This window comes from Pan paniscus, chromosome 20, assembly GCF_029289425.2.
Source record: "Pan paniscus chromosome 20, NHGRI_mPanPan1-v2.0_pri, whole genome shotgun sequence".
NCBI lineage: Eukaryota > Metazoa > Chordata > Mammalia > Primates > Hominidae > Pan > Pan paniscus.
In genome coordinates this window covers 60039555-60142939 of record NC_073269.2, presented here as the reverse complement: position 1 = coordinate 60142939, position 103385 = coordinate 60039555, and the positions used below count along the sequence as shown (strand labels likewise).

At 50.3% G+C, this 103385-nt stretch overlaps 6 protein-coding genes across 15 annotated transcripts; 4 read left to right on the top strand and 2 right to left on the bottom strand.

The window, feature by feature from the left end:
• Window positions 1-6509: 6509 nt before the first annotated feature.
• PRPF31 (pre-mRNA processing factor 31) lies at window positions 6510-22821 on the bottom strand. Its single transcript, XM_003830154.4, has 14 exons — window positions 22421-22821; window positions 19777-19961; window positions 19599-19659; window positions 16303-16386; window positions 15652-15749; window positions 14721-14827; window positions 14369-14538; window positions 13638-13795; window positions 11670-11759; window positions 10087-10214; window positions 9910-9982; window positions 9100-9228; window positions 8915-9013; window positions 6510-6924 (listed from the first exon to the last, which is right to left on the bottom strand). The coding sequence occupies exons 2-14, from the start codon at window positions 19951-19953 to the stop codon at window positions 6799-6801; spliced, it is 1500 nt and encodes a 499-aa protein (XP_003830202.1). The 5' UTR covers window positions 19954-19961; window positions 22421-22821; the 3' UTR covers window positions 6510-6798.
• A 30-nt stretch (window positions 22822-22851) lies between these two features.
• Window positions 22852-31770, top strand: TFPT (TCF3 fusion partner). Of its 4 annotated transcripts, none has more exons than XM_055103474.2 (7): window positions 22852-22990; window positions 23537-23795; window positions 26267-26347; window positions 28119-28189; window positions 30386-30455; window positions 30537-30755; window positions 31616-31770. In XM_055103474.2, the coding sequence occupies exons 1-7, from the start codon at window positions 22968-22970 to the stop codon at window positions 31733-31735; spliced, it is 843 nt and encodes a 280-aa protein (XP_054959449.2). In that variant the 5' UTR covers window positions 22852-22967; the 3' UTR covers window positions 31736-31770. The 4 variants fall into 4 exon arrangements, with proteins under 4 accessions (XP_054959449.2, XP_003830208.3, XP_054959451.1 ...); XM_055103475.2 differs by lacking the exon at window positions 22852-22990 and adding an exon at window positions 23256-23276; XM_003830160.6 differs by lacking the exon at window positions 26267-26347.
• NDUFA3 (NADH:ubiquinone oxidoreductase subunit A3) lies at window positions 29034-36307 on the bottom strand. Of its 3 annotated transcripts, XR_004668001.3 has the most exons (6): window positions 36051-36251; window positions 35602-35953; window positions 35302-35376; window positions 32771-32848; window positions 30055-30341; window positions 29034-29953 (listed from the first exon to the last, which is right to left on the bottom strand). XR_004668001.3 is itself a non-coding variant. In XM_003830170.5 (5 exons), exons 2-5 carry the CDS (start codon window positions 35609-35611, stop codon window positions 31883-31885), a joined length of 255 nt encoding a protein of 84 aa, XP_003830218.1. In that variant the 5' UTR covers window positions 35612-35953; window positions 36051-36307; the 3' UTR covers window positions 31824-31882. The 3 variants fall into 3 exon arrangements, 2 of the variants coding, with proteins under 2 accessions (XP_003830218.1, XP_024782486.1); XM_003830170.5 differs by lacking the exons at window positions 29034-29953; window positions 30055-30341 and adding an exon at window positions 31824-31974 and having other exon boundaries at window positions 36051-36307; XM_024926718.4 differs by lacking the exons at window positions 29034-29953; window positions 30055-30341 and adding an exon at window positions 31824-32021 and having other exon boundaries at window positions 36051-36259.
• Window positions 36308-37488: 1181 nt separating this feature from the next.
• Window positions 37489-43446, top strand: OSCAR (osteoclast associated Ig-like receptor). Of its 5 annotated transcripts, none has more exons than XM_055103473.2 (5): window positions 37489-37678; window positions 38646-38678; window positions 41248-41550; window positions 42047-42328; window positions 43019-43446. In XM_055103473.2, exons 1-5 carry the CDS (start codon window positions 37495-37497, stop codon window positions 43045-43047), a joined length of 831 nt encoding a protein of 276 aa, XP_054959448.1. In that variant the 5' UTR covers window positions 37489-37494; the 3' UTR covers window positions 43048-43446. The 5 variants fall into 5 exon arrangements, with proteins under 5 accessions (XP_054959448.1, XP_034802342.2, XP_034802339.2 ...); XM_034946451.4 differs by having other exon boundaries at window positions 37583-37678; window positions 42733-43446; XM_034946448.4 differs by having other exon boundaries at window positions 37583-37678; window positions 42047-43446.
• A 12270-nt stretch (window positions 43447-55716) lies between these two features.
• On the top strand, window positions 55717-68363 carry TARM1 (T cell-interacting, activating receptor on myeloid cells 1). The gene is made up of 5 exons (XM_034944952.3): window positions 55717-56801; window positions 62125-62160; window positions 62943-63233; window positions 63841-64137; window positions 67889-68363. The coding sequence occupies exons 1-5, from the start codon at window positions 56768-56770 to the stop codon at window positions 68044-68046; spliced, it is 816 nt and encodes a 271-aa protein (XP_034800843.3). The 5' UTR covers window positions 55717-56767; the 3' UTR covers window positions 68047-68363.
• A 3235-nt stretch (window positions 68364-71598) lies between these two features.
• On the top strand, window positions 71599-95449 carry VSTM1 (V-set and transmembrane domain containing 1). The gene is made up of 9 exons (XM_055102871.2): window positions 71599-71632; window positions 76613-76690; window positions 76800-77084; window positions 83987-84025; window positions 93097-93189; window positions 93270-93297; window positions 93534-93571; window positions 93671-93708; window positions 94407-95449. The coding sequence occupies exons 1-9, from the start codon at window positions 71599-71601 to the stop codon at window positions 94524-94526; spliced, it is 753 nt and encodes a 250-aa protein (XP_054958846.2). The 3' UTR covers window positions 94527-95449.
• The last annotated feature ends 7936 nt before the right edge of the window (window positions 95450-103385 follow it).

Here is a 103385-nt window from a genome sequence, read left to right as displayed (position 1 = left end):
CAATCAAGAGACCTGTGTCGTGCTGATTGGATGTATCCGCCCCCCTCTCTTAAAACAATTGGTCTGGGGGAGGAGCTACGACAGTCCAGGGGCGGGAAGTCGTCCGTCAAGTTTAGAGCTCTTTTTAATTGGTTGCGGGGGCATATTCTGCCTTGAAGTCATTGGTTGGTCCTGGAAGTGGGTGGGGAAAGCGGAGGAAGGCATGGAGTGTGGGCGTTAGGGGCCGCGTACCTAATGGGAGACAGACAGGTGCCTTTAAAGCGGGGGCCGAGCCGAAGTCATCTGCCAATCAAAACAGCCACACGGCCAAGTGGGAGGAGCTGGGCAAGAAAGTCCACCCCTTTTTCTTCGTTGGCCCTAACAGTTATCGTTCATGCTAGTTTGACCAATAGCGTGGCGAGTGGGCGGTAGCTGCTCGTAGAGCGTGTGAAAGAGGGTGTATGTAGCTGGCAGAAGTGGGACTTGGTCGCAACCCTTGCGTCCCGGCCAGGTAAGCAGCTTCCCTCTCAGCTGCCTCGTCTTTCTCCAAGTGCCTCTATGTTGGCACATGTCTGAAATTCATTATTTGCTGAGTGAAAGAAGAAAGGGACCAGAGACACTGCTTTAAGTCTCTGGCACCGTGCATAGCAGAATTGGTTGGGAAGCGTGAGGCATGGAGTTTTTGTCCTGCCCCTGCCTGGTTAGGCGACCAGATGGTGGGACAGTCATTCTCCTCTGCATCTCCGCTTCCTTAGTGTGTTGAGGACGCTGCAGAAGGTACAGAGGAGACGGGTGGCTCCCTAATGCCTGCTCGTTTCAGGTCTCAGCTCTGTTGTCTTCTTGGAGAGAAAACTTCCGTGACCTCCCTCCCGGGCGGAGCGCTCCTGCGCGCCTTGTTCGTTAGGATTTATTTTTGTACGTCTACCGTCATTTTCGTAATTATTCGGTTTCCCTGTCTGGATTTTGCATCTCCAGCACTTAGCACGCAGGAAGTAGTAACCATTTGTCAAAGGAATAGATGGATGAATGTGAGGAATGACTTGTGATTGAAAACTTACTAGACACTGAGGCTTCCACGAACTGGGAGGCATTTGCCCAGGGTCACGCACACAACCGAGATGGGAAGCCAGATTCGCCCCTTCCTGTCTAGGTGGTGGAAAGTAAGATAAATCCCAGGGAGAGGTGAACGTGAAAAAGGATGGAGCCGTTCAGCACCACCCGCATCAGAACGGTCTGAGGCGAGGGGGAGGAGGAATGCTTGCGAAAATGCATATTCGTAGGCCCACACACAGACAACGGGAATGAAGCCTACAGTTATTGTTCTTGTGGCACCTGGACAAAGTATTGTTTCTCAGACATCTCCGGAATCACCTAGGAATGTGTTAAAATGCAAATTCTGCTTTTCTAACAAGTGCCCCAGTGACGGACACGGTCCGCAGTTCACACTTTGCACACCGCGGATCTAGCGATGACTTTCCAACTTGGCTGCACATCAGAGTCACCTGAGGAACTTGTTGTTGTTGAGACGAAGTCTTGCTCTTGTCCCCCAGGCTGGAGTGCAGTGGCACAATCTAGGCTCACTGCAGCCTCTGCCTCCCGGGTTCAAGTGATTCTCCCGCCTCAGCCTCCCGAGTAGCTGGGATTACAGGTGCCTGCCACCACGCCCGACTAATTTTTGTATTTTTAGTAGAGACGGGGTTTCACCATGTTGGCCAGGCTGGTCTCGAACTCCTGACCTCAGGTGATCCGCCCGCCTCAGTCTCCCAAAGTGCTGGGATTACAGGCGTGAGCCACTGCGCCCGGCCTACCTGAGGAACTTTTAAAAAAAAAACTTTTTTTTTTAATTAGACGCTGGGCCGGGCCAGGAGAATCACTTGAACCCGGGAGGCAGAGGCTGCAGTGAGCCTAGATTGCGCCATTGCACCTGTAATCCCAGCACTCTCAGAGGCCGAGGTGGGAGGATCACCTGAGGTAGGGAGTTCAAGACCAGCCTGGCCAACATGGTGAAACCCTGTCTCTACTAAAAATACGAAAATTAGCTGGGCATGGTGGCAGGCGCCTGTAATCCCAGCTACTCGGAGGGCTGAGGCGGGAGAATCACTTGAACCCGGGAGGCAGAGATTGCAGTGACCCGAGATTGCGCCATTGCACTCCAGCCTGGGTGACAGAGCAAGATGCCGTCTCAAAAATAAAAAATAAAAAATAAAAAAGTCCAGATACCCAGGCTTACACTGGACCAACTAAAACAATCTCGAGGTGGGAGCCAGTGTCTCTCTCACCCAGGCTGGAGTGCAGTGGGGCCATCTCGGCTCACTGCAACCTCTGCCTCCCGGGTTCAAGCCATTCTCCCGCCTCAGCCTACCAAGTAGCTGGGATTACAGGTGTGAGCCACCACGCCCAGCATAAGAGCCACTTACAGAGTCTTCTTTTCTAGAGCAGTGCTTCTGAAATGTGGCCTTGGGTCAGGCACATACCCATCACCTGGGAACTTGTTTGAAAGGCACATTTTTGAGCCCCACCCTAGACTGAATCAGAAACTCTGGGCCCAGCAACTATGTTTTAACAAGCCCTCAGTGTAATTCTGAAGCGTATTAAATTTTGAGAACCTCTGTTCTGAAAGTACTAGGGCTGCAGACCCAGGCGACTCGAGATTCCTTTCCTGAGATTCACACCCTCATGCCACAGCCCCATTGGTAGATGCCGGATATTTCGGCCAAGGGAGATGGGGGATTCTGAACAGGGTTGTGGACCACGGGTCCTTCCCTGGCAGACCAGTATGTAGAGATCAGCAAAACTTGTCATTTTCAAACAGGGTTGACCCAGAGGGTCAGGGATAACATTGAGAAAACAGACTTGAGTTATGCAACCTGGGGTAGTTCAGCCACTCAAGGGAACCTCCTGGGTGTGTCGACTTTTTGACTTTAGGAAGGAGAGAGATTTAGAGATTGCCACTGAGGTCCAGAGACAGAGCTCTGGGTTGAAGGACAGGGATCCAGAGATACACAGAGTGGTGACAGGGAGGCCCAGAGAGGGGAACAGAAAGAGCAAAATCTCAGACAGGACCTAGAAAGTCAGAGGGAGACCCAGATAGCATGAGCTGGAGAGAGGGAGGGAGAGAGGGGAGGAGAGAGGATAGGTGGAGAGAGGGAGGGAGGGAGGGAGAGAGGGGAGGTGGAGAGAGGGAGGGAGAGAGGGAAGGTGGAGAGGGAGGGAGAGGGAAGGTGGAGGGAGGGAGAGGGAAGGTGGAGAGAGGGAGGGAGGGAGAGAAGGAGGGGAGGTGGAGAGAGGGAGGGGAGGTGGAGGGAGGGAGGGAGAGGGGAGGAGAGAGGGAGGGAGGGAGAGGGGAGGTGGAGAGAGGGAGGGAGAGGGGAGGAGAGAGGGAAGGTGGAGAGAGGGAGGGAGGGAGAGAGGGGAGGTGGAGAGAGGGAAGGTGGAGAGAGGGAGGGAGGGAGAGAGGGGAGGTGGAGAGAGGGGAAGGTGGAGAGAGAGGGGAGGTGGAGAGAGGGAAGGTGGAGAGAGGGAAGGTGGAGAGAGGGAGGGATGGAGAGAGGGGAGGTGGAGAGAGGGAGGGACGGAGGGGAGGTGGAGAGAAGGAAGGTGGAGAGGGAGGGAGAGAGGGGAGGTGGAGACAGGGAGGGAGGGAGAGGAGAGGTGGAGAGAAGGAGGGAGAGAGGCAGGGAGACAGAGGGAAGGTGGAGAGAGGGAGAAAGAGAGGGAAGGTGGAAAGAGGGAGGGAAGAGGGGAGGTGGAGAGAGAGGGAAGGTGGAAAGAGGGAAGGAGAGAGGGGAGGTGGAGAGAGGGAGGGAGAGAGAGAAGGGAGGTGGAGAGAGGGAGGGAGAGAGGGGAGCTAGAGAGAGGGAGGGAGGGAGAGAGGGGAGGTGGACAGAGGGAGGGAGAGAGGTGGGGAGAGGGAAGGTGGAGAGAGGGAGGGAGGGAGAGAGGGGAGTGAAGGTGGAGAGGGAGGGAGGGAGGGTAGGTGGAGAGAGGGAGGGAGGGAGAGGGGAGGTAGAGGGAGGGAGAGAGAGAGGGAAGGTGGGGGGGAGGTGGAGAGAGGGAGGGAGAGAGGGGAGGTGGAGAGAGGGAGGGAGAGAGAGGGGAGGTAGAGAAGGAGGAAGAGAGGGGAGGTGGAGAGAGAGAGGGAGAGAGAGGGGAGGTGGAGAGAGGGAGAGGGGAGGTGGAGAGAGGGAGGGAGGGAGAGAGGGGAGCTGGAGAGAGGGAGAGAGGGGAGATGGAGAGAGGGAGGGAGGTGGGAGAGAGGGAAGGTGGAGAGAGGGAGGGAGGGAGAGAGAGGAGGGAAGGTGGAGACGGAGGGAGGGAGGGTAGGTGGAGAGAGGGAGGGAGGGAGAGAGGGGAGGTGGAGAGAGGGAGGGAGAGAGGGGGAGGTGGAGAGAGGGAGGGAGAGAGAGGGGAGGTGGAGAGGGAAGAAGAGAGAGAGGGGAGGTGGAGAGGGAGGAAGAGAGAGAGGGGAGGTGGAGAGAGGGAGGGAGAGAGAGGGGAGGTGGAGAGAAGGAGGGAGAGAGAGAGGAGGTAGAGACCTGGAGGCATCATCTTCCCACCAGGCTGCTGCTTGTCCTGGTAACATCTCTTAGGTAACTAACAGAAGCCTGACCTTGTAGGTCAGGTGACTAGCGCTGCCTCCTTAGTACCACCGTGAAGCCCAGCTCTGGAGCACAGAGTAAATGGAACCCCTGGAGTTGCTCTTCCTTAACCTCTCCAGGGAGACGGTTTCATGCCACCTGCTAGGATAGCCCCTGCTGTCCCCTGGAAACTCTCCTGACTGTCTGCAGGCCACATTCCCCTCAGTCCAAGTAAAGGTGCTCCTGGCCGAGCCCCGGTTCCCAAGACTCAGTGACTGGAGGTCAGGGGAGGGGAAGTGTGCTCCTTCTGCTCACCTGGCAGGACTTTTATAGCAACCAGGTCCTACCAGGGCAGGAAGCCTGCCTGCTTCGCCTGTGCCCAGCTCCACACAGTCCCTCAACACTGGTTATAAATAAGAGGCTGGGCCAGGCACAGGGTAATCCCAGCACTTTGGGAGGCAAGGCAGGCAGACAGATTATTTGAGGTCAGGAGTTCGAGACCAGCCTGGCCAACATGGTAAAACCCCATCTCGGCCCGGCGCGGTGGGTCACACCTGTAATCCCAGCACTTTGGGAGGCTGAGGCGGGCAGATCACAAGGTCAGCAATTCAAGACCAGCCTGGCCAACATGGTGAAACCCCGTCTCTGCTAAAAATACAAAATTAGCCAGGCGTGGTGGCGGGCGCCTGTAATCCCAGCTATTCGGGAGGCTGAGGCAGGAGAATCACTTCAACCTGGGAGGCGGAGTTTGCAGTGAGCCGAGACCACGTCATTGCACTGCAGCCTGGGTAACAGAGCAAGACTCCGTCTGAAAAACAAACAAACAAACAAAACCCATGGGCGCCTGTAATCCCAGCTACTCAGGAGACTGAGGCAGGAGAATCACCTGGACCCGGGAGGTGGAGGTTGCCATGAGTCAGGATCATCCCACTGCACTCCAGCCTGGGCAACAGAGTGAGATTCTGTCTCAAAAAAAAAAATAATAAGAAGAAGAAGAGGCCAGACACAGCGGCTCAAGCCTGTAATCTCAACACTTAGGGAGGCTGAGGTGGAAAGGTCACTTGAGCACAGGAGTTCAAGCCCAGCCTGGGTAACAGAGCACGACCCTGTCTATAAACAATTTAAAAATGGGGCTGGGGTGGTGGCTCACACCTGTAATCCTGGCACTTTGGGAGACTGAGGTGGGCATATCATGAGGTCAGGAGTTTGAGAACAGCCTGACCAACATGGCGAAACCCTGTCTCTACTAAAAACTATAAAAATTAGTGGGATGTGGTGGCGCATGCCTGTAATCCCAGCTACTCAGGAGGCTGAGGCAGGAGAATTGCTTGAACCCGGGAGGTAGAGGTTGCAGTGAGCCAAGATTGCACCACTGTACTCTAGCCTGGGCGACAGAGCGAGACTCCACCTCAGAAAAAAAAAAAAAATGTAAATTAACCAGGAGGCCAGCTGTGCTGGTTCACGCCTGTAATCCCAGCCCAGGAGTTTGAGGCTGTAGTGAGCTTCATCGCATCACTGTACTCCAACCTGGGCAACAGAGACCCCGTCTCTAAAAAACCCAATCATAACAGGACCTGGTTATAGGGCGCTGATGGCAAGTCCCATGCTAAGTGCTTTCTGCGCATTCTTTCCAGTCCTGGGCACCTGGGCGTAGGTAGGGAGGCTTGGAAAGGTGAGGAGGCTGGCCTGAGGTGGACAGCAATCCCGGTCGGCCTGCGCTGAGATCTGTGGCTGTTGGCAGCCACATCATTTGCTATCAAAGTGACTGCGGTTCTCCAGGGGGTTGGAGAGGGCTTTTTCCTTCTGGGATCCCATGACGAGAAAGTAACGGGGAAGGGAGTGGGCCTAGACACCGCTTGGACCCGAGGGCCAGGCTCTTTTCTCAAAGCTCCACAGCTCTGATTCTTCTAGTTGCCCCGGCTGTTTGAAAAATGATCACTCCCCAAGGACAGATCTTGACAATGTCCTTTTAATTGTACTCTTTTCAAAAAAGTATCTCCTTTCTCAGTTAAAATAAAAAAGACAAGGCATGATGAAGACCTGCTCTAGCCCATACTGGGCGGTGATCTCGGTCCTGGGGGAGGCCAGGCCGGACTCTTCCAAGGCCTCCTCCCTGGGCAGTCCCAGCAATGGGGCCAGTGGCAGGGCAGGTTCTCCCTGCCAGAACCCGATCCCAGCCCTTCAGAAGGACTGGACCTCTGTGTCCCTTCAGTGGGAAGCCACCTTGGACACACGCAGTCATTCAGGTAGACATAAGGCCACTCTTCTCGCCCTTGACCTTGAGGAACTCAGCCATGCTGGAGAAATACTTCTGGTTGGCCTCAGCCACCTTCTTCTCTGCCGCCTGTGGGTTCACAATCTCCAGGCCCTGGGCAGGTGAGGGAGAGAGGAAGATGGGTTAGGTGAGGAGAAGGCCCCAACTGTGACCCATCAGAGCCCCCCAGGCCCTTCCCCATGGCACTCAGGCCTTGGTGGGCATGAGACAGTTTGCCTGTCCCTGGAGTTGCCCTGTTTTGGGAGATTCTGACTCAGTGGGTCTGGAGGGAGAGGGTGGGGAGGAACCAGGGCGCCTAGATTTGTATGAAGTTCCTCAGGGGGTGCTAAAAACACCAATGCTTGAGGACAGCCAATCCTGCCCCGTTTCTGCATAAGGAAACTGAGTCCCTGGGGGACATGGCTGGCCCGAGGTCCTAGCACAAATCACACCAACACCACTGACGATCATAGTGGCAGCAATGGGAGCCAACACCTGGCTGGCACTTCCTAAATATTTTCAAGGCAACAGAGCGAGCCCCCGTCTCTAAAAATAGTAACAGGACCCAGTCATTGGGCTCTAATGGTGAGCCCAGTGCCAAGTGCTTCCTGTGCGTTCTTTTCAGTCCTGAGCACCTCATGATGGAGGAGGGGAGGCTTGGAAAGGCACAGCCACTGGCCTCATCTTTTCAAAGAGGCCCTCCCTGGCTGCTCCAAAACAAGAGCCTCCCCTGTCCCACCTCCTACCTTCCACCTCCTCCCCTCCCTGGCATTTCTGCCTTCTTTTTTTTTTTTTGAGATGGAGTCTGGCCCTGTCGCCCAGGCTGGAGTGCAGTGGCACGATCTCGGCTCACTGCAAGCTCTGCCTCCCGGGTTCACGCCATTCTCCTGCCACAGCCTCCCAAGTAGCTGGGACTACAGGCACCCGCCACCATGCCCGGCTAAGTTTTTGTATTTTTAGTAGAGACAGGGTTTCACCGTGTTAGCCAGGATGGTCTCGATCTCCTGACCTCATGATCCACCCGCCTCGGCCTCCCAAAGTGCTGGGATTACGGCGTGAGCCACCGCGCCCGGCCTGGCATTTCTGCCTTCTCCTACACTGGACATCTTACTGAGCTGTCTGTGCCCGGCCTGGCATTTCTGCCTTCTCCTACACTGGACATCTTACTGAGCTGTCTGCGCCCGGCCTGGCATTTCTGCCTTCTCCTACACTGGACATCTTACTGAGCTGTCTGCGCCCGGCCTGGCATTTCTGCCTTCTACTACACTGGGCATCTTACTGAGCTGTCTGCGCCCGGCCTGGCATTTCTGCCTTCTCCTACACTGGACATCTTACTGAGCTGTCTGTGCCCGGCCTGGCATTTCTGCCTTCTCCTACACTGGACATCTTACTGAGCTGTCTGTGCCCGGCCTGGCATTTCTGCCTTCTCCTACACTGGACATCTTACTGAGCTGTCTGTGCCCGGCCACCCACTGGCTCCAAGAAGGTAAGACTTGTCTCTCATTCGTCGCTTCATCCCCAGAGCCGGGGACACCGATGGAACTCAGCAGGTGCTGCGTAGACACCCGCTGACTGGGCAGATGAGCTCGCTGCTGTCTCGCCCCCGTGGTGCAGGCTCGCCCTGCTCTGTGGATGGTAAACCGAGGCTCCGACGATGCGGTGACTGCCACGCTCCACGCTGCTCACTGCTGACTGGCTGGGGCCTGGACCCACACTTGACATCCAAGCCCGCCTAGCCGGGAACCTTCTCGAGTGGGGTCCTGAGGTTACCTTAACCGTCCTGGCCATTTTGAACTGGAGGGCCTGGAGGCTGAGCAGTGTAACCCGCTCACAGCCCGACAGAGGAACTGGGTGCCCTGAACACAGCTGTGGGCCTGGTTCTGAAGCAGTGCGTGCTCACGAGGACTGCTCAGCGCTGGCCTCTCGTCTCTGCTAACCTCTTCCTGTGTGCCAGGAGCTGTCTACGTCCTCCGCATACCTCGTCACCACACCCTCCACAACAGCCCCCTGAGGAGACTCATCCTGGCCTTCTTCACAGGGGCAGAGGGCAAGGGGCCTTGCCAAGGTCTCAGGGCTGAGGACAGAGCCGGCCCAGGGGAGGTACCTGGAGTGGGGTGAAGGCCACGCTGGAGGCCGTGCCCGAGGAGCGGTCGCGGATGGTGGACTTCCCGCCATACACGACGCTCTGCTTCTGCAGGGTCCGCTGTGGGGAGGACAGGGAGGCTGCGATCTGGGCTCCCCCGACCTTGTGTCCCTCGGTCCCCAGCCCCACCTGGGTCTGGCCCATACCTGCAGCGTCTTGGAGATCCTGGCCTTGGTGGCCTCGTTTACCTGCGTCTGCCGCACACGCCCACTGCCCGACTTGCCCAGGTGGCCCAGGCTGAATCCCAGGTCCTCCTGGTAGGCGTCCTCCTCGATCTAGGGGGAAGAGGAGGCGCCCTGCAGTTCAGCGACCAGGCCCTGCCCTCCAGCCACCGAGGCACCCCCTCCAGCAGCCGGAAGCCCAGCGGTCACCAGCCGGCCGGTCCCACGGGCACCTGCTCCGGTACCCACTCGGCCCGGCTGAGGCCTGGGGGCCCACACAAGCGGGGGATGCTGGGGAGCCTGAGAGGGGCCCGGTCCTAGCACTGCCCTGTGAGCTCAGAGTTGGGAGGCCATTCCTTCCTTACTCGTGTGGGTCGGGGGATGCCAGGAACCAGAACAGGTTTAATAGGATGAGGTGGCCTCTGAGTTCGGTCTTGCAGGACCAAGGGGATGACGCTGGGGTAACAGAGACTGGTGGGGCCCAGGGACGGGGCGGCCGTGCAGCAGGGCACTGCGGAGCCTCTGGGCAGGGAGGAACCGGCCAAGGAGTCTGGGGCGATGGGAAGCTGCAGGGGTTCTAAGCACCGGAGACACAGGCTCCGAGGGTTGCAAGGGTCACTTTGGGGCTGAATGGATTGAAACGAGAATAGAGGCCGGGGGATGAGGGAGGAGGCTGGGACAGCGCCCTAGACATGAGCCAGGGCCAAGGGACGAGAGGAGGGACGGTGGCAGGAGGCAGAGGGCAGTGGCGGCTGGCTGCCTGTGGGGTTGAGGAGGGCGCTCTGGGAGTCTGACCTCTCCGAAGCTCATACGGTTGGCCTGCTTCCGGATCTCCGTCAGCCCCAGCCGCTCCTTCATCTTGCGGTACCTGGGGACGGGTGGGTGGGCGGCGCCAGGGAGTCAGCTGGGAGGAGGATGCCGGCTTCTCCCCTCCATGACCCCCATGCCTACTGGACCCCCAGGGCCCCTCACCTGCGGCCGCCTCGCTTCTTCCGCTGTCCATCCAGGGGCGCAGGCAGCGGCTTCACCTGCTTCACGGGCGGCGGCTCCTGCCACTTGTCGAATTTGCGCTCGATCTCATCCTTCAGTTCGTAGCCCACCTGGGGAGGGCGAGGGGGAGGTCCTGCAGCTGCTCGCGTGGGCTGCCCACCCAGGCCTCCTCTGAGTGGGCCCCCCGAGTATCCACGTGCCTTAGTTAAATCAGCACCTAATGCTGCCTCACCGCCACCCCTTCTTTTTCTTCTTGGTGTTGACTTAGCACCGCTAGACGCAGGACAGAGTTCACCTGTTGACTGTCTCTTTGACCCGGCCCCAACAAGAATGTCCACGCCACGGGGCAGGGGTCCTGTCTGTGCTACTCACAGCTGCAGCCCCCACACCCAGACCAGGGGTGAGATGGGGAGAGGGAAAGGAGAAGGGGACACGGAACACCTGAACGCTGTGCCAGGCTGGGTGCTTGGCAAACGACAGTTCACAAGACAGAAAACGTCTCCTCTCCCGAGTACATCTACCAAGGAAGACAGAAGGTAACTGAATAATTACTTGAATAACATCCCCTGTTGCAGCGGGGACAGATCCTGGTGTGGAAGGCAAATTACGCCCCCACCAACACACACATGCCCAAAGAGGCCCATGTTCTAATTCCCAGAATCACAGGGCAAAAGGGACGTGAAGAGGTTAAGAAGGATTTTAAGGATTGTGAGCTGGGAAGACTATCCTGGAGCATCTGAGTAGGCTCAGTATAGCCACAGGGGCCCTTAAAATAGAAGAGGGGAACAAAACAGAGGCCGAGATATGAAGACAGAAGCAGAGTCAGAGAGAGGTCTGAGGGTGCTATGTGGCTGGCTCCGCAGACAGAGGGAGGGCCACGAGCTAAGGGGTGCCAGTGACCCCTAGAAGCTGGAAAAGACAAGGGAATGGATTATCCCTTGAATCCCCCAGAAGGAACACTCCAGGCTGACACCCTGACTTCAGCCCAGTGAAACTCATTTTGGACTTCTGACCTACAGGACCACAGATAATAAACCTGTACTGTTTTTTGTTTTTGTTTTTGTTTTTAGATGGAGTCTCCCTATGTCACCCAAGCTGGAGTGCAATGATGCAATCTCAGTTCACTGCAACCTCCGTCTCCCAGGTTCAAGCAATTCTCCTGCCTCAGCCTCCTGAGTAACTGGGATTACAGGTGCGTGCCACCACACCCGGCTAATTTTGGTAGAGATGGGGTTTCACCATGTTGGCCAGGCTGGTCTCAAACTCCTGACCTTGTGACCCGCCCACCTTGGCCTCCCAAAGTGCTGGGATTACAGGTGTGAGCTACTGCACCCGGCCACACCTGCACTGTTTTAAGCCAGTAGGTGCATGCTACCTTCCAACAGCAGACCTAGGAAACCCCACTGGGGAAGGGGGTGCCTGACCCCAGGGAGGGTGGGCAGAAGCACTGCCTCCGCCTTGGTAGGACAGTGCTCGCTGGGGTGGGCTCCCTGCTGAGGGCTCTCCCTGCAGAGACACCCCAGGCCCAGAGGACGCCCGGCCGCCCCTCACCTTTCCCTCCTCACCTTCCCTTCTGTGCTCTCGTGGAAACTGTCCACACGGGCTGCCAGTGTGCACTTGGCGGCCACCAGCCGGGCCGCTTTCCGCCGCAGATCCTGGAGCAACGGAAAACGGGGGTGGAATCTGTGTGAGACAGACAGACAGAGGTAACAGCAAAGCAACCGCGCGCGCTCCTCCTCTGGCTCTACCCGGGGTCCTGGAAGGGGGCTTTCCACCCTTGGGCTCTAGAGGTGTGTGCTCTCAGCTCCTCCTTCACAGGAAGAGGGGATGAGGGCAGGGCACAGAGCCATGTCCCAGCTGGTAAGTGGCCGTCAGGTAAGGATGACAGTAAGACACGCTGACAACGAGGACGGTGGTGACTGTGGAGACGCCGGGGGGAGTGCACTCGGCCTGGATGCCAACCCCGTGCTAAGCACGCCCCTTGGATCATCTCATCAAATATTCAAATATCGGGCTGGTGTGATCATTGCACCCCCTTTTCAGATGTGGAAACCAAGGCTTCAAGTCATGTGGCCAGGGAGACAGCCAGCAGGTGATGGAGCCAGGGTTCCAATCCAAACTGCAAACAGAGCCCAGCTGTCAGCCACAGTGAAGCAATGGCCAGCCCTGGCCTCCCTTACAGGCCTGTGGTGTCTACGGCCTGTGCCTGGACCGATGTGAGATGGCCAGATGAAGAGGCAGAGGCCTGGGTGACAAGACATCAGGCTCCTGGGGCAGGTTTAACCTATATGCCCAGGGCTGTGAGGCGGTGGTGATGGCAGGGGTGCAGTGAGGCAGCTGGAGCCCCGAGCCCCAGGCCCACCCGTCCTGGGTTCTATCGCCCACTCTCTCTCCTCCCAGGATGGGGTGACCTGCCAGCCTCCCTGGGTGTATTCCAGTAGCAGTGCCTGACCTAAAGGGTCGCAGAAAAGACCACAAAAAAAAAAAAACCCACACAGGGCTGGGGGGTGGGGCCAGGAAGTGCCCACCCAGCCTTGGCCATCAGTGCTATTGTTCTCCCCATCCCTGGGGGAGGCCAGGCAGGGCACAAGGCCGTGAGCCTGAGGTAACTTGCCACAGTCGGACAGAGCAGGGTCTGGACCCAGGCCTGTCTGTCCCAGAACCTGTCTTGCTTGTTTTTTTTTTTTTTTTTTGAGACAGAGTCTCACTCTGTCACCCAGGCTGGAGGGCAGTGGTATGATCTTAGTTCACTGCAACCTCCACCTCCTGGGTTCAAGTGATTCTCCTGCCTCAGCCTCCCAAGTAGCTGGGATTATAAGTGTGTGCCACTATACCCAGCTAGTTTTTTTGTATTTTTGGTAGAGATGGGGTTTCACCATGTTGGCCAGGCTGGTCTCGAACACTTGACCTCAGGTGATCTGCCCGCCTCGGCCTCACAAAGTGCTGGGATGACCAGTGCGAGCCACTGCGCCCCGCCAGGCTAGCGGGCCTGTGTGTGTGCTGTCAGGCGTCGATGCTGGGAGGGTGATGTGTCCCGACTGCAGGGAGAGGACCCGGGAAGCTCCGAGGTTGGTGACCTCTCCTGCCCCTCCAGTGTGTCTCTCCCCATGGCTGATGTGCAGCCCTCAGTGGATTCTGTGAGTCTTTCTAGTGAATGGTCAAACCTGAGGGTGGTCTTCGGAGCAGCTGCACGCTAACCCGACGCTGCTTGTTGTGAGCTAGGCCTGACCTGTAAGTGCTTCATCTGCACTGAGCCCTCGTCCCAACTCATGAAGCAGGCGCTGTGCTCCCATTTGATAGGGGAGGAGACTGAGGCACAGGGCGCTCACGCCTCTTGCCCACAGTCACCCGACGGGTGGGTGCTGGAGCTGGTCTGCTGCAGAGCCCTGGCTCTCACGTCCCATGCCACCCTGTGCCCAGCTCCTGAGTGCTACCGTCAGCTGGGCCAGATGGTGGGTGGCTGCTCAGGCTGTCTGGGCACAGCGGAAGGCTCCAGGGGGGCCGGGGGAGGGGCCGTGACGCGGTGGGCTTACCGGTGGCAGGGACTGCACGATGTCACTGTGGTAGATGTAGCCGGTGTGGGGCAGCACTGAGGTAGACGAGAAGCCCGACAGCGTCTTGCGCTGGGCCCCGAGCAGCATGATGTTGCAGGCGGGCATCTTGGAGAGGTTCGTCAGGCCGCCGGCCACACCTGCGGTGGGAGGGAGGGAGGAAGGGGGGGCGGTCAGAAGAAAGCAGGGAGGTGGGGGTGCGTGAATCTGCCTGGGGGCTCGACGTGTGCCGGGCACCTTTACATGAAGTTCTGGTTGGATTCCTCGATAGCCCTGCCAGGCGGGCGACCTGGCCCATTCCGTGAGGGGCAGATGCAAAGGAGGCTCAGAGAGGGAGGGCCTGGGGGTGCAGGGAGGAGGCCCCCAACAGGAAGCTGACCACCACGTTTGTGCTAAGCCACACTAACGCCGTTCCAGGGATGTCTGTGTTTTGGAACCATTTTCACCAAACCAGGAGCTCCCTGACAACAGGGCCTAGGTGTGGTCATCTCTGGGTTTCCGGCACAGGGGAGGGAGAAGGAGCTGTGGGGGAGTGTTTTTCCCACAGACGAGGCTTTACTGTGTGCCAGGCTGGCTGACCTCTGTGATGTCCAGGCAGACGGGGTGCTGAGGTCCAGGTGCCAAAGCCCCCATTCTACAGAAAAGGATGTAGCCTTCCCAAGGTCACAGTGTCAGCAGACCCCCGCTCCATGGGACCCAGCCCGGGGACTCACCCATGATCTTGGCGGCCGTGGATGCCCCAATAATGATGGACAGGTTGGGTGCGATGAAGGACATCCGGGACTCCACGTACTCGTAGATGCGGTGCTTGGAGGCGTTCAGCTCCAGCGCCATGTCACAGGCCTCCTCCAGCCGCTCCAGCTCCTCCTCCGACAGCTGCTGCCTGCAGGGGCGGATGGGCCCAGCCTCCTGGGTCTCCCGCCTGCCTGGTGTGCCCAGCCCCAACCCTCTCAGTTCTGTGTGTGCATGTGTGTATGTGTGTGTGCGTGTGTACACCTGTGTGTGTAGCTCCAGCCTAATCCCCAGTCCCATTAGGGCCCGGCGCCTCCCTCGCAGCGGACATACCCCTGGGTGGTGGAGGCGGTGACGCTGACGACCATGATGGTGGCATTGGTGAGGATCTGCTGCAGGTTCTCATTGTTCTTGCACTTGTCCAGGCTGTTGCCCAGCTCCTGGGGGCGAGCAGAGAAGATAGGGGAGGCTCGGGAACTCAGGAAGGCTCGAGAACCTCTCTTGCTCAGCACCTCCTCAGGTCTCTTCTTGGGGACACTGGGACAGTCAGGGTCTCTGCACTGGGGGCCTCTCCTGCCTCCACCGCCTGAAGCATCCACACCATTCCTGCCTCCACCGCCTCAAGCATCCACACCATCTGCCCTGCTTTCGCTGACCTGGAAATGGAGCCCAGGCAGAGTGGCGTCTGGAAAGACCATGGCCTCACAAGCCCCTGGCCCGCATCAAGTCGGAGTGCAAATCCGCGGCCTCGCTTCCCTGCAGGGGCTTCCCCACCGCCATCCTAATCCTTTCCTGGACACGCGTGGGGACCTCCTCCTCTCCCAGCCCTCACGCACACCTGCCCCTCTTTTCCGAAACCCTTCCTTGGCTTTCTCCTAAGACCCAAAGGCTGGACGTGATCCGACCTCTTCCCCGTCCCCTCCTTCCCCGCCTCACTTCCTCCCTGCTTGTTCCCTCTCCAGCTCTCCGCACTTAGACGTCTCTCTCCCCCAAATCTCCGTGTGCCTGCCCTGTGTCAACCCCAATGCCACCGGCTCCGACCACAGCGGGAGCAGCGTGGGTCAGGCCAGCGGGGGTAGGAGGGGAGCCCTGAGAAAGTCCTGTCCAGGCTCCGTCCCCCCCACGCTGGGCAGAGCAGACCACTGAGCCCTCATCCACGCCTCTCCATCGTCTCCAGACCCTGAGGCCTCTGGGAGGGGGTCCGAGAGTGAGCCCCGCCTGCCCCTTCACACCAGCAGAAGCACCCCACCTTCTCTGCGCTCACCTTGACCGTGCGGATGTAATCCAGTGCATTGGGGACCAAGGACTCCAGTTCAGGGAATCTCTTTGAGTACTTATCCCGGATGAACTTATGGATGATGTCTAGGGTAAACGGGACAGGAGGTTGTCGGGTGAGATGGAAGATAGACTCTGCTGGTTGGCCCTAACACCCATGTCCCCTTCTTCCTTTAGTAACTGAAGCCCTGGCTTGTAGCCTGGCACACGGGCACCAGCATACAGGCTTTCTCAGCCGCCCTTACCGCTAGGTGTGACCAGGGGAATTAGTTCTGGTCTGTAAAACGTGAGCTGCAGTGACATGTTCTTAAAGAAAAGAAGCGCCTTGCTGGTGGGAATGCGGAGGTGATGGCTGGAGGTGGGGCAGTCACCTCGCACCGTGAGGCAGGTGGCCGACCAACAGGATGGAAAGAGCCGGGGCCCTACAGGCAGCCAAGCGGCCACACCATCCCCGAGTGCTCCTCAGACTCATACGCGAGAGAACGCACTTCCTTCTTATTTCAGCCACTCTGTGACAGCAGGTGAACCTCGATCTGAGCTTGGGCTTAGGGGCAGGACCCTGGGAAAGGCCAGTGGGGAAGGGAGAGGGGGCGTGAGGGACGTCACACAGGGCTGTCTCCGCCTGCCCCCCAGCACTCACTCAGCTCATTTTCGATCTCCACGGTCAGGTTGTTGGCATCCACGATGACGCGGTATTCAGGTGCTGCCTCCACTGGTCCCATCACTGTGAGGACACGGAGGCATGGGTGTGAGTATCTAACTCCCTACCCCCTCTCGGGTCCCGCAGCTGAAGGAGGCGGAGGATGAGGTTGGGAGGGGTCAGGAAGGAGGGGCTGAAGAGTAAACCAGGGACAGGCTGATGTCTGCAGACATCCCTGAACTTGTGTTCCTGCCTTCAATCCCTCTCCCTCCACACCAGTCTAGACTTGACCCCATCCACCCCAGAACTGACCGTGTGAAACCTCCTACAGCTCCCCACAGCCCCAAGGCTAATGACCGAGTCCTCGGACTGACATTCAAGGCCTCCCCAACTCCAGAAGCTCTGCAGGGACCAGTGCTGTGCCTGCGTTGGCTGTACCCACACCCGAGTACCCAGGACAGCACCTGGCACACAGGGAGTTGCCCAGTTCCTATCTGCTGACTCAGCAACTCTGCAGTCTGGCCTCCTGCCCTTCCCGCCCCATCCTCTCACCACACCCCATTTTATTCCACTCCAGCCATAAAGGAGTGATCACAGTGATCACAGACACCCACTCCTCCTAGCCTTTTTTTTTTTGAGACATAATTTCGCTCTGGTTGCCCAGGCTAGAGTATAGTGGCATGATCTCAGCTCACTGCAACCTCCGCCTCCCGGGTTCAAGCGATTCTCCTGCCTCAGCCTCCCGAGTAGCTGGGATTACAGGCATGTGCCACCATGCCCAGCTAATTTTTTTTTTTTTTGTATTTTTAGTAGAGACAGGGTTTCACCATGTTGGGCAGGCTGGTCTCGAACTCCCGACCTCAGGTGATCCATCTGCCTTGACCACCCAAAGTGCTGGGATGACAGGCGTGAGCCACCGCGCCAGACCCCTCCTGGCCTCTGCATGTGCTGCTCCTTCTCCCCAGAGCGTCCCTTACCCCACGTCTGTTTCTGGAAAACGCTTCTTTGTGCTTTAGTAATAAGAGGTCAGGCACAGTGGCTCATAAGTGTAATCCCAGCACTTTGGGAGGCTGAGGCAGGAGAACTGCTTGAGCCCAGGAGTTGGAGAGCAACCTGGGCGACATAGGGAGACCCCATCTCTACACATAATTAAAGAAAAAAAATTAGCCAGGCATGGTGGTGTACACCTGTGGTCCCAGCTGCCTGGGAGGCTGAGGCAGGAACGCCTGAGCCCAGAAGGTCAAGGCTGCAGTGAGCTGGGATCGTGCCACTGCATTCTGGCCTGGGTGACAGAGTGAGACCCTGTCTCAAAAAACAAACAAACAAAAAGATGTTGTGTTTAAAAGTCATGCAAATACTAACTGCCTGATGTCACAGCCAGTAGAAGGCAGAGCTCAGATCTGACACCAGGCAGGGTGGCTTCAGAGTCTGTGTTCCTAACCCTGATGCTCAAACGGCTCTTTAAGTCCTTAAGACTCAGGCAGCGACTCAGAATCCTTCCCTCCCTTTCTGGAAGGATCAGACGCCTCCTCTGTGTACCCGCAGCACTTGTGCACCTCCAGTAAACAGGGACTGCCACAGCTTGTGAGATGTTTCACCTCTGCCTCCTCAACCAGACACTGGGTGTGACGGGGTCTGACTCCATCCCTGAGCCTGGCCTGACATCAGGAAATGTCACTTTCTGTGTCCCATAACCCTCTGGAGGGAGAAATTCCTCAGCCTGGCATCTGGAACTCTGCAGGATTCTCTCTCTGGATATCTGAGGCCCCAGGCCTGCCGCTGTCTTTCCCTGGGCCCCCTTCTCCCTTTCTTTGCCTGGCACATGCATTCATGCTCTATAGTCCAATTCAGCTATCGATTCTTCCCTGACACCTGGGGCAGGGTCAGCCAGTCCCTCCTGTGGCTCCGGTGTCCCCAGCTTGGTACCACCACTGATAGCTGTCTGGAACCTGGCCTGCCTCTTCCACTAGACCTTGAGTACTATGAGAGCAAAGACCTGGGCGATTCAACTGGGTACCCAGGTAAACGTTAAAGAAAGCAAGCAGTGAGTCTCCCGAAACTCTGCCCTCTCACTACACTTCTTTCCCCAGAAACCTCCCATGGCTTCCTGTCATCAACAAATTCCATTCAAGAAGAATGGGAAGGCTGGGCGTAGTGGCTCATGCCTGTAATCCCAGCACTTTGGGAGGCCGAGGTGGGCGGATTACTTGAAGTCAGGAGTTCGAGACTAGCCTGGTCAACATGGTAAAACCCTATCTCTACTAAAAAATACAAAATAGCCAGGCATGGTGTTGCATACCTGTAATCCCAGCTATACATAAGGCTGAGGGAGGAGAATCGCTTGAACCCGGGAGGTGGAGGTTGCAATGAGCCAAGATCACATCACTGCACTCCAGCCTGGGTGACAGAGGGAGACTCCATCTCAAGGAAAAAAAAAAAATAGGAATGGTAACAGGACTGCCCTCTTAAGAGTGAGTCTGAGCACTCATGAGATAAGCTAGTGTTCTCTCAATTTGGGCATGAGAAAAGGTTTTAGGTTATTTTTTTTTTTTGAGACGGAGTCTTGCTCTGTCGCCCAGGCTGGAGTGCAGTGGCACGATCTTGGCTCACTGCAAGCTCCGCCTCCCAGGTTCACGCCATTCTCCTGCCTCAGCCTCCTGAGTAGCTGGGACTACAGGCACCCGCCACCACGCCCGGCTAATTTTTTGTATTTTTAGTAGAGACGGGGTGTCACCGTGTTAGCCAGGATGGTCTTGATCTCCTGACCTCGTGATCCACCTGCCTCGGCCTCCCAAAGTGCTGGGATTACAGGCATGAGCTACTGCGCCCAGCCTTAGGTGGTTCTTTAATAATTATATATCTATTTTTATACAGTGACTTTGTCTTTGCCAAATGATACCAGTTTTCCATTCATGGTAGCAATTTGCTTCCTTCTCAGATAAATTTAAGAAAAAAAGTCCTAGACTCAAAGAATATGTTAAGCAAATAGGATAAGCGGCTTACAGATGTGGCAAAAACCCTGTAACCGGTCATGTCAATCAGTGAAGTCTGGGAAACCTCAAGCTGAGTCCTATCATGATCAGTAAGCTCAGCAAACAGGAAGGACTTAAGAAGCATGAGCTTTACAATGCAATATATATTTAGTGGAAAAGGGAACGGGTTGGGGTGAAACAAAAAAAAAAGAAGGCTCTGGTAAAGGCTGAAGGGAGATATACCCAGCCACAAGCAGCCAGGGAGCCAGGGGGCCCGGCAGGAGAGACAGGAGATGGGGAGGGGCACAGAGTGGGAGGAAGCACCTTCTGAAGCTTTGGCTTGCTTGCTGATATACTCCTCAATCTTCATCATAATCTCAGCAAACTGTAGGAAAGGAGAGGACAGTCAGAATCCAGCACTCTTCAAAAAGAAGCCTGTATCACCCCTTTCTGGGAGATTCTGTCTAGAGCCCCCTGCTAGGAACACCTCTTGTCCTCTTACCATCTTACTGTCCCATAGCTTGGCGATGGTCTTGACTGAATCCCCGGAAAGATCCAGCTGTGTCTCCTCCTGCACATCCTCGATCGCTGGCTCCTCTTCTTCCTCCCCATAGCTTCCTCCTTCCTCCTCTTCTGCTGCCTCTTCGAGATCAGCTAAGAGCTCATCTGCCAGAGACATCCCGAGGCCTGGGGAGGGACAGCAGGGTTCCCTAAAAACTTGCCCCGACAAAGTCCCTCCTTATTACTGAGCGATGATTCTCTCCCAGAAGACCCTGGTCCTTCTTTATCAACCCCACTAGCATGCAGGCTCCACGACGACAGGTGCTTTAGTTTCTTTTGTTCACTGGCGAGTCTCCAGCTCCGACCTGTGCAAGACGCAGCACACCCCTATGACCGCCACCTTGCTAAGACTTACTGGAACCAAGTGGTGTAGATTCCAAATGCATTTGCAAACTTTCTTATTCCTTTCTTGCCTTTAGCCTTGAAAGCATACTTTGAAATTCTTTGTTTCCCTCCTTTCCCACTAGACACTGTCTTGCACTGCTGGCTTATCTATGTGCTTACTTAGAAGTTCCAGGGGCTAATCTTTATTTATTTATTTTTTAAAGATGGAGTCTGGCTCTGACACCCAGGTTGGAGTGCAGTGGTGCAGTCTTGGCTCACTTGCAACCTCCACCTCCTGGGTTCAAGCGATTCTCCTGCCTCAGCCTCCTGAGTAGCTGGGACTACAGGCACCTGCCACCATGCCCAGCTAATTTTTTTTTTTTTTTTTTTGTAGAGTCAAGGTTTCACTATGTAAGCCAGGCTGGTCTTGAACTCTTGACCTCAAGTGAGTGACCCACCTTGGCCTCCCAAACTGTTGGGATTACAGGCGTAAGCCACCGCGCCTCGCCGCAGGGGCTAATCTTGAAACAAACTAGGTATGGAAACCCAGCTGCAAAACTCCAGAGATTACCTCAAGGCGATCAATCTACAACCTGGCCATTGTTGACATGACACCAGCCCATGCTCCGGGTGGCCCGTGACTCAAGACAGCCTTCGGAGCAAGACACACATACCTTGTACCCAGCACCACTCCTGTATGCCTCCCATTCAAAGTGCCCCTTTTTAAGCCCCTCTCCCCAGCCTAAAGCTTGAAATGGTCTTCTAAAGACATTAGCTTGGCCATTTCTCATCTGCGAGCATTTGATCAGTAAAGCTGCTTTACTTTCACCACCCCCCACTTCTTCTGCCTCTGAGTAGCAGAAACTTGAGTTGGTTACATTATCGGTCTCTTCCCACCTCCAGGTCTTTGTACAGGAGTCCCTTGTAACTAAAGTGACCCTTTCCTTCACTTTGTTTTTTCTTTTCTTTTCTTTTTTTTGAGACCATGTCTTGCTCTGTCACCTAGGCTGCAGTGCAGTGGCGCCATCATAGCTCACGGCAGCCTCGACCACCTGGGCTCAAGCGATTCTCCCGCCTCAGCCTCCCGATAGCTGAGATGGCAGGCACACACCAGCACGCCCGGCTAATTTTTAAATTTTTCTGTAGAGACAGGGTCTCACTGTGTTGCTCAGGCTGGGCTCAAGCGATCCTTTCGCCTGGGCCACCCAAAGTGCTGGGATTACAGGAGTGAGCCATGGCGTCCGGCTCTCCTCACTTCTTAGTAGCCCAGCATCTCCTCAGCCTTCAGCTCTCACGTTCCACCTCCCTGACCCACACGCCCCGCTCTAGACTACAGGAGGTTGCTTTGTGATAACGTGTCCCGCACGCTCTGCGTGTCTACAGTAAGGCACTTCACACATTTGTGATTAATGAAGTAATTATTTGATAAAGCCTGTCTGCCAGGCATCAACCAAAGCTCTAAGAGGGTAGCGAACAATTTTTGCTCCTTCCACATCCCCAGGGCCACACCATGGTAGGCGCATATTAAGACTTTTGGGTAAACAGGCTGTAAAAGCCGGGAGCGGTGGCTCATGCCTGTAATCCCAGCACTTTGGGAGGCCCAGGCGGGTGGATCACCTGAGGTCAGGAGTTGGAGACCAGCCTGGCCAACATGGTGAAACCCTGTCTCTACTAAAAATACAAAAAACTAGCCGGGCGTGGTGGTGCGCGCCTGTAATCCCAGCTACTCGGGAGGCTGAGGCAGGAGAATCGCTTGAATCCGGGAGGCGGAAGTTGCAGTGAACCGAGATCGCGCCACTGCACTCCAGCCTGGGCAACAAGAGCGAAACTTCGTCTCAGACAAAACAAACAAACAATTGGCCAGGCGCGGTGGATCATGCCTGTAATCACAGCACTTTAGGAGGCCGAGGCGGGCGGATCACGAGATCAGGAGTTCGAGACCAGCTTGACCAACATGGGGAAACCCCGTCTCTACTAAAAATACAAAAATTAGTCAAGGGTGGTGGCGGGCGCCTGTAATCCCAGCTACTCTGGAGGCTGAGGCAGAAGAATCGTTTGAACCCGGGAGACGGAGGTTGCAATGAGCCGAGATCGCGCCACTGCTCTCCAACCTGGGCAACAGAACGAGACTCCGTCTCAAAACAAACAAACAACAAAAAAACAAAAACCAAGCTGTAAAGACCCGCCTTTTTCCTCACACACTTCTTCTCCCAGACCCAGGAGCCCAGCCTCCCGCTCCCCCTGGTCTCCATCACACTCACCTCTCCTCTCCGCGCACCACTGTTTCTAGGAAATAAGCTTTCCCAGAGCGTTAGTCGCTCACCGATGACGTCTCATTCTCGCGCCGTTATAGAGGCAAAGCTACTCTCTGATTGGTCCCCGCTTGCGATGTTCTTGGCCGCATTTGAAACAACAACTTTATTAGCACCTGGCACTAGGCGGAGAGAGGCCGTAAGCCGCGAGGAGGAAAGGGACTCACGTCCCGCTGTGGACCGATCCTGCTAAGCAGAGAATCGCTGTGGCCGGACGACGGGGCGTCGAGACAAGAAGAAAGACGTTGGCAACTCAGAGGACTGGTTGCGGCGTTAGACAAGAAAGCAAGGCCTTTAAGCAGGGATTCGGGGTGGACGTGGGGGTGGGCCGAAGCGAAGCCGGAAACAGGAAACTACAACTCCCACAAGGCCTAGGGCCACGTCCCGCCGTCCTCGGCTGCTGAGCCTGATGGGACAAGTAGTTTTGCGAACGGCTTAACCTACAGATTGAAGAGGTCGGAAGCTCTGAGGCCCGGGGCTTCCGGAGGTCGCGGAGATGGAATTGGAGCAGAGAGAAGGGTATGTGGCTGAGCCCTTGTGAAAAAGTGCGAATCCCAGAAAACAGTGCAGCTGCATTGTGTGCAACCATATGAGCTTTTACGCTGAGGTCTGATGGGGGTTGTAGTTCATGCAACTGCTTTACCTTAGAACCCTTTTATGGACTGGGGTCATCCTGAGGGAGGAGAAGGTTAGGGGTTTGGACCGCTGGATCTGAGAGACGAGGAGGTTGGAAGCCAGGACTCTTGCGTCTGGTTGAGGGTTGGGGCTTGGACTCCCTGGGTCCTTGAAGAGAAAAAGTCTGGAGGTCTGGACTCTTGCATCCTGGGAGGAGGGGGTCAGGGCTTGAACCCTGTGGGTGCTGCGAAGGGTGGGTTGCGGACTTGGACTTCTGGGTCTGAGGGAGGAGGGCTGGGGGCTGGATTCTACGGTCTGAGGGAGGAGGGGCTGGGGGCCTGGATTCTAGGATCTCAGGGAGGAGGGGTTGGGGTCTGGGCTCCTGGTTCAGTGGGAGAAGGGGCTGGGGGTCCAGGATCCAGGGCCCCTGAGCCTTTCCCTGCCTCTCAGGACCATGGCAGCCGTGGGCTTTGAGGAGTTCTCAGCGCCGCCAGGCTCAGAGTTGGCGTTGCCTCCCCTATTTGGTGGCCACATCCTGGAGAGCGAGCTGGAGACGGAAGTGGAGTTTGTGTCAGGTGGTCTGGGCGGCTCAGGGCTCCGGGAGCGAGATGAAGAGGAAGAGGCAGCCCGGGGTCGGCGGCGGCGCCAGCGGGAATTAAATCGCAGAAAGTACCAGGCACTAGGCCGGCGCTGCCGGGAGATCGAGCAGGTAGGTGAGTGCGGATCCCCCTGTTTTGGGGTCCCCTGGCCTAAACTACCGCCCCCTGCAATCTCTGCCTTTCCACATGCCCAGCCTTTCTTGGCTTGCTGAAGGAATCTTCCGCTTATATATTCAGTCATTTAGCATGCATTATGTGTCTGGCCCTGTGCCGGGCCCCTGGAAGGGCCATCTCCCGTGGAGCTTCCCTGACAACGCAGATGGGTTCTCTGATGTCTCCCGGGGGCCTCTCAATGCGTGGCACCGCTCACAGGTGAAAGCCCAAGCTCTTCACATCTCCCATACCCCTGCCAGGATTCACTCCTCTCGACTCATTCATTCTGCCTCTTGAGTGTCTCTGGACCCTTCTCCTCTCCTCCATCCCTATGGCTGCCACTACAAACTCCAGCTGTCTGGGCTGAATGACTGCAATAGCCTCCTTGCTGAGAATAAGGATGGGCTGGGCATGGTGGCTCACGCTTGTAATCCTAGCACTGGGAGGCTGAGGCAGGCGGATCATCTGAGGTTAGGAGTTCGAGACCAGCCTGGCCAACACGGTGAAACCCCATCTCTACTAAAATACAAAAAAAATTAGCCAGGTGTGGCGGTGCGCACCTGTAGTCGCAGCTACTCGGGGGGCTGAGGCATGAGAATTGCTTGAACCCGGGAGGCGGAGGTTGCAGTGAGCCAAGATCATGCTGCTGTACTCCAGCCTGGGTGACAGAGTGAGACTCCGTCTCAAAATCAATCAATCAATCAATCAATCAATGAGGATTAAACAGCAGGCAGGGCTCAGATCTTGGCAGGCCAGGAACACCAGGACAAGAAGTCTGGATATTTTTTTTTCCTTGAGAGTGAAGGAGCCACTGAAGGGTTTCAAATGGGGGAGGAACAGCATCAGGTCTGGATGCCTGAAACTCTGAAGACAGTTGTATTAGTTTGCTTGGACTCCCAGAACTTATCACAAATAGGGTCCCTCAAGCACAGAAATTCCTGTCTGACAGTTCTGGAGGCTAGACGTCCAAGGCAAGGTGTCGACAGGGTTGTGAGAATCTTCCAGGCCTCTCCCCTGGCTTCTGGAGGTTTCTGGCAGTCATTGGCACGTAGAAACATCACCCTGATCTCCGCCTTCATCTTCACATTGCTGCTGCCTCTGTGTGTGTGTGTGTGTCCCAATTTACCCTTTTTATGACTCCAGTCATACTGGATTAGGGCCCACCCACTGGCCTCATTTGAACTTGATTACTTTTGTAACGACACTGTCTCCATATAAGGTGATCCTGAGGTACTGGGGGTTAGAGCCTCAACACCCTCTTTTGGGGGAAATAATTCAACTCTTTTTTTTTTTTTTTTTTTTTGAGGTGGAGTCTCGCTCTTGTCTCCCAGGCTGGAGTGCAATGGCACCATCTCAGCTCACTGTAACCTCCACCTCCTGGGTTCGAGTGATTCTCCTGACTCAGCCTCCCTAGTAGCTGGGATTACAGGCGCCTGCCACCACACCCAGCTAATTTTTGTATTTTTAGTAGAGACAGGGTTTCACCATGTTGGTCAGGCTGGTCTCAAACTCCTGACCTCAGGTGATCTGCCCACCTCAGCCTCCCAAGGTGCTGGGATTACAGGCTTGAGCCACCATGCCTGGCCTTCAACTCTTTTTCTGAGACAGGTTCTCACTTTGTGCTGGAGTGCAGTGGCACAATCTCAGCTCATTGCAGCCTCCATCTCCCAGGTTCAAGCAGTCCTCCTGCCTCAGCCCCCAAAATAGCTGGGACTACAGGCGCACACCACCACACCTGGCTAATATTTGTACTTTTTGTAGAGACGGGGTTTTGCCATGTTGCCCAGGCTGGTCTTGAACTCCTGACCTCAAGTGATCCACTCGCCTTGACCTCCCAAAATGCTAGGATTACAGGCATGAACTACCACATCTGGCCTCAATTCTTAATGACAGTATTGGGGAGTTCTGTAAGGAGGAAGGCTAGAGGCCAGGGGCATATTCCAAACCCTGTTTAACAGACAGACACCAAGGCCCAAACGGACTCAACTGGAGCCTCTGCCGTTAATCCACCCCCAGGAATAGATTACTCCTATTTTACAAGTATAGAAAATCAATGCTCAGAGAGGTTAAGTAATGCACCCAAGCTCAGAGCTCAGCAGTGGCAGATCTGAGATTTTTTTTTTTGAGACAGGGTCTTTCTCTGTTGCCCAGGCTGGAGTGCAGTGGCATGACTGTGGCTCACTGCAGCCCCAACATCCTGGACTCTAGCAATCTCAGCCTCCGAAGGAGCTGGGACTACAGCCACCAAGCCCAGCTAATTTTTTTTGTTAGTTTTTGAGTGTTGGGGGTCTCACTCTGTTGCCCAGGCTGGTGTCGAACTCCTGGCCTCGAGTGATCCTCCTGCCTTGGCCTCTCAAAGTGCTGGGATTATAGGCATGAGCCACTGTGCCAAGCCAGAGCCAAAACTTGAACTCTTTTTTTTTTTTAGATGGAGTTTCGCTCTTGTTGTCCAGGCTGGAGTGCAATGCTGCAATCTCAGCTCACTGCAACCTCCGCCTCCTGGGTTCAAGTGAGTCTCCTGCCTCAGCCTCCCAAGTAGCTGGGATTACAGGCATGCACCACTACACCTGGCTAATTTTGTATTTTTAGTAGAGACAGGGTTTCACCATGTTAGGCTGGTCTCAAACTCCTGACCTCAGGTGATCCGCTCGCCTTGGCCTCTGAAAGTGCTGGGATTACAAGTGTGAGCCACCGTGCCTGGCACTTTTTTTTTTTTTTTTTTTGAGACAGTCTTACTCTGTCACCCAGGCTGGAGTGCAGTGGTGTGATCTCGGCTCACTGCAACCTCCAGCTCCCGGGTTCAAGCGATTCTCCTGCCTCAGCCTCCTGAGAAACTGGGATTACAGGCATGCGCCACCATACCCAGCTAATTTTTGCATTTTTCTTTCTTTTTTTTTTTTTTTTAGTAGAGATGAGGTTTCATCATGTTGGCTGGGCTGGTCTGGAACTCCTGACCTCAGCCTCTTGAGTAGCTGAGATTACAGGCATGTGCCACAACATCCGGCCAATTTTTGTATCTTTAGTAGAGACGGGGTTTCACCATGTTGGCCAGGCTGGTCTTGAACTCCTGACCTCAAGTGATCTGCCTGCCCCGGCCTCCCAAAGTGCTGGGATTACAGGCGTGAGCCACTGTGCCCCGCCCTGAACTCAGGTCTTTCTGACCCAGGAGCAGCACCTGCTTCAGCCACTGTCTTCGGGTCCCTGTTTGGCTGAGTCACATCTCTCCCTCCATGTCTAGGCTGGAGTCCTCAGAAGCTGCGTGCAGGGCTGTCCCCTCAGCCTGGCATACTTTCCTCCTGTCACCCCTTTGTCTCCTCCTTATTCAAGTCTCGGCCCACGGGCCTTCTCTGCAGGTCGTAACTAAAGTCGCACCTCCTGCCCTAACCTCCAGCATGTCTGACTCTTTGGTATTCACCAAGCACTTCTCACTTTTCAAAGTCATCAATTCCGCAAACGTTCATGGAGGAGGTACTACGTGCCAGGCTCTGGTGAAGGCACGGGATGTAGGAACAAGTCGCTGTCATTTTTCAGCTCATGCTCTGGCTGGAGAGGCGGTCAGTCAGCAGAATAAGCAAAGAGGCGGAGAGGCTGCGTCCTGCCTCCTCAGATGAGCACTAGGAGGAAATAAAGCTAAGAGTGAATGGCCTGGTGGGGTTCTGGCATGGGAAGAGGGGGCGGGTGTGTTGCAACTTTTTTTTTTGAAACAGAATCTCGCTCTGTTGCCCAGCCTGGAGTGCAGTGGGGTGATCTCAACTCACTTCACCCCTCCACCTCCCAGGTTCGTGCGACTATCCTGCAGGCACCTGCCACCATGCCCAGCTAATTTTTTGTATTTTTAGTAGAGATGGGGTTTCATCATGTTGGCCAGGCTGGTCTCGAACTCCAGACCTCAGGGGATCTACTCGCCTCGGCCTCCCAAAGTGCTGGGATTACAGGCGTGAGCCACCGCGCCTGGCCTGGTGTGTTTCGACTTAATGGGAGGTTCAGGCTCTCTGAGCAGGTAACAGTTGACCTAAGACTTGGAGTGGGGAGTGAGTTGTGCGGATGACTGGGGAGAGGGTCCAGGTAGAGGAACAGCATGTGGAAGGCCCCCACTGGAGGGCACTCAGGACTGTGGCATGGTGAGAGGGGAGCTGGAGGGATGGGAAGGTGGAAGGACCTCAGGCCACGGGATGGTCTTTGGCCAGTCTCCAGAGTTTAGTGCGTGCCCCATTAAACATCCGTTAAACAAATGAACGGGAGTCGTGGGATCCAGCTGATGGGAGTTTCCCACCCCATAGGTGAACGAGCGGGTCCTGAACAGGCTCCATCAGGTGCAGAGGATAACTCGGAGGCTGCAGCAGGAACGGAGGTAACCCCTTCTCCGTCCCCTCTGGGCCCGTGAGCCTCAGCTCCCAAATGCTCCCAGCCCCTCTGTCTCTCCCACTCCCACATCCACCCAACCCTCACAAGCCACAAGGAGAAGCTGGAGATGAGGGCCAGGGGCTGAGGCAAACAAGGAGGAAGAGTGGGATTCGGTGTTGGAGGAGAGGGCTGAGCACTGGGACTGAGGGAGGGCTGGGTGGAGAGGGCTGAGCACTGGGACTGAGGGAGGGCCGGGTGGAAGGGGCTGAGCACTGGGACCGAGGGAGGGCCGGGTGGAGAGGGCTGTGTGCTCAGACTGAGGGAGGGCTGGGTGGAGGGGGCTGTGCGCTCCGACTGAGGGAGGGCCGGGTGGAGGGGGCTGAGCACTGGGACTGAGGGAGGGCCGGGTGGAGAGGGCTGAGCACTGGGACTGAGGGAGGGCCGGGTGGAGGGGGCTGAGCACTGGGACTGAGGGAGGGCCGGGTGGAGGGGGCTGAGCACTGGGACTGAGGGAGGGCCGGGTGGAGGGGGCTGAGCACTGGGACTGAGGGAGGGCCGGGTGGAGAGGGCTGAGCACTGGGACTGAGGGAGGGCTGGGTGGAGGGGGCTGAGCACTGGGACTGAGGGAGGGCTGGGTGGAGGGGGCTGTGTGCTGGGACTGAGGGAGGGGCGGGTGGAGGGGGCTGTGTGCTGGGACTGAGGGAGGGGCGGGTGGAGGGGGCTGAGCACTGGGACTGAGGGAGGGCCGGGTGGAAGGGGCTGTGTGCTGGGACTGAGGGAGGGCCGGGTGAAGGGGCCTCCTCCCCCTGAAGGGAGGGAACAGCAGGATGGAAGGCACACAAGCACAGACCTGGCTGCAATTTTTTTTTTTTTTTTTTTTTTTTTTGCTGTGTGACTCTAAGCAAGCAGTGTCCCTTCTCTGAGCTGTTTCCTATCAACTAAGGGCAGCACCAATATCATGAGGCTGCGGCAGGGTTGTCAGAGCTTGCAGGTGGTGAGCTGAGCTCAGAGCTTCCCACTGTGCGTCTCCACAGAAGCTGCCCAGGTGGCTGCTGCCCCTGCCACTCACAGTGTCCCTGTACCAGCAAAACTGGAGCAAGCTTTGTAGGAATGGCTCCACGTTGCTGAGTCAACCACAGTTCTCATCTCAGTCCTTGGCTCAGGCTCGGCGCAGTGGCCCAGGGCTATGTGCTCTTCCCTGGAGCCCATTCTTGCCATCCTGGGCACCCAGCAGCCTGGGGTCTCCTGCCTTTCCGGCTGTTCCTTCTTGGCTGCCTTTGCTAGTTCATCCTCCCTCCCCAAAGCTGAAACCTGCGGCTCCCAGGGTTCCTCTGTCCGTACCTGTGCTGTCCAGCACGGTAGCCGCCGGCCACAGGTGAGATTTTCACTTAAGTTGAAATAGGCCGGGCGCAGTGGCTCATCACGCCTGTAATCCCAGCACTTTGGGAGGCCGAGGCAGGCGGATCACGAGGTCAGGAGATCGGGACCATCCTGGCTAACACGGTGAAACTCCGTCTCTACCAAAAATACAAAAAAATTAGCCGGGCGTAGTGGCGGGCGCCTGTAGTCCCAGCTACTCGGGAGGCCGAGGCAGGAAAATCGCTGGTACCAGGGAGGTGGAGGTTGTGGTGAGCCAAATTCACGCCACTGCACTCCAGCCTGGGCGACAGAGTGAGATTCCGTCTCAAAACAACAACAACAAACCTGCCCAGGTGCTGGTGCAGAGCAGGCATTCCATCAATTGAACCTTAAGGAACTGTGGAGGCAGGGGCTGGGGAAAGAAGAGAAGGGGGTGTTTATAAGAGGTGAGGTCATTAGGAGGAACGTTCTGTACTCCCCTCTCTTCAGTTATCAATAAAAATTATAACTCACATATGAATGTTTACTAAGTGCTGACATCACATTAAGTACAGAAATCGTCTGGTGTCACTACTTCAGTGTCACCGCTGCAACATCCAGCCGAGGGTGTCATGTCGTTTGCAGAGCAGGAAACTCAGCCTCAGAATGGTCGCCTTGTCTTGCTTGAGGTCTCAAGGCTGGTCAAGGGCATGGCTCCCAGGCCTCCAATGCCAGAGCTCAGGACCGTCTGGCTCCAGGACAGCTTTGGCGTTGAGTGGAGTGGGAGCTGAGCTCTATCCTGTGGCCCTTTTCCCCAGCCGCTAGGAGATAAGTTATTCCGTTGGTGGCTTCTCCCCCTGAGCAGGTTCCTCATGAGAGTGCTGGACTCCTACGGGGATGACTACCGGGCCAGCCAGTTCACCATTGTGCTGGAGGTGAGTGTTGGGCCTCCAGGAGGGTCAGGAACTGGGAGCTCAGGACCCACCCATCACCTACCTCCCCCTCCTCCCTGCCAGGATGAGGGCAGCCAGGGCACGGATGCCCCCACCCCAGGCAATGCTGAGAATGAGCCTCCAGAGAAAGAGACATTGTCCCCGCCCAGAAGGACTCCTGCACCCCCAGAACCCGGCAGCCCAGCCCCCGGCGAGGGGCACAGTGGGCGGAAGAGGCGGCGAGTGCCACGGGATGGACGCCGAGCAGGAAATGCACTGACTCCAGAGCTGGCCCCGGTGCAGGTGAGGAAGGCGGGAACTCAAGGGGAGGGACTGGGGCTCCAGAGCTGGCGCCAGTGCAGGTAAGGAGGGGGGACTCAAGGGGAGGGGCCAGGGCTGGGGCTGAGTTAGGTTCAGGGCTCTTGGGTTTTGGTTCTGCACCCCGAGGGGCCCAAGGCTGGGGAAAGTTGGAGAAGGGAGGTGAACCAGGACATGTTGGAGACCTAGGATCAGGCAGGGAAGTAGTTGGAAAAAGTGGGGTAAAGGCTTGGGTGAAAAGGAGGCAAAGTTGGAAAGGGAAAGAGGAAGACCTGGAGAAGGAAAAATAGCTAGAGAAGGCTGGGAGTAGAGGAGAAGGATCAGAGAAGACGGAGTGGAAGGGAAGGCCCAGTGTGGGGAGGAAAGCTGGAAGAACATCTGGACCCAGGAACACTGGGATTGCCTCTGAGGTGTAAGGAGGAAGGTGACTGGCCTGGGAAGACAAGAACTGTGAGGCTGGCCAGGTGCAGTGGCTCATGCCTGTAATCCCAGCACTTTGGGAGGCCTAGGTAGGAGGATCACTTGATGCCAGGAGTCTGAGACCTGCCTGAGCAACATACTGAGACCCCATCTCTACCAAAAAGAAAAAACATGTTAGGCTTGGTTGGCAAGTGCCTGTAGTCCCAGCTACTTGGGAAGCTGAGGTGGGAGGATCACTTGAGCCTGGGAGGCAGAGGCTGCAGTGAACTATGATGGCACCACTGCACTCCAGCCTGGGCAACAGAGTGGAGTCTCTTTAAAGAGTCTCTTTAAAAAGCAAAACAAAATGAAAACAAAAATGGTGAAGCTGATGGGATTTTCTAGATTCCCAGGCCTGTTAACACCTTGTTCCTTATCTCTTGCAGATTAAGGTTGAGGAAGACTTTGGCTTTGAAGCAGATGAGGCCCTGGATTCCAGTTGGGTTTCTCGGGGTCCAGACAAACTGCTGCCCTACCCGACCCTGGCCAGCCCAGCCTCTGACTGACGCATGCCCAGTAAACTGAACCCACACTCACCCCAGCCACCGTCTACTTGTTCCCACCTCTGATCACACACATGCTCACGTTCTGGGGTTGGTTTTCACATTTTTATTGGGAGCCGTGGGAGGGGCCGCTTCTGTCAGTGGAGGTGCTCACAGTTTCTTCAGCCACTCCAGGCTGGGGCCCTGGGGGTCCTGGGGGTGGCTGGGCACGTCGGGCATGTTCCCATCATCACGGACGGGCACTGTGGGGCAGGAGGTGGGCCACTGAGACCAGCATGTCTCCAGGGCCCTGGAGAGAAGAGCTGGTCTGTTGCTTTATGTTCAGAGAGGGAAGGGGGACCCCAGGGGTGAGAGGGGAAGGGTCAGAGAATCAGTGATGCAGAAAGAGGCGGGAAATACAGAGACTGAGAGACACGGAAAACCAGAGAGATAGTGAGGGAGAGATCCCGCGCACTAGAGAGCTAGGGTCAAGAGATGGGGAAACAGGACAGAAACCTGAGAAGATGGAGACCGAGAAACCACCACAGATGGGAACCCAGAGAGAGATAGAAATCTGGAAAGGTAATAGAAACTCGAAGCACAGGCCAGGCGCGGTGGCTCACGCCTGTAATCCCAGCACTTTGGGAGGCCGAGGTGAGTGGATCACAAGGTCAGGAGATCGAGACCATCCTGGCTAACACGGTGAAACCCCGCCTCTACTAAAAATACGAAAAAATTCGCATGTCGTGGTGGCGGGCACCTGTAGTCCCAGCTACTCGGGAGGCTGAGCTTGCAGTGAGCTGAGATCGCGCCACTGCACTCCAGCCTTGGCGACAGAGCGAGACTCTGTCTCAAAAAAAACCAAAAAAACAAAAACGAAGCACAAACACAGAATAGTATACGAATTATATCTCAATTCTTAAAAAATGGAACAGGGGGGTCCAGGCACCACTGCAGAATCTCTGATAACTGCTTAGGAAAGACCTGCCCATAACTGCCCTTACCCCAGCACAGGGAGGCTGGGCCTATTCCGGGGATCCCTGCCTCGCCCCCACTCACCTGGGTAGTTGTAGGGCGTGGCCTTGTTGATCATGACGGAGTACTTGAAGTAGGGGCTCAATGGGGGCAGAATTACAGCTGTGGAGAGACACAGGGGTGAGGCCCAGGGGAAGGTGGCTCTGAGGAGAGGGGAAGAGAAGCTGAGCCTTGGCAAAGGGAAGATAAAGTGTGAAGGGGGAGGGCAGCAGGGAGGGCCAGCACGTCCAGGAGGATCCTTGGTACCTTGGGATCCCTACTTATAGACAGGAGGGTTTAAAACTCTTTTTTGGGGGGTTAAGTGGAGGTAGGGGTGGGAGCCTAACACTCACAGATACGTGGGGCCTAGAGGAGGCAGCAGTGGGGTTGGTCATGGAATGAGCACGTTTGAGTGTAGGGTCATCATGGAGCATCCTGGGGGTAGTGTCATGGGACTATTCTGGAGAAATCAAGACTGTTACAAATTTGGCCGGGCACAGTGGCTCACGCCTGTAATCCCAGCACTTTGGGCGGCCAATGTGGGCGGATCACCTGAGGTCAGGAGTCGGCGACCAGCCTGGACAACATGATGAAACCCCGTCTCTACTAAAGATACAAAAATTAGCCGGGCGTGGTGGCAGGAGCCTGTAATCCCAGCTACTCAGGAGGCTGAGGCAGAAGAATCCCTTGAGCCTGGGAGGCAGAGGTTGCAGTGAGCCCAGATTGTGCCATTGCACTCCAGCCCGGGCAACAGAGAGAGACTCCATCACAAAAAAAAAAAAAAAAAGACTTACAAACTGGAGGAGAAAGGGTTGCACAAACAACAGTCACTGACCACAGTCCATTTAGGGTGGGCGCCAGGAGTCCTGGGGGATGGGGTACAGTTCATAAAAGGAATGTTCTAGGCCAGTGCTGACAGATGGTAAGAGCCAGGTATATAATTTTATATCTTCTAGTAGCCACAGTAAAAATAAAAGATACAGATGAAACAAATTTTAAGAAACATACTTGGATGGGCGAGGTGGCTCATGCCTATAATCCCAGGACTTTAGGAGGCTGAGACGGGTGGATCACCTGAGGTCAGGAGTTCGAGACCAGCCTCACCAATATGATGAAACCCCGTCTCTACTAAAAATACAAAAACAGCCGGGTGTAGTGGCATGCGCCTGTAATCCCAGCTACTAAGGAGGCTGAGACAGGAGAATCGCTTGAACCCGGGCGGCGGAGGTTGCAGTGAGCCGAGATCAGGCCATTGCACTCTAGCCTGGACAAAAGCGAAACTCCGTCTCAAAAAAACAAAAACAAACCAAAAAAAAAAAAACCATAGTACATCCAAAATATCACTTCAACATGTAATCAACAAAAGATTATTGGTAGTTTACACACTCTGTTATACTAAGTTTTTGAAATCCAGTGTCTTATACCACCTCAATTCATACCAGCACCACTTCAAATGCTCAGTGGCCAGGTGTGGCTGGTGGCTGCCATACTGAATAAGTGTTCAGAACCTTAACCTAGTGCCTGGCTGGTGGACCAGCAGTACTGACAAGACCTGGGAACTCTTCAAAAATGCAGAATCCCATGCCCCACCCCAGACCTACAGAATCAGAACCTACAGTTTGGCCGGGCGCAGTGGCTCACCCCTGTAATCCCAGCACTTTGGGAAGGCAGATCACTTGCGGTCAGGAGTTCAAGACCAGCCTGGCCAACATGGTGAAACCCCGTCTCTATTGAACATACAAAAAATTAGCCGGGCATGGGGGCGGGCGCCTGTAGTCCCAGCTACTCGGGAGGCTGAGGCAGGAGAATGGCGTGAACCCGGAAGGCGGGGCTTGCAGTGAACCGAGATCGCGCCACTGCACTCCAGCCTGGGCGACAGAGCGAGACTCAGTCTCAAAAACAAAAACAAAAAATTAGCTGGGCGCCTGTAATCCCAGCTACTCGGGAGGCTGAGGCAGGAGAATCCCTTGAACCCAGGAGGCCGAGGTTGCAGTGAGCCGGGATCGCGCCACTGCACTTCAGCCTGGGTGAGAGTGAGACTCCATCGCAAAAAAAAAAAAAAAAAAAAAAAAAAAAGCTGCATTTTAACAATCCCCCGCCCCCATCCCTGCAGGAACTCCGGTGCTAATTAAAGTGTGAGTAGCGCAGTTCCAGGGCAGAGGGCAGAGATTTTCAATCAGCAAGGCACATTGGGATCATACGGGGATTTTCACAAGACACAGATTCCCCAGTCCCACCTCCACCCAAGCCAACTCAATTCAGAATGGGGGAGAGGAAAGATGAAAAGGAGGAGGAGGATCTGGACTTTTTTTTGGTGCTCAGGTGTTAAGGCATAAGCAGGGTTGAGAACGTCTCATTTAGAGGGGTTAAGAGCGTATTGGGTAGGTGGAGAGGAACGCGGGGGGCGATGGTGGAGAGGTTATAATGGGTATGGGGATAGATAAGGGGATGCTGTGGGGGTGCAGACACACTAGAGGGGACCCGAGGGCGGCGATAGGGCTTTAGGGGTACAAGATGGAGGGATGTAGGGGGACGGGGGTGGACGATGCAAGTTTGCGCCTGGAGCACTCACGCACCGAGGCCCCCGACGACGAAGGACACGACCAGCACTGGCTCCTTGTCCCAAGCATTCTTGAGGAAGGCGCCGACTCCTGAAGGGGTGGCAAGGAGCGTCACCCCTGCAAGTAGCTGCCCCCGGTGACCTCTAACCCTCTCGTGCCACCCCTGCCCTGGAGGAGCCCCCTCGTGACTTCTGCGTCCCCCTCCAGCACGGACCCCATCGCTTCCACCCCTGCCCTGCCGCACCTCAGTCCCAGGACCGCCCAGAGGTTCCCAGAACTACCCGAGCCCCGCGCGCCACCGGCACCTGCACTTACTCGCAGCCATCTTGGTCTCGGCGGCGGCGACAGCGGCGAGGACGCGGAGCACCCTGGGAGTTGTGGTCCCTATGCGCGAGAACCCGCTCCCCGGGCTGCGCGTGCGCCCTGGAGCAGAAGTAGAGGCGAAAGCCAGGACGCGGAGCACTCTGGGAGTTGTGGTCCCTCTGTGCGACGGCCCGCTTTCGGAGCCTGCGCGTGCGCACTCGCGCAGAACAAAGATGGAGCCGTGGAGGTAAAGGAAGTGGTGTCAGGAGCAAGCGCAAGCCTGACTTTGCGGACCTGCGTGGAATCTCCTTAGTCTCAGCCTAGAAGTCGCTCCGGAGTGACTAGTCCTCCTGCTGCGACCCACCTAAGGCGGAACAAAATAGTCCCCGTTTTATAGTTTATGTATGAAAGCCCATTTTACAGACGAATAAACTGAGCCCGGGAGAAGGTGAATGACTAACCTGTCCTTCGAGGTCTCAGCTCAACATCGGCTCGTCCTGGAAGCGCTAGGTCTCATCCCAGATGGGTTAGGAGCTTTCTGCGGGCTCTCACAGTGCTCTGTTACCGCCATTATAGCTCAGATCACTTAAGAAACTGACCTGGTCTGGGCCGGGCGCGGTGGCTCACGCCTGTAATCCCAGCACTTTGGGAGGCCGAGGCGGGCGGATCACGAGGTCAGGAGATCTAGACCATCCTGGCTAACACGGTGAAACCCTGTCTCTACTTAAAAATACAACACAAATTAGCCGGGCGTGGTGGTGGGCGCCCGTAGTCCCAGCTACTGGGGAGGCTAAGGCAGGAGAATGGCGTGAACCCCGGAGGCGGAGCTTGCAGTGAGCAGGGATCACACCACTGCACTCCAGCCTGGGCGACAGAGCGAGACTCCGTCTCAAAAAAAAAGAAACTGACCTGGTCTTGGTCTTTCAGTCGGACTGGTAGCTGCTGCTTGAGAGCAGTAACGGAGTCTGAGTTCCCTCTGTGCCTGCCAACATGGCACAGCGAGGGTCTGGCACGTAATAGGTGCTAATTTTTTTTTTTTTTTTTTTCTGAGATTGAGTCTAGCTCTGTTGCCCAGGCTGAAGTGCAATGGCGCGATCTCGGCTCACAGCACCCTCCGACTCCCGAGTTCAAGCGATTCTCCTGCCTCAGCCTCCTGAATAGCTGGGATTACAGGCGTGCGCCTCCACACCCGGCTAATTTTTCTGTTTTTAGGAGAGACGGGGGTTTCTCCATGTTGGTCAGGCTGGTCTCGAACTTCCCGACCTCAGGTGATCCACCTGCCTTGGCCTCCCAAAGTGCTGGGATTACAGGCGTGAGCAACCGCGCCCGGCCTAGAGGGGCTAATTTTTATCTATCTATCTATCTATCTATCTATCTATCTATCTATCTATCTATCACAGTATCACAGCAAGAGCCTGGCACATAATTGGTGTTAATTTTTATCTATCCATCAATCAATCACAGCAAGGGCCTGGCACTTAACAGGTGCTAATTTTTATCTATCTATCTATCTATCTATCTATCTATCTATCTATCTTTCAATCACAGCAAGTGCCTGGCACATAATAGGTGCGAATTTTTATCTATCTGTCAATCAATGACAGCAAGAGTCTGGCACATAATAGGTTCTTATTTTTAAAACAGATATCTTTCTGTCTGTCTGTCTATCTATATTTAAAGACATGGTCTCACTCTATCACCCAGGCTGGAGTGCAGTGGCACAATTTATTTATTTATTTTTTAGACAGGGTCTCGCTGTGTTGCCCAGGCTGCTCTTGAACTCTTGGGCTCAAGCGATCCTCCTGCCTCCACCTCCCGACTAGTATTTGTTTCTAGAGTTAAATTAATGAACACCACAGGTTATGACTGAACCCCCTGCTAATTTTTCCACAGTGCCATAGGGCTATGACACAGTCACCCACAGGCCCCCACCTCGATACTCTCTTCCGTAAACGAGGATCTGGGTCTGGTTTTCTGATGTTGCCTCATTTCCTGGGAGGGGAGAGGGTGCGACCAAGCCCTGGCTCCAGCTCTAGCGGGTATCTGCCCACCATGGCCCTGGTGCTGATCCTCCAGCTGCTGACCCTCTGTGAGTCGCCCCTTTCTTCTCCCTGGGTTCCTGGCTCGGGTTGGGGGCAGAGAGAGAGGCAATGGAGACCCAGACACCCTGCAGGGGGACCAGGCAGCAGGTTTGGGATTCTAGGTTCAAATAAAGAACAGGACTGGGGCCCAGACCCCTGGGTCCTAAAGCAAGAGAACACAGATTCCCGAAAGAGGAAGGAGGTGGGGACAGGTATCTCTGGTTCTTGAGGCAGGAAGAGGGCAGGAGACAGGGAGGACTCCCAGATTCTCATATGGGAGGGGGATGGAAGCCAGGACTCCTGATTCCCTGGGAAAAGGTGGCTGGGAACAGGGCTCTTAGCTCCTGAGAGAAAAGGGAAATGGGGACCCAGATTCCTGAACTCGTGAGAGGAGAAACTCTCCGATTATTGTTCCCTGGAAAGGTGGAGTTCAAGGGCCTGAACTCTTGGGTGCCCAGGCCAGAGGGGTCTGCATTCAGACTTCTTCGGTAGGTGGGCAATGGATGTCCAAATTTCTGCCTACTGAGACAGGAGGAGGGAGGGATAAGATTCTCATTTCCCAGAGGAGATAGGAGCTGAGAACTCAGATTCCTGGGTTACCAATGAGATGGGGCTGGCCACAAAGGGCTTTGAAAGGAACTCGCTGTCGGGCACAGTGGCTCATGCCTGTAATCCCAGCACTTTGGGAGGCCGAGGCGGGCGGGTCACCTGAGGACAGGAGTTCAAGACCAGCCTGACCAACATGGCAAAACCCCTCTCTACTAAAAATACAAAGATTAGCCTGGTGTGGTGGCGGGCACTTGTAGTCCCAGCTACTACGGAGGCTGAGGCAGGAGAATCACTTGAACCTGGGAGGCAGAGGTTGCAGTGAGCTGAGATCACACCACTACACTCCAGCCTGGGCGACAGAGTGAGACTCTGCCTCAGACAAAAAAAAAAAAAGGAAAAAGAAACTAGTCCCTCAACCTCCTACAGGGCCTCTGTGTCACACAGACATCACTCCGTCTGGTGAGTAGCCACCCCATCCACTCTCCTTTTGTTGCTGACACCCCTTTTCCAATTACTCAGATTTTATTTTGGTGCCCAATCCCATCCCAGATATTCTTATTTTCCTCCCTCCCTCCATTCCTTCCTTCTTTTCTCATTCCCCTTAGTGGCCATTATAGGTGAGTACTGAAGACCAGGAACTTCTGAGGCAGAGGCCTAAGCTAGGACCTCAGTTTCACTATCGTATTCATTTATATGTGACCATATGACCTTGAACAAGCCACAGCTTGCTAAGACTCCATTTCCTTCTCTGTAAAATGGGCCGCTGTGAGATCTCATCAAATCACATGTGCAAAACCCTGAGCCTGGCACAGTACAGGGCTTAAGAAATAGGATCTTGGGCTGGGCGCAATGGCCAATGTCTGTAATCCCAGCACTTTGGGAGGCAGAGGCGGGCGGATCACAGCGTCAGATCGAGATCATCCTGGCTAACGTGGTGAAACCCCGTCTCTACTAAAAAAAAAAAAAAAAATTAGCCGGGTGTGGTGGGACGCACCTGTAATCCCAGCTACTCAGGAGGCTGAGGCAAGAGAATCGCTTGAACCCAGGAGGCAGAGGTTGCAGTAAGCTGAGATCGCGCCACTGCACTCCAGCCTGGGTGACAGTGCAAGACTCCACCTCAAAAACAAACAAACAAACAGACAAACAAAAACTCTTTTGGAGATATTTCAGTGTCGCTATAGCTATCTCTACCTATTTATTTTATTTATTTATTTATTTATTTTGAGACCAGTTTCTCTCTGTCGCCCAGGCCGGAGTGCAGTGGTGCAATCTCGGCTCACTGCAACCACCTCCTGGGTTCAAGGGATTCTCCTGCCTCAGCCTCCTGAGTAGCTGGGACTACAGGCACACACCACAATGCCCGGATAATTTTTGTATTTTTAGTAGAGACAGGGTTTCCCCATGTTGGTCAGGCTGGTCTGGAACTCCTGACCTCAGGTGATCCCTCTGCCTCAGCCTCCCAAAGTGTTGGGATTACAAACATGAGCCCCCTCACCCGACCCTTATTTTTATTCATTTTTAGAGATGGGGTCTCATTCTGTCACCCGGGCTGGAGTACGGTGGCTCTATCATAGCTCACTGCAGCTTTGAACTCCTGGGCTCAGACAATCCTCCAGCCTCAGCCTCCCAAAGTGCATGCCACCATGGAGTTCTCACTCTGTTGCCCAGGCTGGAGTGCAGTGGCATGATCTCAGCTAACTGCAGCCTCCGACTCTAGGGTTCAAGTAATTCTCCTACTCAGCATCCCAAACAGCTGGAACTACAAGCTAGCACTACCACGCCTGGCTAATTTTTCTGTTTTTAGTAGAGATGGGATTTTACCATGTTGGTCAGGCTGGTCTTGAACTCCTGACCTCAGGTGATGCACCCACCTTGGCCTCCCAAAGTGCTGGGATTACAGCTGTGGGCCACCGGACCCAACAGCCTTCCTGTACTCTTAATTTGTGTGATTTGTGAATAAGTGATATCTGCCAGTACTATCGTTTGTCCTCTAGTTTTGTCTTTTAGCATACACAACTTAAGAAATTTGAAGTGGTCAAATTAATTAATCTTCCATAGAACTTTTTATTTTATATTTTAAGAAGCCTTCCTTACCCCAAGACAAATATATTTTCCTATAGTTTTTTGAATACTTTTATAGTTTAAAAAAAATGAAACACAGGGTCTTTAATTAATCTGGAAGTTGTTTTGGGAAATGGTGTGAGGTAGGGATCCAACATTTTTTTTTTCCAAATAGCAAGTTTTGGCAACTCTTGAAATACTATATTGCAAATATTCTGGAAAGCTATTTAAAATTAGAGTTCTGGCTGGGCGTGGTGGCTCACACCTGTAATCCCAGCACTTTGGGAGGCCGAGGTGGGAGGATTGCTTGAGCCCAAGAGTTCAAGAGTAGCCTGGGCAATATAGCGAATGCTCGTCTCTACTAAAAATAAAAAAAAAAAAATTAGCCTGGTGTAGTGGCATGTGCCTGTGGTCCCAGGTACTCAGGAGGCTGAGGTGGAGGACTGTTTGAGCCCAGGAGATTGAGGCTGCAGTGAGTTGAGAACATGCCACTGCACTCCTGCCTGAGCAACAGAGCAAGACCCTGCCTCAAAAAAAAAAAAAAAAAAAAAGTCTGGGCGTGGTGGCACAAGCTTGTAAACTTAGCACTTTGGGAGGCCGAGGTGGGAGGATTGCTTGAGGCCAGTAGTTTAAGACCAACCTGCTCAACATAGGGAGACCCCCCCCATCTCATTACTTAAAAATAATAATAATAATAAAATTACAGAGTTCTGGGACCTGACCTTTTGAAACTGTGTTTACAAACTGTGGAGTAAAGCTCAGAAGTTTCTGTCCTGCCCCTCTGATTTGCACCTGGTTTTAACAAGCCTTGATTGTAGTCCAGTCTCTCCCTGATTTTACAAACAGGAAACTGAGGCTAAGAAAGGGGCAGTAATTGTCCAAGGTGATTTTCCTCCTTCCCCAACTTCCCTTTCATCTTCTGGGGCTCCCAGGAGGCCCGAGAACCCAGGCAGCCCCGTTTATTCAGTCCCCCCAGCTTCATACCACCCTAAGCCATGGCTAGGAGCTCAGCCGGCTACAGTTGTGACCCCTGGGGTCAACGTGACCTTGAGATGCCGGGCACCCCAACCCGCTTGGAGATTTGGACTTTTCAAGCCTGGAGAGATCGCTCCCCTTCTCTTCCGGGATGTGTCCTCCGAGCTGGCAGAATTCTTTCTGGAGGAGGTGACTCCAGCCCAAGGGGGAAGTTACCGCTGCTGCTACCGAAGGCCAGACTGGGGGCCGGGTGTCTGGTCCCAGCCCAGCGATGCCCTGGAGCTGCTGGTGACAGGTGAGGTCCTGGGGTCGGGGAGGAGAAGTGGGTGGAACAAGGGAGTTGGGGGAGGGACAGAGAGATATAGGGACAGAGAGATATAGGGAAAGAGAGACAGAGCGAGGCGGGCAAACTGATAGATTCACAGACACAAGAAAAGACAGATACAGAGACACTAGGGGGAGAGAGAGAGACAGGGGAGCAGAGAGACAGAGAGGTACAGTGCGGGGGGAGAGAGAGAGAAAGAGGCAGAAGGAGAAAAGGAGGCAGAGAGAAAGGGAGGCAGAGAGAAAGGGAGGCAGAGAGAGAGGGAGGCAGAGAGAGAGGGAGGCAGAGAGAGAGGCAGACAGAGAGAAAGAGAGACAGGCAGACAGAGAGAGAGACAGGCAGAGAGAAAGAGAGGCAGAAAGAGAGAGAGAGGCACAGAGAAAGCGAGAGACAGAGGAGAAAGAGAAACAGAGCGAGCGAGCGGAAGACGCTCACGTGGCCCCGGACTCTCACCCCGTCTCTGCAGAGGAGCTGCCGCGGCCGTCGCTGGTGGCGCTGCCCGGGCCGGTGGTGGCTCCTGGCGCCAACGTGAGCCTGCGCTGCGCGGGCCGCCTGCGGAACATGAGCTTCGCGCTGTACCGCGAGGGCGTGGCGGCCCCGCTGCAGTACCGCCACTCCGCGCAGCCCTGGGCCGACTTCACGCTGCTGGGCGCCCGCGCCCCAGGCACCTACAGCTGCTACTATCACACGCCCTCCGCGCCCTACGTGCTGTCGCAGCGCAGCGAGGTGCTGGTCATCAGCTGGGAAGGTGAGGGCCCTGAGGCCCGGCCCGCCTCCTCCGCCCCAGGAATGCAGGCCCCAGGACCTCCGCCCTCAGACCCAGGAGCCCAGGCCCCCAGCCTCTCCTCCTTCAGACCCAGGGGTCTAGTCCTGCAGCCCCTCCTCCCTCAGACCCAGGATTCCTGGGACCCAGCCCCTCCTCCCTCAGACGCAGGACTCCAGGCCCCCAGCCCCTCCTTCCTGATCCAGGAGTCCAGGCCCCAGCCCCTTCTTCCTGGACCCAGGAGTTGAAGCCTCCATCGACTCCCCCTCAACTTTGAGGCTGTGGAGTCAAGTCCCTAAGTCCACCCCAGGGGCTGGAAACCTGGAGTTCAGGGCCCAGACTTTGGGGTCCGGGAGCTGACGGCCCCTCTCTCCCGGCTCCGCCCGCAGACTCTGGCTCCTCCGACTACACCCGGGGGAACCTAGTCCGCCTGGGGCTGGCCGGGCTGGTCCTCATCTCCCTGGGCGCGCTGGTCACTTTTGACTGGCACAGTCAGAACCGCGCTCCTGCTGGTATCCGCCCCTGAGCCCCAGGAGTACTGCAGCCCGAGACTTCCAACCTGAGTGGCGGAGAAGCTGGGACCCTGGGCTGGACTGTCCTTTCCCACAGCCCCACAGTCCTGCTGGCTGAGCCCCGCAGAACGGTCCTTAGAACCCCCTGTGCCCTGTGCTGTAGCTTCTTTCCAGGCCTTTCCCAAGGAGTAGCTGAGAGGAAGACGCGATCAGTGGTTAAGACTTCCAAGCCAGAAGACAGAGGGTTCGAATCCCAGCACTGCCGTCTACTCACTGTAGTAGTAGCAGCTACAGAAAGGTACTAGTGAGACGTGAAGCCAGCTGGACTTCCTGGGTTGAATGGGGACCTGGAGAACTTTTCTGTCTTACAAGAGGATTGTAAAATGGACCAATCAGCACTCTGTAAAATGGACCAATCAGCACTCTGTAAGATGGACCAATCAGTGCTCTGTAAAATGGACCAATCAGCAGGACATAGGCGGGGACAATAAGGGAATAAACGCTGGCCAGCGCGGCACCCCACCAGAGTCCGCTTCCACGCTGTGGGAGCTGTGTTCTCTTGCTCTACACAATAAATCTTGCTGCTGCTAACCCTTTAGGTCCGTGCCATCTTTAAGCGCTGTAACACTCACCACGAAGGTCCCTGGCTCCATTCTTAAAGTCAGCGAGACCACAAACCCACAGGAAGGAACCAACTCTGGACACGGTAGCAGCATTCGGAAAGCGCCCTTCCCCAGCTCTCTCGGTAAAATGGATGCACTGATAAAACCCACTTCATAGGATTGTTGTAGGATTCAGTGGGTAATACACATAAAACATTTAAAGCAGTAACTGGCCCGTAGTAAGTGTTCAATAAATATTAGCTACCCTGTAACACCGATTTCTACCAGACACAGTGCCGAAAGGAAGGTCTCACCTTTTTGCCATCAAGCATAATCAAGCACGACTTTTTCTTTCTTTCTTTCTTTCTTTTTTTGAGAGAAGATCTCACTCCACCCAGGCTGGAGTGCAATGGCGTGGTCTCGGTTCACTGCAACATCCGCCTCCCGGGTTCAAGTGATTCTCGTGCCTCAGTCTCCTGAGTAGCTGGGATTACAGGTGTGCGCCATCACGCCCAGCTAATTTTTGTATTTTTAGTAGAGATGGAGTTTTGCCAAATTGGCCAGGGTGGTCTCGAGCTCCTGACCTCAAGTGATCCACCTGCCTCGGCCTCCCGAATAGCTGGGATTACAGGTGCGTACCACCATGTCCGGCTAATGTTTGTATTTTTAGTAGAGACGGGGTTTCGCCATGTTGACCAGACTGGTCTTGAACTCCTGACCTCAAGTGATCCGCCCACCTCAAGAACTGAATTTTGAAGTCTAATTAGCCACCTGGGGGCGCTAACGTGTTGAAAAGACGGGAGGAGAGACTGAGCGGGTCTTCCGGGGTTTGATCTCAGTGCCAGAGGGGCCTTGGTAGAACATATGTGGGACAACCTCCCCGGCATATGTGGCTGTGGGAAATAATAACAATTTTAAAAAAGGAATAAGCCGGGGGTGCTGGCTCACACCTGTGATCCTAGCACTTTGGGAGGCCGAGGCAGGCGGATCACGAAGTCAGAAGTTCGAGACCAGCCTGGACAACATGGTGAAACCCCGTCTCTACTAAAAATACAAAAATTAGCTGGGCGTGGTGGCGGGCGCCTGTAATCCCAGCTACTCGGGAGGCTGAGGCAGGAGAATTGCTTGAACCCAGGAGGCGGAGGTTGTAGTGAGCCGAGATCGCGTCACTGCACACTCCAGTCTGGGTGACAGAGCGAAACTCCGTCTCAAAAAAAAAAAAGAATAAAGAAGAGACGCAGGTTATAAGGAAGGCACCAGACCTGGATGAGGCTGTGATGTCATCAAATCCAGTCTTCCCACTTTATAAATGGGAAAATGGTGGAAAGAGAGGTGACATTAAGTTTACCTAAACGTGTACAGGAAGTCAGTGGCACATCAGGGAGTCTTTTTTTTTTCCTTTTTCCCTCTTTTTTTATTTTATTTTATTTATTTATTTTTTTTTTGAGGCGGACTTTCGCTCTTGTTGCCCAGGCTGGAGTGCAATGGCGCCATCTCCGCTCACCGCAACCTCCGCCTCCCGGGTTCAAGTGATTCTCCTGCCTCAGCCTCCCGAGTAGCTGGGATTACAGGTGTGAGCCACCACACCTGGCTAATTTTGTATTTTGAGTAGAAACAGGGTTTCTCTGTGTTGGTCAGGCTGGCCTCGAACTCCCAAACTCAGGTGATCCGCCCGCCTCAGCCTCCCAAAGTGCTGGGATTACAGGCATGAGCCACCGTGCCCGGCCCTCTTTTTTTAAAAACGTATTTCCACCCAAAGCAGAGGAAAAGAAGTCTTGGCCGAGTTTGTACTTCAACTTAATTCCATGTATTCATCCATTCAATCACTCCTTCATTCACCATTCACTCATTCATGTCTAGCATTGATTCTCATCCTTATTCATTTCTATTGAGCATCTCTTTTTCCTTTGCTTTCATTTGTACATTTGTCTATTTCATTTGTCCTTATCCATCATGCATTCATTCATATTTCCATCCATTTACCCATCCATTTCTTCATTAACCAGTTTTTAATCCACTGAACTATTTATTCATTCAATATCCATCTATCTACCTGTGCATTTATCTATCCAATAAGCTTGAGATTTTTTTTCTTTTTGAGATGGAGTCTTGCTCTGTTTCCCAGGTTGGAGTGCAGTGTTGTGATCTCAGCTCACTACAATCTCCACCTCCCGGGTTCAAACGATTCTTCTGCCTCAGGCTGCCAAGTAGCTGGGATTACAGGCACCTGCCACCATGCCCGGCTAATTTTGTGTTTTTAGTAGAGATGGGGTTTCACCATGTTGGCCAGGCTGTTCTCGAACGCTTGACCTAAAGTGATCCATCTGCCCACCTTGGTCTCCCTTTAAAGAGCTGGGATTACAAGCGTGAGCCACCGCACCCAGCCGAGATTTCTTCATAGCAGTTTACCAGTGACCAGTGTTCAATGAATGCTTATTGAGTGAGATGTAGTCATAATGCTTATTTCACTTTCTACCACTGAACATCTTTTCATACTGGTCATTTTGCTGGGTGATCCACATAGGTTATTTCTGATCTTTATCAACAGCCCCCAAGACACACAGAAGTGCCTAACTTGGGACTTGTCTGTGTGGTTAGACTGCTGGGTCTTTTCCCCCTGTTCCTGCCTCTTAAAACAATGACAACACTGCCATCACCACGCCTGGCCAATTTATTATTACTATTATTATTATTTTTTTTTTTTTGAGATGGAGTCTCGCTCTGTTGCCAGGCTGTAGTGCAATGACGCGATCTCGGCTCACTGCAACCTCCGCCTCCTGGGTTCAAGCGATTCTCCTGCCTCGGCCTCCCGAGTCGCTGGGATTACAGGCGTGCCACCACCACGCCCAGCTAACTTTTGTATTTTTAGTAGAGATGGGGTTTCACCATGTTGGCCAGGATGGTCTCGATCTATTGACCTCGTGATCCGCCCGCCTCGGCCTCCCAAAGTGCTGGAATTACAGGCGTGAGCCACTGCGCCCAGCTAATTGTTTATTTTTTATAGCTATGGGGTCTCACCATGTTGTCCAGGCTGGTCTTGAATGCCTGGCCTCAAGCCATCCTCCCTCCTTGGCCTCCCAAAGTGCTGGGATTCCAGGAGTGAGTCACTGCGCCAGGCCTAGGGCTTCCACTGATTTCCCCTAGTCTCATTCATCCTCGTATCACTCATGTATTCAATGTCTACCGTGCATGGCATTGTGCTAGAGTCTGGCAGTCCAATGGGGAGCGATAGCAGACGTAAACCCTGCGCTCATGGAACTCACAAAGTATTAACCAAATCACTGCATAGTGTATTGGTTACAGAGCACTTTAAGCTGTTGTAAAAAAGAATCTCCCGGCCAGGTGCAGTGGCGCACACCTGTAATCCTAGCACTTTGGGAGGCCAAGGCAGGTGGATCACCTGAGGTTAGGAGTTCGAGAGCAGCCTGATTAACATGGTGAAACCCCGTCTCTACTAAATACAAAAAATTAGCCTGGTGCGGTGGTGCATGCCTGTAATCCCAGCTACTCGGGAGGCTGAGGCAGGAGAATCACTTGAACCCGGGAGGCGGAGGTTTCAGTGAGCCGAGGTCGTGCCATTGCACTCCAGCCTGGGCAACAAGAGCCAAGCTCCATCTAATAAAAAAGAGAGAGAGAGAAAAAAAAGAATCTCCTTCACCACCGGAAAAAAAACTAGATATAAATGTACCTCTCTCTCACTTAACAGTAAATCACTGGGCAATCTCAACGATTTACTTGTTAAGGTGGGATGGTTTTGCTTTTATCAACATGTAGTTTTAATTTTTGGTTCTGAGCCCCAAGAAAGTGGAGAGGACAGAGAGAAAAGGGCTCACACAATTATTATTATTTTTTTTTCCGAGTTGGAGTCTTGCTCTGTCGCCCAGGCTGGAGTGCAGTGGCGTGATCTCGACTCAATGCAAGCTCCGCCTCCTGGGTTCACGCCATTCTCCTGCCTCAGCCTCCCAAGTAGCTGGGACTATAGGCGTCCACCACCACGCCTGGCTAATTTTTTTGTATTTTTAGTCGAGACGGGGTTTCACCGTGTTATCCAGGATGGTCTCGATTTCCTGACCTCGTGATCCGCCTGCCTCAGCCTCCCAAAGTACTGGGATTACAGGCGTGAGCCACTGCGCCCGGCCCACACAATTATTTTTTAAGAGCAGGACCTAGAATTTGAGCATATATCTTCCTACCGCATCCCATTGGCTAGAACTTAGTCTCATGGCCAGGTCTAGCCGCAAAAGTGACTGATGGAAATATGGTCTCTAGCCTGTGCCCTTCTAGAAATGAGGGTGGGAGGGGGTGGGATAGGTGCAGTGGCTCACTCATAATCCCAGCATTTTGGGAAGCTGAGGCAGGAGGATGGCTTGAGGCCAAGAGTTTGAGACTCCCTTCTCTATTTAAAAAAAATATATATATATACAGTAGGCCAGGTGCGGTGGTTCACGCCTGTAATCCCAGCACTTTGGGAGGCCAAGGCAGGCAGATCACCTGAGGTCAGGAGTTGGAGACCACCCTGGCCAATATAGTGAAACCCCGACTCTACTAAAAATACAAAGCTGTAATCCCAGCTACTCGGGAGGCTGAGGCAGGAGAATCACTTGAACCCTGGAGGTGGAGGTTGCAGTGAGCTGATACACACCATTGCACTCCAGCCTGGGCCACAGAGTGAGACTCCGTCTCAAAAAAATAAATAAATAAATAAAAATAACACCAATAAAACAAAAAAACAAAAAAAAGTTTAATGATTTTTCTTCTCTCTAGGGGAAAATATGGAAGTAAAACAGGACCCATCTGAAGATCGTGTGTCCTCTGCTGATTTTAAATAGCCATGGAAAGTTAATGCCACCGCAAGGGGCAGCCCCGCCCTGGCACTCTGGAAACCTGGTACTTATCCACGCAATCAGAGGCTCGAACCACAGCTAAGCTGAGTCTCGGCGGGACCTCTTCTGATCCTCCGGGCACACAAGAGGATTGGGGGCTGGGGAGGAGCTGCTTCAAGGCCACCTCCGTTTTACCTCCCGTGATATCGTGATATAGTAAGAAATATGTGCTTGGTCTTCAGCTTTGGTTCCAAAGACACCCTTCTCACCCCATCACTCTGGAATTTCCAAAAACCCTTGGTGAGAAGGGTGTCTTTTGTTATTTATAAGGAGCCTCTTTTCTCTCTTTCTCTCTTTCTTGCTTCCTTCCTTCCTTGCCTCCGTCCCTCCCTCCTTCCTTTTCTCTTTTCTTTTTTCTTCTTTCTTTACTTTCTTTCTTTCTCTTTGTTTCTTTCTTTCTTTGTTTCTTTCTTTGTTTCTTTCTTTCTTTCTTTCTCTCTTTTCTTCTTTCTTTCTCTCTTCCCTTTCCTTTCTCTCCCTTCCCCTCCCCTCCCCTCTCCTCTCCTCTCTTTTCCTCTCTTTTCCTTCCTTTCCTTCTTTCCTCTAATCCCAGCACTTTGGGAGGCCAAGGCGGGTGGATCATTTGAGGTCAGGAGTTTCAGACCAGCCTGGCCAACATGGTGAAACCTCGTCTCTACTAAAAATACAAAAATTAGTCGGGCTTGGTGGCAGGCACCTGTAATTCCAGCTACTCTGGAGGCTGAGGCAGGAGAATCGCTTGAACTAGGATGCAGAGGTTGCGGTGAACCGAGATCTCACCACTGCACTCCAGCCCGGGCTACAGAGCGAGACTCCGTCTCAAGGAAATATAAAAGAAAATAAAATAAATGTCTCCCAAAGAGACAAGTCAGATTAGCCTAAACCCAGGAATAACTACAGGCAGTTTGAGGGCCAAAGGCAAGGTAGGGGCTGGCCAGATCCGATCTCCTTCGCTGCCATCGTTTGCTCACTCTCGTAATTTTTGCAAAGGAGGTTTCAATGGCATGGTTGTCAGCAAACATCCTATTCATCCATTTCTTGCTTTCTGCCAGTAAAATTGAACTTTATAGGCCTGCTTTGTGCTTTTAAGGCTAACTAGCAAAATTCCAGAGTTTAGCCTTAAAAATTATTTATAATTGGCCGGGCACAGTGGCTTACACCTGTAATCCCAGCACTTTGGGAGGCTGAGGTGGGCGGATCATGAGGTCAGGAGATCGAGACCATCTTGGCTAACACGGTGAAACTCCGTCTCTACTAAACACACACACACACACACAAAAAGTAGCCGGGTGTAGTGGCACACGCCTGTAGTCCCAGCACTTTGGAAGGCTGAGGTGGGCGGATCATGAGGTCAGGAGATCGAGACCATCCTGGCTAACATGGTGAAACCCCGTCTCTACTAAAAATACAAAAAAAAAAAAAAAAAAAAAAAAAGTAGCCGGGCGTAGTGGCACATGCTTGTAGTCCCAGCTACTTGGGAGGCTGAGGCAGGAGAATCACTTGAACCCGGGAGGCGGAGGTTGCAGTGAGCTGAGATTGTGCCATTGCACTCCATCCTGGGTGACAGAGTGAGACTCCATCTAAAAAAAAAAATTCTTTATAATTGATCAAAAGAAGTTTAAGAAATGGATTAAGAAGATCTCTTCTTTGCAGCTGTAGGGGAGGAGAGGGAGCTAGAGAGAGAGAGGGCATTGAGAGAGGAGAAAAAGATATTCTGTGCCATAAAACTAATTCAAGAATGTAGTTTAGGCGAGGCATGGTGGTTCACACCTGTAATCCCAGAACTTTGGGAGGTCGAGGCAGGCGGATCACTTGGGCCCAGAAGTTCGAGACCAGCCCTGGCCAACATGGCAAAACACTGTCTCTACTAAAAGTACAAAAATTAGCCAGGCGTGGTGGCACAACCCTGTAATTCCTGGTACTTGGGAGGGCTGGGGCAAGAGAATCACTTGAACCCGAGAGGCAGAGGTTGCAGTGAGTCGAGATCAAACCACTGCACTCCAACCTGGGTGACACAGTGAGACCCTGTCTTAAAAAAAAAAACAAAAAACAGAGTGGGGTGGGGGGCTGGGGGAGGGATAGCATTAGGAGAAATACCTAATGTAAATGATAACTTGATGGGTGGAGCAAACCAACATGGCACATGTATCAAATCTGTACATTGTGCACATGTACCCTAGAACTTAAAGTAAAAAAACAAAACAAAACAAAAAAAACCGGAATGTGGATTGATAAGTTAATAAACTGAGAATATTAAAAAGGCTCTAAATGCGTTTTATAGTCTTGCGTAGTATGAAGATCTATGGATATTTATTACAGCAGCCAGTGTTCCATTCTGTGGTTCCATAAATCTGTGCTTTGAAGTGTAATTTGCACAAAATAATCTTGTAGGAGTCCGAAGACGTTAGGAATTATTGCCAGTATTGCAATCATTATTTTGAAGGAGAAACCTTGGTGCCGTTTGGTGGTCTTACTTAATATTTTGTTGCCCTGGTAACAATCTTATGATTGACATCTGAATTTCCAAGCAGAATAAATGCTTGTAAAAACAATTCTGTTAAATCAGAAGCTATGCATTGGTGTCTGTGTCTTAGTCTGTATTCTGTTGCTTAGAACAGAACACTTGAAACCAGATAACTTATAAAGAAAAGGAATTTATTTCCTGTAGTTATGGAGGTTGGAAAGTCCAAGGTGGAGGGGCTGCATCTGGTGAGGACCTTCTTGCTGTTGAGGACTCTCTGGAGGGTTCCGAGGTGGCACAGGGCATCACAGGGCAAAAGAGCTGAGCGTGCTACTTAAGTCTCTCTTCCTCTTCTGATAAGGCCACCAGTCTCACTCCCAGGGTAACCCATTAATCCATTAACTCACTAATCCATTAATCCATGAATGGATTAGTTCATTCATGAGAAAAGAGTCCTCATGACCCAATCACCTCTTAAATGCCCCACCTATCCATATGGCCACATTAGGGATTCAGTTTCACCATAAGTTTATTTATTTATTATTTATTTATGTATTTTTTGAGACAATGTCTTGCTATGTCACCCAGGCTGGACAGCAGTGGCATGATCTCAGCTCATTATAACCTCCACCTCCCAGGTTCAAGTGATTCTCCTGCCTCAGCCTCCTGAGTAGCTGGTATTACAGGCACGTGCCACCATGCCCAGGTAATTTTTGTATTTTTAGTAGAGACAGGGTTTCATCATGTTGGCCAGCTAGTCTCAAACTCCTGACCTCATGTGATCTGCCCACCTTGGCTTCCTAAAGTGCTGAGATTACAGGTGTGAGCCACCACACTGAGCTTATTTATCTATTTATTTTTTGAGACAGGGTCTCACTGTGTTGCACAGGCTGGAGTGCAGTGGTGCAATCACGGTTCACTGCATCCTCAGCTTTCTGGGCTCAGGTGATCCTCCCACTTCAGCCTCCTGAGTAGCTGGGATCACAGGCATGTGCCACCTCACCTGGCTAATTTTTAAATTATTTGTAGAGACAGGGTCTCCCTATGTTGCCCAGGCTGGTTCAACATGAGTTTTCAAGGGAACAAATATTCAAACCTTAGCAGCAGGTTAAATGATCTTTCTCCCACATTTATGATCAGAAAAAAAAAATTTAAAGCCTGAGATTCTGCTAGACTTCTTACTTTAACAAGAGTCTGAGAGTCTTGTTTCATTTCCATTACAGCATCTATTAATAGTTCTGACTGAGAGAAGAGCTATCCTTTACTTTGACTATTATGAAGAATAGGGGAAAAGACATTAAAAAGACACAATTACACCATTGATGATTTTGTCACAGCTGAGATAAGTGCTGTTAAAGAACTTGCAGGGAAGTCTTTGCTAAAGAAAGGATTCTGAAGCTGGTTTCTGAGGGAAGAGTCAAAGTTAGCCAAGCAAAAATGGGGGAAAAACTCCAGATACAGGAGTTTTCAGGATGTTTCAGGGTCTGAGATGGGAAGGAGGTTATGTGTTCCAACCCAGTGGTTCTCAAACTTGACTGCACATTAGAATTTCCCAGGAACATTTAAAACACAGAATGAGACACCCAGGCCTCATCCTATACCCATTGTAAAAATTAAAATCTCGACTGGGCACGGTGGCTCACACCTGTAATCCCAGCACTTTGGGAGGCCAAGGCGGGCAGATCACCTGAGGTCAAGAGTTCAAGACCAGCCTGACCAACATGGAGAAATCCTATCTCTACTAAAAAATACAAAATTAACTGGGTGTGGTGGCACTTGCCTGTAATCCGAGCTACTTGGGAGGCTGAGGCAGGAGAATTGCTTGAACCCGGGAGGCAGAGGTTGCGGTGAGCTGAGATCATGCCATTGCACTTCAGCCTGGGCAACAGGAGCAAAATTCCATCTTAAAAAAACAAAAATAAAAAAATAATTAAAATCTCTCAGTGGGACTCAGGCACTCAGTAAATATACATATATCTATTTCCATTGACCATAACACATGACAGACTAAAGATGGCCTCCAATTCTTTGTCACTGTCCCTATAGAAAGATAGAGTTTATTTTCCCTCCCCTTGAATCTGGCCTTTCCTTAAGACTGTAGAAGAAGAGAAACTGTGTCAGTTCCAGGCTTAGTCTTTAAAGGGACAAACAACTTTTGCCTTCTTTATTTTATTTATTTATTTATTTATTTGAGACAGAGTCTCATTCTGTTGCCCAGGCTGGAGTGCAGTGGTGTGATCTCGGCTCACTGCAACTTCCGCCTCCCAGGTTCAAGCAATTCTCCTGCCTTGGCCTCCTGAGTAGCTGGGATTACAGGTGTGCACCAACACGCCCCGCTAATTTTTTTTAATTTTATTTTTAGTAGAGATGGGGTTTTACCATGTTGGCCAGGCTGATGTTGAACTCCTGACCTCAGGTGATCCACCCATCTCGGCCTCCCAAAGTGCTGGGATTACGGATGTGAGCCACCATGCCCAGCCGCCTTTTCTATTTTAGAAAGCTCTCTTGTGACATCCCCTCTTGAAACCCAGATGCTATCCTCCAAGAAGTCTGAATCAAATGGAGAGGCTATGTGCAGGTACATCATTCAACAGTCCTAGCCGAGCTTTCAACCAACATCCAGCATCAACAGCCAGCCATTTGCAAGCGCCATCTTGGAGATTCCAGCTCAGTTGAGCCACCCTGATGACTGAAGCCCAGGAAAACATCACATTGAACCGAAGAACCACTCAACTGAGCCCAGTCATCTCACCAGATCAGGAATGATTAAAAAAAAAAAAAAAAACAAGATTGTTACTCTAAGTTACTCAGTTTTGGGGTGGTTTGTTAACACAGTAATTGATAACCTAAACCCAAAAGAGAACTAAATAATGATGACTTAAAACTAATACCAATTGATTTCTCCCCTATGTAGAATAAATGTGAAGGGAGCAGTCCAAGGCTGGCACAATGACTCCAAAAAGCATTATGGACCTAAGTTACTTCTGGCTCACCCTCCACCATCTTGAACCTCATCTCATCTTCATGGTTCAAGACGACGCTAGAGTATCAGTCATCACATCCACATTTTAGGCAGTTAAGTGAAGGAAGGAAAGTGTACTTCATTAAAGAACCTTTTGGAAGCTGTCTACAATATTTATGCTTATTTATCATTGTACTAGATGAAGACTTACGGCTACATCTACCTGTAAGTGACACTGAAGAATAGTTTTTTACCTGGGTGCCAATGGGCCCAGCTAAAAATCAGAATTCTCAACAGCAAAAGGATGGCTTTGAGATAATCATGTAGATTATGTGCAGATAACTACAGATAAGTCCCCTCCCCCAAGTCTATTTTAAATTTTCTGCTGGAGTATTTTAAAGTAAACCTCAGATATAATATGATTTCATCTATAAGACTTTTTATTTTGGTAATATAGTCTTAAGGTTAGGTTTGATAAACACCTAACAAAGTGAATGATTATTTATTTATTTATTTTATTATTATTATTTTTTGAGATGGAGTTTCACTCTTGTTGCCCAGGCTGGGGTGCAATGGTGCGATCTCAGCTCACTGCAACCTCCCCCTCCCAGGTTCAAGTGATTCTCCCACCTCAGCCTCCTGAGAAGCTGGGATTACAGGTATATACCACCAAGCCTGGCTAATTTTTGTATTTTTTGTAGAGATGGGATTAGGCCATGTTGCCCAGGCTGGTGTTGAACTCCTGGGATCAAGCCTTCCACCTACCTCACCTCCCAAAATCTTAGGATTACAGGTGTGATCCACCTTGCCTGGCCCTAAGCTATTCTTTATTCTTTCTTTTTTCGTTTTTTGAATCAGGGTCTCCTTTCTTCATTTCCAAGTGGAATGGAATTTTACCAGGCCTTTCCTGTTGACTGATAAAATTCCAGAGCCTAGTTTTAAAATATGCATCTTCATTGTTAGCAAAAGACATGTTAAGAAGAAATATAGGAGATGTCCTCTTTTCCCTGATACTGCATAAGGAGAAAGATTTTTTCTGAGTCACAACACTAATTTAAGGAATCTGATTTGATAAAGAGTTGAATTGAGAAGATTCACAAGAATATCAGTCTTGTTTTCTGGTACAATATGGAGAACTAAATGAATATTCACAAACGTTACTAAATTGTTCTCTGTTGAAATAAATTCATACACAAAACTGTTATTTGAACAAAAGGGTCTTGTAAGAGTCCCAAGCCTTTAAAAATCATTGCCACATCTTGTGAAAATAACTTTCAAAGAAACACCTGTAATTATAGTTGGTTTTACTCCTTATAATTTGTTGCCTTGTTGACTTTTCTATGTTCCAAAACAGTAAGAAGAGTAGGTGCTATCAAGACAAAAAAATCCGAAAACAAAAACGAGACTTGGGGGCATTTTGCTCTTCTTCCAAATGCAAGATGAAAAAAAACATGGTTAAAAACTAACTTCCTTGATTTCTTATTTTAACAAAAAAATAAAAAATTTTGTCTGATTCAAATTAACATTTTTTTTTTTTTTTTGAGACTGAGTCTCACTCTATTGCCCAGGCTGGAGTGCAATGATGCGATCTCAGCTCACTGCAACCTTTGCCTCCCAGGTTCAAGCAGTTCTCCTGCCTCAGCCTCCCGAGTAGCTGGGATTACAGGCGTGCACCACCACGCCCAGCTAATTTTTGTATTTTTAGTAAAGATGAGGTTTCACCATGGTTGGCCAGGCTGGTCTCGAACTCCTGACCTCAGGTTATCTACCTGCCCCGGTCTCCCAAAGTGTTGGGATTACAGGCGTGAGCCACTGCGCCAGGCTAAATTAACATAATTATCAAATGCAATCTGCAGACTTTTATTGGATCCTGATTTATTCTTTAAAAACCTGATAGAAATGACATTTTTGAGACAATCAGGGAAATTTGAGTACTGAATGGGTATTAGCTGGTATCAAGGAGGTACTCTTAACTTTCTTGATGTGACAGTGCTGTGGTGCTTATATTATTTTTAAAATGGTTCTTATTTGATAAAGATAGATATGTACTGAAATATTCTGAACTTAAAAAATGAGCTCATGACTGGCTGGGCACAGTGGCTCATGCCTGTAATCCCAGCACTTTGGGAGGCTGAGGTGGGTGGATCACTTGAGGTCAGGAGTTTGAGACCAGCCTGGCCAACATGGTGAAACCTCATCTCTACTAAAAAATACAAAAATTAACTGGGCGTGTTGAAGGGCTCCTGTAATCCCAGCTACTTGGGAGGCTGAGGCAGGAGAACCGCTTGAACCTGGGGGGTGGAGGTTGCAATGAGATGAGATTATGCCGCTTCACTCCAGCCTGGGCGAAAGAGTGGAACTCTGTCTCAAAAGAAAAAAAAAAAATGGTGATGAAGGCCTGGCACAGTGGCTCATGCCTGTAATCCCAGCAGTTTGGGAGGCCGAGGCAGGTGGATCACTTGAGGCGAGGAGTTCAAGACTAGCCCAGCTAACTTGTGAAACCTCATCTTAACTAAAAATACAAACATTAGCCGGGCATGGTGGCATGTGCCTATAATCCCAGCTACTTGGGAGGCTGAGGCCGGAGAATTGCTTGAACCCAGGAGGCTGAAGTTGCAATGACCTGAGATCGTGCCACTGGACTCCAGCCCAGGTAACAGAACCAGACACCATCTCAAAAAAAAAAAAAAAGAATGAAGTGCTTTCATCTCTTCAATACGAACACTTCAGGGCCAAGTCTGAAGCATTTTCGGGGTTACCTGTTTGATGCCTGAAATCTGCCTCAGACAGAGGAGCATTTCCTGTGAGTCAAGTGCTCGAACACTGGTGTGTGCAAGGAGCATGTTGCAATCAGCAACATCAACATGTTTCCTGAATGTGGATATGGGAGGGGAAACTGAAAGGCTAGGAAAGGCTGTTACTGCCCACACTCTGGGGTGGGAAAGAGGCAGCGACGACTCCAGCTCTTCTCCCATCTGTAGACTGCAGAACCCAAGACGGACTCTGGGAGGGCTGAGGAGCCATCATGATCCCTAAGCTGCTTTCCCTCCTCTGTTTCAGTAAGTCTCACAGGGCTATCCACTGGGACTGCAGAAAATCATGGAACTGGTGGGATAGTTGGGCTGGGGATGGAAATAATAACATCAACTTTAGCTTACTGAGCACACGGGAGGAGTGAGACGTCCTGCTGAGTGCACTGCAGACATTCCCTGGAAATGAGTGCTCTGCAAACTTCAACTCCTGTAGTTTCAACTTCGTGAGTTTTGCTGAATGCCTCCACCACCTGGCTTCATTGGCTTATCCCTTTTCTCAGGATCAACTCTGCTTTTTGTGTGTAAGTAAAAGTATTCAGAATAGAAACCTTATTTTATTTTATTTTATTTTATTTTTTTGAGACAGGGTTTTGCTCTTGTTGCCCAGGCTGGAGTGCAATGGCGTGATCTCGGCTCACCACAACCTCTGCCTCCTGGGTTCAAGCGATTCTCCTGCTTCAGCCTCCTGAGTAACTGGATTACAGGGGTGCGCCACCATGCCTGGTTAATTTTTGTATTTTTAGTAGAGATGGGGTTTCACCATGTTGGCCAGGCTGGTCTCGAACTCCCGACCTCAGGTGATCTGCCCACCTCAGTCTCTCAAAGTGCTGGGATTACAGATGTGAGCCACTGCGCCTGGCCCAGAAACCTTAATACCATAAATAAAAATTTAGTGTCAAATAGATAACTATAAAGTAAATTGAGGCCGTTGTGTAACCATCCCCACTATCTACACTAAAGCCTCTTTCTTTCTTTCTTCCTTCCTTCCTTTCTTTCTTTTTCTCCTTTCCTTCCTTCCTTCCTTCCTTCCTTCCTTCCTTCCTTCCTTCCTCTCTCTCTCTTTCTTTATTTCTTTTTTTTTTTTTTTTTGAGACGGAGTCTCACTCTGTCGCCCAGGCTGGAGTGCAGTGGTGCGATCTCGGCTCACTGCAAGCTCCGCCTCCCGGGTTCACGCCATTCTCCTGCCTCAGCCTCCCGAGTAGCTGGGACTACAGGCGCCCGCCACCATGCCCGGCTTTTTTCGTAGGTTTCACTGTGTTAGCCAGGATGGTCTCCATCTCCTGACTTCTTGATCTGCCCGCCTCGGCCTCCCAAAGTGCTGGGATTACAGGCGTGAGCCCCCGCTTGCTTGCCTGCTTTCTTTCTTCCTTCCTTCCTTCCTTCCTTCCTTTCTTTCATTCCTTCCTTTCTCTCTCTCCTTCATTCCTTCCTTCCTCTCTCTCTTTCCCTTCCTTCCTTCCTTCCCTTTCCTTTTTTTCAGACAAAGTCTCACTCTGTACCCAGGCTGGAGTGCAGTGGTATGACCACAGCTCACTGCAGCCTCCACCTCCTGGGCTCAAGCAATTCTCCTGCCTCAGCCTCCCGGGTAGCTGGGATTACAGGTGCCCACCACACACCCGGCTGATTTTTTGTACTTTTTAGTAGAGACGGGGTTTCATCATGTTGGCCAGGCTGGTCTTGAGCTCCCTCAGGTGATCACCTCAGGTGATCTGCCCGCCTCAGCCTCAGCCTCCCAAAGTGCTGGGATTACAGGCGTGAGCCACAGTGCCCCGTGTAATTTTTAAATTTTTTGTAGAGACAGGATCTCACTATGTTACTCAGGCTGGTCTCAAACTCCTGGCCTCAAGCAATCCTTCTGCCTTGGCCTCCCAAAGTGCTAGGATTACATGCCTGAGCCACAGTGCCCCGTGTAATTTTTAAATTTTTTGTAGAGACGGGATCTCACTATGTTACTCAGGCTGGTCTCAAACTCCTGGCCTCAAGCAGCCCTTCTGCCTTGGCCTCCCAAAGTGCTGGGATTACAGGCGTGAGCCACTGTGGTGGCTCTGCCACCTTTTTCTCCCATCCTGGCCCTCAGCAGAATACCCACCTCCATTAGGAAGGCCAACCTGCCTGACTCAGCATTAGATTCAAATGCTGATCTCTCTAAAAACGCCCTCACAGACACGCCCAGAAATAATGTTTAACCAGATACACAGCATCCTGTGGCCTGGTCTAGCTGATAAATCAAATTAACAATCACAATTCCCAATATGAACTCTACACCCTCTAACCAATAACTCTCTATTTGCCGCGGTCCTCCCAGCCCCTGGTAACCTCCATTCTAATTTCTTTTTTTTTTTTTTTCGGAGATGGAGTCTTGCTTCGTCACCCAGGCTGGAGTACAGTGGCCTAATCTCAGCTCACTGCAACCTCCGCCTCCTGGGTTCAAGCGATTCTCCTGCCTCTCCCTCCCGAGTAGCTGGGATCACTGGCGCTCACCACCATGCCTGGCTAAGTTTTTTTTTTTTTTTTAGTAGAGACAAGGTTTCACCATGTTGGCCAGGCTGGTCTCGATCTCCTGACTTTGTGATCTGCCTGTCTCGGCCTCCCAAAGTGCTGGGATTACAGGCGTGAGCCACCGTGTCCAGCCCATTCTAATTTTTATCTGTATGAATTTGCTTATTCTAGGATGTATGAGTGGAATCATAACACTTGTTCTTTTGTGCCTGACTTAGTTTACTCAGCATAATATCCTCGAGCTACATCTATATTGTAGGATATGTCAGATTTCCTTTCTTTTTTATGGCTAAAATCCCACTGTAGCCCGAGCACAATGTCTCACACCTGTAATCCCAGCACTTTGAGAGTCTGAGGCAGGCAGATCGCTTGAGCCCAGGAGTTCGAGACTAGCCTGGGCAACATGGTGAAACCCTGTCTCTACAAAAAATAAAAAAATGAGGCTGGGCATGGTGGCTCACGCCTGTAATCCCACCACTTTTTTTGCAATGACCTGACGTAAGGAGTTCGAGAACAGCCTGGCCAATAGGGTGAAACCCCATCTCTACTAAAAATATAAAAATTAGCCAGGTGTGGTGGCGGGCGCCTGTAATCCCAGCTATTTGGGAGGCTGAGGCAGGAGAATCGCTTGAACCCAGGAGTCAGAGGTTGCAGTGAGCCGAGATCATGCCATTGCACTCCAGTCTGGGCAACAAGAGCGAAACTCCATCTCAAAATAAATAAATAAATAAATATTAAAAACAACAACAACAAAAATGAGCTGGGCATGGTGGTGTGCAGCTGTAGTCCCAGCTACTCAGGAGGCAGAGGTGGGAGGATCACCTGAGCCCAGGGAGTTAATGCTGGAGTGAACTAGGATCACATCATTGCACTCCAGCCTGGGCAGCAGAGCGAGACCCTGCCTCAAAAAAAAAAAAAAAAAAAAAAAAGAAAGAAAGAAAGAAAAGAAAAAGAAAGAAAGAAAGGAAAAAGAAAAAAGCACTTTGGAGGCTGAGGTGGGCGGATCACCTGAGGTGGGGAGTTCAAGACCAGCCTGACCAACATGGTGAAACCCTGTCTCTACTAAAAAATACAAAATTAGCTGGGCATGGTGGTGCATGCCTGTAATTCCAGCTACTTGGGAGGCTGAGGCAGGAGAATCACTTGAACCCGCAAGGCGGAGGTTGCAGTAAGCTGTAATCCCAGCTACTTGGGAGGCTGAGGCAGGAGAATCACTTGAACCCGCGAGGCAGAGGTTGCAGTAAGCCGAGATTGCGCCATTGCACTCCAGCCTGGGCAACAAGAATGAAACTATGTCTCAAAAAAAAAAAAAAAAAAAGAAGAAAAAGAAAAAAAATCCCATTGAATGTATAGAGCACACTGTGTTTATCCATTCTTCCATGGATGGACACTTACGTTGTTTGAACATTTTGGGTGTTCACAATTTCCTTTTGCAAAACTTGAAGTGTCAGTTTATGGATTGGCTCATGGATGTAATAGTAGCACAAACGCCTGGTAACTTCCCCTTTTTCCTGCTGAGACCTAAAACTGTTCACACAGGGGAAAAAGAGGAAATCTCTCAGAGACACAGGCCTAACTAACTTTCCTTGAGTTAGATCAATCTCATTATTATGATAATGTTCATAAACAGGCTTGATATTATGTTTTTTCTTTTCTTTCTCTTTTTTTTTTTCTTTTCTGAAACCAAGTCTCGTGCTGTGGCCAGGCTGGAGTGCAGTGGCGCGATCTCAGCTCATTGCAACCTCTGCCTCCTGGGTTCAAGCGATTCTCTGCCTCAGCCTCCTGAGTAGCTGGGATCACAGGCGCCCATCACCACGCCTGGCTAATTTTTGTATTTTTAGTAGAGATGGGGTTTCACCATGTTGGCCAGGCTGGTCTTGAACTCCTGACCTCGTGATCCACCTGCTTCGGCCTCCCAAAGTGCTGGGATTACAGGCGTGAGCCACCACGCCCAGCATGGTCAAGAGTTCTTAACCAGCCCGGCCCTGTCTCTATCAAAAAAAAATTAAAAAGGAGGAAGAGCAAATGCAGCCATGTGTGAAACAGGGAGGAACGTATGCTTTCCCCTTTCTGGAATGACAATTTGGATGTTTTGAGGCTTGTTACAGGACACCAAACAATAAATTTTGTCCTGTTTGGAGTCATGAAGGGATTAAAAGAGATCATGAGCCTGGGCAACATAGGGAGACTGTCTTTGTGAAAGACTAAAAAATTAGCCAGGTGTGGTGGTACACACCTGTGATCCCAGCTACTCGGGAGGCTGAGGTGGGAGGATCACTTGAGCCTGGGAGGCTACAGTGAGCCATGATGGAGCCACTGCACTCCAACCTGGGCAACAGAGAGAGACCCTGTCTCAAAACACAATAATAAAATGAAAAATTAAAAAATAAAAAGAAGCTGGGCACAAAGCTCATGCCTGTAATCCCGGCACTTTGGGAGGCCAAGGGTGGATCACCTGAGGTCAGGAGTTTGAGACCAGCCTGGCCAATATGGTGAAACCCTGTCTCTACTAATAATACAAAACTCAGCCGGGCGTCCTGGCGCATGCCTGTAATCCCAGCTATTTGGGAAGCTGAGGCAGGAGAATCACTTGAACCCGGGAGGCGGAGGTTGCAGTGAGCCGAGATTGCGTCACTCTACTCCAGCCTGGGCGACAGAGCGAGAGTCTGTCTCTGGAATGAATGAATGAAAGAAAGAATGAATGAAAGAAAGAGAGAGAGAAAGAAAGAAAGGAAAGAAAGGAAAGAAGGAAAGAAAGAAAGAAGGAAATGGTAAGAATGAGTGCTGTTTTGAAACAGAAGATGAGAATGGAAGGATTTGTGGGAAAGGCCTGGAGCAGGGGGAGGTGACAGCCACACAGGATGGTCAAGGAGAATCTCTGGGAAAGGATGGAGGAGCTGGAAGTCGAGCGGAAGCCACAGTCCAGTGTGGGGACAATGAGAACTCCTGAGCGTATGACCTCTAAGAGTCTGTTCTCAGCAGGAGACTCTGGGACGATCTCCAGGGGTCAGGGCAGGGGGTGACGTGGCTCCAGGTAGGGGCTTCTGGCTCACGGAGGATTGTCTTGCAGGACTGTGCGTGGGCCAAGGAGACACAAGGGGAGATGGTGAGTGTTTCTTCAACTACACCCTCCTTGGCCTGTCATCCCAAATTCCCTGCTGTTCTCTTCCCCTTCCCCCTCTTTTTCCCTTTTTTTTTGACGGAGTCTCACTCTTTCGCCAGGCTGGAGTGCGGTGGTGCAATCTCGGCTTACAGCAACCTCCGCCTCCTGGGTTCAAGTGATTCTCCTGTCTCAGCCTCCCAAGTAGCTGGGACTATGGGTGCTTACCACCATGCCCAGCTAATTTTTGTATTTTTAGTAGAGACGGAGTTTCACCATGTTGGCCAGGATGGTCTCGATCTCATGACCTCGTGATCTGCCTGCCTTGGCCTCCCAAAGTGCTGGGATTACAGGCGTGAGCCACCGCACCCAGCCCCCTTCCCTTCTTAAAATGGGATTCCTGATTGGGCTCAGGGGTTCACGCCTGTAATCTCAGCACTTTGGGAGGCCAAGGTGGGTGGATCACCTGAGGTCAGGAGTTCGAGACCAGCCTGGCCAACATGGTGAAACCTTGTCTCTACTAAAATACAAAATTAGCTGGGTGTGGTGGTGCGTGCCTGTAATCCCACCTACTTGGGAGGCTGAGGCAGGAGAATTGCTTTAACCCAGGAGACGGAGGTTGCAGTGAACTGAGATTGCGCCACTGCACTCTAGCCTGGGCAACAGAGGGAGACTCCATCTCATAATAATAATAATAATAATAATAATAATAATAATAAATTTTAAAAAGGGCTTCCTGAGAGCAGGGGAGGGCATCGGGTCCAGCATCAGGCTCTGCTTCCTTCCAGGGTCACTGCCCAAGCCGTCCCTCAGTGCCTGGCCCAGCTCGGTGGTCCCTGCCAACAGCAATGTGACGCTTCGATGTTGGACTCCTGCCAGAGGTGTGAGCTTTGTTCTCAGGAAGGGAGGAATTATTCTGGAGTCCCCGAAGCCCCTTGATTCTACAGAGGGTGCGGCCAAATTTCACCTCAATAATCTTAAAGTCAGAAATGCTGGAGAGTACACCTGTGAATACTACAGAAAAGCATCCCCCCACATCCTTTCACAGCGCAGTGACGTCCTTCTACTGTTGGTGACAGGTACAGACAGGGTGCCTGCCAATGACATACGGGGGACAGGGGATGAGGGAGGAAGTGAAGGAACAGAGGGAGAAAAGGGGTCCCACCTCCAGAGTAGTTGGGGGTGGCGGGAGAGGGAGAGAGACAGGAACAAAATTGCATATCTTGGTTTTATACTCTGTCGCCCAGGCCAGAGTGCAGTGGTGCCATCTCGGCTCACTGCCACTTCCGCCTCCTGGGCTCAAGTGATTCTCCTGCTCCAGCCTCCTTAGCAGCTGGGATTACAGGCGCCTGCCACCACGCCCGGCTAATTTTTGTATTTTTAGTAGAGACAGGGTTTTGCCATGTTGGGCAGGCTGGTCTCGAACTCCTGACCTCAGGTGATCCACCCGCCTTGGCCTCCCAAAGTGCTGGGATTACAGGTGTGAGCCACCATGCCCGGCCTTATACAGGTCTTGTAGGAGGGAGAATCTCTGTCCTGGGGTCGGAGTAGGAAGTGGAGGAAGGTAGAAGAGATCAGGAATCTCTCATTTCCCACACTCCGCGAGAGCCTCCGGCCAGGAGAACAGGGGTGAGTGGGGGATTCCAGACTTCTCCCCAGTACCTCAGAGCCTGACTTCTCTTACAGGACATTTATCTAAACCTTTCCTCCGAACCTACCAAAGGGGTACAGTGACCGCAGGTGGAAGGGTGACTCTGCAGTGCCAGAAGCGAGACCAATTGTTTGTGCCTATCATGTTCGCTCTACTGAAGGCAGGGACGCCATCACCCATCCAGCTGCAGAGTCCAGCGGGGAAGGAGATAGACTTCTCTCTGGTGGACGTGACGGCCGGCGATGCTGGGAACTACAGCTGCATGTACTACCAGACAAAGTCTCCCTTCTGGGCCTCAGAACCCAGTGATCAGCTTGAGATATTGGTGACAGGTAAGGGCGTGTATGGTTTTGAGGAACTGTGTGTGTTGTTTTTAATCAGAGATTGTTTTGTTCTTCTGTGAATCTCATTTCTTCATTACTTGCAATATCATCGCTCTTAACAAAATCTTCCCTTTCTGGCCTGGCGTGGTGGCTCATGCCTGTCATCCCAGCACTTTGGGAGGCCGAGGTGGATGGATCATCTGAGGTCAAGGATTTGAGACCAGCCTGGCCAACATAGTGAAACCCCATCTCTACTAAAAATAAAAAATTAGCCAGGTATGATGGCATGCACCTGTAGACCCAGCTACTTGTGAGGCTGAGGCAGGAGAATTGCTTGAACATGGGAGGCGGAGGTTGCAGTGAGCCAAGATCTTGCCACTGCACTCCAGCCTGGGCAATAGAGTGAGACTCTGTCTCAAAAACAAAAAACAAAAAACAAAAACAAAAACAAAAAAACAACAAAAAAACCTCCCTTTCACGATTTCCACTCCTTTGCCTTTTTTTTTTTTTTTTGAAATGGAGTCTCACTCTGTTGCCAGGATGGAGTGCAATGGTGCGATCTTGGCTCACTGCAACCTCCACCTTCCAGGTTCAAGTGATTCTCCTGCCTCAGCCTCCCAAGTAGCTAGGATTACAGGCCTGCACCACCCATCCGGCTTATTTTTCTATTTTTAGTAGCGATGAAGGTTTCACCATGTTGACCAGGCTGGTCTTGAACTCCTTGACCTCAGGTGATCTGCCTGCCTAGGCCTCCCAAAGTGCTGGGATTACAGGTGTGAGCCACCGTGCCCGGCCCTCTTTTGCCTTTTTGTTGTACTACATCCTTGGAAAATTTCTAGGCTGTTTTTGAAAATTATGAATCCACCAGCACCAGATTCCTTCTACCAGTCTTTGCATCTCTTAGCGTTTTGGTTTTTTGTTTTGTTTTGTTTCATTTTGTTTTTGAGACACAGTCTCGCTCTGTTGCCCAGGGTGGAGTGCAGTGGTGCGATCTCAGCTCACTGCAACCTCTGCCTCCCGAGTTTAAGCAATTCTCCTGCCTCAGCCACTTGAGTAGCTGGGATTACAGGTGCCCGCCACCACGCCTGGCTAATTTTTGTATTTTTAGTAGAGATGGGGTTCTGACCATGTTGACCAGGCTGGTCTTGAACCCCTGGCCTCAGGTGATCCGCTCACCTCGGCCTCCCAAAGTGCTGGGATTGCAGGTGTGAACCACTGTGCATGGCGTGTTTTGGTTTTTCTTGGTGTTAGTGATTTCACTCTCAATAATTCTTTCTCAGTCATGTGCGGTGGCTCAGGCCTGTAATCCCAGCACTTTGGGAGGCTGAGGCTGGAGAATTGCTTGAGCCCAGGAGTTTGAGACCAGCCTGGGCAATATAGTGAGACCCAGTTTCAAATTAAAAAAAAAAATTATCTCATCCTCAGAACATGGTGTTTGCACAGCCTCCTGCTTCTATGCCGTGGATGCGAAGTCTACCCATGTCTTTTATTGACTGCTAGAATTCTTCTGAAAGTATCTTGTTTCCTGCCTTACTGGGTGCTAGCACTCTGCTTCCTCAGCTCTGTAAATTATTTTTCATCTGTTGTAACTGCTGTAATGAGTTACATTACAGCTCTTGCCGGGTGCCTGGATGAAGCCCATTCATCAAGACAGAGGAATTGCAAAAAAGAGTTTAATACACATTGAGCCAGGTAAGTGGGAGACCAGAGTTTTTTTGTTTGTTTGTTTGTTTGAGACGGAGTCTTGCTCTGTCGCCCAGGCTGGAGTGCAGTGGCGCGATCTCGGCTCAATGAAACCTCTGCCTCCCAGGTTCAAATGATTCTTCTGCCTCAGCCTCCCGAGTAGCTGGGACTATGTGTGTGCCACCCTGCCTGGCTAATTTTTGTATTTTTAGTAGAGATGCGGTTTTACCATATTGTCCAGGCTGGTCTCAAACTCCTGACCTCGTGATCTGCCCGCTTGGGCCTCCCAAAGTGCTGGGATTACAGGCATGAGCCACTGCACCTGGCCAATCAGAGTTTTATTATTACTCAAATCAGCCTCCCTGAAAATCTGGAGGCTAGGGTTTTGTTTGTTTGTTTGTTTTCTTTGAGATGGAGTCTCACTCTGTCGCCCAAGCTGGAGTGTAGTGGCACAATCTGAGCTCACTGCAGCCTCCACCCCCCAACCCCAGACCCAGGTCAAGTAATTCTCCTGCCTCAGCCTCCTGAGTAGCTGGGATTACAGGCACCCGCCACCACACCCGGCTAATTTTTTTGTATTTTTAGTAGACATGGGGTTTCGCCATGTTGCCCAGGCTGCTCTCGAACTCCTGGCCTCAAGCAATTCTCCCACCTTAGCCTCCCACAGTGCTGGGATTACAGGTGTGAGCTACTGTGCCCGGCCTCAACTCAAACTTTCTCAGGTGCACTGCTGCACAGCAGTGTGTGCTGCGAGGATGCTGATCCAGCCACGGAATTCGGGGCTCTGTAGAGCTCCTTCCGTCTCATGTGCTGCCCCAAGACTATTCCTTAACATAAGGATGCGGGAGGAGAAAAGGCAATGTGGGAAGGTGGAAATGGGATAAAGAGCAAATAAATGAAGGAAGAGAGCTAAGGTGGAGTGAATATCAAGGAAGGAAGATAAAGGAACTCCGATTACAACTCAGTAGGATTGCATATCTTGGCCGGGCGCGGTGGCTTATGCCTGTCATCCCAGCACCTTGGGAGGCCGAGGCAGGCGAATCACTTGAGGCCAGGAGTTTGAAACCAGTTTGGCCAACATGGCGAAAACCCATCTCTATTAAAAATACAAAAATTAGCCGGGTGTGGTGGTAGGTGCCTGTAATCCTAGCTATTCGGGAGGCTGAGGCAGGAGAATCGCTTGAACCCAGGAGGTGGAGGTTGCAGTGAACCGAGACTGTGTCGCTGCACTCCAGCCTGAGCAACAGAGTGAGACGTCGTCTCAAAAACAACAACAAAGATTCCATCTTTTGTTTTCAGGGATTAAAACTTTAAAGAGCTCAATTATGGCCAGGCATAGTGGTTTATGCCTATAATCCCAACACTTTGGGAGGCCAAGGCGGGTGGATCACCTGAGGTCAGGAGTTCGAGACCAGCCTGACCAACATGGAGAAACCCCGTCTCTACTAAAAATACAAAATTAGCCGGGTGTGGTGGCACATGCTCATAATCTCAGCTGCTTGGGAGGCTGAGACAGGAGAATCACTTGAACCCGGGAGGCAGAGGTTGCAGTGAGCTGAGATTGTGCCATTACACTCCAATCTGGGCAACAAGAGCAAAACTTGATCTCAAGAAAAAAAAAAGTTCAATTAAAACTTTAAAGTACAGTGGACTACTGGCTAGAAAACATTAAGTGGGTGGCCGGGCGTGGTGGCTCACACCTGTAATCCCAGCACTTTGGGAGGCTGAGGTGGGCGGGTCACCTGAAGTCGGGAGTTCAAGACCAGCCTGGCCAACATGGCGAAACCCCGTCTCTACTAAAAATATAAAATTAGCCGGGCATGGTGGCACATGCCTGTAATCCCAGCTACTTGGGAGGCTGAGGCAGGGAGGCTTGAACCTGGGAGGCAGAGGTTGTGGTGAGCTGAGATTACACCACTGCACTCCAGCCTGGTCAACAAGAGTAAAACTCCGTCTCAAAAAAAAAAACCAAAAAACCGAAAACATTAAGTGGGTGATGATAGTCAGATTTGGTGGGGCCATTTGAGAAGGAGGGATACCCTCTGAGGGTCAGTGCTGAGCCCCTTCTCTCTTTCAGTTTCCCCAGGTACCACATCGAGCAACTACTCCCTGGGTAACTTCGTACGACTGGGTCTGGCTGCCATAATTGTGGTTATCATGGGAGCTTTCCTGGTGGAGGCCTGGTACAGCCGGAATGTGTCTCCAGGTGAATCAGAGGCCTTCAAACCAGAGTGACTCCATCTTGAACCGGGGCTGGGTAAACTGAGGCTGCAACCTGCTGGACTGCATTCCCAGGGGGTTAAGGCTTTCTAAGTCACAGGATGAGACAGGTCACAACATACAGGTCACAAAGACCCAAAGACACAAAGATGCAACAAAGAAGCCAGCCAAACCCTGCCAAATCCAAGATGGCAACAAAAGTGACTTCTGGTCGTCCTCACTGCGCATTATTTGCTAATTATAATGCATTTGCATGCTAAAAGACACTCCCACCGCCACCAAGACAGCTTACAGATGCCATGGCAACTTCCAGAAGCTAAACGAGGGAGGGACTCTCAGTTCCAGGGAAATCCCCTCCCCTTTCCTGGAAAACTCATGAACAGTCCACCCCTTGTTTAGCATACGATCAAGAAATAACCACAAAAATAGCCGACTGACAGCCCTCTGGACCGCTCTGCCTATGGAGCAGCCATATTCCTTGACTTTCTTAATAAACTTGCCTTCACTTTACTCTGTGTACTCACCCTGAGTTCTTACTTGTGTGAGATCCGAGAACCCTCTCTTGGGGTCTGGACTGGGACCCCTTTCCAGTAACAGATCCAAGTTAAAACACGGATCCCCTCTCTCTTTCATGGGCTGCTGTAGAGATATGGAATTCTCTTCTGCTCCAGATTTATTGAGATCTAATCGACAAATAAAAATGGAGTTATATTTGTGTACAACGTGATGTTTTGATATATTCCATTTTGATTTATCAATTATACCCCCATAAGCCTACGGGTGGGGAACCCTCCTACTAAGTAATTTATTGTGTACCAAGGAAGAAATTTCACTGATTGTGACATGAGTATCACAATGTAGCTAACGAACCTTTCTGTTTAAGATTCACCTTCTGGGAACCTCCCTACTAAATAATTAATTGTGTACCAAAGAAGAAATTTCACTAATTGTGACATGATTATCACAATGTAGCTAATGGACTTTTCTGTTTAAGTTCCACCTTCTGGGAACTTTCCTAGTAACTAAGTAATTAATTGTGTACCGAGGAAGAAATTTCACTCATTGTGACAATGGTTATCTCAATCTAGCTTATGGACCTTTCTGTTTAAGGTCCACCTTCTTAGCAAATTATAATTACCCAGTGCAGCCTTGTGAACTGTAGCGGCCCTGCTGTGCATTCAATCCATGTGGGGTTCTTTAAACATCAGACTCTACCATGGGGACTTCACACATTTCTCCACATGGGCACAAATGGTATTTTTTGTTTTTTTGTTTGTTTGTTTGTTTTGAGACAGAGTCTCGCTCTGTCGCCCAGGCCAGAGTGCAGTGGTGCGATCTCGGCTCGTTGCAACCTCCGCCTGCCAGGTTCAAGTGATTCTCCTGCCTCAGCCTCCCGAGTAGCTGCAACTACAAGCACCTGCCACCATCCGGCTAATTTTTTTGTATTTTTAGGAGAGACCGGGTTTCGCCACATTGGTCAGGCTGGTCTCGAACTCCTGGCCTCAAGTGATCCACCTGCCTCAGCCTCCCAAAGTGCTGGGATTACAGGTGTGCACCACCGGGCATGGCCACAAATGGTGTTTAAAGTGCAATAGTCCTTCACCATGTGAGACTGTCTTGTCCATTATAGGAACACGTAACTCGACATTGCTAATACTTCCTTTCCCATTGAACACCTGTTGAAGACCTAATTATTGTGAAACAACAACAACAAAAAAGCCACTACTCTCATACCTTTCAAATATCCCTGGATGGGGCAATGGGAAGTGAGGGTGGTGCTCCCCCGGTTGAAAAGCTGTGTTTAGATGCCGGGAGAAAACAATCTTCCTCCTCTTCCTTCCCCTCTAAGCTCAGCTCTGTCCTTCTCTAGCCATAGATCCCACAGCTGCCCAGGGAATGATGGGTTGGACCAGCTGAGCCTTAACCGCCTGCTGTGGAACCTGCACTCTCAGCTCTGTGTCTTGATTGTGGCGGTGGTTCTATAAAGCCATACATACAGGCAATAAAATGTTACAGAACTATACCCATAGGCACAGAAAACGGAGGAGGAAAAGAAGGTGGAAGAGGAGGAAGAGCAGGAGAAAAGAAGGAAAAGGAGAAAAGGAAATAGAAATAGAAGGAAGAGGAAGAGAAAAAGAGAAACGAATTATGCCGAAACTGGTGAGATCTGAGTGACCTCTGGAACCTGGTTAAACGTGTGGTGCCAGTGCAAAGTCTCTGGTTTTGAAAATGTACCATACGCCGGGCGCGGTGGCTCACGCCTGTAATCCCAGCAGTTTGGGAGGCCGAGGCAGGCGGATCGCCTGAGGTCAGAAGTTTGAGACCAGCCTGGGCAACATGGCAAAACCTCGTTTCTACTAAAAAGAACAAAAAAAATTAGCCAAGAGTGGTGGCGGGCGCCTGTCATCCCAGCAACTTGGGAGGCTGAGGCAGGAGAATCGCTTGAACCCGGGAGGCAGAGGTTGCAGTGAGCCAAGATTGAACCACTGCACTCCAGCTTGGGCAACAGAGATTCTGTCTCAAAAAAAAAAAAAAAAAAATAAAGTACTGTAGTTATAAGAGATTACCATTGGCCGGGCACAGTGGCTTATGCCTGTAATCCCAGCACTTTGGGAGGCTGAGGTGGGCGAGTCACTTGAGACCAGGAGTTCAAGACCAGCCTGGCCCACATGGTGAAATCCCATCCCTACAAAAAATTAGCTGGGTGTGGTGGTGCATGCTTGTAATCCCAGCTACTTGGGAGTCTGAGGCAGGAGAATCATTAAACCCATGAGGCAGAGGTTGCAGTGAGCCGAGATTGCGCCACTGCACTCCAGCCTGGGTGACAGAGCAAGACTCTGTCCCCGCCCCCCCCCCCCCCCCGCCAAAAAAAAGGTTAACATTGTGGGGAGCTGGCTAGTGGGTACACAGGAAGCTATAAAGCTATAGGTATTAATATTTGTTTGTTTGCTTGTTTGAGACAGTTTCGCCGTTGATGCCCAGGCTGGAGTGCAGTGGCGCAATCTTGGCTCACAGCAACCTCCGCCTCCTGGGTTCAAGCCATTCTCCTGTCTCAGCCTCCGGAGTAGCTGGGATTACAGGCATGCACCACCATGCCTGGCTAATTTTGTATTTTTAGTAGACACGGGGGTTTCTCCATTTTGGTCAGGCTGGTCTTGAACTCCCGACCTCAGGTGATCCGCCCGCCTCAGCCTCTCAAGGTGCTGGGATTACAGGCGTGAGCCACCGCGTCCGGCCGGTATTAGTGTTTTAAAATAAAAAATTACATTTACAGAAAACTCTTGGCAGAACTTCAGATAAGGTAGGGCACAGCTCGGGCGGGTGGGGCCACACACACCGGATTCATGGGGAAGAAGTTATCATCGACGGCTTCTTGTTTCCTGAGTCGGTTGTGAGAAGGAAACTGCAAGAGTGGGGCAGAGAACCAGAGTGTCAGAGCAAAACCTCCTCTATCTGCACATCCTGGGGACGAACCGGGCAGCCGGAGAGCTGCGGCCGGCCCAGTCCCGCTCCGCCTCTGAAGGGTAAAACCGAAGGCGGGGCCTTGGTTCTGGCAGAAGGGACGCTATGACCGCAGAATTCCTCTCCCTGCTTTGCCTCGGTGAGTCTCCAGGACTGGGACGAATGGGCTTGGGCTGATGAGAAAAACTCGTGTGGGGGTGGCAGTCCAGGTGGAAATGCGGTGTGTGGAAGTAATGACTTCCAGGCGTTGCACACCTGCGGTGGGTGGGTCTGGGCTGTGGGTTCTGTGAGTTCTGCCGCCCACATGCAAGCGACGAGGAGGCCACGCTGCAGAGACACGGGGACAGACTCCGCTGGGAAATGCAGAGCTGCGGTGGGGTCTCCGAGTCTGCAGCCTCTAAATACTGCAGTACTGCCATCCTCCTCCGTCGGAATAGAGGAGGGCTGGGCTTAGGGATCTACAGGGTGCAAGGCTGTGGGCAAAAAGACAATTTTCTTCTCTCTCTTATGTATGTATGTATGTATGTATGTATGTATGTATGTATGTATTTATGAGACAGAGTCTCACTCTGTAGCCCAGGCTGGAGTGCAATGGCGTGATCTGGGCTCACTGCAACCTCCGTCTCCCAGGTTCAAGCGATTCTCCTGCCTCAGCCTCCCAAGTAGGTGGGACTACGGGTGCAGGCCACCACACCCGGCTGACTTTTGTATTTTAGGTAGAGACGGGGTTTCATCATGTTGGTCAGGCTGGTCTCGAGCCCCTGACCTCAGGTGATCCGCCCGCCTTGGCCTCCCAAAGTGCTGGGATTACAGGCGTGAGCCACCACACCTGGCCCCAAGAAGACAATTTTCTGACCAGCTCGATTCTTAGGCTGATTTTAACCATCCTCCAATTGAACCTGATGTATTCAGACAGAGCTCACACTGTGAAACGGATGACCTGGGTTATAATCTCGGCTTCACTACATAGAAACTCTAGGCTTGACCCAGCAGAGCTCCACCTCCCTAAGGCCCCAGTTCCTCCCTGGTGCACGGGGGGTGCGGTGGACATCGACGTGCTTCATCTGCTTCAGTTCCTTCCTCCTTTTCTGGGTGCAGCCCTTCCTTGTGGGGTAATGCTCGTCTCCTATACACATTTGCACCTTAGATGAGCATTTTTTTTTTTTGACAGAGTCTTGCTTTGTCTCCCAGGCTGGAGTGCAGTGGTGTGATCTCGGCTCACTGCAACCTCCACCTCCTGGGTTCAAGCGATTCTCCTGCCTCCGCCTCCCGAGAAGCTGGGATTACAGGCACACGCCACCACGCCTGGCTAATTTTTTGTATTTTTAGTAGAGATGGGGTTTCACCATGTTGGCCAGGCTGGTCTCAAACTCCTGAACTCAGGTGATCTACCCACTTCAACCTCCTAAAGTGCTGGGATTACAGGTGTGAGCCACTGCACCCGGCTATTTGTGCCTTAGAGATGACTATCGGGCTCATACCCAAGCCTCCAGCTGCTGAGCACAGTAAGCTGGGCAACCAGGAGACTGACCTCATCCCCCAATGGCTGCCATACCAAAGTACTACAAGCCTGGTGGCTTAAAGCAATTAGAATTGCTTTAAGTTGGGGAGATGAGAAGTCTGAAACCAAGGGGTTTGCAATGTTGATTCCTTCTGAGGACTATGAAGGAGCGTCTGTTTTATGCCCCTCTTCTAGTGATGGCTGACAATTCTTGGCATTTTTTTTTTTCTTGAGGCGGAGTCTTGCTCTGTCACCCAGGCTAGAGTGCAGTGGCATGATCTTGGCTCACTGCAACCTCCACCTCCTGGGTTCAAGCAATTCTCCTGCCTTAGCCTCCCAAGTAGCTGGGATTACAAGCATGGGCCACCATGCCTGGCTAATTTTTGTATTTTTAGTAGAGACAGGATTTCACCACGTTGGCCAGGCTGGTCTCGAACTCCTGACCTCAGGTGATCTGCCCGCCTCAGCCTCCCAAACTGTTGAGATTACAGGCGTGAGCCAGCGCTCCCGGCATTCTTTAACTTGTAGATGCATCACTCCAATCGTTGGCTCTGTTTTTTCTTTTTTTTTTTAGACAGGGTCTCACTCAGTTGCCCGGGCCGGAGTGCAGTGGTACCACCATAGCTCACTGCAGCCTCAACCTCCTGAGCTCAAGCAGTACCCTCCCACCCCCCGCAGCCTTCTGAGCAGCTAGGGCTACAGGTGCACGCCACCATGTTGGACTAATTAAAATAATTTCTGTTTTAGAGATGGGGTCTTGCTATATTGCCCAGGCTAGTCTCCAACTCCTGGGCTCAAGCAATTCTCCTATCTTGGCATCCCAAAGCACTACGATTGCAGCCTGGCCTCTCTGCCTCTGTCTTCGCATGGCCGTCTTCCTTCTGCGTGTCTCTGTCTCTCTTTTTCTCTTCTTGTAAGTTATATTGGATTAGATACACAGCCTACTCCGGTATGACCGCATCTTAGTTTAATTAATTACATCTGCAAAGATCAGACAATGCTATTTTCAAATAAGGTCACATTCGCAGGTCCTGGGAGTTACAACTTGAACTTCTCTTTTCAAGAAACACAAATCAGCCAGGTGTGGTGGCTCACGCCTGTAATCTCAGGACTTTGGGAGGCCCAGGCGGGCAGATCTCTTGAGGTCAGGCGTTTGAGACCAGACTGGCCAACATGGTGAAACCCCATCTCCACTAAAAATACAAAAATTAGCTGGGCATGGTGGCAAGGACCTGTAATCCCAGCTACTCGGGAGGCTGAGGCAGGAAAATCGCTTGAACCTGGGAGGCAGAGGTTGCAGTGAGCTAAGATAGCACCACTGCCCTCCAGCCTGGGTGACAGAGGGAGACTCCATGTCAAAAAAAAAAGAAAAAAAAGAAAAAGAATATGGGAATTGGGCTGGGTGCAGGTAGCTCACATCTGTAATCCCAGCATGTTGGGAGGCCAAGGTGGGAGAATCGCTTGAACTCAGGTGTTCGAGACCAGCCTGGGCAACATACTGAGTCCTCATCTCTACAAAAAAATTTAAAAATCAGCCGGGCGTGGTGGTGCATGTCTGTAGTCCCAGTTATTTGGGAGGCTGAGATGGGCGGATCACTTGAGCCCAGGAGGTTGAGGCTGCAGTGAGCTATGACTGCACCCTGGCACTCCAGCCTGGGCCACAGAGTGAGACACTGTCTCAAAAAGAAAAAGAATATAGGAATCACTGTTTGAACAGATGATGGGTGGATAGCAGAGATGAGATGACATGAGTCTAAAAGCGGGATTTGGGGAGGGTCTCAAAAGAGAGCCTAAGTCCTAGGATGCCCTGCCCACCCAGAGGCTGTTTCCTACCTGCCAATCCCAGCTAATCTCGCTGCCAACGCAGCTTTGGTCCATCGTGAGGCCTCCACCTCATTCCTCTGTGGTGAAGCTTGGTGAGGGGTCACGTTCTGTATCGGCACCTGTGTCAACAAGGAACCAATGTCCTGAGACACTGTCGTGGCTCTAGAGAATTTCTACCTAAATTCTACGTAACTTCACCCTGAAACAAGCCCCATGACTGACATCCCATTTTCCATCCAAGTTTAAGACGCTCCCTTCCCAGCAGGGAATGTAGAGAACAGAATATAGAAGAGGGAGGGGATAATGTAAGTGGAAACCAAAGCTAAAGTGAGGAGAGTATTTGGGACCAGAAGACACGGGGAAGGGGGAGCAGATTCTCTCTATTGGAATTGAGCAAGAAAACCCTCCTCTCGGCCGGGCGCGGTGGCTGATGCCTGTAATCCCAGCACTTTGGGAGTCCAAGGCGGGTGGATCACAAGGTCAGGAGATCAAGACCATCCTGGCTAACATGGTGAAACCCCGTCTCTACTAAAAATACAAAAAAATTAATTACCTGGGCGTGGTGGCGGGTGCCTGTAGTCCCAGCTACTCGGGAGGCCGAGGCAGGAGAATGGCGTGAACCCGGAAGGCAGAGCTTGCGGTGAGCCGAGATCGTGCCACTGCACTCTAGCCTGGGTGACAGAGCGAGACTCCATCTCGAAAAATAAAAATAAAAAATAAAACCCACCACTCTCACTCCACGATAAAATAACCTTTGCATTATTTAAGTGGCAACGGTAAAAACTGCAATCAGGCCGTGTGCAGTGGCTCATGCCTGTAATCCCAGCGCTTTGGGAGGCTGAGGCGGGTGGATCACTTGAGCTCAGGAGTTTGAGACCAGCCTGGGCAATATGGTGAAACCCCATCTCTACAAAAACAACAAAAATTAGCTGGGCACGATGGCACACACCTGTAGTCCCAGCTACTCTGGAGCCTGAGGTACGAGTACCACTTGAACCCAGGGGGTGGAGGAGGTTGCAGTGAGCTGAGATTGCACCACTGCACTCCAGCCTGGGTGACACAGCGAGACTCTGTCTCAAAACAAAACAAAACACTGCAATCACAGAAAATACCAGAAAAAAGCATGGGTGAATGTTGAACAATTTCTAGATGGTGAAAGGATTACTTGTGAAAGCAATTCAATACATCAGAAAACGTTGCTGGGCCGGGGGCAGTGGCTCACGCCTGTAATCCCAGCACTTTGGGAGGCCGAGGCGTGTGGATCACCTGAGGTCAGGAGTTCAAGACCAGCCTGGCCAACATGGTGAGACCCTGTCTCTACTAAAAATACAAAAATTAGCCAGGCGTGGTGGCGGATGCCTGTAGTCCCAGCTACTCGGGAGGCTGAGGCAGGAAAATTGCTTGAACCTGGGAGGCGGAGGTTGCAGTGAACTGAGATCATGTCATTGCACTCCAGCCTGGGCAACAGAGCAAGACTACATTTCAAAAAAAAAAAAAAAAAGAAAGAAGAAGTTGCTGGAATTTTCTCCATACACGTAGCTTCTGAATGACAAACAATGGAACAAAAGTAAGAGGTAAGTCTGGGGAGATATCTGCCAAAAATATATACATATATGTAATACATATATTTAATATATGTATTATATTTATATATGTATTATGTGTAATATGTGTACATATACTTAATACATTTATTATATATAATACATATATACATTATATATATATATATATATATATATATCAGACCTATAAAGAGCTAGTCATACGTTCTCTGCTGGATTTGTACTCAAGGACAAGCACATAATTTTTCTCTCATTGAGATTTCTCTTCCAGGGCTGTGTCTGGGCTACGAAGATGAGAAAAAGAATGGTGAGTTTTCTCCTACTTAAACTTTATTTATTCCTGCATCCCACGCTTCATGACCTTTTCCTTTAATCGTCTGAATTCTATACTCAAATTAACTCTGAATTGTTTCCAGAGAAACCGCCCAAGCCCTCCCTCCACGCCTGGCCCAGCTCGGTGGTTGAAGCCGAGAGCAATGTGACCCTGAAGTGTCAGGCTCATTCCCAGAATGTGACGTTTGTGCTGCGCAAGGTGAACGACTCTGGGTACAAGCAGGAACAGAGCTCGGCAGAAAAGGAAGCTGAATTCCCCTTCACGGACCTGAAGCCTAAGGATGCTGGGAGGTACTTTTGTGCCTACAAGACAGCAGCCTCCCATGAGTGGTCAGAAAGCAGTGAACACTTGCAGCTGGTGGTCACAGGTGAGAAGGGCAGATGTACTCTTTGATGCACACATTTCTTTGGTTTGGCTTTGCTTTTTTTTAAGACAGAGTCTTGCTGTGTCTCCCAGGCTGGAGTGCAGTGGCACGATCTCGGCTCACTGCAACCTCTGCCTCCTGGGTTCAAGCAATTCTCCCTCCTCAGCCTCCCGAGTAGTTGGGACTACAGGCGCCCGCCACCACGCCCGGCTAATTGTTTGTGTTTTTAGTAGAGATGGGGTTTCGCCATGTTAGCCAGGATGGTCTCCATCTCCTGACCTTGTGATCCACCTGCCTCGGCCTCCCAAAGTGCTGGGATTACAGGCGTGAGCCACCGCGCCCGGCCTAATTTTTGTATTTTTAATAAAGATGAGGTTATACCGTATTGGTGAGGTTGATCTCAAACTCCTGACCTCAAGTGATCCATCTGCCTCGGCCTCCCAGAGGGCTGGGATTATAAACGTGAACCTCCACACCCAGCTTTTTTTTTTTTTTTTTTTTGAGAGGGAGTCTTGCTCTGTTGCCCAGGCTGGAGTACAGTGGCATGATCTCAGCTCATCGCAACCCCCGCCTCCTGGGTTCATGCAATTCACCTGCCTCAGCCTCCCGAGTAGCTGGAACTACAGGGGTGCGCCACCACACCCGGCTAATTTTTGTATTTTAGTAGAGACAGGGTTTTACCATGTTGGCCAGGCTGATCTCGAACTGCTGACCTCAAGTGATCTGCCCACCTCAGCCTCCCAAAGTGCTGAGATTACAGGAGTGAGCCACTGCGCTCGGCTGCTTTTTTTTTTTGACAGAATCTCGCTCTGTCACCCAGGCAGGAGTGCAGTGGCATGAACACAATTCACTGCAGCCTCGACCTCCCAGGCTCAAGCAATTTTCCCACATCAGCCTCCCAAGTAGCTGGGAGTACAGGCAAGCACCACCATGCCTGGCTAATTTTTAAATTACTTGTTGAGACAGGATCTATGTTGCCCAGGCTGGTCTTGAACTCCTGAGCTCAGGTGATCCTCCTGCCTTGGCCTCCCAAAGTGCTGGGATTACAGGCGTGAGTCACCAAAGCCTGCCTGATGCACGTATTTCTTTTCCTGTCGTGGGACATGGCTGGGGAAGAAGGAATCTAGGAGACAGAAAGATAGATGCAGGCCAGGCACGGCGCAGTGGCTCATGCCTGTAATCCCAGCACTTTGGGAGGCAGACGTGGGCAGATCACTTGAGGTTGGGAGTTCGAGACCAGCCTGGCCAACATGGTGAAACCTCACCTCTACTTAAAATACAAAAATTAGCTGGGCGTGGTGGCAGGCGCCTGTAATCCCAGCTACTAGGGAGGCTGAGGCAGGAGGAGAATCCCTTGAGCCCAGAAGGCAGAGGTTGTAATGAGCTGAGATTGTGCCACTGCACTGCAGCCTGGATGAAAGAACAAGACTCCGTCTAAAAAAAAAACAAAAAAAAGAAGAAGAAGGATAGATGCAACACCTTCAATGTGGAAATGGGAACCGAATGTGGGGCAAGATTCTCATCAGGGATTCTGAGAGGGTCCCAATGATGTGGATGTGGGAGGGTGGTGTAGAATATGGTCAGTTAATAGAAAATTGGGGTATGGTAAGACTGACAGACCAAGTGATGATTGCCATGGAAAAGATGGTTTGTTACAGTTCCCAAGAGGAGGAGGAAGGCTATACTGGGGGTGGGGTATGGGGGGAAGCACCAGGGTCAATCAGGGGCAGAGGGAGGAGGAAGAACTGTGGACCAGAGCTTTGACTGTATTTTGTGGGGAGAACAAGATTAGAGTTGGCCAGGTGTGGTGGTTCATGCCTGTAATCCTAGCACTTTGGGAGGCCTAGGAGGGCGGATCACCTGAGGTCAGGAGTTTGACATCAGCCTGGGTAACATGGCGAAACCCCATCTCTACAAAAATACAATAATTACCTGGGTGTAGTGGTGTGCACCTGTGCTTTCAGCTACTTGGGAGGCTGAGGCACGAGAATTGCTTGAACCCCGGAGGCAGAGGCTGCCGTGAGCCAAGATCATGCCACTGTGCTCAAGCCTGGGTGATAGAATGAGAACCTGTCTCAAAAAAAAAAAACAAAAAAAAAAAAAGAAAAGAAAAGAAAGAAAGAAAAGAAAAAGAAAAAAAGAATTGGCTTTGGGGTGTAGAGGCTGTCCCTGGTTGTCTAGTTCTTGGACCTGGGGTGATTAGGAGAGGACAACATTGACCTTGAGTGTGAGAGCCCCATAATGAAGGTGGTTGAGAGTGTGGGCTCTGGATCTATTGGCTTGCATTTGAGGGACATCCTTGAGGACAAGTTGTTTACTGGCTCTAGAAATTAACCCTGCGAGGGGAGGTCCCACCAAGGGCAGCAAGGCCCCAAGACGTTAAAGCATCAAATGCGGAAGATGAAAGACATGGTTAATACAGAGAGATGGATGAGATAGTCCCCAAGTGCAGTAGAAAATGGAAAAGCCCTGGCCCTTCTCTTTACCTCCATTGCCTTGTCCTCTTCAGGATCACTCCCAGAACCTTTGCTCTCAGTCAATGTAGACCCTGGGATGACTCCAGGTCTCAGGACACTTCGATGTCTCACTCCATACAATGGAACCGAATGTATTGTAATTGCTCTGCTGAAAATGGGGATCCCAGAACCATTACAAGTCAGGCAAGTAAGAAAAAACCAGACTGATTTCATGCTCTGGAACGTGACAAGTAATGACAGTGGAAACTACAGCTGTGTGTATTACCTGAGCAACTCATCACACTTGGCCTCCTTCCCCAGCAACAAGCTGGAGATCTGGGTGACAGGTGAGGATAGAGTGATAACACTGGCATTTGACATGTATCCAGCATTTTCTATGTTCCTGTCTCCACGACAGGTAGCTTGCCTCCACTAACTCATTCAGTCTTCACTTCCTATGAGGGTGGTTGTGTTACTAACTTTTTTTGCTCATAGAGATTAGGTGACCTCCCCGGTTTCACAAAAACAATGAGCTTCACAATTCTATTCAGACATAAATGAAAATTTATATTTCATTATGCCAGAGAAGGAAAGCCAGAAAGAGTGTCCAGTGCTCCATGAGGGATGTAGGAATGGCAAATAATGGATTGTGGGGCTAAGAGATCCTATTGTGTGGACAAGTATGGCAGGCATGGTGCAGGTAACTGAAAAAAAAATGATGAGGACCACGGTGAGAAGATGCACGTGGGAGGATTGTAACATAAATGACTTGAGATCCCAAGGAAGAGGGATAAAGAATAATTTTGCATCGCTTTCATTTACCCATTTATCTACCCACCCATCCATCTATCAATCTACCCACCCATCCGTCTATCAATCTACCTACCCATCTATCAACCCACCCACCCATCTACCCACCTACCAACCCATCCACTCTCCTACCCACTCATTCACCCATCCATCCACTCACTTATCCATCTATCCATCAACTCATCCATCCATCCATCCATCCATCCATCCATCCATCCATTCATCTATCCATTAATCCATCCAACCACCAACCCTTCCATTCATCTGTCCACCCACCCCTTCATCCATCTATCTACCTACCTACCCATCTATTTACCCAGCCACTCATTTGTCCATCCTTCCACCCATTCATCCACTCATCCACCCTTTCACCCATTCACTCACCCCCACCGACCTATCCATATATCCATCCATCCATCCATCCATCCATCCATCCATTCATCCATTCATTTATTAGTCACTAAACAATACCTCTCAACTGACCGCAGTTGCTTCCAGTAGGTCAGTCCTGCCATATCATGGGAAATCCCTGGAGAGACTTTACAGTCATCAGTGTAGTGTAGAAGTAGCTGTGGGTCCACACCAATGACTTAGCCTGGGCTTGGGGCATGATGAGTAACTGAATACTTAATGTTTCACCTCTGATTTACCCTCTTTCTGAGGCTCTTGATCAATGATACTCCAACAAAGTGCTCATCACTTTGATATTGATTTCAAATTGTATTCCCCATAACTCATTCTTGTAGTCTTAAGAATTTTTGCACCCACACTTTAGCCCTAAAAGCCTGGCGATTATTTGCCATTTCCCAATTATGTTCTCTGGCATATCATCTACTATTTCCTAATTTCTTCACCTCTATCGCAGCTGTACCATTACATCACAAGACAGGCTATAGTATCAATTTCCAGTGGTTGATTTTCCAGGTCAGCCTTCCACATACAATCTGTTTGCTGCTTTGCAAATCACTTTATTATACTACTTTTTACTTTTTTATTATACTACTTTTTACTTATTACAAAATGGGCATACAAATGCTTCCATTGCAAAAAAAAAAATTAATGCAAAATACCTGGCACAAAAATAGCTGCCCATTCACCCTACAAATTCAGATACTTTGGTAGATCCTGAGCATATTGTAGGAACTGAGACAGACCAGGTCTCTGGCCAACAGGAGCTCACATTCTTCTTTGGAAGAAAGAAAGAAAGAAGAGCAAGCTATCAGAGTAATTAAAAAACACATTATAGATGGAGAATAACTGTGAGAGGCATTGTATTAGTGATCTACGGCTGCATAACAAATTACCACTAATTTAGCAGCCTGAAACACCTATTTATTATCTCACAGTTGATGTGGGTCAGGAGTCCAGGCACAGCTTAGCTGAGTCCTCTGCTTTGGGTCTCATAAGGATGCAATCAAGGTGTCAACCAGGGCTGTGTTCTCATCTGGCTCATCTGGAGGCTTGACCGGGGAAGGGTCCATTTCTCCACTCCTGTGGTCGCTAGCAATATCTGGTTCTTTACAGCTGTAGGATTCATGCTAGACTGATTCTGCAGCACTTGCAAGAAGAGAGATTGAGAGAGAGAGAAGAAAGAGAGAGCAAATGCCCTATCAAACAGAGTTTTATGTAATGTAACATAATCAAGAGCATAACATCCCATCACCTTTACCATAGCTATTGGTGAGAAGAAAGTCACAGATCTCCACACTCAAGGTGAGGGGATTAGACAAAGACATGAACACCAGTAAGCAGGGCCCCTGAGTCTCCTGAGTGCCCCCTTAGGGTCTATCTGCCACAAGCATGAAGGATGAGAATGACCCAACCACACCAATATCTGGAGAACAGCCCTCCAGGGAGAGAGAGCAGCAAAAGCAAAGTCTCAGAAGTGTGAGTGTTCCTGGAATGATTGAGACACAGAAAGGAGGACATAAGGCAGGGCCTAGAGCATCTAGGATCTTGTGGGTGTTTGAACTGGTCCTAGAGTCTGCTTTGAAAGAACAGGAACCCACTGATGAAGTTGAGCTGGAGGATGGCATGATTTGATTTATATGCTTGAACGGTCACTGGCTGCTTTTTTTTTTTTTTTTTTTTTTTTGAGACAGGGTCCCACTCGGTTGCCCAGGCTGGAGTGCAGTGGTGCGATCACAGCTCACTGCAGCCTTGACCTCCCAGGCCCAGGTAATCCTCCCACCTCAGCCTCCCAAGCAGCTGAGATTACAGGCACAGGCCATCATGCCCGGCCTCTGGCTGCTTTTGGAAAGTAAGGGATTAGATGTAGTAAGAGTTGGTGCATTTCAGGCAATATGACTTTTTAAATTTAAAAATATCAAATTGACAAATGAAGATTGTATATATTCAAGGTATACAATCTGATGATTTGATCCACCTGTACATTGTGTAATGATTATCACGGTCAAATTAATTAGCACATCCATTGCCACCATGCTGAGCCCCTGAACTTCTTCATCTTAGAACTGGAAATTTATACCCTTTCATCAACATCTCCGCATATATCATGCTAAACAAAATAAGCCGGACTCAGAAAGACAAATTCTGCAGGATCTCACTCATATGCGTAGTCTAAAAAAGCCAAACTCACAGAAGCAGAGAGTATACTGGTGGTTACCAGGGACTGGTGAGTAGGTGATATTTTATTTTATTTCATTTTATTTTTATTTATTTATTTTTTTGAGACGGAGTCTGGCTCTGTCACTCAGGCTGGAGTGCAGTGGTGCGATCTCAGCTCACTGCAAGCTCTGCCTCCCGGGTTCACGCCATTCTCCTGCCTCAGCCTCCCGAGTAGCTGGGACTACAGGCACCCGCCACCACGCTTGGCTAACTTTTTGTATTTTTAGTAGAGATGGGGTTTCACCGTGTTAGCCAGGATGGTCTCGATCTCCTGACCTTGTGATCCGCCCGCCTCGGCCTCCCAAAGTGCTGGGGTTACAGGCGTCAGCCACCACGCCCGGCCAAGTAGGTGATATTTTAACTTAGACTAAATGGTGCCACTGTGGAGATAGAAATATAGGCCGGGCGCAGTGGCTCATGCCTGGAATCCCAGTATTCTGAGTGGCCAAGGCAGGTTGATCACTTAAGGCCAGGAGTTTGAGACCAGCCTGGCCAACATGGTGAAACCCCGTCTCTACCAAAAATACAAAAATTAGCAGGGTGTGGTGGCAGGCACCTGTTATCCCAGCTACTTGGAAGGCCGAGGCAGGAGAATCTCTTGAACCCGGGAGGCGGAGGTTGCAGTGAGCTGAGATCATGCCACTGCACTCCAGCCTGGGTAACAGTGCAAGACTCAAAAAAAATAAAAGAAAGAAAGAATTTGGGTGAATGGTGTTCTTTGTCAAGATAGAGAAGACTGGCAAGGAATCAAACTGGAGGGGGCGTTAGCAGTGTCATTCATAAATATTTTTGTTATTAAAAATACTATCAAACTCCAGGAGTATTAAGAAGAGTAATCTGAGGCTCTGTCCATGCTCTGAGGACCCAGGGAGCATCTAGGGAATGGAGAAGCCATTCTCTTTTCTGCTTCCCAAAGAAGAACAGGAAGTCTATAAGTAGGACGTGAGGACTCCTGTCCCCAAGGTTCCTGTATGATTAGTGTAATTCCTTTTCTTCCCTCCTATTTTCTAGATAAACACGATGAACTTGAAGCTCCCTCAATGAAAACAGGTAAGATAATTAGAAAGGAGATGTTTTTCCCAATGAGATCTGCTTCATGATCACCTTTGCTTAAAGTGCACAAGGAGAACTTTATTTTTATTTATTTATTTATTTATTTGTTTGTTTGTTTTTTGAGATAGAGTCTCACTTTGTCACCAAGGCTGGAGTGCAGTGGCGCAATCTCAGCTCACTGCAACCTTCGCCTCCCGGATTCAAGCAATTCTCCTGCCTCAGCCTCCCGAGTAGCTGGGACTACAGGCACGCGCCACCACACCCAGCTAATTTTTGTATTTTTGGTAGAGACGGGGTTTCACCATGTTGGCCAGGCTGGTCTCGAACTCCTGACCTTGTGATCTGCCTGCCTCAGCCTCCCAAAGTGCTGGGATTACAGGCGTGAGCCACCGCACCCGGCCTATTTATTTTTTTGAGAAAGAGTCTTGTTCTGTCCCCCAGGGTGGCGTGAAGTGGCACAATCTCAGCTCACTGCAACCTCCACTTCCTGGGTTCTGGGTTCAAGCAATTCTCCTGCCTCGGCCTCCCGAATAGCTGGGATTACAGGCATCCACCACCATATCCAGCTCAGTTTTGTTTTTTGTTTTTTGTTTTTAGTAGAGATGGGGTTTCACCATGTTGGCCAGGCTGGTATCAAACTCCTGACCTCAAGCAATTTCCCCGCCTCGGCCTCTCAAAGTGTTGGGATTACAGGCGTGAGCCACCGCACCCGGCCTAGAAGAACTTTAAAGCCCATTTTCTCAATGTTATTGGGGAAACTGCTGTGTTTTGCGGGGTGGAGGATGAGGGGAGATAACCTCTAAAGTGCTTCCGGGTTCTGAAGAAGCTGGTGTGTAAAACAGCACAGAGTGCGTTGTTTGCCATATGACATGATGAAAAACTAGGGTGGGATTTGGGGAATAATGGGGGTGAATTTTTCAGTGACCCATTTGGGGAGTAGGACCAGGACCTACGCAGAGTAGGTACTTCGGGAATATATATAATCAAGAGTTTGTTATAACTCTAAAATTCTCAAAAATAGGTGAAAATTGAGTTTTTTTTCTAATGTTGCTTATTCATTAACAATTGACTAAGATTCTGTCCTCAGAGTTTCTCATAAAAATTAGAGCTTTTGGGCCAGGCGAGGTGGCTCACACCTGTAATCCCAGCACTTTGGGAGGCCGAGGTGGGCGGATCACCTGAGGTCAGGAGTTCGAAACCAGCCTGGGCAACATGGTGAAACCCTGTCTCTACTAAAAATACAAAAATTTGCTGGGCATTATGGTGGGCGCCTGTATTCCCAGCTACTCAAGTGACTGAGGCAGGAGAATTGCTTGAACCTGGGAGGCAGAGGTTGCAGTGAGCCGAGATTACACCACTGCCCTCCAGCCTGGGCAACAGAGTGAGACTCTGTCTCCAAAAAAAAAAAAAAAAAAATTAAAAAAAGTTAGAGCTTTTGGCAGCATTCGGCTGAAACAGGAGCTCATCCAGACTTTAAGGGCCAAATGCAGAATATAAATTGGCATCTAGATGCTTAATCATCCTTCCTTTCAGCAAGTCATAATCTTCCTGCAACCTACTCCAAAGAGCCAAAGTTGCTGAAGGTTGTTGCTAGCAGTCTGTGCTGGTATAATCGGTTTTTAAAAAGGTATCCTCCAAAGTGTTCTTGCAAGATAACTATTTGAAACGTTTTTATTCCATGATAGTAGGCTTGGGAAATGTCTGCTACCCTAGCACTACGAACACAATTCACGTCAGGAACGTTTTCTAAGAAAGATATGAAATCTAATGGGAGAGAGGAACACAGAAGTATCAGAAACAAGGTGGGAGATCTAGTGAGGTGTGAGGGGGAGGAGGAAGAGAAGCTTTTCTATTTTGAGCTCTTGTATCATTTATTTTCTTTCTTTTTTTATTGATGTATAATTCACAGTCCAAAAATTCACCCTCGTAAAGTGTCCAATTCACTGGCATTTTGTATGTTAATGAGGTAGTATAACCATCACCACTACATAATTCCAGAACATTCTCATCACCCTAAAAGAAAATCTTGTACCCATTAAGCAGTCACTCCTCATTTCCCACTTTCCCACCAGGCCCTTCCAACCATTCATATGCTTCTCTGTGTCTATGATTTTGTCTATTCTGAACATTTTGTGTAAGTGGATTCATACACTATGTGATCCTTTGTGACTAGCTCCTTTCTCTTTAGCATAATGTTTTCAAAGTTTGTCCGTACTGTAGCATGCATCAATGTTTAATTTCTTGTCATGGTGAAAAGCATTGTATTGTATGGATAGACCACATTTTGCTTATCCATTCTTTTTTTTTTTTTTTTTTTTTTTTTTTTTTTTTTTTTTTGAGACAGAGTCTTGCTCTGTCGCCCAGGCTGGAGTGCAGTGGCACAATCTCAGCTCACTGCAACCTCCGCCTCCCAGGTTTAAGTGATTCTTTTGCCTCAGCCTCCTGAGTAGCTGGACCTACAGGCGCCCGTCACCATGCCTAGCTAATTTGTGTATTTTTAGTAGAGAGGGGGTTTCACCATGTTGGCTAGGCTGGTCTCGAACTCCTGACCTCAGGTGATCCACACGCCTCAGCTTCCCAAAGTGCTGGGATTACAGACTTGAGCTACTGTGCCTGGCCCCATTCTTCTTTTGATGGACATTTGTGTTGTCTGCACCTCTTGGCTAAAGTGAGTAATGGTGCTGGAACACTGTGGTAGGAGTATCTGTTTGTCTCCGCGCTGTAAATTATCTTGGGTATGTACCTAGAAGTGGATTTGCTAGGACATATGGTGACTATTATGTTCAACTTTTTGAGGAACTGCCAAATCATTTTCCATTGTGGCTGTATCATGTTATATTCCTTCCAGTAATATATGTGGGTTCCAATATCTCCACATCCTTGTCAACACTTACTTTTCTTTTTTTAAATTATAGCCATTCCAGTGGGTATTATATAATTTCTTAAAATGTACTTTTTGAGTTCAAATTTGTATCATCACAATTCTAAACAGAATAAAATATCTTTGCCGGGCGCAGTGGCTCACGTCTAATACCAGGACTTTGGGAAGATGAGGCAGGAGGATCACTTGAGCCCAGGGGTTCAAGACTAGCCTGGACAACCTGGTGAGATCCCATCTCTACAAAAAATACAAAAATTAGCCAGGCGTGGTGGTGTGCACCTGTAGTCCCAGCTACTTGGGAGGCTCAGGCAGGAAGATCGTTTGCACCCAGGAGGTTGAGGCTTCAGTGAACTGTGATTGCACCACAGCACTCCAGCCTGGGTGACAGAGCGAGACCCTATCTCAGTAAATAAATAAAAGTAAAATATCTGTAAGCACAGGTATGATGTCCCCAGCCTGTATTTATATGCCTAAAACACACTAGAAAACGACTCTATGTTCAATCGCAATGTAGAGAATGAAGATGAATTTTATCACACAAGACTTGGCTTTCTTTCTGGTGCCTGTGCCTCCATTTATGCCCCGTGTCAGGCTGTATCTTGTTGCTCACGCTGACTTTAGTAGCGTAGCAAGTTATGATTTATTCTGGCAATTTGCAAATACTGATGCGAAATTTGGCCAGGATCTGTGGACATCTCAGGGTGAACCCAGTTCAGCTGATTATGGGGTCATATGAAGATGAGAATTTTGCAATAATGTACTTCTCACTTCTAGTGAATTGCTGTGTGAAAGATACTGTAGGCTGGAAAAGGGGAGAACAGAAAGGACAAGGCAAGGCTGCTGTTTCTCTGCTTCCATCTGGGGAAACTGAGAGTCCAGGAGCAGCTGTTCCTGCCCTGTTTTCATAAGTCCTTGGAGATGCACTGATAGAATTGTTGCTTATGGCCGGGCATGGTGGCTCATGTAATCCCAGCACTTTGGGAGGCCAAAGTGGGCAGAACACTTGAGCTCTGGAGTTTGAGACAAGCCTAACCAACATGGTGAAACCTCATCTCTACTAGAAATATAAAAAATTAGCGGGGTGAGGTGGCGGGCGCTTGTAATCCCAGCTCCTTGGGAGGCTGAGGCAGGAGAATTGCTTGAACCCCAGAGGTGGAGTTTCCAAAGCTGAGATTGTACCACTGCACTCCAGCCTGGGAGACAGAGACTGTCTCAAAAAAAAAAAAAAAATTGTTGCTTTTGAGGGGTTCTCTGATTCAGCTCCACCAGAAGCAGGCTCTTAGACAGCATTAGTGTGAAAGTGACGTTTTATTTTATTTATTATTTATTTAGTTTTGAGACAGAGTTTCGCTCTTGTTGCCCAGGCTGGAGTGCAATGGCGTGATCTTGGCTCACTGCAACCTCCGCCTACCAGGTTCAAGAGATTCTCCTGCCTCAGCCTCCCAAATAGCTGGGATTACAGGCATGCACCACCACGCCCAGCTAATATTTTATTTTTAGTAGAGATGGGGTTTCTCCATGTTGGTCAGGCTGGTCTCGGACTCCTGACCTCAGGTGATCTGCCTGCCTCGACCTCCCAAAGTGCTGGGATTACAGGTGTGAGCCACCACGCCTGGCTTGAAAATTACATTTTAGGGAGTGGGGAAGAAGGGCTGGGAGGAAAATAGATTAAACAAGTGTGGGATATCTGTGTCCCTCAGATGGTATCTTTGGCTCAATCCTGCAGAAAGCAGTGGAGACAGAGAAGGTCAAAGACCGGAGGCTAGGGAGCTGGGGTCTTCACAGCAGTCAGCGGCAGTTTGCCCCGGGCATGTAAATTCCAAGGCGTTTGGAGTTCTCCCAGGCAGTCCCCCAAAGAAGAGATACAAATGTTCACTTTGGAAAGGGAAAGAAGCCACGATCTAGAATGCATAAAAATGGGAAAGGGATCTGGGGAACATGGGTTGAGGAACATTGACAGAATCTGTTACAGAGAGAGATGGGTGTGGGTGGAATATTGGGTGAAAAAAAAATCATCATTATATCTACAATCCCATTATCCTACACAATGAGTCAGTTTCTAGACTGAGTGCTTTAAAGCCAGGATTTTTCATCATTACCTAACTCTTCAAGTTAGATATTATTAGCTCTCTGCCCCCTCCTTATATTTAACCAAAAAATAACGTATTCCAGAAAGGGAAGGGAACATTTACAAAGTCAGGAGGTAGGAGACCCAGTACTAGAACTCAAGTATGTCTTGTTTCAAACTCCCCACTCCTTTTGCTGCTCCCTGATGATCAGCTCAGAAAGAACCTTATTTCAGGGAGGGGGATAGATAGATAATTAGATGTGATAGATAATAGGTAAATAGGAAGATAAATAGATAACTAGATATGATAGATTAGATAGATACATAGATGATAGGTAGATAAGTAGCTAGATATGATGGACAGATTAGATAGATAGATGATAGGTAAGTAGGTAGATAGATAACTAGATACAACAGGTTAGATAGATAAGTAAGTAGATAGATAACTAGATATGATAGATTAGATAGATAAATAGATGATAGGTAAGTAGGTAGATAGATACAGATAGATTAGCTAGCTAGCTAGATGATAGGTAACTAGATATAATAGATAAGATAGATGATTAGATAGACAGATAATTAGATATGATTGATAGATACATTAGATAGATGATAGATTAGATAGATAGATGATAGGTAACTAGGTAGCTAGATAAAGCTAGCTAGCTAGATAGATAGATATACAGATACACGGATAGATACATAGATACCTAGATAGGTGATAGAGTTGCAAGATAGAAAAATTAGATAAGTAGGTAGATAGATAGATAGATAACTAGATAGATTAAATAGATAATAGTAGGTGAATAGACATACATACAGATGATAGATGATAGAGAGATGATAGATAACTGGTTATGATTGATAGATACATTAGATAGATGATAGATTTGGTAGCTAGATGATAGGTAAGTCGGTAGATAGATAAGTGATAATTAGATATGATAGGATGGATAGATTAGATAGACAACAGGTAAGCAGGTGGATAGACAGATAAAGATAGATACATAGATGCCTAGATAAGTGATAGATTAACAAGATAGAAAAATTAGACAGACAGATAGTTAATTACATATGATAGGATAGATAGATTGGATAGGTGATAGGCAAGTAGGTAGATAGATAAGTCATAATTAGATAGGACGGATAGATTGGATAGATGATAGGTAAGTAGGTACAGAGACAGATAAAGATAGATAGGTAGATAGATAATAGATACCTAGATAGATGGTAGATAGATTAGCGAGATAGATAAATTAGATAGGTAATTCTCTATATATAGATATGTAGAAATGCCAACGCAAACATAGCGAACCAAGTAGGGGAAGCGTCTGGATGGGAGACCCTCTGTTGGTGCAGAGGACCAGGTGTGTGAAGCATCTCAGACTTGGCTCTGTAATGTGACCACAGATCATTGCACACCTAGGAAAAATTCTCAGACTCAAAGCACACTAACAAAGATAGCGGGGGTCTTGGTGAAGCCCCTCTCTGGGGCCTCACTTCTATAGTTGCTCAACTTTTTTCCTTAATCACGTTTCTGCTGCTTACTCCTTAAAGTCTCACGACTTGTGTTTCTTGAATCTAAAGTGCCAAGAATAACAAAAAACGGGGGGAACTGCATGGACTCTGTCGCCTAGCTTTAGTAACAGGTTGCTCTCTCTTCCTCAACGCTGTGAGCTTTGGACACAACCCTTGTTGTAATCCCAGGAGTCACACGGGAATGCATGCCCTTCACCAGTGGGAGGGAAATAATTGTACTACCTTGCAGGGTTGTTGTAAGACTTTAAAACGCTATGATGTAGACTTGCATGGCAATATTGCTCAAGAACTAGTTTGTTTTGTTTTGTTTTGTTTTTGTTTTTTAATTGGTAGAAATTTTATCTCCTGAGAGGGATGCTTTTTTGAGTTGGAGTCTTGGTCAGTCGAGTGTATGATGCAGTGATGCGATCTCGGCTCACTGCAACCTCCCCCTCCCAGGTTCAAGCAATTCTCTTCTCTCAGCCTCCTGAGTAGCTGGGACTACAGGCATGCGCCACCATGCCCAGCTTATTTTTTATATTTTTAGTAGAGACAGGGTTTCACCATGTTGGCCAGGCTGGTCTCGAACTCCAGACCTCAAGTGATCCACCTACTTCACTCTCCCAAAGTGCCAGGATTACAGGCATGAGCCACCACGCCCGGCCACTGGTCATTCTTTTCTACCCTGGTCTAACCCTGTTCTTATTAGGAATCCTCCCTGAATTCTCCCAGCTGATCCCTTGTTCTGTGTCTTGGGGAATCATGTCTCCTTCAGAGAGCCCTACCCCTCCCCACTCTAAACGCCTTCCATGCCCGTGTCACTGCTGTTCATTACCTGGCATCAATGAGCTCATTGAAGTGTGTTTGAAGTTGGCTGGGCGTGGTGGTCTGTACTCCCAGCTACCCTGGAGGCCGAGTGAGGAGGACCACTTGAGCCCAGGAATTCGAGTATGATCACACCACTGCACTCTAGCCTGGGCAACAGTGGGAACCCATTGGCACATCTGGGATTGGCATCCTGAGCTCCCATCTGTGACCTCCCTCCTCTCCCCTCTTCTCCCCTCCTCTCCCCTCCATTGCCCTCACCCTCTCCCCATAGTCTTCACATCCCATCCTTTCACGTCTCTCTCTCTCCTTTAAAAAAAGAAAAAGGAAATATGTTTGAAGTTAAGAGCTGAGATCAAGTCTGTGTTAGCCAGGGTTTTCCAGAAAAACAGAACCAATAGAACATATAGATATAAGCTGGGTGTGGTGGCTCACGCCTGTAATCCCAGCACTTTGGGAGGCCGAGGCAGGCGGATTGCCTGAGGTCAGTAGTTCAAGACCAGCGTGGCCAACATGGTGAAACCCCGTCTCTACTAAAAATACAAAAATTAGCTGGGTGTGGTGGTGGGCACCTGTAATCCCAGCTACTCAGGAGGCTAAGGCAGGAGAATTGCTTGAACCCGGGAGGCGGAGCTTGCAGTGAGCCGAGATTGCACTATTGCACTCCAGCCTGGATGACAAGAGTGAGACTTTGTCTCAAAAAAAAAAAAAAAAAGAACATATACATGTATATACATATATGGAGAGAGAGATTGATTTTAATGGATTGGTTCATGTGATTGTGGGGAGCTGGCAAGTCTGAAATCTGCAGGGCAGGCAGGCAGGGGATCCAGGGGAGACTTGATATTGCAGCTTGAGTCTGGAGGCAGAATTCCTTCCACCTTGGGGGACCTCAGTCTTTTCTCTTAAAGTCTTAAAGTCTTCAACTGATTGGATGAGGCCCACCCCTATGACAGTGGGTCATCTGCTTTACTCAAAGTCTATTGGTCGAAATGTCCAGGTCCGAGGAAGTTCCAGCTCCAAGGTGGGAGATCCAGGCTTGGAAGCCAGGCCATCTGTCTGGCTTCTCTTAGCTTTTCTGCTCACCCCTATCAGTGGATTTCAGACAGTGATTACACAGACAGATGTAGTGGCTCATGCCTGTAATCCCAACTACTCGGGAGGCTGAGTCAGGAGAATTGTTTGAACCAGGGAGGTGGAGGTTGCAGTGAGCCAGGATCACACTCCAGCCTGGGTGACAGAACACGACTCCATCTCAAAAAAAAAAAAAGTGTGTGTGTGTGTGTGTGTATATATATATATATATATATATACACACACACACATTTATATATATACACACATTTATATATATACACACATATATATACATTTATATATATACACACACACACACACACGTATATATATATATGGAGCACCTGGAACAGAGCTGGCTCACAATAAATGATCAATATCATTGCTATGCACCGAACATTCCCTGGGAATTTTTGGAATTTCCTATGCGCCAAGCACTGTTCCAGCCCTTTCTATAGGTACTGACCCACCATCCAATAAAGTAGCTACTGCTGCTATCCTCACTTTACAGATGGGGAAACAGAAGCTTGGAGAAGATTAAGGAAATTCCCCAAAGCAATAGGAAGTTCCAGCTCCGAGGTGGGAGATCCAGGCTTGGAAGCCAGGCCATCTGTCTGGCTTCTCTTAGCTTTTCGACTCGCCCCTATCAGTGGATTTCAGGAGCCAGGCTGATTCCCTGACCTGCTCTTCCCCCTCCAGACACCAGAACCATCTTTGTCGCCATCTTCAGCTGCATCTCCATCCTTCTCCTCTTCCTCTCAGTCTTCATCATCTACAGATGCAGCCAGCACGGTGAGCTTAGAGAACGCAAAGGGAGAGAGGGGGAGTGAAGGATTTTCTCCGTAGGTAAATTCCTCCTGCATTTCTTGTAGGTTCATCATCTGAAGAATCCACCAAGAGGTAGATGCTTGGCATAGCTCATGCTCCACGTAGTTCCCATGTCATTCTCAAGGGAACCCATTGGCACATCCGGGATTGGCACCCTGAGCCCCCACCCCAGCCCATTCTGTGACCTTCCTCCTCTCCCCTCTTCTCTCTTCCTCTCCCCTCTTCTCCCTTCCTCTCCCCTCCATTGCCCTCACCCTCTCCCCGAAATCTTCACATCCCATCCTTTCATGTGTGTCTCTCTCTTTCAGAACCAGCCATTCCAAACTTCCGGAGCAGGAGGCTGCCGGTAAGGGACAGGGGACGTTTAAGGGAATCACCGGATAGAAAGACTAAGTTCTGACTCCTGCAGCTGAGAACTGATTTTTTTTTTTCCTTTCTCACTCAGAGGCAGATTTATCCAATATGGAAAGGGTATCTCTCTCGGTGAGTCCTCCCGCTTAGGAGTTACACAAGAGCTCCCTCACCACAATGGGCTGGTCGTGTGTGCCTCCTGGTTAAGCCCATACAGAAATGAATACTGTTTATCACCCATGTGGTCTTAGACAAGTCATGAAACTCCCCTAATGGGAACCAAAATCTCCATTTAAAAGGCTTATGCATGGGCCGGGCGCAGTGGCTCACGCCTGTAATCCCAGCACTTTGGGAGGCCGAGGCGGGCGGATCATGAGGTCAGGAGATCGAGACCATCCTGGTTAACACAGTGAAACCCCATCTCTACTAAAGATACAAAAAATTAGCTGGGCGTGGTGGTGGGCGCCTGTAATCCCAGCTACTCAGGAGGCTGAGCCAGGAGAATGGCTTGAACCCGGGAGGCGGAGGTTGCAGTGAGCCGAGATCACGCCACCGCACTCCAGGCTAGGCGACAGAGCCAGACTCTGTCTCAAAATAAATAAATAAATAAAAATTTTTAAAAAATGAAAAAAGGCTTACGCAGATCCATTGATGTCACAGGCATAAAGGGTCATAACAACAGAAAAGAAAAAGAAATGCATCTGGTGTGACTGAGGACCTGGATTTTAAATTAAATTTAATTGTAATTAACTTAAATGTCAATAGCCATGTGTGGCTAGTGGCTGCCATATTGAACACTCAGTTCTAATATTCATCTATTTTCTCCAAAGACGGCAGACCCCCAAGGAGTGACCTATGCTGAGCTAAGCACCAGCGCCCTGTCTGAGGCAGCTTCAGACACCACCCAGGAGCCCCCAGGATCTCGTGAATATGCGGCACTGAAAGTGTAGCAAGAAGACAGCCCTGGCCACTAAAGGAGGGGGGGTCGTGCTGGCCAAGGTTATCGGAAATCTGGAGATGCAGATACTGTGTGTCCCTTGCTCTTCGTCCATATCAATAAAATTAAGTTTCTCATCTTAAAAAGAAATCTGACTTATTTATGGATTATTCATGCCCAAGAACCCCACCATACTCTTTCTACCCCACATTTCCTCCTAGAACAATTCAAGGAAATAATAAATAATGATTGACCAGCTATCCAGGAAGGAATGTAAGAATTATTGAGCATCTCCAGGAAGCACAACAAGCAAAAAAGAAAACGGCCGGGCTCACGCCTGTCATCCCAGCACTTTGGGAGGCCGAGGTGGGTGGATCATCTGAGGTCAGAGTTCAAGACCAGCCTGACCAACATGGTGAAATCCCATCTCTACTAAAAATACAAAATTAGTTGGACGTGGTGGCGGGTGCCTGTAATCCCAGCTACTTGGGAGACTGAGGCAGAAGAATCGCTTGAACCCAGGAGGCAGAGATTGCAGTGAGCTGAGATGGCGCCATTGAATTCCAGCCTGGGCAATGGAGTGAGACTCCATCTCAAAACAAAACAAAACAAAACGCCCAGAGCTGCAAACTCCTAGACCAGAGGGCAGAAAACAAAAGGACCAGAGAGTAACACGTCCAGCTTTGTGGGCTGTAGGATCTCTGCTGAGACTACCCCACTCTGCTGTTGTACCATGAAAGCAGCCATCGCTGATATGTAAACAAGTAGGTGTGGCAGTGTTAGAATAAAACTTTATTTACAACCTCATGTTCTCGCTCATGTAGGAGCTAAAAAAGTAGATCTCATGAAGGTAAAGAGAGAGTCAGTTATCAAAGGCTAGAAGGGGTGGGATAGTTAATGGGCACAAACACAGTTGGATAGAAGGAATAAGTTCAAGTGTTCAATAGCACAGAAGGGTGACTATAGTTAACAGCAATATATTGTATATTTCAAAACAGCTAGAAGAGAAGATTTGAAACATTCCCAACACAAACGATAAATGAGCCAGGTGCAGTGGCTCACTCCTGTAATCCCAACACTTTGGGAGGCCAAGATGGGTGGATCACCTGAGGTCAGGAGTTCAAGAGCAGCCTGGCCAACATGGTGAAACCCCATCTCCACTAAAAATACAAAAATTAGCTGGGTGTGGTGGTGCACACCTGTAATCCCAGCCACTTGGGAGGCTGAGGCAGAAGAATTGCTTGAACTCGGGAGGCAGAGGTTGCAGTGAGCCAAGATCACACCACTGTACTCCAGCCTGGGCGACAGAGAGAGACTCTGTCTCGAAAAGAAAAAAAAAAGATAAATGTTTGAGGTGGTGAATATCCTAAATACCCTAATTTGAGTATTATACATTCTGTGCATGTATCAAACTATCACATGTATGTCATAAATATGCATAAATATTGTATCTATAGAAAGTTTTTTTTTTTTTGATGGAGTCTTGCTCTGTCGCCCAGGCGCCAGAGTGCAGTGGCATGATCTCAGCTCTCTGCAACCTCTCCCCGCAGGTTCAAATGATTCTCCTGTCTCAGCCTCCTGAGTAGCTGGGATTACAAGCTTCTGCCATCACACCAGGCTAATTTTTTTGTATTTTTAGTAGAGATGGGGTTTCACCATGTTGGCCAGGCTGGTCTTGAGCTCCTGACCTCAAGTCATCCGCCTGCCTCGGCTTCCCATAGTGCTGGGATTACAGGCGTGAGCCACCGTGCCCAGCCCAGAAAGTTGTTTTAAAAACAAAAAATTTTATTTGCAAAAACAAGCTGTGGGCTGTAGCGTGCCAACCCTTGTGTTAGGCCAGTGCTTTTTAAAGTCTGCTTGGGCCATCACCCCAACCACTTCTGGCCCTGATGAGGGTCCAGGGCATGAGAGGGAAGGAGAGAGTGTCTTAGTCCATCCAGGCTGCTATCAACATACCAAAGACCTGGCAGCTTACAGACAATACATAGTTATTTCTCACGGTTCTGGAGGCTGGAAGTCCAAGACCAAAGCACTGGTAGATTCAGTGTCTGCTGAGGGCTTTTTTCCTGGTTCATAGCTGGCACCTTCTTGCTGTGTCCTTACATAGTGAAAGAGACTGGGCCGGGCGCAGTGGCTCACGCCTGTAATCTCAGGACTTTGGGAGACCGAGTAGGGGGCGGATCACCTGAGATCAGGAGTTCGAGACCAGCCTGACCAACACGGTGAAACCCCATCTCTACTAAAAATATAAAAATTAGCTGGGCGCAGTGGTGGGTGCCTGTAATCCCAGCTACTTGGGAGGCTGAGGCAGGAGAATTGCTTGCACCTGGGAGGCGGAGGTTGCAGTGAGCCGAAATCGTGCCACTGCACTCCAGCCTGAATGACAGAGCCAGACTCCATCTCAAAAAAAAAAAAAAGAGTGAAGGCTTAATAAGCAAAAGAAAGAGAAAAGAGAATAGTTCTCTCTTTTGCACAGAGAAGAGAGGGGTTCCTGAGTGGGACCCCTGGTTTTGTGGTGAAATGCATGGGGCTTTTATAGACAAGCTTGAGGAGGTGCTGTCTGATTTACACAGGGCCTGAGAGATTAGTCGGACCAGGTATGACATTTGCATAGCCCACAAAGAAGCTGGCCGTCCCACCCTAATCTTTTATTATGTAGGTAGGGTCTCTGCCTGGCCGGGGCCATATTGTCTGCTTTTTTACTGCACATGTGGGGACAAAGAAAAGGGAAGAGGGAACCTCCATGTTGAATATACCCGGCTCCCAGGCATCCGTTTTCTATTGGCACAGCTGATGCAAGATTTTAGCTTGTTTATCTATGCTTGCAGCTTGATGTTTCAGGCTGCTTTCTGTTAGAAAAGAAATTATTTGGGGGCTGCTCTTTATTAACAGGAAACCTTACTGAGGACTCTCTTACCCTCACTGTCTGCCTAAATAATTTCTTTTTAGCTCCCGTATTACAAATACCATCACCTTGGGGTTAGGTTCCAACAGCTGAATTTTGTCGGGACACAAACATTGAGTTTACAATACCCATGAAGCCGTCTCCGCTTGTATCTTGTCCTAACCAGAAGCTCCCAGGATTGCTGCATCTGAAGGAACAACCTTGATATATGGCTTGTGTCTGTGTCCCCACCCAAATCTCATCTTCAGTTGTAGCTCCCATAATTCCCATGTGTTGTGGGATGGACCCAGTGGGAGATAATTCAATCATGGGGGGTGGATTCCTGCAGGGTCCAGCCCTATGGGGCTTTGCAGGTGTTCTCCCCGTGTGCAGAGATAAGAGATTGTAAGAAATAAAGACACAAGACAAAGAGATAAAGAGAAAACAGCTGGGCCGGGGGGACCACAACCATCAAGACTCGGAGACCGGTAGTGGCCCATAACGGCTGGGCGTGCTGATACTTATTGCATACAAGATAAGGGGGCAGGGTAAGCAGGGTGAATCTTCGAAGTGATTGACAAGGTGAAGCAAGTCGTGTGATCACAGGAGAGGGGACCCTTTCCTCTTAGGTAGCCGAAGCAGAGAGAGAGGGAGAAGGCAGCATACGTCAGCGTTTTCTTCCATGCACTTATAAGATCAAAGACTTTAAGACTTTCACTATTTCTATCTACTATGAACTTCAAAGAGGAGCCAGGAGTACGGGAGGAGCATGAAAGTGGATAAGGAGCGTGAGCACTGAAGCACAGCACCACAGGGAGGGGTTTAGGCCTCCAGATGACTGGGCAGGCCTGGATAATATCCAGCCTTCCACAAGAAGCTGGTGGAGCAGAGTGTTCCCTGACTCCTCCAAGGAAAGGAGACTCCCTTTCGCGGTCTGCTAAGTAACGGGTGCCTTCCCAGACACTGGCGTTACCGCTTGACCAAGGACCCCTCAAGCGGCCCTTATGCGGGCGTGACAGAGGGCTCACCTCTTGCCTTCTAGGTCACTTCTCACCATGTCCCTTCAGCACCTGACCCTATACCCGCCGGTTATTCCTAGGTTATATTAGTAATGCAACAAAGAATAATATTAAAAGCTAATGATTAATAATGTTTATAATAATGATTGATAATTGTCCATGATCATCTCTACATCTAATTTGTATTATGACTATTCTTATTCTATTTTCTTTATTATACTGCAACAGTTGGTGCCTTCAGTCTTTTGCCTCAGCACCTGGCTAATCCTCCACCCACACATTCCCCCATGCCGTTCTCATGGTAGTGAACAAGTCTCAGGAGAGCTGAGGTTTTTATAACGGGTTTCCCCTTTTGCTTGGCTCTCTCATTTCTCTGTCGTCTGCCACCATGTAAGATGTGCCTTTCACCTTCTGCCATGATTGTGAGGCCTCCCCAGCCATGTGGAACTGTAAGTCCATTACACCTCTTTTTTAAAAAGTAAACTGACTGGGCGCAGTGGCTCACACCTGTAATCCCAGCACTCTGGGAGGCCCAGGCGGGCGGATCACGAGGTCAGGAGATCGAGACCATCCTGGCTAACACGGTGAAACCCCGTCTCTACTAAAAATACAAAAAATTAGCCGGGTGTGGTGGCGGGCGCCTGTAGTCCCAGCTACTCAGGAGGCTGAGGCAGGAGAACGGCGTGAACCCGGGAGGCAGAGCTTGCAGTGAGCGGAGATCGTGCCACTGCACTCCAGCCTGGGTGACAGAGTGAGACTCCGTCTCAAAATAAATAAATAAATAAAAATAAAAACAAAAATAAATTACTCAGTCTCAGGTATGTCTTTATCAGCAGTGTGAAAATGGACTAACGCAAACTTCTTCGCTCCCCTCCCCTCACTACACAGTCCCAGGTTGCAGTGTGGAGGCCACATGGGGAGTAGCAAGGTGGGGAGGAGTGTCTCTTTGTTTTCTTGCCACAGAGAGTCATTCTTTTTTAAGCTTGGGAGTTCTTGGTGGCCATCTGTCTCGCCATGTGGAGGAAGCCAGTCTTTATGGAGAAACACAAAGATGACTCAGGGAGCATCCGGGAAGCGGGAGTGAGTAACAGTGCTTTCAGCTTTTGTTTTCTTGGTTCTAATTGCTTCCAAAGCTCAGCATTCCTTCACTCCCTGCAATTTTCTTGCCCAATCCTTCTTGAACCAAAAAAACCCAAAAAGTCCTCCTTTGATTCTAAGCTATTCTGAGAATGGATTTTGTTTTGATTGAAGGGTCCTGGCAAACATTATTAAAATGGGAGGCCCTAATGGATATCCTTTATGGACATCCATGCTGGTAGTCACACTCACTGAATTACCATAGTGAGGACTCAGCTCTGATTTTTTTTTTTTTTTTTAATCTTGCCCAGATTCTTATCTAAGGGGTCTGGGGGCTCATGCCCTACAAACCATAAATTCTCATCAGATGGGTTTTATTTAGCCCTATATATCGTGACTTACTTTCCAATCTGACTCTGGCATAACGTTACCTAACAAAGAAGAAAATAAAAATATTTTACCCCAAAACATGTTTCTTTGCCATATTTTTAAATGGCCCTGCAAAGCTGTCCTTGGTGGGGGGAATATTTGCATATGTAAAGGATCTCTGTTAACATTGCTAGATCTTTTTCCTCCAGGAAACCTCCCAATCCTGAGGAGGTTAACTGAGAATCTAGCAGCTTTTGAAGGTCTGAGTAGGAAACATTTCTCATCTATTGTCTCTAAGGGCAGCCACTATAAGACTTCAAAAGAACCTTGGTCTCCACAATCTTTTATCTTAACCTGAATATTTCCTCTCTATTAATCCCAGGTCTTTAGACAAACTCAACCAATTGTCAACCAGAAAATGTTTTAATTTACCTAAAGCCTGGAAGGCCCTGCCTCCTTCAAATTGTCCAGCCTTTCTGGACCAAACCAATGTATTTCTCAAATGTGTTTGATTGATGTCTCACGCCTCCCTAAAATGTATAAAACCAAGCTGCCCCCCAACCACCTTGGGTACATGATCTCAGGACCTCCTTAGGGCTGTGTCAGGGGCCATGGTCATTATCATATTTGGCTCAGAATAAATCTCTTCAAATATTTTATAGAGTTTGACTCTTTTTGTCAACAAGAGTAAGTCTTGATATGTGATATGATTTGAGGGAGGCTCAGATCCACAGCTGGGGTTTGGACAGCTGTAGCATCACCCTGGGAGCTCCCACCCCAACTCGGAAGGGGCAGGACTCCCTGCGGCTCCATAGCGTGTATAGCCCGGGCTGGGACTCCCTGGGGCAGGTGGCGTCACGGCAGCGGCAAGCCGTCTGGAGTGGCTGCTGCCATCACCAAAGGCCCAACCTCTACGATCACATTGGGTGTCAAGATTTAACATGTGGCCGGGCATGGTGGCTCATGCCTGTAATCCCAGCACTTTGGGAGGCCGAGGTGGGTGGATCATGAGGTCAGGAGATTGAGACCATCCTGGCTAACATATCTCTACTATAAATACAAAAAAATTAGCCAGGCGTGATGGCGGGTGCCTGTAGTCTCAGCTACTCGGGAGGCTGAGGCAGGAGAATGGCGTGAACCTGGGAGGCGGAGCTTGCAGTGAGCCGAGATCCCTCATTGCACCCCAGCCTGGGTGACAGAGCAAGACTCTGTCTCAAAAAAAAAAAAAAAAAAAAAGATTTAATATGTGGCCGGGCGCAGTAGCTCACACCTGTAATCCCAACACTTTGAGAGGTCAAAGTGGGAGGATCATGGGGTCAGGAGATCGAGACCATCCTGGCCAATATGGTGAAACCCTGCCTCTACCAAAAATACAAAAATTAGCTGGGAATAGTGGCACACGCCTGTAGTCCCTGCTACTCAGGAGGCTAAGGCAGGAGAATTGCTTGAACCCAGGAGGCAGAGGTTGCAGTGAGCCGAGATCACACCATTGCACTCCAGCCTGGGCGACAGAGGGAAACTCTGTCTCAAAAAAAAAAAAAAAAAAAAAATAGAAAAGATCTAACATATGAATCTGTGGAAAGCACCGCCATGCAGCACAGGCCCAGGATTTGAAGTAAACTGAAAAGGCTCAACACATGTGGAGGTGGCTTTGTAAATAACTTCAGGAAACTAACTGAGGGTCATGTACCAGCAGGAGCAACTTCATAAAGGGGCCATGGAGAACCTGAGTTCCTTGCTGTTAAAAAGGAATATATAAATCCTGTTAGTTCAGAGAAAGCACAGATCATCAGTCTGACGAGGATAGGGCTTAATTATGGGCTGAATTACATCTCCTCAAAATTCGTGTGCTGAATCCTAACTCCCAGTAACTCAGAATGTGACTGTATTTGGAGACAAGAGGCCCTTGTGAAAAAAGGAAATTTGGACATAAAAAAGACACTAGGGGCTACGTGCGGTGGCTCACGCCTGTAATTTCAGCACTTTGGGAAGCCCAGGTGGGCGGATCGCCTGAGGTCAGGAGTTCAAGACCAGCCTGGCCAACATGGCCAAACCCCATGTCTACTAAAAATACAAAAATTAGCTGGGCGCAGTGGTGCACGCCTGTAATCCCAGCTACTCGATAGGCTGAGGCAGGGGAATTGCTTGAATCCAGGAGGCAGAGGCTGCAGTGAGCTGAGATCGTGTCATTGCACTCCAGCTGGGCAACAGAGTAAGACTCCAACTCAGAAAAAAAAAAAGAAAAGGACACCAGGATATGTACATCCAGAGGAAAGACCACATGGAGACACAGCAAGAAGGCGGCCATCTGCATACAAAGCAGAGAGACCCCAGGAGAAACTGACCCTACTGGCACCTCCATCTTGGATTTCCAGCCTGCAGAACGGTGAGAAAATCCATTTCTGTCCTATAAGCCCCCCAGTGGGGGGCATTTTTTTATGGCTTCCCTAGCACACAACTGTAGGTGGTAAACATATTTTAAACATTATAGTGATCATTTGTAAAAAAAAAAAAAAAAAAAAAAAAAAATTCAAAGAAATATATTTTCTACAGCTTCTCTTTATGATACCCTATGTTCCAAAGGCTACCTATTGTATTTTCTAGAAGACTGTAAGAGTTTTTCACACACGCTGGGGCCTGTCAGAGGGTGGAGGGTGGTAGGAGAGAGAGGATCAGGAAAAATAACTAGTGGGTACTAGGCTTAATAACTGGGTGATAAAATAATCTGATAATCAGGAAGTAGTAAATACACTAGAAAAAAAATAATCTGTACAACAAACCCCCATGACACACGTTTACCTGTGTAACAAACCTGCACATCCTGCCCATGTACCCCTGAACTTAAATGTCAAAAAAAAAAAAGAATTTTTCTAGTATCATGCCAGGCTCTGTGGTTCATGCCTGTAAACCCAGCACTTTGGGAGGCTGAGACAGGTTGATTGCTTGAGCATAGGAGTTCGAGACCAGCCTGGGGAAAATGGTAAAACCCTGTCTATACTAAAAATACAAAAATTAGCTGAGCATGGTGGTGCATGCTTGTAGTCCGGGCTACTCTAGAGGCTGAGGCAGGAGGATCGCTGGAGCCCAGGAGGTGGAGGCTGCAGTGAGCCATCATTGCACCACTGCACTCCAGCCTGGGTGACAGAGTGAGACCCTGTCTCAAAAAAAAAAAATCAATTTTTCTAGTGCTATACATTTAATTTTTTTTCTGTTATGAACATTAGGTTTCTTTGCCTTATTGTTTCAAATTCTTTGGAAGCATTGTTCAATCAATCACATGAGCACAATAGTTGGTACAAAAAACAGTCATTATTTTGAAAGACCATCACCTGATATGAACAGTTCATTCATAAACTTGAGCCTTTTTTTGTTTTTGTTTTTTGAGACAGAATCTTGCTCTGTTGCCCAGGCTGGCGTTCAGTGGCACGATCTCTGGTCACTGCAACCTCCACCTCCCAGGCTCAAGTGATTCTCCTGCCTCAGCCTCCCAAGTAGCTGGGATTACAGGTGCCTGCCACCACGT

Coding starts and splice junctions, on each gene's coding strand:
- PRPF31 (XM_003830154.4), bottom strand. CDS start 19,953: ATGTCTCTGGCAGATGAGCTCTTAGCTGATCTCGAAGAGGCAGCAGAA. Junction 19,660..19,776: donor AGCTATGGGACAGTAAGATG/GTAAGAGGACAA, acceptor CCTTTCCTACAG/TTTGCTGAGATTATGATGAA. Junction 9,983..10,086: donor AAGAAGCGAGGCGGCCGCAG/GTGAGGGGCCCT, acceptor ACCCGTCCCCAG/GTACCGCAAGATGAAGGAGC.
- TFPT (XM_055103474.2), top strand. CDS start 22,968: ATGGAATTGGAGCAGAGAGAAGG. Junction 30,456..30,536: donor AGTTCACCATTGTGCTGGAG/GTGAGTGTTGGG, acceptor CCTCCCTGCCAG/GATGAGGGCAGCCAGGGCAC. Junction 30,756..31,615: donor CAGAGCTGGCCCCGGTGCAG/GTGAGGAAGGCG, acceptor TATCTCTTGCAG/ATTAAGGTTGAGGAAGACTT.
- NDUFA3 (XM_024926718.4), bottom strand. Junction 32,849..35,301: donor CTTCGTCGTCGGGGGCCTCG/GTGCGTGAGTGC, acceptor GTCTCTCCACAG/CTGTAATTCTGCCCCCATTG. Junction 32,022..32,770: donor CACGCCCTACAACTACCCAG/GTGAGTGGGGGC, acceptor TCTTCTCTCCAG/GGCCCTGGAGACATGCTGGT.
- OSCAR (XM_034946448.4), top strand. CDS start 37,642: ATGGCCCTGGTGCTGATCCTCCAGCTGCTGACCCTCT. Junction 37,679..38,645: donor CCTCCAGCTGCTGACCCTCT/GTGAGTCGCCCC, acceptor AACCTCCTACAG/GGCCTCTGTGTCACACAGAC. Junction 41,551..42,046: donor CCTGGAGCTGCTGGTGACAG/GTGAGGTCCTGG, acceptor CCGTCTCTGCAG/AGGAGCTGCCGCGGCCGTCG.
- TARM1 (XM_034944952.3), top strand. CDS start 56,768: ATGATCCCTAAGCTGCTTTCCCTCCTCTGTTTCA. Junction 62,161..62,942: donor AGGAGACACAAGGGGAGATG/GTGAGTGTTTCT, acceptor GCTTCCTTCCAG/GGTCACTGCCCAAGCCGTCC. Junction 64,138..67,888: donor GCTTGAGATATTGGTGACAG/GTAAGGGCGTGT, acceptor TCTCTCTTTCAG/TTTCCCCAGGTACCACATCG.
- VSTM1 (XM_055102871.2), top strand. CDS start 71,599: ATGACCGCAGAATTCCTCTCCCTGCTTTGCCTCG. Junction 93,190..93,269: donor CTACAGATGCAGCCAGCACG/GTGAGCTTAGAG, acceptor CATTTCTTGTAG/GTTCATCATCTGAAGAATCC. Junction 93,709..94,406: donor TGGAAAGGGTATCTCTCTCG/GTGAGTCCTCCC, acceptor TTTTCTCCAAAG/ACGGCAGACCCCCAAGGAGT.